This window comes from Gymnoscopelus microlampas, assembly GCF_963454915.1.
Source record: "Gymnoscopelus microlampas genome assembly, chromosome: 9".
NCBI lineage: Eukaryota > Metazoa > Chordata > Actinopteri > Myctophiformes > Myctophidae > Gymnoscopelus > Gymnoscopelus microlampas.
The window spans coordinates 53,177,793-53,321,971 of NC_139946.1; the positions used below are offsets into that span (position 1 = coordinate 53,177,793).

Sequence of the window (144,179 nt, forward strand, 5' to 3'; positions counted from 1 at the left end):
CGAGGCTTGGCTTTGACCGTTGACACTGACCGACCGGCGAGCTCCGTTTTAAACCTTCTAAACGAGCCTCAACACGTCTCCCAACATTCACTCTTTTTCCACAAACTTCGGGAGCTTTCAGTAAAGCTTTTTCCACAATTCACCACAGACAGCGTACAAAAAAAAAAAGGTACTGCTTTCCCCCCCCCCGCCCCGTGCCGGCCGTTCCAGTATTGAATATATTAATGAATAAGTCAAGAAGAGATGGATGGGGTGGTGGTGGAGTCACATCTATGGGAGGTTCCTGTGAGTAGTTTTGTTGTAGTGAAGGCCAGGGAGGCGACAGGACACCATGGAGCAGGACGCCATCCATCCTGAAAAACAAAGCCTGGGGTTCCTTCCTTCTCGGTAATCTGCAAAGATCAGTGGCTCCCCAATCCTAAGCCCTGTGGGACCCCGTAAATGCTCCTTTTCTATCCTACAAGGAGGCGGACTGCGACGGGCCCTTTGTGTGCCGCAGCAGCCATATCGGGCATGAATTAGGAGCGTAATGTTACTTCCAATGATGCGTGACCAGTGATTAAAATAGAAAATTAAGGAAAATTAAGGTCACAAAGAGAAGTCCAATGCAAGTTGTGGGTATAGTCTCTTTTGAAATCATTAAGACCAGGAACGTATCTGTGTGTCATTTTTAGATTCCTTTGGCTATTCAAAAATAGCAGATATACAAGCTTGTATATCTGCTATTTTTGAAAAATCGTGAACATTTGTTGAAAATCTTTGAATATATATTTTTTAAAGCAAACATTTGTAACTCAAATTTTTGCTTCTGGGGGATTCTACAAACGCTCCTATTTCGTGCCCAATATGGCTGCCGCGCTACAGGGACCCCATTAACGTCCCGTTAGGACAGAAAAACCAACAGTGCCGAGGTCTCTGATTTATATATTTTTAAAAATAGCATATCGTCTCGTCTCTGTCGGGTGGAAACCTCACATCTCCAAAACGGTTACTTTTCAAAAGTAGCAGATCTGCAAGCTCAAAACGCATCGCATTTTCGAGCTTGTAGATCTGATACTTTTGATGCTTTTGTCTGATCAAGTAGGTAGGGCGTTAATTTACGAAAAAACACAATAAGTTAGAACAGGGGCCTTCAACGTTTTCAAGCCAAGGACCCCCTAGCTGAGAGAGAGATGAAGCAGGGACCCCCTCTACATTATATAAAATTGTGTTCCAGAGTCAACTTTTTTGTTTCTTGGTCTACTCTGTTTTCCCTCTACACCTATATCTCTTTGCCAAAAATAGCCGATCTACAAGCTCACAACGCCTCGCAGCGCGAGGCGTTGTGAGCTTGTAGATCGGCTATTTTTGGCTAAAGTTACTAGGGGTAAGTTACTAGGGATACTAGGGTTGAAGTGGTTAATGTAAAAAAAAAAGAAAAATCATATCACACAAATTTCGGACCCCCTGTAGTAGCTCTGAGGACCCCTAAGGGGTCCCGGACCCCCTGTTGAAGACCCCTGAGTTAGAATATGGAGATAAGAGGTATCTGCCGCGACAACGACGATATCTACAAGCTCACAGAGCGTGTAGATCGGCCATTTTTTAACAGGCGCACGACCAAATAATAAACCGCTCCATATTAAGTCCCAGAGGACCAAGAGTTCATGGACTTGCGTTGGTGAGGAAACAGTCAACGTGTTTGTTTGTTTTTTGTTTGTTTTTTCAGGCGCTGTTGATGACAATGAGGGCGGGGCTAGATATCTGCTGGCTGGTCTCGCCGGCGGCCGCGGCGCCACCGCCGCCGCCCTGGTCGGCCAGCTTGGCGAAGACGCGCGGCGTGCCCAGGTTGTACACGCCCGACTGCAGGAAGCAGGCTCGCAGCGCCAGCTGGGTCACTTCCTGTGGCTTCAGGTGGAGCTTGTACTGCGTCTGGCCCAGCCAGGTGAACGAGGCATGGAGCTCCTCACTACTGGAGGGGGAGAGAGAGAGACAGAGAGAGAGGGAGAGAGAGAGGGAGAGGGAGAGAGAGAAAGAAAAAGGGAGGGAGGGAGGGAGGGAGACAGACAGAGAGAGAGGGTTGAGAGACTGGTCGATATGTGGCAAGAACACGACTGTCAATATAACGTGTCTTCCCCAGACATATCAATACCGTTTGTCCATTAACACAACACAGCCTTAAAAAGGATAGTTCACCCGAAAATGACTTATTTTCTATGGATTAGACACCCCATGGAGACTTGAATTCATGGATATGTTTTTGTTTTTGTCTCATTCCTAAGACAACAATTTGATGACCGGCAGCGGTTCCGGTAGGAGACACAAAGAGTCTGCTTTCTGTCTCCTACCGGAACTGTTGCCTACCGTTTTTTGTTGTATTAACATACTCTACCATACAGATTGTATATTGTATTAACATACTGTACCATACAGAAATTTTTACTACTTCTTTATAAAAAGAAGTAGTGCCGCTTTAAGATTATAGAGAAGGGAATCTCGTAAGATTATTATGTGCTCGACGCAACTCAAATTCAAGGCTTCATGGCGTGTGTAATTGATAGAAAACAAGATTTTTTTTGGGTGAACTACTCTAACTTTAATTAACTACTTTAACATTAATTTGGCTAACTGTCTGAAAGCCTTTTCAATAGCACAGTGAGGGCCTTATTAAACCGTCTTGTTTGGTACAGACGGTACTAAAAACAAGGAGGAACGCAGAGAGAATTAAACAGGATAATAAGCACGGGACGAACACGGGGCTGTGGGTTCAACAGAAGGTCACAGCCGTGCTTTAAAAAAAAGAACTCTGCAGAGCCAAATAGATCTTGATGTGCCCAGATAATAATAATAATAATAGGCCTGGGCCGTAGCGTGACGGTCCAGGCACCCTAGGCTGCAATGCCAGCCTGACAGCGTGTCGCGGGTTCGACTCCCGTTCCCGACGACCTTTGCTGCATGTCACCCCCCATCTCTATCCCCATTTCCTGTCAGCCTACTTTCCCTGTCCCTCTCTAAATAAAGGTATAAAAAGCCCCAAAAAAAATCTTTAAAAAAAAAAAAAAATAATAATAATAATAATAATAATGATAACACATAACAAGCAAACAAAACGTAACAAATTAAACCGCATACATACACTTTGTTGACCAGGGTCACCCTGGGGTCTTCTAACCCTGGTCCATGCTTTCATCAACTCAATAATAGACTACTGTAATTCTCTCTTCTCCGGTTTACCATCAACCAGTGTTGATTTCGTCGATTAAAACTTGACGAAAAACGTTGGCCGACTACCTTTTTTCACTGACGAAAACTATATAAAAACCAAATAAAAACTAAGCTATGATGACTAAAACTAAGACTAAATATATTGACAGTTTGGTCAACAAATAAAAACTAGACTAAAATGTTAGTTATGGACTAGTGGATCCAGTAGTTTCGTGTTGCTCTCTGAAAATGGCCGATCTACAAGCTCACAAGCTCACTGTGAGCTTGTAGATTGGCTATTTTCAGCATGCGAACAAGTGTAAAATCAGCCATTACGACGCCATCAAGGCACCGCCACAATACATTTTAGTCGACTACATCAACTGTAGATTTAGTCGACTATAATCTTATGATATTTAGTCGACTAAAATATGACTAAAACTAAATGGAATTTTATTCAAAAGACTATGACTAACACTAAATCAAAAATTGGTGTCAAAATCAACACTGCCATCAACATCAATAAATGGCCTTAAACTAGTCCAAAATGCAGCAGCTATAGAGTACTAACTCGGAAAAGGAAATTGGACCATATCAAGATACAGGCCCAGAGCCCACTTCAAGATACAGGCCCAGAGCCCACTTCAAGATATAGGCCCAGAGCCCACTTCAAGGTGCTCCTATGAAGCCTTGAATGGACTTGCTCCATCCTACACTTGTCCCCTTGCTAAAATAATGGGCCAATTGTTTTTCACAAGACAATGTGACGAGAAAAATGGCCTAGGTCACACCAGTGTTGATTTTGACAGCAAATTATGATTTAGTTTTAGTCATAGTCTTTTGAATAAAATTCCATTTAGTTTTTGTCATATTTTAGTCATCTGAAATGTTTTACTGTTAGTCTAGTTTTAGTTGACTAAATGTCATAAGATTTTAGTCGACTAAATCTAGCCTGCCTTGATGGTGTCATAATGGCTGATTTTACACTTGGTTGCATGCTGAAAATATACGATCTACAAGCTCACAACGCGTCGCGCTGCGACGCATTGTGAGCTTGTAGATCTGCTATTTTCAGAGCGCAACACCCGAGTGCAACCAACCATAAAATGACTTGTCTTTTAGTTCTACTGGATCTCTTCTCCACTCGTCTCTCTCTCTAACATTTTAGTCTAGTTTTTATTTGTTGACGAAATTGTCAATATATTTAGTCTTAGTTTTAGTCATCATAGCTTAGTTTTTATTTCGTTTTCGTGAGTGTAAAAAGGTAGTCGACGAACATTCTTCGTCATAGTTTTAGTCGACAAAATCAACACTGGGTCACACTCTTCACAGTCTTGACATAGACCATTACACTACTGGGATGGGAACAGCTTTATCTTTCCAATAAGGATAAAGGAGATTTTACCAGAGAGGTGGTCAGTGTCATGAAGAGCTGATTTAGGCAAAAATATAATTTTCCTCAAAAAAAAGACGTAGGCCATTATTTTAGGAATGGTGACGATGTCCAGTCTAATAAAGACATACATTCCTTAACGGCCAGTACGCTCCCAATAGAGAGGTTACCTCACAGTCTAGACTTAATAACCCTTATTTTTTTTTCTTTCATTACAGCTCCCCCTCGCTTTATTGATTGTATTGTTATGTCCACGTCTTCTTACTCTGTGGTTTAAAATACTGTGTTGTTTTTGTAATGATTTGTACGCGCTGTGCCCTGCCACGTATTGATTGTTTGATCATACAGTACTTGGCTTGCTGTTGTATTTTTATTGTATGACTTGTTGTGAAGTGTGCAGAGACTCCTTGGGGTGATGTTGCACAATAAATAAATAGAGTTATCCTTGTAATAACTAGTAGTCAGTGGTGGAAAAAGTTTTCAAATGTTTTACTTAAATGAAAGTATCAATACTGCAATGTAGAAGTACTCTGTTACAAGTATAAGTCCGGAATTAAAAATGTACTTGAGTAAAAGTACAAAAGTATTGCTATCAAAATGTACTTAAAAGTACCAAAAGTAAAAGTACTAAAATGTTTGAAAATAGCCGATCTACAAGCTCACAACGCGTCGCGTTGTGAGCTTGCAGATCGTCTATTTTCAAATAGCCTAGGTATAAAATAGGGCTAAAGTGGTTAATGTATGTTTTATAATGTATTAATTTATATCTGCAAAGTAACTAGTAACTAAAGTTTTCAAATAATTGTAGTGGAGTAAAAGTACAACATTTGCCTCTGAGATGTAGTGGAGTAGAAGTAAAAGTATAGACAATTGGAAATACTCCAGTAAAGTAAAAGTACCTCAAAATTGTACCTAAGTACAGCACTTGAGTACATGTACTTATTTACTTTACACCACTGCTAGTAGTTAACCAGTGTGTATTTTATGCTAAGTGTAATCTGAGAACAGCCCTGTATTTGGCCTCTAACCCCTAGAAAATCATCTTTTTTTTCTGGACAGCCATACAGTGGGGGGAGACCGACCAACATTTCCTATGTTCTGTTCTGTTAGCCTTTGGAAGAAACACCACATGTAACACATGTGTGTGTGTGTGTGTGTGTGTGTGTGTGTGTGTGTGTATTTAAGGAAGAAAAGCCTGACAGAGAAGTTGGAAACAGGGAAATCACTTCGAGGGCAAATCGATGCAAAAGTGGTAAGTGTGTGTCTTCTTCAACTGCTGCAGCAATTCAACAATCATTCATGATTTTGCGTCTCCTTCGGGCAGAAACCTCTTAACTCCATATTTTATGGGGGGGGGATTAACGCCCTACTTGATCATAGTACAGAGTCACACAAAAGCATCAAAAGTAGCAGATTCACAAGCGACGCGTTTCCAGCTTGTAGATCTGCTAGTTTTGCCGTTTTTTTTATTTGAATCCTGAAAAGTAACAGTTTCGGGACGTACAAGGTTTCCACCCGACAGAAACGATTTAACCCATTAAGACCTGAAGCCGATTCTACGAATGTCTTCTAAATCCTAACAGTATTCTGAAAAAACGTATGTTTCTATATCAGTGGTTCTCAATCTTTTTCATATCAAGGACCCCCAAAATTATATGTATTTGGCCACGGACCCCCATCTCAAAAAATGTTGTTCCAGGGACCCCCCCAGAAGCAAAGATTTGAGTTAAAAAATGTTTGGTTTAAAAAATATATATATTAAAAGATTTGCACACATTTTCACACATTTTCAAAAATAGCAGATCTACAAGCTCATAGCGCGGCACTCGGTGCTGCGCTATGAGCTTGTATATCTGCTATTTTTGAATAGCCAAAGTGTAAAATAATGTTTTTCAGCTCAAATAAAAAAAATGACACAGATGCGTTCCAGGTCTCAATGGGTTAAAAAAAAATCCAATCTGCGTTCTTGGCTTTACAGTAAAGTGTTTGTGTCTCTATTGTCTGAGTTTGACCCACTAACACAGTCCCAGAAGATATTCTAGAGAATTTCGTAACAGTAAATCCATGACATAACCACCTTTTTGATTTGACGTCCACCTTTCACACAAAGTGGAGCCCGTTCGTTCATTCATTTATTTTACCTGGAGGTTTTGTGTCGGAGGTCGATGATGACGTCAACCTGCAGCGAGGAGCAGTTGGACAGCGTCAGGCTCACTGGAACCACACAGAGGCTGAGGAAGACGGGGACACAGAGGAAGGGGAGACAGGGGACACAGAGGAAGGGGAGACAGGGGACACAGAGGAAGGGGAGACAGGGGACACAGAGGAAGGGGAGACAGGGGACACAGAGTCAGTATTAGTAGTTCCTCTTGCTCAGACAGAATTGGCAGCTTTCTCTGTCAGCGGCCCAACTTCTTGGAATGAGCTTCGAAAGCCTTTAAAAATCAGCGACCTAGTTGACATTAATTATCTGCCTTTGAAAATAGCATGTCTGGGCCAAAGAAAAAAATATCTAAAGAAAAAAACATGCAACCATCCATGGCGCTCTGGGCTTATGATAATTTGGACGTCTTTGACGTCAATAGCACTGAAAGAGTTAAAGGGGAATGTCGCCCTAGGTGTTTTCTTACCGTTATTTGATGTTGTGAACTCATCATAAGAGTGGTCCAGGACCCCCAGATCATAACGAGCGATGTTCTCCATTTCGCGCCCACCGCTCTCCAGACCGGCGGGCGGAAGTATCGCGAGACGAGATTTCAAACGGCAATGGCGGCGCCCATGTAGCAATAACACTGCACCGACATCAGACGGTCCACACACCACAGATATATACAAGAAAAAACTATTTTCGAGCGACAGAAATAAGCGGATTTAGCCAAGCACCAAACCGTGATTGCAGCCGTTTTAATTAATTCATTTAGTTGTAGTTGACTTGTTTGAGGTGCTGTTTTAACTCATGGGGTGCCAAAACAGAAGGGTATTCGGTTTTGCTGTCTTTTTGTTTGTTTTTTCGTTTTTCTCCACACAGGCGGGGCTGGAGCAGGCTGGAAACATGGCTCCCATCCGCTTCCTGTCTATTTCCTTCTTTAAAACGCCTATATCTCCGAATCTGTTTCCGGTGGGGAAAACTGGTCATGCGCGATGCGCGATCCCCCCCGTTGTAACTCGCGAGTGAAATGTTATCGTTCCAGGCTGTAGCCAGGGTCCTCGCGATAATGGATGCTTTTTTTTACGTGGATTTGCTTGTCGTGGAGTCTAGAGCTTTAAACAGCAAAGCGCAGTCAATGGGGAGAGTGCTGGCACCCAACGTAAGTTGTTATGAAAAAATGCTGGCACCCAATGTGTTAAGTACTCTTATTTTGTAATTGTACTTTGATTCACATTCCTTGTCAATCTGTAATGGACTTGGAGGGATTGTGTCTATTATTGTAACCTCGGCTACATTGAAAATGAGGGCTTGTCACTCAACTATAGTGTAGTTCAAATAAAGGTGTTGATGCTATTACAGCCAGACCCACGTCACATGTGGGTGTCACATTTAGGAAGATTCAATAATTGATCAAATGTAATAAAATAATCACTTAATAATAGATCCCGTATTTATGTCATTTAATTTCATTTAAAAACAATTGTGAAAATAGCCATCTACAAACTCACAATGCATGTGTATTCATGTGTATTTATGTATACATTTCAATTCATAAAATAATAATAATCAACCAAACGTGACAAAAGGCAGGTAAAAAGAAAGGCAACAGGGCTATGCTGAAAATGTCATTTGACATTTGCAAAATAATGCTGACCAGAATCCTGTTTAGGGGAGGATTTACTGATGTCATGAACAAAATGTTCCCAAGTCAATATCTATTTTTATCCATTCGAGCCAGGCAGGTTATTATTCTCTGTCTCCTGACGGGGTTAATGGCTGTCATTTTAGCCACAGAACAGCAGCCACACAGGAAAAAAACATTTCCACGGAAACGACCAAAAAAGGAAAAAACGGAATCCATAATCATCATATCCGTGTTCTAAGGCCAGGTTTTACACATAAGCTGTACATGACCATGAATGTGTTTGTTTGTGTATTACTATACTTGTGTGGACCAAATGTCCCCACAAGTATAGTAGAATTTGCTAAATTGACATTGTGAAGACAATTTTCCTGATCCTCACCAGGAGAAATGGGTTGTTTGAAATGGTTACAAAGATTTCATTTAGAGTTAGGCTCATGTATTTAGGAAAGGATTCAGGCTAGGATTAGTAATGGGCATTTAGAGCCTGATTTACACACAGGTGTGTAGGTTTCAGGGTAGTGTGTGAAACCACAAATAAATGTGGAAAAATGGAATCCATACATTTTTTATATTTTAGCATATCGTTTCTGTCGGATGGAAAATGTCCAAAACTGTTACTTCTCGGGATTCAAATTCAAAAACATCAAAAGTAGCAGATCTACAAGCTCAAGCTGGGTGTCGAGCTTGTGGATCTGCTAGTTTTGACACTTTTGTGTGACGCTGTTGTATGTAAGTATACACAAAACGTTAGAATATGGAGACATGGAGAGAGAATAAAAACGAAATAAAAACTAAGCTACAGTATGATGACTAAAACTGAGACTAAATATATTGACAATTTCGTCAACAAATAAAAACTAGACTAAAATGTTAGAGAGAGATCTAGTGGAGAAGAGATCCAGTAGAACTAAAAGACAAGTCATTTGATGTTTGGTTGCGCTCGGGTGTAGCAGATCTACAAGCTCACAATGCGTCGCTCTGCGACGCATTGTGAGCTTGTAGATCTGCTATTCTCAACATGCAACCAAGTGTAAAATCAGCCATTACGACGCCATCAAGGCACCGCCAACATACACTATAGTCGACTAAATCAACTGTAGATTTAGTCGACTATAATCTTATGATATTTAGTCAACTAAAACTAGACAAAATCTAAAATCACTCAGATGACTAAAATATGACTAAAACTAAATGGAAGTTTATTCAAAAGACTATGATTATCACTAAATCAAAATTTGCTGTCAAAATAAACACTGGTGTGTGTGTTACCTCTCCAGGGTGAAGGGGTGTTGGTATAGTCTCGCGTTACCAGACTGTTGCCTCCCCCTCGCACAAATAACATGAATCTACCGCTCCTATGACTATGCTTCCGTCTCGGTTCTGTTTCCACTGGGACTACAGGTCCGCGGGCACCGCGTCGTGATTGGTCGAATGTCTTTCCGGTCTGAACAACTTCCGTTAAACAGCTTTCGGGAAGTGGAGTTCCAGACTCTATATAACATTCAGAGATTGTGGAATAGTTGTCTGGTGACGCGAGACTAGTGTGTGTAGGTCTCGGGGTAGTGTGTGTGTGTGTGTGTGTGTGTGTGTGTGTGTGTGTGTGTTACCTCTCCTGGGTGAAGGGGTGTGTGTAGGTCTCGGGGTAGTGTGTGTGTGTGTGTGTGTGTGTGTGTGTGTGTGTGTGTGTGTGTGTGTGTGTGTGTGTGTTACCTCTCCTGGGTGAAGGGGTGTGTGTAGGTCTCAGGGTAGTGCAGGTTGCTCTTGATAAGGTGGGACAGCTGCTCCATGGAGGGTCTGCTCATCGGAGGAGGCAACTCCGGCTTAAACTTGAGCAGCACCATTTCCTGAGCCTCCTGTAGAGCAAAACACCACATACAAATATTGAGATAAGAGATTTCTGCCCGACTTCAGCAACAATAATGTACTGTAATGACTGTTAGGTGGAAGAACACTATTTGAACATTGTGGGAACAAACAGTCTGTCTTGTCCCCAAACAAGGACACCAGGTTCAGGTACATTAGCCTGGTAAACCCTCCCTCCGGAAATCTCATTTCCATTTGATTTCAGGAGAGAGTCTGGCCTGAACCGCCTTTCTGCAATATTAGCTGTGGGCTGGAGTTGGGCGGGAGTAATACCGTTGACTGACAACCCCTTCAACCAATGATCGTTTTTCCCCTTCAGCCAATCAGCAGTTCATTTTGACGAGCTCCAGACTATGTGACGCAACGGGACTTTTGGGACGGCCATGCCCAAAATAGGTTGCCTTATTGGGATACATGCGTGTCACTCCCCGCCCCTGCCGGTTCTCTAAATTTATATTTTTAAATAGGCTCTGTCATGATTAATTGACCACATATATGAAGTTAAACAACTAAATTCTATCCAAACGATATCTTAATAGTAAATTCCGTGCCTCAAAAAATAAGTTTGAGACCGTTTTAAAAACTAAAGTAAACAGTGAAGGCACTCGGACAACAACAATGGCTGCCGTTCGTCTTTTGTCGGCCCCAGTCAGGCTGCACTCGGCTTCATTCGGGCTCACTCGAACTCTCCACCTGATTGGCCAACTGTCGCTGTCAATCACAGAACGATGTGCGACGACACCGATAGGCTCGTCGGTTCGGAGAACAGAGCGATTATTGCAGAAAGGCGGTTCAGGCCAGACTCTCTCCTGAAATCAAATGGAAATGAGATTTCCGGAGGGAGGGTTTACCAGGCTACAGGTACATGGCAAACATGTCACAATGCATGTGACAACTTAAAAGTGCCTTTTGAAAATGTTGTCATTTGTCGGGGAGGGGTCAAGTGATTCTACTATCAAAGTGTAGTAGAAAGCTTCCCTCTTTGTACACACAGAGCAGAAATCTTGCATAGTCAAGCTTTAAACTACAGTATGTTGTATGTATGATGTATTGATGATCCGCTGTGGCGGATTCCCCTGACGGGAATTGGCCGATGGAGGTTTAAGTGGTTAAGAGATCATTTAACAATGACTGGAAACAGTGTGACTGGAATTGCTGATCAGTAACTGACTCACCACACACACAGAACATAACCAATCACTGTTTGATGCCGTGTGTGGCTTTGTGCTCCATATATGGTTAATATGACGCTCACGTTTCCCCTGCTATGATGAGGGCGGGTCGTTTAGAGCATTGGTTCTCAAAGTGGGGTCCGGGGACCCCCCAGGGGTCCTTGAGGGGGGTTCCAGGGGGTCCCCAGCAAAATGTGTTAATATAGCATCACAATAATTTTAACATTTTATACTTTGGCTATTCAAAAATAGCAGATATACAAGCTCATAGTGCGGCACCGAGTGCCGCGCTATGAGCTTGTAGATCTGCTATTTTTGAAAAAGGTTTTTTTTTTGGCAAATCTTTGAATATATATATTTTTAAAGCCAACATTTGTAACTAAAATCTTTGCTTCCGGGGGTCCCTGGAACAAACTATTTTGAGATGGGGGTCCGCGGTCAAATGCATATCATTTTGGGGGTCCTTGACATGAAAAAGTTGGAGAACCACTGGTTTAGAGCGCTGGTTCCTCAACGTGCGGTCTGGGTACCACCAGGGGGGTCCAAATGAAGCCGTACGGGGGTCAACAACTCAAGTGAGAGAGTGTACGAATGGAGTTCAATTTACACCGAAGATGTCACAGTGTAGATTGGGGGTCCCGGAGCTTAACACATTTACCGCCAATCCCGAGAAATCTCGGTATATCAAATCCACCCGTTACCCGCCTACACCGAGATATCTCGTTATCGGCTTTTTATGGGGTTTAATAACGATCGTGGTAAATTTCGGTGCCATCCTTGATTTTCCCCATGACGCTTTCGACCCATCCTGTGAGAAAATGTCCGACAGCCGTTTCCGGTTCGTTTTTTATCTTGAAAAAAATGTTTTTCCCTGGTTTTGGCTAAAGATCATGGTTTTCACACGGATTAAAAAACGAATGGTAAGCTCCGGTTGTATTTTCTTTTCTTTGATCGACGAACGGTTATCCTCTTTGTGTTTACAAATGATCTGATAGCCGATCGGAAGCTAAGCTAATCTAAGAAGGCCGGTGGGGAAGGGCGGAAATCACGTCACAGCCAAACGGATATGACGTTTGCAGCCTGTTTGAGCCGCTGAAATCACAGAAGAAGAAGAAGAAAGCGAAACCTAAACCCTATGAGGGCTTGTATTGTACGTCCGTCGACTTTGTTGCCAGACCCAAGGGGTCGGCCTACATGAGGCTTTGTCCGTCCCCATTTCGTCCATACATGGGCAAAAAAGACCTCGTCTGTCCCCCTTTCGTCCATACATGGGCAGACAGCCTACATGAGTCTTTGTCTGTCCCCCTTTCGTCCATACATGGGCATAAAAGGGACCTCGGTCTGTCCCTTTCTTCTCCATACATGGGCATAAAAGGGACACAGGCTGACACGTCATGCGAAGTCCGGCTTAGCCGTGACGTAGTGCTCTGATCTTATAAAGTACTAGGAATTTATTCTGGGTCTGGCAGAACCAGGTCTCCTGGTCTTGTTTATAAACACCATCCGATCGCGGATTTTAATGGATATAACATTTTTGTGACCGGTTCAAAAGGCTATAAAACTCAAATTGCTGGCAGTGGGTGAGTACATTATGAATAAACTCTAGCGGTGAATGTGTTAAACATCAATGGGAGTCCGTAGCCTAATGCAGGGGTCTTCAACAGGGGGTCCGGGACCCCTAGGGGGTCCTCAGAGTTACTACAGGGGGTCCGCCAAATCTTTGTGTTATGATTTTTTTTTTTTTACCGTAACCACTTGAACCCTAATATCCCTTTTCTGAGGAGAACTTGAGCCATTGATTCCATTTTTGCACACTCTCAAGAGTTACAGACCCGTAAGCGTCCATTTGGACCACTGGTGGTCCCTGGGCCAGATGTTGAGAAACAATCACTTGGGAATATTGGAAGCATTCGTGGTCAGGCTGCTAAAATCTTAAGTGTTTTGCCAATTATTTCAGGGGCCCACTTGGCAATAGCCTCGCGGCCCACATGGTTGAGAACCACTGATTTAAGAGTGGGATGATGACAATGAGCACACACACGCACACACACACACCTCACGTGCAGCACACACACACACACACACACACACACACACACACACACAGAGAACACTAGGATGAGAGAGGGAAGGGCTCTCAGATCAGCGTTATGAATGAATGAGCGCACCGCGGGAGGTTGCTATGCAACACAGCTTCAAGTACTGTAGTAGAGAGTATGGAACTAATGGAAAATAAATCTAGCCCCCCCCCCCTCCCCCCTCCTCTCATATCATCCATAACCTCACTAGGGCTGAGACTATCCATTATCTCAGCAATTATTCTATCCATTGCTTTTTTGATTAAATCACATTAAGACCGGGAACACATCTGTGTGTCATTTTAAGATTTCTTTTGGCTATAAAAAAATAGCAGATATACAAGCTCATATGAGCTTGTATATCTGCTATTCATTTTTGAAAAATCATTTTGTGCAAATCTTTGAATATATGTTTTTTTAAAGAAAACACTTGTAACTCAAATATTTGCTTCTGGGGGATTCTAGTAATGTCTTCTAAATCCTGACAGTTTTATTATTATTATTTTTTCTTATGTTATAGTTTTTTTCATGTCAAGGACCCCCAAAATGATACGTATTTGTCCGCGGACCCCCATCTCACACTATTTTGTTCCAAGGACCCCCAGAAGCAATGATTTTAGTTAAAAATGTATCTATTTATTTATATGTATATATATATATATATATTTTTTTTTTTTTCAAAGATTTGCACACATTTTCACGATTTTTTAAAAAGAGCAGGCACCGAGTGTCGCGCAATGAGCTTGTAGATCTGCTATTTTTGAATAGCCAAAAAGAAATCTAGAATGATGCGTTCCGGGATTGAATGGGTTAATCACATAACCGAGAAGCGCATGGGAAAAATAATAATCACACTTGAGACTTTGATGCTAAATTGTACGAGGCGATGGGGGCGGGGCGTGTGCTCAAGGGGTGAGAGGATATCATTGCTGTCGAGCAGAAACCTCTCATCTCCATATTCTAACTTTGTGTTTTTTTCATAAATGAACACCCTACTTGATCACACTACAGCGTAGAGATGGGCAATATTGTCGATATCGCAATATAATCGCGATAATTTATTTCCCAATACTGTATCGATACTCCAGGCCATAGTATCGCGATACTTTTGAGAAAAATAAATCTGTTCCCATGCATAGAAACCAATGGTAGAAGTCCGGTTGTGACATTCTGCTTCTCTAGATGTCGCCGTACTATAGCTAGTTCACCTTCCAGTGATTCATCTCAATATACATCGCAAAATATCGCAATATATATTGCAATGTATCGCAATGTATCCCATCGCAATATATCGTGACCCAAGTATCGTGATACGTATCGTATGGTTCTTGCCAATACCCATCTCTAGAGTCACAAACGCATCAAAAGCAGTAGATCTATAAGCTCGAAACGTGGCGCGAAGCGAAAATTTGAAAATTAGTTTCCACCGGATAGAGACGATATTTATTTATTTATTATCATTGACACCGCAATGCATTATGCATTTTAAACTGTTTTATAATTAGGATGTATACGTTGTTATCGCTGAATGCTGTGGATGATTTATATGTACAACGTGGTCCTGAGCTTTTGGTAAAATGAAACACGAAAACAAAATTGATTAGTCTGATTAACCACTTAAAAGTGATAGTTCACCCAAAACTTCTTATTTTCTATCAATCACACACCCCATGAAGCCTTGAATTCATGGATTTTTTTGTTTTTGTCGCATTCCTGAGACAATAATTGGATGACCGGCAGGAAAGATGCTAATGTCTCCGGTAGATTGTCTCTAATCCTTCTCAACCATAATTCCATGTTTTCAGGACGTCTTCATTTGAACCAGTCCTCTGGGTTAGAGGCTGATACAGAGGCCATCATTTTAGTGAATTATTGCTTCTCATATTTCTCATGAAAATATGATACATTGCCCATCCCGTCTGAATTGCACTCTGTCCTGAGTTATGATACTGTAAAACAGAGCTGGATGACAGCGGTTAACATGGCTATCACAAACCACTGCCAACTGCACGCTAAATTGTCTCTCTTTCTGGGTGTGTGCGTGCATGTGTGCGTGTGCGTGTGTGCGTGCGTGCGTGTGCGTGCGTGCTATTGAGGGGGCGGAATGTCGCCACAAGTATAGTAGCATTCAACCCATGAAGACCTGAGGTTCCGATTCTACAAAATGTATTCTAAATCCTAACAGTTTAAAAAAACGTTTTCATGCCAAGGACCCCAAAATGTATTTGACCGCGGACCCCATCTCAAAACATGTTGTTCCAGGGACCCCCAGAAAGGATTTTAGTCACAAATCTTCTCTTTAAAAATATTTATATATTCAAAGATTTGCACACATTTTCTCTATTTTTCAAAAATAGCAGATCTACAAGCTCATAGCGTGGCACTCGGTGCCGCGCTATGAGCTTGTAGATCTGCTATTTTGGAATAGCCAAAGTGTAAAATAATGCTTTTATAGCTAAAATCTAAAAATGACACAGATGCGTCCCAGGTCTTAATGGGTTAAGACATAGACATCTTGAGGACCATAACCAATGTGTGAGCTTGTAGATCTGCTATTTTCACTAGTTCGGGTCCCCGGGGGAGACATCAAATTTCTATTTTGGCTCTGGAGCTAAACAGTTTGGGAACCACTTGATTCAGTGTCTTGCTCAAGGAAACTTTGACAGTAACACAAGCGGGAGCCCGGGATCGAACCGGGAACCTTTTGGTTCCCCAGCCTCGCAAGTATAGTAATACAAATGTGTGTGTGTGTGCGTGTGCGTGTGCGTGTGCGTGTGCGTGTGCGCGTGTGAACGTAGAGGACAGGATGCAGGTGAAGTCACGCATCACGCTGGGCCTCATCTATTATCGACTTTATTTTTAGACTCACGTGAGCGTTGCAGAGTAATAGACACGTGGATGTCATTACGCCGGTAAAACCCACTTGTACCAGCTGATCTCTCCAGCTCTCTCACACACACACACACACACACACACACACACACACACACGCACACACGCACGCACGCACGCATTCCACAAACACACAGTGTAAACACAGGCACACACGTGAACGTGTACCTATTTGCAGCGTGAGCGCATTGCTTCTACAGTAATGAGCTCCACATGCCACGGTGCACATACTGCAACGCGGGGGAGTGAGGAGACGTGTGGTTCCTCCCTGTTCTGAACACAGACATAAAGTCACTTTCACACGTGTGCGCTGTGGCTGTGGTTTGGACGTTTTCCAGAGTTCAAACGGAGAGGGGCTGCATGTATGAACGTGACATTCCAGCTCAGTAGGAACCGGACATGCAACGGACTTAATGCAAGCAGGACCATTGAGTTAAGTCCTGGTAATGTCCGATTCGGAGGCACGCCGCTGGTGCATCATGCCTCACTACGCCCCTCAGCCATTATAAAATACTCGGTAAACTGTGAGCTCTAGTGGCGTATTACTTTATTTGAATAAAATATTTGATTGGGAAAAAAATATATGTTTTTAAACAAGAGCATCCTATATTCAAATTGGCTAATGGGAGGGTGGGCCTGCAGACCTCTGACATCACTCTCACACAGCCATAACCATATAAGGAGTTCCCAATGCTGCTACGCCCAAATATGGAGTGTGATGTCTAACCTCAAAGTGTCGTCATGGCATCGCCATGGCATCGCAAACAAATCAGTCAGCTCCATCTATGGCCACAAAAGGGGACATGCCCATATACGGTATGGACATATACTGATGACATCAGCAATCTCCAAATATGGGCACAAAAGGGACAAGGACTGACAGATACAGACAGAGATCCGGTTGTCCAGAGCCACATATCCGACCCTTAGGCCCACATACTGTATGGTCATATGCATGTATGAGGCCGACGCGCAGTGGCAAGGACTCTGACGGGAGTGCGGTACTCTGACAAAGCCCCCAACACTATGCTGACACAGACATTTGGCAGGTGTGAGGGCCGTGTAGCGGCCTGAACCTCTGGTATATTGAAAATAGCAGATCTACAAGTTCACAATTATTTAGGGCCCGCTTGCAATACCCTCGCGGCCCACCAGTGAGCCCCAGCCCACAGGTTGAGAGTCACTGCTCCACAGTATAAAAGTGTGTGGCTGTCTAGGCTAACAGTGGACACAGCATCTCGTTTGCCGTCGAGCAGAAACCTCCTATCTCCATAATTTAACCTTCATAAATTAACACCCTATTTGATCATACTACAGCGTCACACAAAATCATCAAAAGTAGCAGATCTACAAGCTGGAAACGCGGCGCGAAGCGACGCTTTTCCAGCTTGTAGATCTGCTACTTTTGATGATTTTGAATTTGAATCCTGGAAAGGAACAGTTTTGGACAGTTTCCACCCGACAGAGACGATATGCAGAGCTCCGTGTTGTGGTCAGTGGGATTTCCATAAGCCATGCTGCAGATATGATATGGAATATTAATGTGGAGCCAGCGTTAACTGTCAGAGAGAGGGCTGACCTTCTGTCAAACCAGGGTCAGCAGATGACACAGGAGTGACAGCATTTCAAAGCTAATATCAATATATCAGGCATGTCTGGGTGAGCGCACATGCACACTCACACAAACACAAGCACACAAACACAAGCACACACACACTTGCATTACTATTTTTGTGAGAACATCAACATTTTAACACATGGGGTGCAAAGATTACGTTCGGTGCCAGAAATCTCACCGTCTGCAACGCTGCGCTGTTTAGAGCTGTAGATTCCACGGCGAGCACACGCACGTAAACAATGCATGTGTACACAGCAATGGATGGTCCTGGCTAAAGCCTGGAACAACAACATGTCTCACGCGAGTCACCATTGCAGAGCGATTGCGCATCGTTTTGCCCACTATAAAAAGTTAAGGAGATAAAGAGGTTTTTAGCAAGGAGATAGAATGGAAGCGGATGGGAGCCAGATTTTTGGGCACGGTGATCCATCTGTCCCTTACTTCTTAGAGTGTTCATGGACTTATAACTCGTAATTTTACGGTTTCGACACCAAAACGCTACTTTTTGAAAACACATCATTTTACGGTTTTGGCACCCGATGTGTTAAGACAGTGATTTTATGAACGCCATTTTTAACCCTAAACCTAATGCGGGAAATAGCAGATCTACAAACTCTACGCGTCGTATTTTCGGTGCACAACCTATACCTAACCTTGGACCCTTACAGGTCTGTAACTCTGAGAGTGTACAAATGGAACCATTTTGTACACTCAGAGTTATGGGGGTTCCTGGAAATGAAAAGGTTTGAGAACCACTATGTAACGATTTATCGTAAATCGATTAAAATCGATTTCAAACTGGTGACAATTTAAATTGATTTAATATTTTTTTTTATTGCAAACAGCAGAGGGTGCGTAAAAAAAGAGAAGAAAATACAGGATCTTCGGAGGAGAAGACACGCCCTCAGCGTCCCCGGAGGGAATCGAACCCAGGACCTTCTAGCTGTGAGGCGACATCGCTACCGACTGCGCCACCGCGCCCCACAGTGTGAATGAGTTCATACTGTTGAGGAAGGCTTGCCTTGGAGAGTTTGAGTCTGCCGTGTCCCTACTGTCTGCACTATACTGTCTGTGCACCAGACAGTCAACACCTTGAACTTGATTTAGCATTAAATGACAAGTAAATGAGGCCATGGGAAATGCAGTGTTCCTGTCTGCCAGGCTGCCAAAGCATTCACTCACTGCACAGCCTCTCCACAGAGAAGACTCAATGACGAATAGATGTCATGTCTTATTACCGGTAGTCATTTTTCTCAGAGGCTGAAGTGGGGACATGATGACGGGACATAAACACCTTATTTTCCTCTCATTTTAAGAGCTCTGTCGGGTGGAAACCTCTTAACTCTTAAACTGCCAGGGTTTTTCAAAAATAGTACTCAAAAACTGCCAGCAGTTTACATGGTAAAACATAGGAAAAATGTTATTTATTTCTCTGTTTATTTTTTAACATTGAAGTGAATGGAGCAGCAACTTTTTGGAAAATGTTATCTCCTGGTTCTTTGTGAAGAACGGAAAAACGGAAAAACCCAAAAAATAAAGAATGATTTTAGATTTTTTTTAATTTTGTTTTTGATAAAAAAAATTAAAAAAAACGTTTTTAAACGTTTTTGGCAGGCAGAGAGTTAAGTCCAAAAGCAAAACTGTTACTTTTCAGGGTTCAAATGGAAAAAGCATAAAAAATAGCAGATCTACAAGTGTGTGGATCTGCTACTCTTGATGCTTTTGTGTGAAGCTGTAGCATGATCAAGTAGGGCAGGGGTCTTCAACGTTTTCAGGACCCCTTAGCTGAGAGAGAGATGAAGCAGGGACCCCCAACTACATATTGTATAAAACTGTGTTGCAGATTTTAAAAAATGACATAGATTTCTTAGACAGCTTCATAGACTTTGACAGCACTATCATCTGTGTATGTTGGATTAATGCATGTTCATTAATGCATGTTCAGACATTTTTAACTGGCAATACTTGGTCTGCTCTTTTTTTCCCCCCTACACCAAAATAGCAGATCTACAAGCTCACAACGCCTCGCAGCGCGAGGCGTTGTGAGCTTGTAGATCTGCTATTTTTGGCTAATGTTCCACTCAGAATAGGGATGCTGGGGTTCAAGTGATTAATGTAAAAAAAACATGATCCTATCACACAAAGATTTTGAGGACCCCCTAGGGGTCCTGGACCCCCTGTTGAGGACCCCTGAAGTAGGGCATTGATTTACGGAAAAACATGAAATAATAAAAATGGAGATAAGAGGTTTCTGCCTGACAGTGATGATATGTACTGTAATGATTGTTGGAAGAACACTATTTGAACATTGTGGGAACAAACAGTCTGTCTCGTCCCCAAACAGGGACACCAGGTTCAGGTACAGTATATGGCAAACATGTCACAATGCAAGTGACAACTTAAAAGTGCCTTTTGAAAATGTTGTCATTTCCCCTTCGTCCTTTTAACAGCAGGCAGCCATATTTTTGTGTTACCGTGGCCTTAAAGTGCCCTTTGAAAATCTTTGAAAATACCAGATTTTTTTTTCAAATGCGCCCATTTTGACAAAAATATTAACGGTCCCAATCGGAGAACTTGAAGCAGGACTTGAAGCAAATCTTATTCGTCAATAACTGCAGTTTGTCAAGGCCTTCTGGTGTAAATAATTACTTTCAAAATGTCATATTCTTTAATGTCAGAATTATCTTACAGAACAAAAGTCTTCTTTTTAAAAATGTTATCCCCACGATTTTGTAACCCATTTTTTCACCCAGTGCCAATTGCCTATGTAATCCTGGGCGATACACTCCCTCTGCCAGCCTAGGGAGAGCCCAGAACTGAGTTCATACCTCCCCTTCAACGCATGATGAGCTAGCAAGCCGCTTCTTATCACCTGACAGGGGGGGGGGGGTTCCCCGGTAGGACGTAGCGCGTGGAAGGAACACGTTATTCCAACCAGTTCCTTTCCCCTCCATCAGGCGCCCCGGCTGACTAGGGGGGAGGCAGTATAGAGACCAGGATTACTACATGTTTTTTGTGAGGGTACCTACCCTAGGAGACACGGGGAGAACATGCAAACCTCCACACAGTAAGGCCCTTTCACCAACCCCACAGAACAAAAGCCTTATAACCCACCACCCCCACCCCTTTATTAGGAAAAAAAAAATTAAATCATGTAGGTATGATGAATGAACAATATGGGCTGTGGTATGTAATTTCATTACTGTCCAGCTCTAACAGTAAACAATGATTCATCGGTCTCTACAAACGTGAATGCATACTGAACAGAGTTTGGCGTCAGTGTGTTCATTAAAAGGTATACACACACACACACACACACACATGTGCACGGGGACACACGGACAGACATACAGACAGGCAGAAGGAACAGACAGACAGACACACTCTCTCGCTCTCGTATTAACCCTTGAAGGCCTGAGGCCTGATTCTACAAAATGCCTTCTAAATCCTAACAGTTTTTTGAAAAAACATATGTTGCTATGTCAGTGGTTCTCAAAACTTTTTCATGTCAAGGACCCCAAAATGACATGTATTTGGCCACGGACGCCCATCTCAAATTATGTTGTTCCAGGGACCACCCAGAAGCAAATATTTGAGTTAAAACTGTTCTCTAAAAATATATATATTCAAAGATTTGCACACATTTTCTCAATTTTTCTAAAATAGTAGATCTACAAGCTCATAGCGCGGCACTCGGTGCCGCGCTATGAGCTTGTAGATCTGCTATTTTTGAATAGCCCAAAGTGTAAAATAATGTTTTTTTAGCTCAAATCTAAAAATGACACAGATGCGTTCCAGGTCTTAATGAGTTAAGTCAACTCATTTGGAAACACGGACAAAAAAAAAGCAGGAGTAGCCTATCCGTCAGAGGATAATTCGTCAAATTAAACAAGGATATTGGATATTGATCCTACTGTAGCTGTCTGGTTTGAGCAAATAATGGCGTCTCGTAATGAGGAGTTATTTCATGCTCACGCAGTTATCCAGCGGGCTCAGTGATCCCGTCTCAAGGTCAAAACCTAACATTCTACCCGGCAACAAGTTGGTTTGATGGGGAACCAAGGACAGGGTATTATACTGCATTATAAGAAGTATAACATTATCCAGGAAGCTTGTTATATAGTCTCCAAGTGGTGCAGAAAACAGAGAAAACTACAGTAAGACTTTGGTCTTCAGGTGGAAACAAGAATACCTTATTATGAATGTATTCATATTAGAGGAGAGACATAACCAAAGTCTGGCTGGGGGGCCTATGGTGCAGCACAAGGGCAGATTTCATATCGCCCGCGGCGGCTTCCTTCCTAAAAATGTATTATTTATGGCCCACCAGCACACGGTCATGTGAAATTCATACGCTGAAGTTTTGAAAATAACCTGGGCAAGATATTTTAAGGACTCCTAATTAACCCATTAAGACCTGGAACGCACCTGGAACGCGTGTCACTTTTTGATTTGAGCTAAAAAAAGCATTATTTTACACTTTGGCTATTCAAAAATAGCAGATCTACAAGCTCATAGCGCGGCACCGAGTGCCGCGCTACGAGCTTGTAGATCTGCTATTTTTTTTAAATCGTGAAAATGTGTGCAAATCTTTTAACTCTCTCAGTGCCAATGAAATAAAAATACATGTTCATACTGTGCCAGCAATTTTTTTAAAGTAAAAAAAAGTGCTCAGGAGCCGAGATACAGGCTTTTTCAGTCATAACTTAAACAAGAAGTGACTGGAGCAGCAAATCTTCGGATCACGATATCTTGGATTCTGAACATTCTTTTCCAAAAAAATAAAAAATAATGTTAAATGTTAAAACTCGGGATAACTCGTTCGTGGCACTCAGAGTTAATATATATTGTTTTAAAGCGAACATTTTTAACTCCAATTTCCTTTCCAAGCTTCTGGGGGGCCCTGGAACAACATATTTTGAGATGGGGGTCGGCGGCCAAATACATATCATTTTGGGGGTCCTTGACATGAAAAAGTTTGAGAACCACTTATATAGAAACATACGTTTTTTTCAGAAAACTGTTGGGATTTAGAAGACATTTGTAGAATCGGCCTCAGGTCTTAATGGGTTAGCACATTCTTCAAGATGTATTTTTGTAGAGACCTCTTCACCCTGTGGTTATATTTGGCCACACTGCCGTTTGAACAAAAGACAATGTATTGAACTGTACATAATTATAATATAATTATTATCGTCTCTGTCGGGTGGAAACCTCGCCATGTCCAAAACTATTACTTTTCAGGATTCAAATTCAAAAGCATCAAAAAGTAGCAGATCTACAAGCTCAAAACACGCCGCGTTTCCAGCTTGTAGATCTGCTATTTTGGATGCTTTTGTGTGACGCTGTAGTATGATCAAGTAGGGCATTAATTTACGAAAATAAATAAATCAATACAATACGGAGATAAAAGGCGTCTGCCCGACAACAGCGATACATAACTGCAATACAGTGCATGGCATGCATGTGGGGAAAAAGCACAGCACAGCTTAGTGACTTACATACATTTGGCGTACATTTGGCTACACTGCCAACAAAAGGACTGTGGATATTGTACTGTAGTTAAAATAAGAATAATTGTAATGCTATTTGTTTTATTTCCAGTTTTCGTTTCTTTTTATTTGCAAAAAGGTAATTATTGTTAAGATATATCTGCTTCTGATGGTACTTTGGGGAAGGCCAGTGGTATTGCTTATCCTGAATACTTTGCAGCAAAATGGGATTCATCTGTGATTTTTTTCATAGTGGCCCAAGGTTCCAATTAAGGTACAGTGTGGCAGTAGATGCAGTTGACCCCAAGGCAATTTCATATTTTCAAAAGCCCTGGCATAGAGATGCTGTAGGCAACCAAACAGAGCGACACGTATCCATTCTAAAGGTCCTGATACACTGAAAGCGGTGGATGCTCGGGTCATCAAACACAGTCATTGCTTACAGCGGCTGTAGACACACTGGAGGCGGCAGGCGGGCGCGTAAAAAAACCCTGTTGATGCGTCTTTCAGAGTCAAGGCCGATGCATACTACACTGTGTGTGTGTGTGTGTGTGTGTGAGTCTTGCGTGCGTCCATACCTCTTTCTGAGAGAGCGAGCAGGCCTCTTTGCCGATGGTCTGTAGAGCCACGTGAAGCTGTCCTTCTAGAATGAGCTGTTTGTTGTCCTCCACCACGTAAGCCTGGAGACACACACAGAGACAAGCTGCTGAGTTTGTGTTGTGTTCTGACAGAGGGAACACATCTGGGGAAACCAAATCCTGCAGACTAGTTCAGTTTCGAAAGACTTAGTGTCAGTGATCCCTCAAATAATTGGCAAAACATTAAGATTTTTATAATATAACATTAGTATTAAAAAGTAATACCAAATAACAAAGAACTTAAAAGAATACTACATTAGTTCTAATTGATCCAAGGTGGAACACAATCCACTGATTGATCATTAAAATAAACATGCTCTGAAAATGCACAAGGCCAGGTTACTCTCTTACACACACACACAATGAAAGGATTATCTGCACTCTCTTCAGTTATATTCTTGATTTATTTTTAAATAGATTCACAGCAGCAGCAGTCTATCTAGAGAAACGGACGCGTTTCAGCACGTCGGCCTTCCTCAGCATTTCAGACTACTCAAACTACTCACACACTAGGGCTGTCTACTTTAATAATTGGCAGATATTCGAATATATTCAAATATTATTATTATTATTATAACAATATATACATTTTTCTTTCCAAAGTTATTTATTTAATATTCGAATGTACATATTTTCCCCATATTCGATATTCGAATATTAATTCACCAGCCCTATCACTCTCACACACACACACACACACACACACACACACACACACACACACACACACACACACACACACACACACACACACACACACACACACACACACACACACACACACACACACACACACACACACACACACACACACACACACACACACACACACCTACCCTCAGCAGTGCTAGCACAGTGTAAGACAAGTATAACTACAAGAGAACCTTCATAGCTACCGGCACAGAGAACTCGCCTAAGTCTACAGTCCACTACAGTTATGCACAGAGCCCTATCGCTCTGGCCCTTACCTTCCAGAGGACGATGATGTCCAGGTCCAAGTCGTTGCACTTCCTGACCACGGCGGCGATGTCGGCGCCCAACGCCGCTTCCGGCCACCGGCTCCTGGCCTGCTGGGGCGCTGCCGCGGCGCCCGCCCTCCGCGCCGCTGCCGCCGCGTAATGCCGGAAGAAGAAGTCCGCACACGGTGTGGAAGAGCTAATGATCTGCAAGGAGAAGGACGAAGCACGTCGGCATGGATTGGCTTATAGATAGGCTGCACAACATGCTTCCACAGAAGACATGCTGGCTTCTCAGTGGCGTTCCCAGGATTTACATTTAGGGCAGTTGAGACCCCCCCCCACCCTCTATTACCCCCAAAAAAGGAATTTGAACTCAATCGAAAATCGGCGATCGAAAACCGGCGAAAGTTGGCGTTTTCAAGATGTTTTGTCCTTTATCTCTGGAACAGAAGGTCCAATCTGCTCAGTTCAAAGCTTGTTGGATGCGTGACTTTGAGGACATTAAGCACACAATGATACATTTTCGGGTTATTTGTTTTTTTTAGGGGAGGCGAGAGATCTTAGTTGGGAAGGCGACCGCCTGCCCTGCCTCTACAGTGGGTACGCCACTGTGGCTTCTACGGAATCCAAATTGCTTTAATCAGTCGTGGCGACTGAGAACTTTAATCCGTGCGTTAGCCCTGGCGGCGCTACGTTTTAGCATGTCATCATAAACAACCGCACTCACAAGTAGTAAGTAGTAGTCTTTCAAAGCTTTTAATGCAGCAGCAGGCCTATTGGCCTTCGTCAGCGTACGAACCACCTCAGCGGAAGTAACCTATATATTCATTTCCAAAACATCATTAATTATGTACATCACATCCTTTCCAGTCCCATCATTAATGCAATTCCAAACTATTAGACCTACAGCTTAACAATGATACAACTAAGGGTTTGAAAATATACAATACACACGGTACACAAATCCCACCAGAAACCACAGCCAACTAATATTGTTCTCTTCAAGGTTAATTCCTCATTTAACCATTTAGGAAAGACTGCATCTAGAGAATGAATCCAGGACGCTTCTCTTTGCAACAATAACCTCCTCCTCCTGTCTCCTCCTCCATTTCAGGGATTGACTACTTTGATTCCTTGAAATCTGAGTATACACATTTCATGACCTGTGGCATTAAAAATGCCTATTTTTGGCATGTCATTATAGGTGAATTTAAAAATACAAAAAAATACATATATATCAAAACTTTTCTTTTGTATTTCCATAATACCAAAATAGCAGATCTACAAGCTCACAGCACATTGCGGTGTGAGCTTGTAAATCAGCTGTATTTTTGTATTGGTGTAAGTGATATTTTTGGTTAAAGCTAGTGTAAGTGATATTCCATTTAGAACTGAGGCCCATTCTAAAAAAGGCCTCTAAATCCTGACCTAGTTTTCTGAAACACTTCAAATATTTATTCAAAAATTACAACAAATGTATGTTGCTATATACTGTACATAGCGTTCCCGTCCTGAAAGGTATAGTTACAAATAGGGGTTCCCGCCCAAAACGGGTTAAACAAGAAGTTAAAAGGTAATGCTCTATATTCTGATAGTAATCATGGTTCTACAGTGTTGGTTCAGTAACAGGGGTCTCTCTCTCTCCAGCTCTTTAATAAATAGAAAATACATTTTCTCAGGTACATCCAAGCAGGGAACTAAATCAATTTGTCAGCTTTAATTTTTGTGTTCCAGTTCCAATTATGTCTGCTCATTTCTGTTGTTTTCATCACTTCCAATCTCACTTGTTTATCTGTCCTCTGAACAAAATTGGATAACATTTTTATCCCGACCTGACAACGTGTTGTCTGTTTAGTACTGCAGTGGAATACAATTTGAAATGTATTTCTCATCGTGGATAGCCGGTACATTGAAAATACCCAAGATATTTAAAGGGACTACACCATGAATTTTAACTTTTCCTTCCTTTTTGTGTGTTTTTGGTCTCCCCTACCTCTCTTCTATCCCCAAAAATACCCCAGTTTGAACACTCAGGCTTTCACAGCATATCTGGGGTTTTATGTAAATTGGTCTCAAAACAGGCAAACTGATTTCCCCCCGTTTGTGACGTCACATGTGATACCTACTTTATACAGTATAATCCCTCCCGTTTTTCAGTTCCAACATTTCAAACATTTTTTTTCTAACTTTTTCCACACACAACCAGGAGATAACATGCATACAAACTGGCTCAATAGCGCCACATGTCAAACAGGACAATGTGGTATTGCAGGTGAAAGTGCTTTATAAGCCAGAGAGAAGTTAGTTGGAATGAGTATATCTGAGGCTTGATTTAGGCTCAAACCTTTTGAAAAACGTTTGAGGGACATAAACAATATGATATTAAATACTGGTTATAGTAACATACTCTACCATACACATTGGATGAAATAATGTTTTATTAATTAAAATGTGTTCTCGATAGCAGCTTTAAATACATATTGTTACACATAATGTTGATTAGACATTTTTCCGTGCGCGTTTCACTGAACACATTGAGAAACAGATAATGAAAAAGACTTCATCATACCTGTTCCGTTCCCAGACTCAGGTCTGCAAAAGTGTATTTGTCTGTGGTGCCCGAGGTAGCTGGAAATGAATGCACAAAGAAAGAGACAGATTGAAAACCCATATGTCATTATGACACAGGTCACTGTGACATCAGGTCTGATCACATCAGGCCTGTAGAGGTGCAACAATTACTACAACTAATCAATGTAATCGATTATATATAAACTAGACCATACCCGCCGTCGGGGGATATGGGCACCCACGCTTGTTTCACGCACATGATTTGGCAACCCGGGAGCCAGCGAACACAAAAACGCTAATAAACAGCTGACATTTGGGGAAAACGGAAAAACGGGCGTCGGTGTTCCGTGCACATGGTAATGGTCAATGTCTGTGTGCAAATGCAGATCGATTGCTCTCCAGCCACTGAGGAGAACCGGGCAGAAGGCTCACCGCACACACAGAGCTTTGTAGAATTATAGGAGGATAAATGAATACATAAAAACGGATTAATAATCAATCCCTATTTTGGACATGACATTATAGGCTTTTTTTTTTTAATGACCAAACATCCCTAAATGAGTGAAAATAGCCAATCTAATCTAAAAGCTCACAACACGCTGAAACGCGATGCATTGAGAGCTTGTACATTTGATATGAGTTTGTACATGTGAACTTGTACAACTGCTATTTCCACTATTTTGCACATCTGCTGTTTTCACTATTTGTGCACGACACCGTTGTGCGATGATTTATAAAATAACGCTATATGACTTGAACCCTATATGGTTGACCGGAGTCCCTTCAGGGCTCTATCCTTGTGTTTTTTCTGTTTCTGTTATTTTGGGGAAAGCTTTCGCAGGAAAATAGCAGATCGACAGTGCGACGCGCTGTGAGCTTGTCGATCTGCTATTTCCTGCGAAAGCTTTAACCACAATAAGGATGCTGTGGTTTAAGTGGTTCATTGGTAAATCGAATTGTTGATACAGGTTTTATTTAAAATGTTTAAAAAAAACGCATCTAGATTATTCAATGAATAGAAAAAGTAATTGATAGAAATCGCTCAGAAAATAATCAAGTACACTATACCTTGGTGGGGGTTGCATTGCGTGGCCCTGAAACATAGCTTGGATTTTTCTCTGCTGCTCAGTTTCCAGTCTGGAGGAGAGGAGAGGAGAGGAGGGTTAGGAGGAGACAGTTCATGCTTCAAAATAAAAAACTTCCAAACCCGTTGAACCTGTGGACGTGATGTGGAATAGTGTTGAAGTGTTTTGTGAGAACAAACAAACCTTTGTCCTCAGCGGGGTTGATGCACTTGTGGAGCCGCCAGTCTCTACTGCTGCTGGACACCTGGACGATGTGGAACTCACGGACACCCGCTTCACTCTGACACAAGGACAGATAGACAGACGGAATGATGCAGCGTTAATTTTGTCGACTAAAACTATGACGAAAAATGTTGGTTGACTACCTTTTTTCACTGACGAAAACTAAATAAAAACTAAATAAAAACGAAATAAAAACTAAGCTATGATGACTAAAACTAAGACTAAATATATTGACAATTTCGTCAACAAATAAAAACTAGACTATAATGTTAGAGAGAGACTAGTGGAGAAGAGATCCAGTAGAACTAAAAGACAAGTACTTTTATGGTTGGTTGCGCTAGGGTGTGCATGCTGAAAATAGCAGAACTCGCTTGTAGATCGGCTATTTTCAGCATGCAACCAAGTGTAGAATCCGCCGTTACGACACCATCAAGGCACCGCCAACATACATTTTAGTCGACTAAATCAACTGTCGATTTAGTCGACTATAATCTTATATTTTGTCGACTGAAACTAAATAAAAACTAAAACATTTCAGATGACTAAAATATGACTAAAACTAAATGGAATTTGATTCAAAAGACTATGACTAAAACCAAATCAACACTAGAATGATGGGAAACTAAATAGTAGAGGCCCCGGTAGGAGGGGTCCACGTGCAACCCCCCCCCCCCCCAATTTAATGTTTGTTTATTCATCAAGATAATGTTGCAAGTCAATAAAGTTTACCGACTTCCAGTCATACCCAATTTATGCAATTCCATTATCGTTAAAGAGCGCCCCAGTGTGCAGAAATGGTCAAATGCATTCTTAGCGGCGCTAGCCGCTCTATAACGGGTCCTGCTCTATACCTGACTTTGTCCGTGTTCACCGTCAACGCTCTGATTGGTTAGACACGTCAACGCTCTGATTGGTCAGACACGTCAACGCTCTGATTGGTCAGACACGTCAACGCTCTGATTGGTCAGACACGTCAACAAAGTGATTGGATCTGGCATGTCTGTATTGAGGAGGCTTGTAGGTACCCAAGGAGTGTGAAAATTTGACCACATCACAACCACCCTCCGTTCACTCCACTGGCTCCCCATCACCTTCAGGACTGAATACAAGACCTCCCTTCTGACTCATCAGTGCATCCACGGCAAAGCCCCCCCCCCCCACCTCAAAGAACTTCTCAAACCAAAACCCTCCACTCGAAACCTTCGCTCGTCCAACACCAACCTTCTCCTTGCCCCCACGACCAACCGCACCATGGGCGACCGCACTTTCTGCTCCACTGGCCCACGCCTGTGGAATGGCCTCCCCGACCACTTGAATCTACCGATGCTTTTGAAAACGGACTCAAAACATACTTTTTTAAAACAAACCTAAAGCTTTTAACTTTAATTCGTTTTTAATCAACTTTTTACCCCAAGAAGGGTCTTCTTGTTGCTGAATGTTTTTTTTTGTTTTTGTTTTTGTCTTGCCTTTGTTATTTTTGTGCTATTTGTTTTTAAACCCTGTAGCACTGTGATTTGCAAAAATGCGTTATAAATTAAATGTATTATTATGGTATAGGTACTGTATTTAGTCCCCTTCCCGACAAGGTAGCATGACATGGCTGGTCCCGTTGGAAACATGAGGTTGTCTAGAACCAAATAGTATCTCTAACTTTGGGCTCCCTCAAAATGTGAGCGTGCCACAGTGTCCAAAGGACAGTCTCGTCGGCGTTCCTGCCAGCAATCGGATATTTTCAACGAAAGCTTTCCCCACAATAACAGAAAACTGTAAACACACTAGCATAGAGCCCTGAGGGACTCCAGTCAGCCCGTATAGGGTTCAGGCGGTTAAGAGGCTCACCATGTTGAGGGTTTTCCACTAGGGTTTAGGCGGTTAGGAGGCTCACCATGTTGATGTTCTCCACGTCGATGAAGACCAGCATGCTGCCGTTGGTCCTCTCTCCCGACGTCTCCTCAGGTGGAATGTTACTGCGGCAGGCCGTGGCCCGCACGCTCAGCGAGCGACTGGCACAGATGAACACCGTGTGACGCAGGACACGATGGCTGAGAGAGAGAGAGAGAGAGTGAAGGGGTTAAGGACATTATTAAACAGAAAATACATTTTCAGGTCGGGATACCAATGTTATCCAATCAGGATAGAGAACTCAGTCAGGATATAGATTAAACAAGTGACATTGGAAGTGATGACACAGAGAAATGAGCTGACAGAATTGGAGCTGGGACACTATAAAAATTGAGCTGATAAATGGGTATTCTCTCCTGATTAGCAGAAATGTTGCCATCTACTGTACCTGTAAATGTATTTTCTGTTTATTAAAGAGCTGGAGAGACGGGGAGACTCCTGTTACTGAACAAACACTATATAGCAATGATTACTATGAGAATATAGAGCTTTAACCTTTTAATACAACATCTTTGTTTTCTCAAAGAAACTAGAATATCAGGTAAAAGAGTAGCCTAGCATCTATCTAAATAACATCCTGGTCGAGCAAAACAAATCTAAGTGAAAAAAACGTGAACCAAGTGACCAAGATGCAGAGTGCCTGCATAGTAAACTAGCATCAAAGAGGGGTGGAATCTTAAACCACTTGAACCTCAGCATCTCTATACTGGGGGGAATGTTTGCCTCACAACGTGTTGCCTTGCGACGCATTGTGAGCTTGTTGATTTTTGCCATAGAGATTTGATGTTGATAAGTAGCCTCGGGAACCAACAGTTACGAGCCATGTGGCCCATAGGGCAGGAGCCTATCTCCATTTTTGGAGATAGGCAGTTGGGTGTTAAATGTCTTGCTTTAGAGTCACATTGACATGGCCGGGAATCGAACCTGGGACCTTCTGCTTCCCAGGCAGGCATCTAGCCATTCAGCTATGGTCGCACCCCCATAATTTAAATGTTGCACGTGTAATCCAACCAACAAAAAACCTGGCATTAAAGTTAGTCACCATTAAAGGAAGTGAGAAGCGGTCCAAAATAAAATCTCTGATGCGGTCAACAGCGCCAGAGATACTCTTGGTAAATTGCTAAAGTCTAGCCATCAACACTTCTGACAATCTGAAACTTGCAATACATAATACCAATACAGTATGTCACTAAAAGTTGTGCATAGTCGGTTTGCCACATTTGTGACTGACGACCATAAACGATACAGAGCCTCCCTGACAATATCGCAGAGACAGTTTGTTTATTTTTGGACCACAATTCTTATATGAGACGATTCTAAGATGGCCCATTGTTATTCTCCATAGAGAAATTACTTATCGACACAGGGGATGAACGAGTGACGTCAGGACTTCTTCTGTACTCAATAAGTCCTCTTCCACTGAGGCCCCTTTGAATGCCAGGCCCACCTGACCTACTTGAGGAGGGGGGTGATGAGGGGCGGGCCTTGAGGAGAGGTGTGCTGTCCGTCATCTGAGACACACGCTGCTGTTGCTACCCTCAGTGACATTAACCCATTCCAGCCGGGAAAGTGTCTACAAAATGTCTTCTAAATCCTCACAGTTTTCTGAAAGACTTTATGTCGCAATAATATCAGTGGTTCTCAAACCTTTTCATGTCAGGAACCCCCAAAAATATATATTCAAACATTTGCACACATATTCAAGATTTTTCTAAAAAATAGCAGATCTACAAGCTCATAGGGCGGCACTCGGTGCCGCGCTATGAGCTTGTATATCTGCTATTTTTCAATAGCCAAAGTATAAAATAATGGTTATATCTAAAATCTAAAAATGACACAGATGCGTTCCAGGGTTGAAAGGTGGTTAAAGCAGTGGTTCTCTAAGTGGGGTCCGGGGACCCCCAGGGGTCCTTGAGGGGGTTCCAGGGGGTCCCCAGCTAAATGAGAGCTAGTTAGGAACCAAAAGTACCCAACGGAGTCTGTAACTCAGAGAGTGTACAAATGGAACCAAATGGACCCGTTCCATTTGTGCACTCTCTGAGTTAAACTAAAACTGATTTTACAGTGAGGATTGGGCACCCAGAGATAAAACAATACCATCAAATTCTGGGCTTTGGCCCGAACGCCTATCAAATAAAAGGGTCCTTGAAATTAAAAAGCTTTGAGAATGACTGCTAGAGCTGTAAAACATCTCTTGGGGGACATCTTTTCAAATGGGGGGCTAGTATGTGTCAATTTAGGGGTCCTTGACATGAAAAGGTTTGGCTCAGAGGTCTTCAACAGGGGGTCCGGGACCCCTAGGGTGTCCTCAGAGTTACTACAGGGGTTCCGCCAAATCTTTGTGTGATATGATATATTTTTTTTTACATTAACCCTAGCATCCCTTTTTGGAGGAGAACTTTAGCCAAAAATGAGTCTACACCTATGAGTTATAGGTGTAGAGGGGAAAAAAGAGCAGCAAAAACCTATCCGAAACACAATGTTATACAATATAGAGGGGGTCCCTGGCTTCATCTCTCTCTCAGCTAGGGGGTCCTTCGCCTGAAAACGTTGAAGACCCCTGGTTTGGCTTAAAGGACCACTGAAGGTAGACAGGGAGAGTTGCTTCAAAGTAATATTTATATCCTTTTTTCCTCATTACTTTGTGCAGTCCAATGTCATGACCAATACTTTCAGTAAAAATGTGTCAATTTGGGGGCCAAGGGACGACAAGGGGTACCCTTACAGGACCAGTAACTCAGGGTGTGTGCAAATGGGAACCACTAGATTTTGTCCAGTAAGGATTTGGACAAAATCTATGGAATGGGACCTCAATCTACACTGGTAGATTGAGGTCCCATTCCATAGATTTTTTATTTATTTATCAAAACTGGGCCTGTGGCCTAATGCATATCAAACTGGGCCTGTGGCCTAATGCATATCAAACTGGGCCTGTGGCCTAACGCATATCAAACTGGGCCTACTTGAAGTGAAAAAGGTTCTGAATCAATGCTCTAAAACAGTGGTTCTCAAAGTGGGCTCCAGGGGCTCTAAATTGTCCCTTACAATTCTTTAACTCTGACAGGATACAAATGGAACCAAATGGACCCGTCGGGGGGTTCATTTGGTTCCATTTGTACACAGACTTAAGGGGGGTCCTTGAAATGTAACAGAACCACTGCTCTAAAAGCGTTTCTCCATTAGCAGTGCAGACTAAACCGGTTTAAACTGGTTTGTCCAGGCTTTAACACACGATGTCCTGGGTGGAGGAGAGGTCATCCTCCTCCTCATCATCATCTTCATCTTCGTCCTGGGAGGAGGAGCAAGCAGCCTGCTGGGCGTCGTCGCCGCCCGCCGCCATCATCTGCGCCTGCTGAGCGGCCTGCTGCATCTGCAGCCACTCCTGCTGGGCCAGCTCCGTCTGCTGCTGCCTGGCGGCCGCGAACAGCTCCTGCTGCTGCCGGAGGAGCTCCTCCTCGGGCACGCCCAGGTTCTCCAGGCGGGAGCTGGCCTTGCGCCTCTTCAGCGCCACCGTCTTGCACTCCTGCAGGACGGCCTTGACGTCGGCCACGTACGCCGCGAAGCCCAGGCTCTCCAGGGAGCCGATGACGTGCTCCGGGGAGATGGTGGTCTTCTTGGAGGCGTTGCAGATCTCGTTGGCCTCCGAGGACACCAGGTGGATGAACTCGGTGCAGCACTTCACCACCAGCTCGCGGGCGTCGTTGGCCAGCCGCACGCTGGGGAGGGTCTCTTTGATCATCTTGTTGATGGCCGCCCGGGGGACGGTCAGGTCGTCTTCGTTGGTTCCGGTGGAGGAAGCCATCGTCACGGTTTGGGGGGGAAACCAAAAGCAATTCCTTCTTGGATGAAAGCCAGGGGGGGCTCACGGCTGAATGAGTTAGTTTAATGATACACTTTATCGTAAGGGTCTTAAGATACTGGTCTGACTACCAACGGAATATTAAGCTTACTGCGCTTTCGGCTCCTTGTGTAAGCAGTGAATGATCAGAGAAGAAAATCGGTCGGAATAGCAATTGTTACTGCCTTTTGCAGTCTGTGTGTTCTGGGTTTTAAGCCGAGCTCCCTCCATGCTTGCTAATATAAAGTAACGTGTCAGACTTTTCCAAATATGGGGGTGGGTGCCCAAATATGGAGTTCCAGGTCAGTCTAGCTGTGATATGTAGGTTCATGACGTCAGACTGGCCTTCAAGTACTCTGATGGTCAATACAAGGTAGGTAACCATAGCAACCTGATATCAATAAGCATGGTAGGGCCCAAGCAAGGATACGGCGCCCCTGAAGGGCCAGCATTGTGTGGAAATGACCGCACCCTTTCTGTCACAAACTCCTTTGATGAATGAGGCCCCCTGTATTTTGAACAGAGCAACCTTGCAAAGTTTCTAAAATGACAGCCAATTTTGTAAATCATGTGGAATGTGGAAGCTGTCTCAGGGACTTTTATTGAAACGGTTCTAAATCTTGTCTTTGGACTCAAGGGCGCCGACACTGTGGGTGCCTCGGGGCTAAAGCACCCAGGAGAAATGACGAGCACCCATCACAAACTCATCACAAAAACAATTAAAAGAAAAAACCTCCGAAATCTACTTCATGGAGTAATTTTTTTGTACCAAAATAACCGAATTAACTGCATTTAAAGTAACAAAGAAGGCACAGGCGCGCTGGCCACGTGCGTTGTGCACCCCAGTAGTGCTGACATAAATCGGTGCCCCTGTTTGGACCTTTATTATCTCTGCCAGGCCGAAGGCAAAGAGGTGAAGGTTATGTTTTCACTAGTCTGTGTGCGAGTCTATTACTAATCTCGCAAACCGCAGGCAGGCAAGCAGAATGGCAATAGGTCAGTGTTTCCCAAACTTTTAAACTCGAGACCCAACAGCGTGTCCACAGCACCCTATATGAAGCCACAGCATGTGCACACACACACACACACACACACACACACGGGACAGACCCTAGTGTCAGGCCAACCTTCGGCATGTATATCTCTAGCTAGTGTCACAGTAACAAGCAAACACAATGGGATTGAATAATTAAAGTTGCATGTTCTTTTCGTTTGATTTCAAGATTTTACTGGCAACCAGTGTTGATTTCGTCGACTAAAACTATGACGAAAAATGTTCGTCGACTACCTTTTATCACTGATGAAAACTAAATAAAAACAAAATAAAAACTAAGCTATGATGACTAAAACTAAGACTAAATATATTGACAATTTCGTCAACAAATAAAAACTAGACTAAACTGTTAGAGAGAGACTAGTGGAGAAGAGATCCAGTAGAACTAAAAGAAAAGTCATCTTATGTTTGGTTGCGCTCGGGTGTTGCGCTCTGAAAATAGCAGATCTACAAGCTCACAACGCGTCGCAGTGCGACGCGTTGTGAGCTTGTAGATCGGCTATTTTCAGCATGCAACCAAGTGCAAAATCAGTCATTACGACACCATCAAGGCACCGCCAACATACATTTTAGTCGACTAAATCAACTGTAGGGCTCTTATTTGTACCTGGTCTTGCCCCCCTTAGCAGCACAGCTCTCGTAGTAGAACAGGAAGTTGATCTCGTGGACGCCCTCCTGGTCGGGCCCTCGGAGCCAGAGGGGCAGCTGGACCGACTCCCCCGGCTGCAGGGTGCCTCCTCCTCCTCCCCCTCCCCCGTCCACCGGTATGTCCACCACGCTGGACAACGTCTGACCGAAGTCCTCGGCCGACACCAGCGTGGTGGGGGGGGCCGGGCCCGTGGCCGAGCCGCCGGGGCCCGCCTGGGGCCCCTCGCCGGGCGTGGTGGCCACGGTCTTGTAGGCCGAGCAGTTCTCGGCCGAGTCGGGGCTGAGCGGGGTGAGGGGCGTGGTGCCGGCCCCGCCGAAGGTGAAGAAGTCGGGGTGGGTGGAGGCCACGCGCAGCCCCCGCATGGCCACGGGGCTGACGTTGCAGAACTCCACGTACGCCTTGCGGATCTCGCCGCACAGCAGCGCCGTGGGGAACTGCAGGAAGAACACCTGGTGATGGAACGAAAAGACACACTCACATCAGAGACCCCGACGAAGACCTTTTAGGTCGATAAGCGTTGGTCTAGTGTTGATTTTGAAAGCAAATTTTGATTTAGTTTTTAGTCATAGTCTTTTGAATCAAATTTTTAGTCATATTTTAGTCATCTGAAATGTTTTAGTTTTTGTCTAGTTTTAGTCGACTAACTAGTATAATAGATTTATATGAATACTACACTGTTTCCTGTATGATTGTAGTTATAACTTATACGAGCCTTCTACAGAAAGGACATTTGCTCACTCTGCAGGTCTATTTACAAACTCACAGTGGTAGACAAACCATGTTCTCACCTGTTGGTATCCTGTCAGAGTAACTATTTCTAAATAGAGCCATGTATGACTCTGTCCACTAACCACACCTCCAGCTATTTGTGTTCTCTTCTTGTTGTGTATAAAGGAGACACAGAACTGACAATCAGGAGGCTGCATGAGGCAGTCTCCGAGAGCTCTCGTATTGTATAATAAATATGTTGATTCATTCCACTCTACCCTCTGTTGGAATTATTTCCTTTATACTGACGGAGAGTTTATATTTTCCATTACACTAGTCTAGTTTTAGTTGACTAAATATCATAGATTATAGTCGACTAAACCTACAGTTGATTTAGTACTAAAATGTGTTTTGGCGGTGCCTTGATGGGGCCGTAATGACCAATTTTACACTTGGTTGCATGCTGAAAATAGCCGATCTACAAGTAGATCGGCTATTTTCAGAGCGCAACACCTGCTTTTAGTTCTACTGGATATCTTCTCCACTAGTCCCTCACTAACACTTTAGTCTAGTTTTTATTTGTCGACGAAATTGTCAGTATATTTAGTCTTAGTTTTAGTCATCATAGCTTAGTTTTTATTTAGTTTTTATTTAGTTTTCGTCAGTGAAATAAGGTAGTCGACCAACATTTTTTGCCATAGTTTTAGTCGATGAAATCAACACTGCGTTGGTCACATTGTTTCCTTGCTCAAAATAAATCTTGATTTTTTTTTTTCATCAAAGACAGAGTGCCTTTGATTTATTTTCTTTGAAAGTCTGCAGTCCACACCACTCGGGAGTTAAGCAGAGCTTCTTTGAAAAACTTTTTCGCTCATATGTAAATCAGTGGTTCTCAAACTTTTTCTGGGCTCAGCTGCAGGTCACCTCGGTAAAGAACTTTTTCCAGCCACGGAACGGCTGAATTACTGCGGTTGTTGCGTTATCGCACCTTACATTTATGTCATACAGTATTTTGGTAATTACGTAAATAATGTGTTTCCATTAGGACAGATAGATGTGTTGTGAGTTTGTTGATCTGCTATTTTTTGCAAAGAGATTTTTGGTGTCGATGGAAAAAGAATGCACCAAGTACAGTGCAACTCAGGTCAGTTTGACAGCTTCCGTTCTCGGCTTTCGGGAGGTGTAGTTCCAGACTCTAAATAGTAGTGGTTCTCAACCAGTGGTCCGGGGACCACCAGTGGTTCTTGAGGGGGTTCCAGGTGGTCCCCAACTAAATGATGGAGAGTTGGTAACCAAATGGACCCTTAGGCTATTAGATCTTTAACTCTTGAGAGTGTAAAATGAAATGGTAGAAATGTTTCATTTTACACTCTTAAGAGTTAAATTATTGTTAAACATCCGCATTACTTAATTAAAGAATTGTTATTTTGATCAATGTTTGCCTGTTGTCTCTCCTATGGTACCAACATCAATACAGCATGGAATTGTGGACAAAATCTCATCCAACGACAACAAAATTCTTAGGTCTTAAAAAGTCTTGGGCTGAATCTCATCCAACGGTGGTCCATGGCTCAAATGCCGAATAAATAATAGACCTTGATATGAAAAGGGTTGAAAACCACTGCTATATAGCATTCAGAGATTGTGGAATAGATGTCCGCGAGACTACTATAGCAGGGACATGGCTGGTGTTATGACAGGGTACCTCTATCAGGGACATGGCTGGTTTTATGACAGGGTACCTCTAACAGGGACATGGCTGGTGTTATGACAGGGTACCTCTATCAGGGACATGGCTGGTTTTATGACAGGGTACCTCTAACAGGGACATGGCTGGTGTTATGACAGGGTACCTCTAACAGGGACATGGCTGGTGTTATGATAGGGTACCTCTATCAGGGACATGGCTGGTTTTATGACAGGGTACCTCTATCAGGGACATGGCTGGTTTTATGACAGGGTACCTCTAACAGGGACATGGCTGGTGTTATGATAGGGTACCTCTATCAGGGACATGGCTGGTGTTATGACAGGGTACCTCTAACAGGGACATGGCTGGTGTTATGATAGGGTACCTCTATCAGGGACATGGCTGGTGTTATGACAGGGTACCTCTAACAGGGACATGGCTGGTGTTATGATAGGGTACCTCTAACAGGGACATGGCTGGTGTTATGACAGGGTACCTCTAACAGGGACATGGCTGGTGTTATGATAGGGTACCTCTATCAGGGACATGGCTGGTGTTATGACAGGGTACCTCTATCAGGGACATGGCTGGTGTTATGACAGGGTACCTCTATCAGGGACATGGCTGGTGTTATGACAGGGTACCTCTATCAGGGACATGGCTGGTGTTATGACAGGGTACCTCTAACAGGGACATGGCTGGTGTTATGACAGGGTACCTCTATCAGGGACATGGCTGGTGTTATGATAGGGTACCTCTATCAGGGACATGGCTGGTGTTATGACAGGGTACCTCTAACAGGGACATGGCTGGTGTTATGATAGGGTACCTCTAACAGGGACATGGCTGGTGTTATGACAGGGTACCTCTAACAGGGACATGGCTGGTGTTATGACAGGGTACCTCTAACAGGGACATGGCTGGTGTTATGACAGGGTACCTCTAACAGGGACATGGCTGGTGTTATGACAGGGTACCTCTAACAGGGACATGGCTGGTGTTATGACAGGGTACCTCTAACAGGGGCATGGCTGGTGTTATGACAGGGTACCTCTAACAGGGGCATGGCTGGTGTTATGACAGGGTACCTCTAACACTTCTCGAGTTTGACCCAATGAAGAGCCTTGGCTCGAAACATTGAAGCAGATGAGTGTGCGGGTTTGGGTTTATTCTCTTTCTTCATACCTCTAACAGGGGCATGGCCGGCGTTACGATGGGGTCCAGGCGGCGGTCGGGGCCGTGGCTGACCGTCATCTTCTCCTCTTTGGTCACGTTGAGCCGCGGGCCCTGGATCTCCAGGTCCTGTCTGCCGCGCACCGCCAACTCTGCCATCTGCTGCCCTGGAGGAGCCACAACCACATCACAACACCATCTGCTCAGTGTCACGGTGAACAAATAGCTTCCTAATAGCACTACATTGTTTGCTGTGCGTGCCTTGGATGCTAGTAGTACGCTAATGGTTTTCGGCGGATTTCAAACTTTTGTATTTTGCCTAGAATGACGACGTCTCTAAAATAGGAATGCCAGGTTGTTTGTGGTTAAATATGTTAATTTTCGGGGTATAGAATTATTGGGAAATACTGATATAGAAAGTTTAAAAAAAAGATGTTCATAACTCTTTGTATAGTTGTATACAGCATATTTCAATAACATGTGTATGGAATACAGCAAAAATAAAATCTCATGAATGAAACATTTTGTTTATTAGAATGTCTAGTAGTGATGCGCGGGTTGACCCGTAACCCGCGGGACCCGAGTCAGAATTTCGGAGGCAATTATGCGGGCTGCGGGTGAGCGGGTCACGCGCTCTCACACGCAAAAAAAATAAAAACAATAACATGCTCTTGTGTTGTCTTTATTCCTAATAAGAATAAGAATAATAACAATAAAACAGTTTGAATACACTTGGGGATTATTTTCTAACCATGATTTTACGGAATAAAAAAAAAATCGTGGGTCGTGGGGCGGGTTGAGCCATAGATTTATATATGGGTTCGCGGGGCGGGTTGAGGCGGGTTGGGTTCCGTGGCGGGGCGGGGCGGGCCGGGCCGAGTCATGAAAAAACCCGACCCGCGCATCACTAATGTCTAGGTATGAGCGTTTTAAACCTATGTTCTTGCTGTTCTACATACAGCCAACCAGTTGAAGAAATCACAGATTGAGGCGTTAACCTTTGCTTTTATGAAATATCAGAGATCATAAGGGTTTTATGGAAGACGCTTCTGAACAGTGAACATGTATTCTATTCTGATGCTTTGACTAATCCAAACACTCTTTAAACGCTCTTTATTCTATTGCTGGTTTGACCACTTCGAATACTCCTTAATCTTAAAATAACTATTAACCGAAAATAGCCGATCTACAAGCTCACAACACGTCGCAGCGCGACGTGTTGTGAGCTTGTAGATCGGCTGTTTTCGCTGCACGACATGCTTCCACAGAAGACATGCTGGCTTCTATGTTATCTAAATGACTGAAATCAAGTCGACAGGCGACTGAGAAATGTAATCCATGCAGGTGGTTGTCACAAAATACTATAAAGGTACAACCTGGACAGAACACCATTTGGAAACAAACCACTGGAGTGAAACCATATACTGGTGGTCTGGCATGTTTAGTCCATTGACTATGACTCACAGGATACACTGCTGCTGAGCATTTTCCTAAAACATAATGCTTGTGTTGGATGTAAAGCAGGTGCGCTTCATCTACTGTATGTGCTTCTTGAGCAGTGAGTGCTCAGAAGCAGAAAAAATACTATCTGAAAAACACCCACCCAAGTGGAGAACAGCAGCACTCCAAAAACAGACAATAAGGCTGAGACGCTGAATCTTTTTAATCTGGCTAACGTGTTTCGGGCCATTAGCCTTCCTCAGAGCAGATAAAGTGAGTATACATACACACGTGGATAGACGGGAACGCCCACTAACATCACATCCGGTTTTAGCACGGGGGAAAATATTGAGTTTGGCTCCATAGAAACCAACGAGCTACAATGCCGAAGAGCTGCTGTGTTACGCTCTTACCAGGCGACTCAATCATATAGCTGTAGATATCTTGGTACGCAACCGGCCCATTCTGATGCCGTTTAATTTTCTAATCTATAGTTCTTTGTCCTTTGGCAACAAGGAATCAATGTAAGACATTGCAATTCATTTAGAAAATCATTAAAAACTGTGTTATGCGACTTTGGTGTTCTACGTCGCATGACAATATTTAACCTAAAAATGTCACTTAAACTTCAACTCATAATGCAGTTTGTTTGACTGTGGAGAAAGCCATTGGATTTCCATTCATGTCAGCATGATAATCAACTTGCAGAGACTGGCTTTAGATAGCTAATCCATCATGACAAGTTTCATTGTGTTTAGTCTGTGTCAGAGTTAATTGACGTAAATTGCTTTTTAATGCATCTCAAAGTGCAGATTGAAACCACTTAAGTCCATGACTTATTAACCAACCCCATTGTGATCAGCCAACACTGACTCAATTATTCAGGTTCCATGGAAATGTTCTAATGGAAATATTAACATACTGTACGTGACATCTAAAAATAATATTTCATAAATTAATATTTATATAAGATATCGTTGCTGTCAGGCAGAAACCTTGTATCTCCATATTTAGACTTTTTATATTTCTTAGTAAATGCGCTACTTTGTGCAAGAGAGAAAATGTTTTTTTTTGTTTTATAAATATTGAACCAATGGAAAGTATTAACAAGAGCTTGTAAGAGCTAAATAACTACATTGGATCCATTGGATCTTGTAATAAAGAAAGTCAACCGTCAGTTACCTTCACTGCTATTGGCCGTCTCTCCGGCGGGGGGGCCGGCCAAGTTGTAGGCCACGCCCAGGATGTTGAGCTGGCCCGTCTGGTGAGGGAGCAGCTTGAGGCGAGCCTAGAGCCGCGACGGAGGAGGTCAAAGGTCATTATTTTTTAAACGTGAAGAGTGATGGATGGATCAAAGCCTCGTTAACCCATTAAGACCTGGAACTGTGTCATTTTTAGATTTGAGCTAAAAAGCATTATTTTACACTTTGGGCTATTCAAAAACAGCAGATATACAAGCTCATAGCGCGGCACCGAGTGCCGCGCTATGAGCTTGTAGATCTGCTATTTTTGAAAAATCGTGAAAATGTGTGCAAATCTTTGAATATATATATTTTTAAAGCGAACATTTTTAACTCAAATCTTTGCTTCTGGGGGGTCCCTGGAACAACATATTTTGATGGGGGTCCGCGGCCAAATACATATAATTTTGGGGGTCCTTGACATGAAAAAGATTGAGCACCACTGATATAGAAACATACGTTTTTCAGAAAACTGTTGGGATTTAGGAGACATGTAGAATCGGTTTCAGGTCTCAATGGGTTAAAGCCATAGGTTGAACATAAATTATGGTCTCTGTCGGGTGGAAACCTCATATGTCCAAAACCTTTATTTTTCAGAATTTAAATTCAAAAATGGCAAAAACAGCAGATTTACAAGCTCAAAACGCGTCGCATCATGCCGCGTTTCAAGCTGGCAGATCTGCGATTTTTTATGTTTTTGTGTGACTCTGTAGTATATGATCAAGTGGGGCGTTAGTTTACGAAAAAAAAAACTGAAAAAGTTAAAATATGGAGATAAGAGGTTTCTGCCCGACAGCAACGATATTGTAAACGATGGCATTGGCCACAGCAACACAAACAAACATGTACACTGACTGAGGCTTCTTGCTGACTTTCCAACTATAGTATTCGACAAAATATGAACAATTCTAACACAATCCCTCTAAGAGGGATGGACGCTCAGGGTGGTGTGGTTAAATGACACCAGAAACTATCCCTTTGTGCGTCTCCTCTACACGTCATCCTCTGAAGCTTAATCCCTTCTATCCGTTTCAATAACAACCAAAGAGAGACATAAAAAGATGATATTATCTAACACATGAGAGAGAGGGGGAAGTGAAGAGAGCTCACCACTTTGTTCTCCTCTGGACTCATATGGAACTCTGGGATGACCTCTGTAGTGATGAGGTCATCTTTCTGCGACGTCTGCAACAAGATAGATGAGGCAGGAGGAGGAGGGGTTACACATGTTTCACCTATTTTCCATTTAACCAGGGAATTCTGCCAATGAATTACGTTGCATCCTACACTATTATTGTGGCATTCATTGAATTCAAAGTTAGAGCCTTTTAACCCATTTAGACCAGGAAAGCATCTTGCGTCATTTTAGATCTTAAGATTTCTTTGGCTATTCAAAAGATACCGAGTGCCGCGCTATGAGCTTGTATATCTGCTTGTAGAGCTTCAATATATTTTGAGATGGGGGTCCGCGGCCAAATACATCTCATTTTGAGGGTCCTTGACATGAAAAAGTTGGAGCACCACTGATGTGGCAAAACACTGTCAGGATTTAGAAAACATTTTTAGAACATTTTAGATATGTATTTGGCCGCGGACCCCCCCCCCCCCCCCCCATCTCAAAATGGGACCCCCCAGAAGCAAAGATTTGAGCTACAAATGCTTGCTTTAAAAATATATGTATTCAAAGAGTTGCACAAATGTTCAATATTTTTCAAAAATAGCAGATCTACAAGCTCATAGCGCGTATGAGCTTGTAGATCTGCTATTTTTGATTAGCTCAAGAAATTTTAAATTACACAGATGCGTTCCATTTTTTTTTTAATATAATAGAAATAGCCAATCATCATTGGTAACATATGTGATAGGAAGTGAGAAAGAGGCCCAATTTATTTCTAATATAGCTGCTGTGCATAGAGCCTATTGACAAGCTCACAATGCACATAAGGACACCTTGTGAGCTTGTACATCGGCTAATTCTGTTCTTCTTTAACCCATTAAGACCTGAGGCGATTCTTAAAAATGTTTTCTAAATCCTAACAGTTATTTGAAAAAAAATTAAAAAAAGATATAAGATATAAGCTCATAGCGCGGCACTCTGTGCCGCGCTATGAGCTTATATATCTGCTATTTTTGAATAGCAGATATATAAGCTCATAGCGCGGCACTCTGTGCCGCGCTATGAGCTTATATATCTGCTATTTTTGAATAGCCAAATAAATCTAAAGTGACACAGATGCGTTCCAGGTCTCAATGGGTTAAGACATTGTATTGTTTCCCCTTTTTGGTACAGTACGGTGTTTTCCACTGTTGCTAAATGTTTTCTGACCGTGGGCTCCGACGCCTCCCTCTCATTGGTCAGGGACTCGGCAGAGGACTCGTCCTCATTGGAGGAGAGGTCCTTGGGTGTGAACCTCCACAGCAGACACAGGCTGGTGAGCTCCAGAGGAACCTTCAGAGGGTTCTGGAACATCACCTCCACTATGATGGGCTCTACAGTACAGACAGACAGACAGACAGACAGACAGACAGACAGACAGACAGACAGAGAGGTTATTGTTGCTGTCGAGCAGAAACCTCTTATCTCCATTTTTTTCTCCTTCAAGTGTTGAGGGGTCTCTTACCTTCCACCACAGCCAATGGGAATCTCAGGTTGTCCGTCTGGCTGTTCAGACAGCACTGGGTGGGCTGGAAGGGCACGCCGTGGACCGCCCGGTGGGCCGCCGTCACCGCCTGCTCCTCCAGGTGGCGCCACATGACGGCCAGGTCGCGGTCGTACTCCTGGTCTAGCGACACGTGAGTGGCCGCCTGCTTCTCGCCTAGTGCACACACAACCGACCAATCAGATGAGAGAGAGCACTCGCAAAGTGGAAAAAAGAACATTGGAGAAGAAAATGGCCGACACAAAACAGTTTTAAAGCTGCAATTCTAACGATCCCACGCATATTCCAATGGATAAAATCCTTTGCTGTCGAGCAGAAACCTTGTATCTCCATGTTTTTTGTCACACTACAGTGTCACACAAAAGCCGATCTACAAGCTCACAATGCGTCACGATTCGACGTGTTGTTAGCTTGTAGAGTGGCCATTTTTTGAGTGGTGCCAACCACTCCTACATTTGACTTTGTCCGTGTGTCCGTATGTCCGTCCGTATGTTTGAGCACGGCTGATTGGTCATGCTTCACGTGACACGTGACAATATGTTGTCACGTGTCACGTGACAACATATTGTTGCTGATTGTTGCGGATGCAACCAGTTACACTTTCAAAGGCACCACTCTTCACACTGGGTGTGATTTTTAATTGTTTTTAAGTGAAACAGAAAGTGGTTAAGTGTGTAAGTGTCAAAATTCTACTACTGAAAGCCTGTTTGGGTCGGGGAGATATTATGCTTTGAGCTTCATGCAATATACCTCTCATCAACCAGTAGTGTTCCTATCTGACAAAACATCTAAATGTCTCAGCAGAAGAGCAGGGAGACCCAGCTACAACCACTGCAGTTGTCAAATAAGAGTTGTATTCACTGAAACGTTACGAATTGCAGCTTTAAAGAGGCCATTATTTCACACAAACATTGTGTCACAAAGAGTGTGTCTAAAGCAGCAGTCACACTCAGTACACACGTGCTTACTTGTGCTTTCTTTCATTGATGTAGTAGACCATGAGGCAAGTACAAAAATATATACAGTACAGGAAAAGGAAATATACATTATATAGATTTTACATAAAAAACAAGTGTGCAAATATTCAGTTAAACCGCTTTTAACTGGATTTTATATTTTGGCTATTTGGAAATAGCAGATCTACCAAGCTCACAATGCATCGTATTGCAACGTGTTGAGAGCTTGTAGATCTGCTATTTTCAGAAAATGTTGACAGATCTTGAGGCTTTAGGTTATGGTGTGTGTGTGTGTGTATGTGTGTGCGTGCGTGCGTGCGTGCGTGCGTATATCTGTGTGTGCATGTGTAAGTTTTACCTTCTGCAAGGCAGCGTTCGTGACCAAAGTACACTCTAGTGGCGGAGCTGTGAATGCAAGGCAGAGGCAGCTGGGGCAGACCCACTTCACATCCACCTGTTACACTCTGAAACACACACACACACACACACACAAAGTTGTTTCACTTGTTTGTATTTTTCTACTGCAAGAAAAAACATTCACAAGCTCAAAACACGGCGCTTTGCGACTCACAGTTTGCAGTAGAATGGTCAGCATTACAGGTAGAACAGTGCATCTCTACATGCAGTACATGGATGTCATCTCATCACCTCACACCAAGTCTAGAGTAGAGACAATCTAGAGCTCCTTGGGAAATGCTGCCCTCTGCTGGATCATTGCATTACCCTGCTCAACATGGTGACTCCTGTTGAAGACTGCCATAGAACTGATGGTTGACAAACAATTGTCCAATCACTTCAGTTCCTTTAAATTGTCTAAAGGAAAATAAATGCCTACGGGCTCAACAATAGTGGGAGCTGCACTGATCTCATTCCCCCCAGATTCGGCACAAACATGGGGAAGAATTCATTCTTCTATTATGCCACCAAAATGTGGAATGTCCTACCACCAGACATCAGGAAGTCTGACTCCCTCCCTACCTACCCTGCTTCAAAACCACCATAAAAGAGCACCTCTATGCAAGGACCACAATGGAAACAAGTTCTCAGGGCTTTTTGTGTTATTGTATTCCCGTACCTCTGTACTTTTTACAAACTGTTAATAAAGTATTCAATCAATCAAAGCTAAAGTTTAGATTTACACTACACTATGTAACATCTGGAGGATCACAGCCTTTTAGTGTGAAACAGTCCCACAACTCCAGGAATGAATAATAATACTGTAATGCACAGTGGTTTTCAACCTTTTTTGCGTCAAGGACCCCCAAAATGACTCATATTAGCCCACAGACCCCCCATTTGAAAAGATATGCCAGGGACTCAACCACTTTTATTTCTTGGAGGTCCCAATCTACACTGTATCATCGTCGTTAGTGTTCATGTAACTCTGAGAGTGTACAAATTTGTACACTCTCAGAGTTAATTAGGTTCCTAATTAGGTTCCTAACTATTCATTTGGCTGGGGACCCCCTGGAACCCCCTCAAGGACCACTGGTGGTCCCCGGACCACTGGTTGAAAACCACTGCTGTCATGCTCTCCCAGCTGGCCTGCCCCTGGCCTGCATCCTCTCCAAAAGCTCATTAAAGCTGCTGATGCCATTCTGGACTTGGAGAAATTCCAAGACATTTTATTGTTCCATTTCCTCCACTTGGTGTGCAGGTCATTCTGACTGGCTCCATGGTTTGCTACTCAGATCCAAGTCAAGACACTGGAGATGATCTGTCCGAGTACACGGTGGTCAAGATCAACCTGGACACATGGATTGACCTCTTTAGTTTGAGGTTACCCACGCACCCGGAAATAATGTGATCACAACAAACCCAGCCCTGTCCGATCTAATGTGATTGATTTACATTTGTATTAGGCAAAATATGTTTTTTTACGTTCTTGGCAGTGAATGAGTTAAAGGATTTATTTGTTTTTTTCTGCGTTTTTGGCGAGAAGAAGCTACATTCAACAGCCAATAACTAAAGAACGGAGGTTTGCGGTGACACGCTTACTTTATCCGAGACAAGCAGAGACACTTCTCTGACTTTGGCGACACTCGATGTGTCGATCGTCATAGTAAAAATGCTCAAAAACGCTGGCACTGGCTGACTTAATTAATTAATTAATTCTGCCACTCAATAAGTTAATAAGGACATTAATCATTGTTTTCTAACGAGGTGTGTCAGTGAGGTGAGGTTTACCTTGTACACGTAGAGGTACTCTCGGAGGAAGGCCCCCTGCTGCGTGGCCGTCTGCTGGCTGTCGTTGCTCAGGATGTGCCTGAAGGCCGACACGGCGTTGTCCAGCTGCCGCAGCGTGAACGACTGCCTGCCGATGGTGAAGTTGATGTGGTCCTCGGCCAGCGACCAGCCCTTCCCCTTGTACACCTGCATGGCCTGGCAGTAGCACCGCAACGCGTGTCTCTTCTGAAAAACACACACAATGAACACACAGATGGTGAGACAGAACCAAGGTAAGGAATGGACCCACCTGGTTATGTAATACTCTCTGTCTGTCTGTCTGTCTGGCTATGTCCCTTTTGCGCCCAAATATAGATATCTCTGTAATCTGTCTGTCCTTCTCCCTTCTATACCCATAAATGGAGATCCCTGATGTCATCAGTATATGGCCATATATGGGTATGCCCATATATGGCCATATCGGTCGGACTGGCGGTTATGGACAATCACTTATCACTCTCTATGGTACCTGTCCTGCCTTGCTAAAGCAGTGTCTACAGCACCCACGGAATAAAGCATAATAAAATCTCAAGACTGAAACATTTTGTCAGGCCAAATCCTCTAAACAATTAACACAGAATGTAACATTATAATGTTTAGGTTATTGTCATTCTAAACGTATGTTGCTGTTCTACATACAGCCAACCGCTTTAACCTCAGTTTTTTTATGAAATATTCATGGTTCATGTTTTTGAAAGACGCTTCTGAACATGTTTTCTATTGCTAGTCATTGTCAGTTTGACCACTTCAAATACGCTTTGATCTTAAACTTAACGATTGAAAATAGCCGATCTACAAGCTTGTAGATCGGCTATTTCCGGTGCGCGTCATGCTTTCATAGGAGACATGCTGGCTTCTACGAAATTACTGAAATCAGTCGTGGCGACTGATTTCTAAAGTAGTGTTGATTTTGACAGCAAATTTTTGTTTTTAGTTTTAGTCATAGTCTTTTGAATAAAATCCCAACTGAATAAAAATCTCAACTAAATATCATAAGATTATAGTAGACTAAATCTACAGTTGATTTAGTCGACTAAAATGTATGTTGGCGGTGCCTTGATGGCGTCGTAAATGGCTGATTTTACACTCGGTTGCGGTCGACGAAATCAACACTGGAATCCATCAGTACCTGTCCTGCCTTGCTGAAGCGGTGTCCGGCCAGGATCATGTGGAAGGCAAACTTGCGCACCATGGGGTTCCTCATGTTGATGAAGCAGTGTGCTGCCTGCTCCAACAGCAGAGCACTGCGCAGGTCTGAGTCCTGACCACACACACACACACACACACACACACACGCTACTGTTACGATGAACATTCCACCTGTTTCTGCGATGGCAGCCATCACACTAGCAGGTGAGTTTATTACGACAGAAAAAAAGGCGAACGTGATATTTTTGGCTGCCAAGAAAAAGAAAAAGAAACATGTTTTCAGTGATTATGCCAGAGGGCGCTCTTCCACAATTTTTGAATGATCCCTAGAGTGCGAGAGAAGGAATGGACGGATGTGACGTCATCCCAAAAAGATTCACTCCCTTCCACTCCTATGTTAGGATTTGTAGAAAAAAACACACAGCTCGGATTTCTTCTTTTTTTGGTGAAAACGAGCCACATTCAACGTGCGATAGCAACAAAATGGCCGATCGCTGTATAGAGGAGACCCTCCCCCACCTCCCAGACACTCTTTGTTTACTTCTGTGTACTCTGGTTGTTTGGGGAAATGAAAAATTGACTCCCACTTCCTATGCCAGACATTTTAACAGCTTGGTCCAGGCTTTCTTTTTGAGCAAAACGCGAAGGAAAATAAAAGCCTGGAGATGGAGGCTACTGGCATATAGACTTGTGGAACGCTGTGGGTGAAACTGTGGTTGATTGGTTGCGCCGTTGTCTCTCACCTCACTGGTCATCTTGATGAGCAGGGTGGCAGCGTCAGAGTACTTCCCCTGACTCTTCAGCACCTCGGCGCTGAGCAGCGCACAGCGCTCTGCCAGCACCATGTTCCTACAGGAGAGAGAGGAGACCCACCGTCAGGCTTTCACCGTCTCATGCTGTGTTACCTTGGAACGGCAATATCGTGTGTAACACCCCTAGTCTCTACATTAAGGAAAGCGAGTATTATTGTAGAGACCTACTTGCACACGTCTCTGTAGGTCTGTATGGCCGTGTCCATGTAGTGAGCAGGATACGGCCTGGGAGCTCCGGCCTGCAGGAAGGCCGACACGGCCGCCATTTCCTACACACACACACACACACACACACACACACACACACACACACACACACACACACACACACCACAGGAGGACAAGGAGAGGTTAGGGTTGGGCTCCGGAAAGCGGGGCGGCAGTGGCTTAGGGGTAGAGTGGCCGGATGGCGAACCACGAGGTTCCCAGTTCGATCCCGGGCTCCCCCAGAGCAGTGTTCATTTTGTCGACTAAGACTAAAAGACTAAGGTTTTGATATTTAGTCGACCAAGACTAAACAATTTCAGAAGACTAAAATGGGACTAAGACTAAATGATGTGTTGTTCAAAAGACTAAATCAAAATTTGCTGTCAAAATGAACACTCCCCCAGAGTTAGTGTTGAAGTGTCCTTGAGCAAGACGCTGAACCCCTAATTGCTCCTGATGAGCAGGTTGGTGCCTTGCATGGTTTCCTCCACCATCGGTGTGTGAATGGGTGTGTGAATGTGTGTGTGAATGGGTGAATGTAATGCACAATCTATGTAAAGCGCTTTGGATAAAAGCGCTGTATAAATGCACCATTTACAATTGGAATCGTTTCCGGAACATTTTTTTCGTCAAAGCTGGTATGTAGACTTCACGTCTGACTTGTCTGCTATACAATTGCGATAGTATTTGAATTGTATACAATTACATATTAAGTAATATGTATGGAATACTGTATGTATTGAATTTGTGTTTATCAAAAACTATAATGAAGGCCAAAATACTATATTTATACACATATATATATACATTTCTTATTTTTTTCATATATAGGAATCCTTAAAGGGAACCGATAAGGAATCGGGCCGTTAAAGAGGGGAATCGTAAATGAACCGGTATCGTTAAAAAGTCATTTAAAAAGCCATCCTCCCTGGCTGTCTTTCAGCCCTTAATGTTCCAATGACCCAGAAAGTCACCAGGCATGGCCACATCATTACAGACATCACGGTGATCAATACAATGTGTGTGTGTGCACTTTAATCTACTTTCTTATTTTCTACGCCTGAATGCAGACATGAATCTACAGCGATGGAAGTCACCATAACCCTAATTGGAACTTCACAGGTGGCTTGTGGCCAACTTTTCTCTCCCGGCGTTCCTGCAGTCAACGATCGAACCCTCACACACACACACACACACACACACACACTTTTTAACATGAGACTAAATCAATGGATGAATAGCACTTCAGGTATTCGTATAATAAGCTTTGTCGAGGCACCATTTATCACACTTAAATGAAGCAAAATTGAAGCGCATACTTTGAATCGACTTCAAATTCCAATTTCCCAGGCCAACTTGCTCTCTCCACACACACACACACACACACACACACACACTTTATTTGTATCCACATACTGTAAGAGATACAATACAAGGACACAAATATTTACACGGTGCTGTAGAAAAAGTACAGTCATCAAATCCTAGACAAATACCCAAACACCCTTGGAGGGAATAAGTAACAGAGTCTTCCACATATTTGGCGGGCTAACAACAACAGAAGAGATTGCACAGAATTGTGCAAGCCGTTTAGCTGCTTTTTTCAGCATCCCGAGTTGTTGGGAGCCTCTTTTTTTCTTTTTACCCAGGAAAGTACAGTAGCTGTTCAAATTCCTGTGGGTTGTGCGGACAGCCCAATGCATCAGTGGATGTGATCTCCCTCCTATCCAAGCCCTGTACGACAAACACTGTGTCAGCGAAGCTTGTGGAATCATCAAGGATCCAAGCCATCCTAACCATAGACTGTTTGACATGTTGCCGCCTGGAAAACTGCTACGCAGTCTCAAAGCTACTGGCAATAGACTGCAGAAAAGCTTCTTTCCCGTACTATCAGGTACACGACGATCTGACAAGAACCAGAACGAATCAGGGCAAAGTTAAACGCTTACACCCCCCCCGCCCCCATCTGTCCTTTTATTGCACTATTATGCTTGAACTGCATCTACTGTACCTAATCTGCTGTATGTAGAATATACTGTGAGGCTGTTTACACAAAGTTAGGTGGCAGCTACTGGGGGAAAAAAATGCTGTTGGTGTATACAATATACCAAGATTATATTCACATATGATGTAAGCTCTCAAGAACAGATTCTGCCCTGCGGTGGAATCTGTCGGAGGGGTTCGTCATAACGTGTGCACATTGGCTACAAGTGGGCGTGCCTTCAGATCAGGAAGCGGGCCGCGCTTTACCCAATCAAATGTAGTGGGCGGGATTCACGTGTCCATCCACCCTTCCCCCCTCGAAACTAGCCGAAACTAATTTAATAATAGCGTCCTCGGAGCGGACAAAACCACGGAAAGATATTCACATTTTAACTTACTCTTTCATCATAGAAACAAGTGGGCTTATAACCAAAACCATCCATGTTCTCTGGGAGAAGTGGTGTTAGTGTTCCGTGTAGAAATATTGTTAGTGGGAATGAAAACGTAGTCGCACCAACCGGAAGTGATGCGCTGAAGGCAGACATGAAACCGGAGTTTCCCTGCGCACTGGTCTTCCATTTTCCTCCCGCCAGACCCCACAGACAATATCAGAAAACAGAGGTCGCTGTTTTTCATTTTCTGTGGGGTCTGGCTACGCGAGACTACATATGATGATGCCCTCTTTTATTATTGTTTTTGCACTCTTTCTTTTCTTTAAATGTTTTTACGATTTTATCATTATTTTGTTATTATTGCCTATGCTGCTGCATTGTCTGAAGGAAGCCAAACAAAACTAAGTTTTACTCTTATTGTACCTGTACACAAGATGTAACAATGAAGTACAACCTTGAACTCATGTTGGAAGCCTCTTACGACCAGCCTATGGACATGTCCTACGCTGGCAAAAACAAGTAGGTTGCAGCCGTTGCACCTATAACCCAGCTCTATGAAGGTATCTGTGTGTGCCGGAGTGCAATTAAATACAAACTGTGTGTGCATGTGCATGTGTGCGTGTGTGTGCGTCCTTACCAGGGCGCCAGCGGCGTACAGCATGGCCTGGTCAGACAGGAAGTCCTTCTTGGCGGTGTGGTAGCAGCTGTAGGCCAGCTCATAGTGCTGCACCAGGAAGCACAGGTCAGCCATCTTTCTGATCTGCAGCTCCGGGGCTTCAGGGGGGTAGCTGGCATCAGCAGCACACAGGTCAAAAGGTCACACACACGCACGCACGCACGCACGCACACACACACACACACACACACACACACACACACACACACACACACACACACACACACACACACACACACACACACACACACACACACACACACACACACACACACACACACACACACACACACACACACAGGGAAGGGGGCCAAACGGAGGAATTAGTTCAGACAAGACACTGACAGAAACTTTGCTCAAATAACCCATTTAGAAAAAAACCTTCTAAATCCTAACAGTTTTCTGAAAAACTGAACAACTCAACAAAACGGTGACTCTGAGAAGGAAGGGACAGATGGATCACTGTGCCAAAAAACATGGCTCCCGTCCGCTCCCATCTCCTTGCAAAAAAAACTCTATATTTCCTTAACTTTTTACAGTGGGGAAAACGAGTCATTTTCGATCCGAGATCACTCCGCCATGGTGACTCGCGTGAGAGATGTTATTGTTCCAGGCGTTAGCCAGGACCATCCATCATCGTGCACGCATATATTGTTTACAATCGGGTGCTCGTCGTGGAGTCTGCAGCTGTAAACAGCGTGGCGCTACAAACGGTGAGATCTCTGGTACTCAACGTCACTTTTGTGTGAGAGAGAAATATGGCTAGAGATACGGAACGAGGGAGGGATAGGGAGAACATAATGTTCTCTCTCGCTCTCTCTCTCGTACAAGTGTGTTCTCTCCATATCCCCCCCTCGTTCAGTATCTCTTTCCATACTTCTCTATACAAACAAATAAGTTGCTGTAAAAATGCATAGAAGGTACCAAACGGTAAAGCCTGATTTATAGTTAGTCATACGGCGTCATACGTGAGCGTTTGTGAGTGAATGCTGTAGAAGCTTACAGGAGGCCAGAGGTGTTCTTCAGCTCGCTGATGCTCTTCTCTGGAACCTTGCCTCCACCGAACCACTTCTTAGTAGCAGAGAACAGAGAGCGACTCAGGCCTTTCCTGGATATGAGCTGCAGGATGAGAGACGGAGGGAGAGAGAGAGAGAAAGAAAGATTGAAATGACAATGATGTGAATATTTCTGCAATCCGAGCTGATCCTCTTCAAGTCCTAGACCACTTGTTCTCAAACTTTTTCATGTCAAGGACCCCCAAATTGACACGTATTAGCCCACAGACCCCCATTTGAAAAGATATGCCACGGACCACGGACCCCCATTTGAAAAGATATGCCAAGGACCCCCAGTTTGGCATGCATAAGGCTACGGACCCCTATTTTATGGCATTTCTATCTCTGGGACCCCAATTCATATTGTAAAATCAATGTTAATTTAACTCTGAGAGTGTACAAATGGAACCAAATGGACCCGTTAGGGTCCATTTGGTTCCATTTGTACACTCTCAGAGTTACAGACCCATAAGGGTCCATTTGGTTCCAAACTATCCATCATTTAGCTGGGGACCCCCTGGAACCCCCTCAAGGCCCCATGGGGGTCCCACTGCTCTGTAACGCTAAGAGTGTACAATCCTTATGGGTCCATTTGGTTCCATTTGTACAGTACACACTTGGAGTTAAATTAAGATTGTACATTGGGGTTTCAGAGATAAAAATCTATTAAAAAAAAGCAGGAAGACGGCTTTTTTTGGGGGGATTTTTCTGCGTTTGCATGTAATAAAAATTATTTTATTACATACGACTGACTTTTGTGAATCAGAGCATTTGTGTGAATGTCAACATGATACGTAACAAAGGGTAAAAGTTAACTAATGACACAAACACTGTGTGTATATGTCAGCATAGAAAACAGTACAGATATTACTCATATTATGCATACATACTGTAGCAGTGTGACTGGTTCATCATCATAGCCGATGGGAGAGATAATACCAAATTGAACCACTAGGTGGAACACTTGCATCAGGAATATTACGAGAGCCCATGAACAACAGTGTAGGAACCACTATCAGGACAACAGTCTATTTCTCACAAACACTCAAATTAACCTTCTTTATTCTGAACTTTAACGTCAAATATTAAATCAAATAAGACTCAATATGAATAAAACTATAACAAATAAATGTCAAAATGTTATATTTAAAAAAATATGCCTCAGTAAATAAAATACATATAGATTTGGCCTAATGCAAGTTGTAAAAACGTGGCCCAGACCCACAGGTTGAGAACCAATTGGCATATAGTTTTAATTCTAGGCTTTCTCTGGGCATTAATCCTGGGCAAGGTACCTGGCCAGAGTCATTAGCAGGTCTTCAGAACAAGTAACCACATTCCTGGCTGTGCTAAACAACACTGTGTCAGATGGATTGCTTGTTGCACAAACCCATAAGTACTTGTTGTGCCACGTTTTGCCAACAATGGAAAGTGAGACCCATTGATCCTCCACCGGCTCCTCTGTCCAACACTGCCTGCTGTTTATACATGACCTCAGCCCTAGAATGTCTGCTGCACACAGACCACTTTCTGTCCGGACGAGGGGCCCGAAACAGTGTTGATTTCGTCGACTAAAACTATGACGAAAAATGTTTGTCGACTACCTTTTTACAGTGATGAAAACGAAATAAAAACGAAATAAAAACGAAGCTATGATGACTAAAACTAAGACTAAATATATTGACAATTTCGTCAACAAATAAAAACTAGACTAAATGTTAGTGAGGGACTAGTGGGGACTAGTGGAGAAGAGTTCCAGTAGAACTAAAAGACAAGTCATTTTATGGTTGGTTGCGCTAGGGTGTGCAGCTGAAAATAGCAGATCTACAAGCTCACAACGCGTCGCGCTGCGACGTGTTGTGAGCTTGTAGATCGGCTATTTTCAGCATGCAACCAAGTGTAAAATCAGCCATTACGACGCCATCAAGGCACCGCTAACATACATTTTAGTCGACTAAATCAACTGTAGATTTAGTCGACTATAATCTTATGATATTTTGTAACTGAAACATTTCAGATGACCAAAATATGACTAAATCTAAATAAAAATGTGCTGTCAAAATCAACACTAGTGTTTATAGATTACCTTAGCCCTAGAATGTCTGCTGCACACGGACCACTTTCTGTCCGGTCGAGGGGCCCAAAATGAGTGCAGGACTGAACATATCTAAACTTCCTTTGAGAAGCACAAATGTTTGGGGCACACAATTGGCAGGTGGTGTGATTCATTACCCCACACCCATCACAACGCACCTGTCAATTGTGTGTCCCATTCGTTTGTGCTTCCCAAACATCAACTGTTTCCAAAGGAAGTTTTAACATGTTCAGTCCAGCAGTCATTACAGGTGTGAATCTCGTGGAAAAGTGGAGATATTTTACTAAACACACGTTTTCTGGCAGAACTTTCAAATGGATATGAAACTAGAGGACAATATGGGGAATGACAACGGCTACAGCTCTGACACCGCTTGGTTTACGCATTGGTAGAGCATGACTGAAAGTGGTCAAGTCTGTCTGTGCGATTTATAAATATTCAACCAATGAAAAGTAGTAATCTGAGCTTGTGACTAAGTCATTACTACACTGGATCCATTGGAACAAATTTATTTTTCCATGTCCAGAAAAATAACGGTTTTGGACATCCAAGGTTTCTGCCTGACATTTACGATATAAAGTATAGCATTGCTGTCGGGCAGAAACCTCTTATCTTGGTGAAAGGGCTACTCTGTGTGGAGTTTGTATGTTCTCCCCGTGTCTCCGAGGGTAGTTAATACCCTCACAAAAACATGCAGTAATCCTGGTCACTATACCGCCTCCCCCATGACAGCCGGGGCGTCTGATGGAGGGGAAGGGAACTGGTTGGAATAACGTGTTCCTTCCACGCGCTACGTCCAACCAGGGAAACTCCCCCCTGTCAGGTGATAAGAAGGTCAGTTGGCTCTCATGGATTGAAGGAGGCATGAGCTCGGCCCTGGCCTCCCTAGGCTGGCGGGGGGAGTGTAGCGCCCAGGATCACTTAGAAAATTGGCACCGGGTGAAAAATAAGGGTTACAAAATCGTAGTATTAAACTTTTATTTTTTTCCTAAATTAACGTCCTACTTGATCATACTAAAGCGTCACACAAGTATCAAAAGTAGCAGATCCAGTTTTGGACATAATGAGGTCCCCCCGCCGTGACAGAGACAATATATAAATACTTAATTATGCACTTATTATGCATGTATATCTGGAATGCATGCTCTCAGGCTCTCACAGCTTAACACAGTAAATAAACAGATATCACAAGACATGATGTGTCTACAAGGCCTACATCACATGACGTGTGTTTATTGATGGTTACATGCATGTCAGAGCCAACCACACAGTAATAACAGTGTTCTGGTGGACCAGTGCTTCTCAACCAGTGGTCCGGGGACCACCAGTGGTCCTTAAGGGTGGTACCAGGGGGATCCCCAAGCGAAATTAGTTAACGTAGCGTCACAATCATTTTTAACCACTTAGCTTTGGACAGTGACAGACCCGGGCGGAGACTCACTCTACGTGTTGAGTTTAAAGTGAGAACACGGCATTCACGGCTTGAGATTGAGATCAAGCCCCCGAAACTATTCAAGCCACCGGCGGTCCCAAATGACTTAATCGCAGAGCGACAATAACGGCTGTGTTATCGCTGTATCGTTCGTTGTTGTTGACAGTTTGAGCTGATCGGGTTTGTTTGTCAGTCAAGTCACACAGAGCCTCTTCAAGCACGTCAGCTACTAGTGATGTGCGGGTCAGGTTTTTTCATGACCCGCCCCGCCACGGAACTCAACCCGCCCCACGAACCCATACTGTATATACCCATATATTCAATCAATCAATCTAGGCTCAACCCGACCCCGCGACCCGCGGTGGGAAAAAAAAGATAATCATCATCATAATAGCTCAGATTTATATAGCGCTCTTTTAAGTACCCAAAGTCGCTTTAAATGTCTACAGTAGCACAACATTGTCATGGGCTAAATAAGCATGTTTGTTCAAAATAGTGTTTTTGTTTTTTTTTGCGTGTGAGTGGCTGACTCGACCCACCCGCGCCGCGGGTTACGGGTCGGCCCGCTCATCACTATCAGCTACAATTTTTACCGTGCGGTTCCCCGAGAAGTAGAAATAGCAGATCTACAAGCTCATGGCGCGGCACTCTGTGCCGTGCCATGAGCTTGTAGATCTGCTATTTTTGAATAGCCCAAAGTATAAAATAAGTGGTGGCTTTCCCGGTCTTTAATAGCGTGTTAGCGTGTGTCTTACCTGGTCGTTGAGCTGCCTGATGTTCTTCTCCACGTGCGGCAGCAGGCCTCTGAAGGTGAACTCCTGGATGAACTGCCGGATGCGGTCGTGGTCGTTGAGGGTCAGACACGTCCCGTGACTGGTGGCGGGGGCGGCGGGGGCGGTCCCCGCCAGAGGACCGCCCAGGCCTCTCTTGGCTTCCGAGGTGGCCACCCTCAGGGCGTCCAGGCTGGTGGGGTCGCCCGGCACGGGGTCCAGCTGCAGGGGGTGGCTGTTGTTGTCCACGTTGTTGGACACCACCATGTCTGTTCACACACACACACACACACACACACAAGATGTCAACTATACAGGGACCGTGTTCTCCTTTCACTTCATCAGACATTACATTACAGTCATTTAGCAGACGCTTTTATCCGAAGCCACTTAAAATAAGTGCATTCAACATAGGTAGGGAAGAAAACTACTAATCACCAGATGTGTTAAGTGAAGTCTCTTCTAAAACAAGCAACTAAGAGTATACCTAGCGCTAAAGTAAAAGTGCAATATATCAGCTACCTACTTTCTTAAACAGATGAGACACATAGGAAAATCAAATGGGCGAGAGCTAAAACAAATAAGTGTATCGACTAAACAAGATCCAATAAAACAATAAAACAAGAGCTAGTACAACTATTTAACAACAAGTAGGCAAGGTTTTTCGTAAAGGAATGCCTCTATGGAGAATAACATCGGGTCATCTTATTATCGTCTCTTATATAGAATTGTGGTCCAAAAATAAACAAACTGTCTCGGCGATATTGTCAGGGCGGCTCTGTATCGTTTATATTATATATATAGATAGATTATATATAGAGATTATATATATTATACTGTATAGATATTGTCAGGGAGGCTCTGTATCGTTTATGATAGTCAGTCACTCATATTTGATACAGACACTGGCCTGTTCTCACTGTCAAATATTTGAATATATATATTTTTAAGGGATTTTTTTTTACTAAAATCTTTGCTTCGGAGGGTCCCTATTACAAAATATTTTGAGATGGGGGTCCACGGCCAAATACATATCATTTTGGGTGGTGCTTGACATGAAAAAGTTTGAGAACCACTGATATTATAGCAACATACGTTTAAAAATAAAAAAACTGTTAGGATTTAGAAGACAACTGCAGAATGGGCCTCAGGTCTTGACGGGTTAATGCGTATTCAGAACCAGCCAGGCTTTATCAGATTAGTTTGAATCAAACGTTTCATTCTGGCTGTGAACGTCCTTCTAATCTATACCACAGTGGAAAGCCATGTTCACTGCCTTGGACTGCAGTCTGACAATAAAACAACCACGTCATCCACTTTAGCTCTGATGCTGTGCCGACTGTGCACTCCTTGTGTGAATTAAACATCACACTGACTGCACACAGATAGTTTTGAAACGTAAGAAACAGAGAAGAGGTTCACAGCAGAGTTGATTTTGACAGCAAATTTTGATGTAGTTTTAGTCATAGTCTTTTTGAATAAAGTTCCATTTAGTTTTAGTCATATTTTAGTCATCTGAAATGTTTTAGATTTTGTCTAGTTTTAGTCGACTAAATCTACAGTTGATTTAGTTGACTAAAATGTATTGTGTCGGTGCCTTGATGACGTCGTAATGGCCGATTTTACACTTGTTTGCATGCTGAAAATAGCCGATCTACAAGCTCACAACGCGTCGCGCTGCAACGCGTTGTGAGCTTGTAGATCTGCTATTTTCAGAGCACAACAACCAAGCGCAACCAAACATGAAATGACTTGTCTTTTAGTTCTACTGGATCTCTTCTCCACTAGATATCTCACTAACATTTTAGTCTAGTTTTTATTTGTTGACGAAATTGTCAATATATTTAGTCTTAGTTTTAGTCATCATAGCTTAGTTTTCATTTAGTTTTCGTCAGTGCAAAAAGGTAGTCGACAAACATTTTTCGTCATAGTTTTAGTCGACGAAATCAACACTGGTTCACAGGGAACCTGCTCCTTCTGCTGCGTGCACTGACCTTTCTCCGATGACTCGGGCCAATCACCATCAGCCGTGTCAACGTTATTCTCGACGACGGCATTGTTGACGTCTGTCGCTGACGCTGGCTCCTCGTACGTGTCCTAGAGTTGCCATGACACCATGACAACATACACATAAAAAAAAAGAAATTAAAGAAGAAAAAAAAAAGATAAATGTTGCATTTATATAGCACCTTATTCAAAGCACTTTAAAACAGTGTTTCCCAAACAGTGGGTCAGAGCCAAGGGGCCAGCCTGACATATTTACAATGAGGCCAATACGGAAGTGAGACAGTTCTGTTTTACGTGTTTTACCCCTGTGGGTGTCAGAAAGCATTTATCTTAACGCAAGCGGATGGGTTTTTGACAAACTTTAGACTAGATTTTCTTACCTTAATAAAAATGGTCATAAATTCTATATGCTTCCAGTCGCTAGTTTAAAGTCTCCTTTCAATCATCATGATATGAGTTTTGCTAAATTATGGTCCCATTTATTTTAAAATTGATGATAAAGTAGGCTATGCTCAAGGAGGGGCGGGATGATTTGATTGACCAATAGCATTGATTCCCCGCCCCAGCTCTTGATTGACAAGCTACCCAACCAATAGCATTATTTGGGGATTGTTTTCCAGTTCCTGTTACCGACGTGCTTTTGGGCTTATATTAGAGAGATGGCGGATTTCAAATTCCTGAACAATCTGCTTCATTTTCGGTCTGTAGAAACCAGCGGTCTGGCTTTGTCCATCTCTTTTATACAGTCTATGGTCAGAGCCCCTTTTCTTTTAGGGCCGAAGACACATTTTCTTAATGTTGGCTCCGGGTTCCGGAGCCCCAACCCTACTGGTCCTTACCTGGCTGTGGAGGTTGTTCTTGTGAAGGTACTGACTCCAGGGGTCGGGGATCTGCTCGTCCGCCCCGGCCGCGGCCGTGCGAGAGTTGACCTTCAGCAGGTAGCAGCTGTGAACGCCGTACCTCTGCTTCATGTCCTCGTACACCTGGTCTGCCCTGTGGAGAGACAGAGACGAGACGGACAGTCAGGGACACACAGAGACACACAGAGACACACAGAGACACACAGAGACACACAGAGACACCAGTTCATTCAATTCACACAGCGCAGAAATGTTCTCACGAGGCCCAGTGAGAGAAAATGGAATCACAACTTACGTTTCCTCCATCACAGAACAGGTAAAAGATTATGGACAATATTCACACTAGTATCATGATTCATGTCAAGGTACTGTAGCTATACGGCCCATGGCTCAACATCACTTTAACAAATGGCCCCTTATGGATCTGTACCTCTGAGTGTTTTTTTATCTCATTGAATTGATTTTACTTTTTTCATTTTCGTCAAAAACATAATAAATGTTTTGTGGATTTGTTTAACACATTCGGTGCCGAAACCGTAAAATCACGTGTTTTCAATCTTTTTGTTTTTTTCCACAAGGGGGGGGGGGGCTAGCGCAGCTCTGGAATCACCCACGGTGATCCTGAGAAGGAAGGGACAGATAGATCACCGTGCCAAAAAACATGGCTCCCCATCCGCTCCCTGCAAAAAACCTCAGTAGCTTCGAAACTTTTTTCCGGTGGAGAAAACAAGTCATTTTGGATGCACGATCACTCCGCCATTGTGACTCGCGTGAGAGATGTTATCGTTCGAGGCGTTAGCCAGGACGCATGCATTGTTTTTCATGGATTGCTCGTCGTGGAGTCTAGAGCTTTAAACAGCGCAGCGGTGAGATTTCTGGCACCGAACGTAATCTGTTATTATAAAATTCTGGCACCGAATGTGTTAAGTAATTGAAAAAACACTGTCCCTCCCGCATTAGAAGGACAGTTTCAGTCATCAGAACCGGGTGTGTTTTCAATGAATCTAACATGGTTAAAATATAGTTTGAAGTTACATCCGGTTCTTAAATCTTGGAACCGGGTTGGAAAAAGAACCGGTTCCCAACCCTACTCACAAACGCCAGAGTAGACGTTGGTTAAAATGACCCCTGAAGTGTTTTTAAAGTGAAACCTATGCCCCTATCATCACTGTGTACACATACATACCTCTGCTCGTCTCCTTCGCTCATGTCGTGCAGTAAGACGTAGTATTTGAGCGTGTTGGGGATGAACCACTTGGGGTTGGTGTAGTCTCCACTGTGCTGGATCCTGTGCTGCTCCTGGGACAGCTTGAGGAACTGCTCCACCGGTACAGCCTCTGTGGAAGACACCACCAAGAGGCCTGCGGGAGGGGGGGGGGCCCAAGGTCAAGGACTCCACCACAAAACCATGAGTTCTTTTTTCTCTTTTTTATAAAAACTAAATAAAAACTAAATAAACTAAGCTATAATGACAAACTAAGACTAAATATATTGACAATTTCGTCAACAAATAAAAACAAGACTAAAATGTTAGTGAGGGACTAGTGGAGAAGAGATCCAGTAGAACTAAAAGACAAAGACTAATTTTGTGTTTGGTTGCGCTCGAGTGTTGCGCTCTGAAAATAGCAGATCTACAAGCTCACAACGCGTCGCGCTGCGACGCGTTGTGAGCTTGTAGATCTGCTATTTTCAGCATGCAACCAAGTGTAAAATCCGCCATTACGACGCCATCAAGTCACCGCCAACATACATTTTAGTCGACTAAATCAACTGTAGATTTAGTCGACTATAATCTTCTGATATTTAGTCGACTGAAACTAGACAAAAACTAAAACATTTCAGATGACTAAAATATGACTAAAACTAAACGGAATTTTATTCAAAAGACTATGACAAAATTTGATTTACTGTGAAAATCAACACTACATTATACCCTTTAATTTAGTTACTTTTGTAAAAAAAAAAGCAATTTTTTCACTATCTTACCGTGTCGCCCTCAGTTTGTCGTGGCTGTACGGACCCGGTTATTATGACATGCACACACACAGAAAGCTAACTGATTACAACCATGTTTTTATTCCCATAATGCATTGCAGACAGAAGGATACAGGCGAGGTAGTGGTTGAGGAACTCATGATCCGAAGCGGGCATGGACTGCATGAAGTTCTCTCTGTAGGTCTCGAACCACGGCGTGTTCGCTGGAGACACACACACACACACACACACACACACACACACCTTGAGACGAGATCAGAGAGAGACATAACTGGACACACAACCTCCACCCCAGAGGATGCACCAGTACTGTAGCCTCTCAGTGCACTGGGTCACAGTCACAAAGCACTACAGAGTGCATGAGGTAAACATCGCCTGCATTGAACACGTTAGCCTGGCTCCACCATGGAAGTAAGCAGAAATAAATAATGGTGTTTAAACCTTCCAGACGTGGTCTCTTACACTGTCAAATATTTATTGGTAATTTAACTTGGTGAAGACTCTCCAAGTTACAAATGGTTAAGTTAACACTGAGGATTGTATTGTGTACATAACATGCTTCAGCCAAAACAATGCACTTTTTGGGGGGGTTTGTTACACGGAAGTTTGTCTTTACCAAGAAACCAACCCCGGCACCAAAAATATATTTCTACTTCCATGGCTCAGCCAGACAAATGTAACCTAGATTAGGCTTTGTGAGGAAAAAACACCCGATTGTAGATCAGCTGTGCTCAATTAGATGGAATCTGAGTGATTGACGATGGGAAGGGGAAAGAAATAGAATAGATTCTGATTTGCAAGGGGAGAAAAGAAGGAGGATTACCATTTCAGTGTTGAAGGCCACAGAAAAGCTGACAGCAAGATGTTTTTGCATAAATAGTGATGTAAAAAAAGTACCAAAATAATCAACAAAACAACATTTAAAACGACAAAAAACTCAAGACATATATAACATTTTACATTATTGATAATTTAGCATCTTAAATCAAGTGCTTCAGTGCTTACTTCCATCCGTACTTAATGGACTTTTACCATGGTACTCAGCAAACATACAAGTCCAGTGGTTCTCAAGCATTTTCACGTCAAGGAACCCTAAATTGATATGCATTTGGACCCCAATCTGAAAATGTTTTTTGCCAGGGACCCCCATAAGAGAAGATTTCGCAACATGTGTTGAAAATAGCCGATCTACAAGCTCACAACGAATAGCCGAAATATAGAAATAGGGCTTCAGTGTTTAAACTCTTGTACCTTTCAATGGAATGAAACACTACCCTTCCTCTTAGCCTTACCTACTTGTTGTCAATTAGTTGTACGAGCTCTTGTTTTATTGGATCTTGTTTAGTCGATACACTTATTTGTTTTAGCTCTAGCTCAGTTGATTTTCCTGTTTTGTCTCATCTGTTTAATAAAGTAGGTAGCTGATATATTGCACTTTTACCTTAGCACTAGGTATACTCTTAGTTGCTTGTTTTAGAAGAGAATGTACTTAATGCTTCTGGTGATTAGTAGTTGTGTTCCCTACCTATGTTGAATGCACTTATTGTCAGTCGCTTTGGATAAAAGCGTCTGCTAAATGACTGTAATGTAATGTAACAGAGACACGCTGTAACCCCCTGGAACCGGTGATCTATAGTCTACCTGATGTCTTCACCGTTCAAAGTGTCCTTGAGGAAGACTCCCCTGGGTAGGACTCAACAGCATCACCTAATCTAAATCCATCATGAAGTCTTTCTGTGCCGTAGTGAACAGCTTTCTCCAGTCAGTCAGTCAGCCAGCGGGCAGTGCAGTGGCTCTATCTTTAGACTGAATCAATGAAAGAAAAGCAGCCTCACGTATTCTCACAGCGAGGGCCCTCAGCACTCCAGCACAAACAGAGGGGGGGCCGCCTGACACTGAACTGGACCCTGATATGTGGCTTACTTTCTACCAAAACCCAAGCAGTGAACCACTCAAACCCTGGCTATATACTAAGTTGACCTGTATCCCCCAGGGCTCTATACTACTAGACCCGCAGATTTTCTTTCCTCTACAGCAGGGGTCTTCAACAGGGGGTCCTCAGAGTTACTACAGGGGGGCCGCCAAGTCTTTGTGTGATAGGATAATTTTCTTTACATTAACCACTTGTCTTGAACACTAGCATCTCTATTCTGAGGAGAACTTTAGCCAAAAAAAAGCTGATCTACAAGCTCACAACGCCTCACAGCGCTATCTTCGGCAAAGACGTTTGGTGCAGAGGGGAAAAAAGAGCAGACCAAGTACAGAGCCAACGGTCAACTTGACTAAGTAATGAGGGTTTAAGTGGTTAAAGCAGCGGCGGACTGGCCATTTGGCGTACCGGGCAAATGCCCGGTGGGCCGCTGGGCCAGTGGGCCACTGGGCCCCAAAAAAAAAAAAAAAAGGATTATTTATTTATTATGTATTATTACGCTAATTTCCGGGTCGCGCGGCCCAATTATTAGTTACGTTAATGTTTGGGCTGGGATGCTTTCCAGCAGGGGCCTCAGTGCGGCTGCAGAGTTCATGTGCAGGGCTGGGCTGAAGCAGTGAAACCCCCCCCCCCCCCCCCCCCCCCGTTGACAAAACGGGGGGGGGGGGGGGGGGGGGGGGGGGGTCAAGCTGAGAACCCACACCTGCTGCTGTGCTGCTTGGCTGACAGATATTCTCCCAACTTAGGAGGAGTATGGCTGGGCTATATAGATAAAAATCTAATATCATGGTATTTTTGACCAAATACCTTATTATCCATTTCCTTTTCCGACAATAGCACATCTACAAGCTCATAAACGTTGTCGTGAGCTTGTACACACTGTTTTGACAATGTTTGAAAATACAGAATTAGGGCACAACAAGTGAGTACTGTAATTTCCGTAGTATAAGGCGCACCTGAATATAAGCCGCACCAGCCAAATTTAGGGAAAAAAACAAATGTGTGCATATACTGTACAAGTCGCACTGGACTATAAGCCGCAGGTGTGAAATCCATAGATTTAGAAGGTCCCCTAGTGGCCGTTAGCTGTAAAAATCCATAGATTAGCCACACCGTTGTATAGGCTGCAAGTTTCAAAGCATGGGAAAAAAGTAGCGGCTTATCGTCCGGAAATTGCGATACTTATGCCATGTCACAGTATTATAATATCCAAAATACCAGATGATATCTAGTCTCATACAGTATCATGATATTGATATAGTATGGGTATATTTCCCAGGCCTATTTAGTAGTACTGACAATGTAGGTCACCAATAGGAAATTCAAGACACTGTAGTGAAATTTTAACCACTTTCTGGCCTCTCTGTTCTGTTTTAATGGCCATGTCACTGTTCTGCCACCGACCGCACCTCATAGGAATAATGGAGAGAATGTACGTGAATGTGTTCTGGATGTGGAGATGAGTCACCTGCCGGGAAGGAAGAAATTACAGCTAGTTGCCTGTCCCTGTGCAAGACTCACAGAGATACCGTTGCCGTCGGGTCGAAAACCTCACGTCCAAATCTGTTCGCTTTCAGGATTCAGATTAAAAAAATAAGAAAAAATAGCAGATCTACAAGCTCAAAACGCGTCGCCTCACGACGCGTTTTGAGCTTGTAGATCTGTTGTTTTTGTGTGACACTGTAGTATGACGAAACAGGGCATTAATTTACACAAAAAAAAAAGAAAAAAAGTTAAAACACAGAGATAGGAGGTTTCTGTCCGACAATAACGATATGATGCATCGGCACTACGGACACATGTTATCAGAAAAGCTAATGGAAAAGAACTGAGACAAAGACGGTGGCTCACAGCATCAACAGCGACAACTTTCTTTCTTTAGTTAACCAGGGTCCCCCTAGGTCTAACCATTTACATTGTTAGAACTAGAAGTCGGTGACAATTACCAAAAAAAAACATGGCAACTGAACTGGTCAAAATCAGTAGTGGTAAAACACCCAGCAGTATCATTCTATGTGCTATACTCACATCATTTATCTCCCAATTATTCTTAGTGAAGCATTTCATGAAGTGACATCAAAAGATGTCAGGAGTTTGGGCCCAAAGTGAGTGAGTTATGTTTAACTAAAAAGAAAAAGCTACGAGTCCTCTCCAAAAAAATACATAGCTTTGGTATAAGGACGCCAACTCTTTCCCCCCGCCAAGCTGTTAAAAAAAAGATGAAACTTTGATGCCATGAGCCACCTCTTTGCACTAATACCAACCAAGGACATTTCACACACAGGAAACACACACACACACAGAAGAAAGAAAACAACACAACCTAAGGCTTTAGAAGAGTCCCACCACCTTGTCAGAGGAGAAGTGAGGAAGAACAAAGAGTCTGCACAGTAAAATCCTGAGTGTTTATTTTTGTCTCCTAAACTATCAATCATCTAGCCGGGGGGGCGGGATGACCCTCTGGAACCCCCCTCATACCCCTTTGTACACTCAAGCGTTTAATTATGACTGAGGATTTTACTGTGCGCTGGACAACACGGGCTACAGTACGTGGATCTAGAAGGGGAGAAGAGTACAGGAGGAGGTGAGCTATAAGCTGGAGAAAAGGGTAGTTGGTGTGAACGCCCCATGGAGAACAGGAGTACCTGTGTAATGCTGTGAGCTGCTGAGTTCCGTTAGTGTCTCTCTCCATGCCGTGTACCAGGGCACGCTAGCTTTAAGTGAGCGATCTGACGGAGTGAGGGAAGGAGAGAGCCAGGGGGCTGGTGTTAATGATAATGTTAAAGCCACATCTCCATTGCCATCAGAGAGATCCCTTAGTCAAGTGTTGAAGGTATAGGGTTAAGTGATATTTGTTTTTGGTTGAAACGTCACTTCTTCTTTTTTTTTTTTTGGAAAAAAATCAAGCTCTGTATTCTGATAGTAATCGTTGCTATATAAAGTGGTTGTTCAGTAACAGGGGTCTCTCCGTCTCTCCAGCTCTAGAATAAACAGAAAAGACATTTTCAGGTGGGTCACCATTTTCATCCACACAGGAGAGAATACCCATTTATCGGCTTTCATTTTATAGTGTTCCAGTTCCAATTTTGTCTGCTCATTCCTCCGTTTTATCAAATCCAATTCCACTTGTTTATTCTGTCATGTAGGACTTCTTTCTCCTGATTGGATCAAACCGGTATCCCACCCCTGAAAACGCATTTTCTGTTTACTAAAGAGCTGGAGATTTAACAGCTGCAAAGAAAATGGTAGCTACAAGGTGGAAACCTCCTCATACTCTAACTTTTCGCCAATGGGCTTTAACTTTTTTAGATATTGTTTATCTAGAATTGTCAACGGCAAGGTTACATGGAGCAAGTGAGAAAAACATTGATATGTGGTCTAACGTTGCAGATAAGATTAAAGACTTGGTTTAAATGTTGTATAACAGTGTTATGACATTGCACAGGTATATGCATAGTGTTTGATCCTTACATTTTGAGACATTGTTGGTCCGGGGAGGGGTGGGTGGGTTTATTTTTATTTTTATTATTATTGTTTCTGTTTTAAGTTGTTGTTGTATCTTGTTTTTGTTGTTGAAAAAAAAAAAAATGTATTCATTTAAAAATGTGATTGTACTTTTGATATAATAAAAACAATTGATAACAAAAAAAACTAAAGAGCTGGAGAGACGGGGAAGACTCCTCCTGTTACTGAACAAACACTTTCAGATTCAGAATATAGAGCCATTTGAACACTTATTTTACAACACAAGTATCACTCACACCACCTTGAACAACTCACTCACTCAACCGAAGGTGAGAGAGCAGGGAGGACATGCAGCAATGCATTATGGGAAAGAGAGGGTTAACTTGGTCGGGAAGAGAGCCAAGGGGTTATTTTGTTCTGACCAGCAGCAGCAGCGCCGTGACTGTCGTCGTAATGAAAACATTTCAACACATTTTGACCGGGAACGCATCTGTGTAACCACTTTAAATCATTATTTGAATACTTTGGCTATTCAAAAATTAGCAGATCTCCAAGCTCATAGCGCGGCACCGAGTGAGTTGTCACTGGACCGCGCTTTGAGAACCACTGATCTTTATCGGTGTAAGCTGTAATGACGATCAATACCTTGTTGTGTCCAACAATGTGCTTTCTATCACAGAGGCAGCCGATCGAAAGCGCCACAGATTGGCCGCACTGTGAAGTAGTAGTCGCACAGATCTTTATTTATTATGTATTGATCGATCCATATGGGATGAATAAAGGTCTATCCATCTATTGATCTGTAACTACACTACAGCCAGTCTCCCCTCTCTCCCAGTCGTTGCACTGGCCTCGAGATTAACTACTCGAGGACCAAAGCCTTTGCAGTGAATTCTGGGAAGCAACGCACCATGTTGAGAATGGGACAGAAACATGTTCCGTCTCATTCCACCAGCGTCCATTTTCACAGTCAGCAACGCCATGTAATCAAAATGTTTTGCATCACTCGACAGTCACAAATGAACACAATTATCTACACATTTCACAGTGATGTGTTCCCTTTAAATGATTTCTAAATAATCGGGGGGGGGGGGGGGGGGGTGTGATGTACTACTACTAACTAGGCAACAGCAGCAAAAGGTCATGTGAATTTAACCTACTGTACATAGAATGTGCTGTGTGTAAAACAAGTAACACGTTTCATTAAGATTAAGATGATAATGTCTGCGTTGGCATCACCGTTGGAACAGATTAGACTAATAGTCTGAACACTACTGTACACAGTCACAATAACATGGGGGGGGCGGGGTGAACATGTTGAGAACAGCCACAGAGGGAGTAACACCACAATGACAGATGCTACATTACTGCTGTTCTTTGCACACAAATACGGAGAGAACAGTAACAGTCTTGTCATTGGGGTTCTGATTCTAAGTGTTTGCAGAGCACTCTTACCCAACGTGCATCCCGGTGAGTGGAAGGGGGGGGGGGGGAATAAAAAATAAATAAAACATCAACAGATATTTGGTCAACAACACTCCATAATCTCCTTGGTGTCTGCTACCCTCTACAGGAGATTGGAAGTATTGCGTGGTTGATTTTGAACTTACTTTTTCTTCTTGCTCATCAGTTTCCTCATATTTGTGTCAAGGCCTGGTGACCCTGTCGGTAATGGTGCGTTCACACGGGCAGATTAAAAGATACATGCTACCATTCATTTTCAATGGAAGCCAGCGACATCAATATACAGAGATACATCCGCCGTTTGTAGCTGTAGCTCTAGCGACAAAGATACAAATTCAAGTTGAGCAGGGTTCAACTTCCAGATACAAAGATACAAAACTACAGCTGTAGCTCCGATGATGATGATGTTGAAGAAGACGTCATCGACCATGTTGAGCAACACATATACAAAGCGACACAGCGACAAAGATGCTGTGTATTTTTGTATCTTTGTATCTTTTTATCTGCCCGTGTGAACGCACCATTAAGCTCCATCATTGGAGGAATATGTCTCCAATTAGGTCATTTCCTTACATGCGTCAATTGCAATGCTCTTTTACTTGTTTTGTAGAGTTTGTTTTGTACAAACTAGTACAGATTTGCATACATTATTATTTTAAAAAAAGAGATTCTACAGTAGAGGATAAATTGTAAATTGTTTTCTTTTCTCAAGCAGTGATGTATGACTTAAGTTCGTTGAGGCGTTCCTTAACTGCTTGAATGTCTACAATAAATAATGTCAGCTTTCACTTCTTTATTAATATCCCATTAAGACCTGGAACGCATCTGTGTCATTTTTTGATTTGAGCTAAAAAAAAAACATTATTTAACACTTTGGCTATTCAAAAATAGCAGATATACAAGCTCATAGCGCAGCACTCTGTGTCGCGCTACGAGCTTGTATATCTGCTATTTTTGAAAAATCGTGAAAATGTGTGCAAATCTTTGAATATATATAATATTTTAAAGCGAACATTTTGAACTCAAATCTTTGCTTCTGGGGGGTTCTACAAATGTCTTCTAAAATTATTTGTTTTTTTTTATAATATCAGTGGTTCTCAAACTTTTCTCAAGTCAAAGGACCCCCAAAATGATAAGTATTTGGCCGCGGACCCCCATCTCAAAATATTTTGTTCGCTTTAAAACAATATACGTATTCAAAGATTTGTACACATTTTCACAATTTTTCTAAAATAGCAGGTCTACAAGCTCATCTAAAAAAATGACACAGATGCGTTCTCGGTCTTAATGGGTTAAATGAATGTGGGGGATCAGCTTAAAATTTGGTATCGCTTGGCATACCAAATGTTTGGTATTAATCGTCACATTCCGTCATCAAAGTCTGAAAGGCGTCTCTCTCTCTCTCTCTCTCTCTCTCTCACCACTGATGTTGAGGTCATAGTCTCCCGCCGTGATGACGTTGGCCACGCCCCCCTCGGCGGGCTGGCAGGAGGACACCACGTCGCCGAGCAGCCGGCGCTGGGCGGCGGTGAGGGCGCCGGTGTTGTGCGCCGGGCGCGTCACCACGTTGTTCACGCTGATGCGCAGGTTCTTCACCGGCAGCACCTGGTTGTTGGGGTCCCGGATGTGACCTGTGGAGGAGAAACAGGAGAGGTGAGTGAGTGGGACCGAAGAGGAGCCCAATGCAAGGAACTACACAGTATTTTTGAATCACTGTTGGATCCCATCGACTAAAACTGTGAGGAAAAATGTTGGTCGACTACCCTTTTTCACTGACGAAAACTAAATGACAACTATGAGCTATTTTCAATTCAAAATCAATTCAATTTTTATTAAAGTGTCAAATCACAACAAGTTGTCTCAAGACCCGACAGTCCCATCCTGAACAAGCAATTTTGCGACAGTGGCAACAAAAAACTCCCTCTTAACTGGAAGAAACGTCAGGCAGACCTAGGGTGGGGGGCTAGGGTGGGGGCCTTCTGCCTCGACCGTGTCGGGGGGGAAAGAAGAGAGAGAGAGGGAGAGTCAGAGGAGAGACAGAAAGAGATACAAGTAGTAACAATAACAATAGTAGCAAATATAATAGTGTAAGATAGTATAATATAATATAGTACAACAATAATGTGTATACAGTATATAATGGTATAAGAATGTTAAGATAATATACAGTACTAGAGTTTCGGGGGGCTACGCCCCCCTCAACCCCAGCCGCGCACGGGGCCCAGCGTGGCCGTGTGTATATTGGGGGACCCAAATCGCCGGAGTGAAACTGTGGAAAAGTTTTTTTGAAAAAGGAAAAAATTTGAAGAAATAATATTTGTTATGTTTCAGGGGGTCCACAGGGGGTCCGCGGACCCCCTGATGGTCCACTGACCCCCTGTGGAGTGTTGGGACGCGCAGGGACACCCCTGGAACATTGCGGACCATTTCGGTGTTTTTTTTTTTTTTCATGAAGGTGGTTGCTTGTTTCTGGCGCAGGCTGTGCAAACCTGGCAACCCAGCGCATGCTGCCGCACGTTTAAGTGGCGTAGCGTCATGAGGGTCAGTGGGGCCGTGGCTCGGTCAGTGAAGACCCTGTAGTGCGGATGATATGTGGCATAGAGGGGCAGATTGTAAATCCACAGAGGAAACATCCGTGGGCTACCATTGGTTCAGCGATGTGTGCGGTCGCCCTGCGGCCCCTCCTCCTCCACCAATGTGCAGTATTGAGAGCCCTGACGTCACAACAATTGGAGCGATGGGCACTGCACTGTGGTTGGTTAGGGTACACCTAGGGCCCAGGTAGAAGCCAGTTAAAGCCTACATGGGCAAACCCAGTTAGGACCCGCCTTGGTCCCACATAAACATGGCTAGTTGGGGCCCACCTAAGGGCCAGGTAGAAGCTACTTATAGCCTGCATGGGCATCGCAGTTGGGACTGAAGTGGATGGCGCTGACATTGCTGACATGGGGTCCATATGGTTTAGCCCACCTTGAAACCATATGGGAACTACGCTGGCATGCTGGCTGTAATGCAAACGCTGCATCATACCTGCAGTGTGTAGTTTGATGTTGTGTGTGTAGCAGATATACCTGCAGTGTGTAGATCAATGTCCATAGGAAAGTCAATGCCAAGCAGTGTTTTTTTTCCCCAGCAGAGTTTCTAGTGTCTCTGTGTCTCTCTGGAAGAGGTTGCACATGAACTCTGCAGCCGCACTGAGGCGCTCCAACACAAACACTCTGACATTAAGCTGCTTCACACAACAAACATCAGCACCACGCTGCTGTTTGTCCAAAAGACACAATATCTCCTCTCCCACCGACGTCATGTGTTCATTTATCGACAGCCGTACAGACTCCTTTTGACACATTTTACGTCGTTTATCCAGCTCTCACTGACTCTCCACATCGGGCTGTTATTTTGCTGCGATCAAGTCAACGATGTGAGAGATTAGCTATCACAGACGGACGGACAGGGGGTGAAACATAGTCTTGCGCCATGCCTTTCGGCCTGGCGGAGACAATAAAAAAACGAAAGTAAGGGAAATGGCCATTTCTGCAACAGAAGTAGTCAATAAACTATGCTATGAAAACATGGGCCACATTGGCAAAGAATGTAAGAAAGAGGCAATCATGTAGAAAATAGCCGATCTCCAAGCGTACAAAGCCTCTGAACGTGAGGCGTTTCGAGCTTGTAGATCGGCTATTTTCACAATATTTACTTGTGGAACGGAGTCAAACAGAATGGGGGGGTCCCAGATCAAGTACGTGTATTTGGGGGGGGGGGGGGGGGGGGGGGGGGCGGCGTGAAAGGGTTGATAAACACTGCTCAAATCGGAGCGAAATTATCTGAAATTACTACATGAGCATAATGCAGCGTAACATGCGTTGCACGGGGCGGTCCTGCCTTTACGTTAGTTACTGTAGTTGCTGTGGAGCTACATAGTTCTCCAGAAGACACACACAAACATACACCATGTACAATGGACGAACTGAGCAGCAATATAGACATTCACCACACGAACGTGCATTGTTGACAAAGTGATTGCACAGGCGCTGCAGGCATGACAACCAGGTTAGCGTTAGCGACATGGCAGCTATCACAGCGCCCTGTCCGTCGTGCTGCAACTGCCTGTGGTGGCTACAGCAGTAACAGCAAGCTGTCTGCGATGCCATTGTCTGGAGACTGCTGTTAGCGTGACACGACCAATGAGAGTGAGCGCTGTAGTTGTTGCTAAGATACGGTGGCGTCTCTGCCCCATAGCTTGTAGATCTCTCACACATGATTGGCGTAGGCTGCGTTGCCAGGTCTGACTTTGTGTGTAAGCAATGGGCGGCTTATTTTTGCGCGCCTTTGGGCTCGTTTGCATTGTGCGCACGGCAGCGCTTGTTTAGCGTACGTCAGCGCGACGTGGCAACGTGAAAGGTGATTGGCTGGTGAAAAGAAACACCCGACGTTACACCAGAAATGGTGCCTGGAGAAAATGGTGACCAAAAAAAAAGTTTGGAAAAAAAGGAAAAAAAACCCGCAGCGGCTGGCTGCTGTTGTGGTGATGAGGTCGTGCGCACGGTAAACGGTACGAAGCTGGCTCCCCTTCCGTTTTGTCCGACATTTGGTGAGTAGAATTAATTATGTTGCGCGGTGGAAAAGGTGTAGTGAACAGTGAGATGTCCCCTACGCGAGGCGTAAATTCAGCGCGGCCGCCGTGGCGAGTCAGTAGGCGACATGTGGTCTGGCGGTGCGTTGTTTATTCGATAACAGAGCTGTGGGGTGTCGCCACCGAGGGTGCGGAAGTTGCTCGCCATTTATATAGTTAGATAGTGTAGTGGTATAGTGTAATGTAGTAGGAATCCACGGTCGTGCTCCATGGAGAGGCACGGTCCACAGTCACACTCTTGATCTGCAGCTATGATGACTAAAACTAAGACTAAATATATTGCCAATGTTGTCAACAAATAAAAACTACTAGACTAAGATGTTAGTGAGGGACTAGTGGAGAAGAGATCCAGTAGAACTAAAAGACAAGTCATTTTATGTTTGGTTGGCCCACTGCCCCTAGAGTACTTCTAAAAGTTTAGAACGTCCTGTAGGCACATCTAAAAGATATAAATCCCAGGTGCTGGACAGCCCGTTCTGATGAAGAGCTACAGTAAGACGCTCCAAACCTCACCTTGGTGGCAATACAAAAAATTAACTATGGGAGCCTCGAGTGTGGACTCATCATATGACCATATCTCACTTTAAGGACCCCCTCGAAAACAAGATGATACAGAGGTTTATCCCTTCAATAAAATGTACATTACTTGATGAAAATAATTTTGTCACAACATGTCACCTTTTTCATCGAGTGACGTGGTTGTACAGAGTATAAATTAAATGAGCCTATCGGTAACCACCTAAGTGTTTGTTCTTATCCGCTGAATGAAAGTGTAAAATGAGGAAGTATATTTTGTTTTGTTTGCTTGCACAAGGCACTGAGATGAAATCCATAGTTTCATAATTCATTCGGTTCGGATAGGAGGAGAAACACACTACTGCTTCTTCCCACAACTAAATAGTCCATAGAACACAGAAAAAGTACAACGTTAAAAAGTGAAAGCAGTGCTCTGTTGAGTTAATTTAGTGTTAAGTTTAAAGTGTTGGTATTTGTTCTGAGATGCACTGGCTGCATTTAGGTGAATAAGGAGGACCACCACATTTATTTAGATTCAAACATTTGTAAATTTGTATTATGTACAGAAGTAACATGAATATGAAATCAGTGCCGTTTGTGACGATGCAATAAAAACATTTTGTCACTAAACTCAATGAATAATGAAATAATAATTGTGCTCTCAATATTGAACTAAATCGTGATCATCATTTTGGCCACAATGGTGCAGCCCTACACTACCTAAAGTATTGTCTTTCACAGAAACACTCGACAACTGCGTAAACCTCAATTAAGCAAAGCAAGCAAACTATATTTCCTTCTCACAGACTACTTCAATCAATGGTGAATGACAGACGTCACTCTGGCCCCTCTTATAGCAGCCAAGGGGAAATTCCTGCTTACAAGAGCAGAATATCAGCTTCTAAATGGAAGTCAGCAAGCAAAGGGCTTCACCCTTCACTGTCAACACTCTGCACAGACATGCCTTAAGAAATAAGATTATGTGCTCCAGACTGGAGAGACAAACGGACAAAAACAAAATGCGTGTTCACAACACAGACCGTCTCTTTCACTCAAGCCCTTGGCTGAAATACCACATTTTTATTTCAGTAAGACAGTCCAACATAGTCCACCATGACACTGTAGTAACCCTGTACCCAGCTGTCTGCCGGCTCTCTGTTGTTCTAAACCAGGGGTCTTCAACGTTTTCAGGCCAAGGACCCCTTAGCTGAGAAAAAGATGAAGCAGGGCCCCTAACTACATATTGTATAAAATTGTGTTGCTAGATTTCGTAGACTTTAACAGAACTATCATCATCAATGTATTTTTGCTCTTTTCCCCCCCTCTATATCAAACCTCTTTGCCAAAAATAGCAGATCTACAAGCTCACAACGCCTCGCAGCGCGAGTCGTTGTGAGCTTGTAGATCTGCTATGTTTGGCTAATGTTCCACTCAGAATAGGGGATGATAGGGTTCAAGTGGTTAATGTAAAAAACACGATCCTATCACACAAAGGATTTGGCGGCCCCCCCTGTAGTAACTCCGAGGACCCCCTAGGGGTCCCGGACCCCCTGTTGAAGACCCCTGTTCTAAACAGTAAACACCCCAAAATGAAGTGGGACACAGACACAGACAGAGTGAAAGTTGCAGTGAAAATGGCAGGTGGATTCCAAATTGTACCTTGTCAACTTTTGCTGCCAGCATCCAATTCAAAACACTGGTGATGACCCGCAAGGCAATCAAGGGCATGTCACCCCTTGCCTTCAGGACACGACGATCCACCCCTACACTCCTTCCAGCGCACACACACACAACACATATCAGCAGTATGTCTGCCCCCTCCCTTTCCTACAACACCCTGGCCAATGCACCCTGGCCAAAGAGTCTAAGTGGACTTAAGACTCTTCTCCCTAGTCTCAGAGATAAGCTTTTCATAGATTTTACAAGCCGAAGTCCTTCAAAACAAGAAGTGAAACTGGGACTTATATATCACTGGTAGCTATTCCTTTTTTAAATGTGTTCACTTTAACTGTCCTTCTTACTTGAAACAGTCTCTGGAACCATATACATCACCATGCCCACTCAGAAATACACAACATCACTATTTTAATGTTCCCAAAAGAATATTTTCTGAAGCTGGACGCAGGTCATTCCACTACAAAGCTCCATTTGACTGGAACAATCTTCCTCTTTCTCTCAGATCAGTTACCTCTCTTGGCCCGTTCAGGACTTGCTTGTATTCACATCTCTAAAACTACCTGTTCATGCTTTTAACACCGCTTGTACTTACGTTTATTTCTGACTTTGATACAAGTCATAGTACTGTATTCTCCACTTCTTCATTAAGACCTGGAACGCATCTGTGTCACTTTTTGATTTGAGCTAAAAAAAACAACACTATTTTAAACTTTGGCTCTTCAAAAATAGCAGATATACAAGCTCATAGCGCGGCACCGAGTGCCACGCTATGAGCTTGTAGATCTGCTATTTTTGAAAAATCGTGAAAATGAGTGCAAATCCTTGAATATATATTGTTTATTTTTAACTCTATTCTTTGCTTCTGGGGGTCCCTGGAACAAAACATTTTGAGATGGGGGTCGGTGGCTAAATACATTTTCGGGGCCTCTTGACATGAAAAAGTTTGAGCACCACTGATATAGAAACATACGTTTTTTCAGAATACTGTTGGGATTTAGGAGACATTTGTAGAATCGGCTTCAGGTCTTATAAAGGGTTAAAATGAGTTGACGGATGGGGGAGAGGGTGAGCAAGCTGATTGCATCTGTACATGTGTGTATCGTGTATTGTATGTAATGCTTTACGTATGTGCATAGGACCCCCTCTAAAAGGAGACGCTGCATATCATCATCCTCTCAATACATTCTGACCACATTCTATACTACCCCCTGCTTTTGTTGTTAATGTAGATTTCATGGCTGCTTTCTATCCAGCAAAAATGTCCCTCTGGGTGGAGCAGGGTGGTTCATTCATACCTAATCAGGAGACTTAAAAAGCGTGGCGCTTCACTGGCAGGTCCATCGCTAGTATAGTGGCACACGTCAGCATTTCCTCGCTTTGGTAGAAAAAAAATCATCCCATATTAGAACCAAGCACTCCTACAATTTAATATGTATCCAGATTATTCCAGTCTGAGAACTGAAGTGCAGACGGACGGTCACTCTGAAAAGCAGACAGATAGCGTGTAGCACACTGCTAGAGCAGCACAGTATTGTATAAGGAACACGTTCATTAAATGTCATATTTGAATTCATTATTTTAAAATTTAGGTTAATCGGTCTAATACGGCAGTGGTTCTCAAACTCTTTCATGTCAAGAACCCCTAAAAATTATATGTATTTGGCCGTGGACCCCCATCTCAAAATATGTTGTTCCCGGGACCCCCAGAAGCAAATATTTGAGGTTACAATTGTTCGCTTAAAAAAACATATATATTCAAAGGTTTGCACACATTTTCCACGTTTAAAAAAAAATAGCACTCGGTGCCGCGCTATGAGCTTGTAGATCTGCTATTTTTGAATAGCCAAAGTATCAAAGGGTTAAAATTATTGTGCTATATTAACACATTTTGCTGGGGACCCCGTGGAACCCCCTCAAGGACTCCTGGGGGTCCCCGGACCCCACTTTGAGAACCAATGCTATAGAACTTAAGGGAGATAGTCAATTATTTTCATGTACTGTACACAGTTAACCCCCCCCCCCCATCCCTAGCTTCCTGTACAGTTAACCCCCCCCATCCCTAGCTTAATGTACACAGTTAACCCCCCCATCCCTAGCTTCCAAGCTGTGGAATGACCTTCCCACGTCAGTCAGGACTGCAGACCCCCTCCTGAAGCGGAGCAAGCTGTTGTTACTGGTCTACTTTGTGGGGACAAACGGACAAACCCTGTTCTAGCCTAGTGGCCCGGCCACGCCATAAAGCCATCATCACCGTAATGTTTGGAGGCAATATGACTGGGCACTTTTGTTATCAGCAGTTATAAAAGAAAATGGGGGGAAATTTTGGATAATAATAGTGAAAGCGAATGCCCAATTAATAGGACTAGGAATTGAACACTGAAGAATTGTGTTTTAAATACTTTGTGTTAATTAAAACAATATGTCAAAATACTTCATTACACAATCTCATACCATTACAATCTATTTGAGATTCTTGCAATAAAAAACATTATTGCAATAAATGCATGAAAATACTGGATATTGTAGTGTAGAATTTGATGGTCCACTGAAAAAATTGAGGAAGCTTAAATAAATATGTGCTTAGGTCAAACCAAACAGAAGAGATCCCCTCCTAGTACCACAGCACAGCATGTTGAGGCCGTGTCATGAATCAAGAGACTTGAATCAAAGTGAGTGGAGGAGACTAGTGTTGGTACTGTGGGTGGGTGGCCATTGAACTGAATGTGAAGAGTCGTAAAAATCATTTATGTGGTCTTAGATATCACCACATTGACCACTTTCAATCTGGCATTGGTATTTTGGGCATGTCATTATAGGCAAGAATTGTCCAAAATAGAAAAGAAATTGCCAATCTACAATCTCACAACACTCACACGTTATTATATTATTATTCATTCCTATGTAAAACATCTGGCTAGACCAGTGGTTCTCAAACTTTTTCATGTCAAGGACCCCCAAAATTATGTATGTGGTCGCGGACCCCCATCTCAAAATATTTTGTTCCAGGGACCCCCCAGAAGCAAAGATTTGAGTTACAAATGTTTACTTTAAAAATATATGAAGGTTTGCACACATTTTCACGATTTTTGAAAAAGAGCAGATCGCAGACTAAGGTTAATGAAATGTGGGTACATTGAAGCAAGCTGGTGGTGATACTGTAAGTGTAGTACTACTGGCAATCATAAAAGTCAGCCTGCCTATCTGTCAAGCTGCTGGAAATCACAGGCTGTGTGCCTCTTCTATTGATTGTATTTACTACACAGATTTACGTCTGGTTGCTGTGTTTTCTTTCTTGATACCATGGAATAATCATTTGCAGTTGCAATGCATGCTGGAAAAGTGTTTGCTATTTTGAGTACTTGGGCTTAAGTACAGTAGGGTTGTGCTTATGCAACACAGACAACCGTTATGCATATTTACTGTACAGTACTTCAAGCCGTAACCTGCTTCACAAATCACAAGTAAACCTTTATGCAACAGCACTGAAATGACACTGTGTGCAAAGATACAGCTTTCTATTTACTATGGCCTTAAAGGAGTAGTTCACCCAAAAAATGACTTATTTCCTATCAATTACACACCCCATGATGAAGCATTGAATTCATGGAGATTTTTTTTGTTTTTGTCGGATTCCTAAAGCCAATAATTTGATTACCTGCGGAAAGATGCTAATGTATCCGGTAGGAGACTCAAAGTTGACTCTTTCAGTCTCCTACCAGAGAGACCACCGGTCATTCAATTATTGGCTTGGGAATGCGACAAAAACTAAGAAAAACGTATGTTTCTATATCAGTGGTACTCAAACTTTTTCATCTCAAGGACCCCCAAAATTATATGTATTTGGCCCCCGACCCCCCATCTCAAAATGTTTTGTTCCAGGGACCCCCCAGAAGCAAAGAATAGAGTAAAAAATGTTCGCTTTAAACAATATATATTCAAAGATTTGCACACATTTTCACGATTTTTCTAAAATAGCAGATCTACAAGCTCGTAGTGCGGCACTCGGTGCCGCGCTATGAGCTTGTATATCTGCTATTTTTGAATAGCCAAAGTGTAAAATAATGCTTTTTTAGCTCAAATCAAGAAGTGACACAGATGCGTTCCAGGTCTTAATGGGTTAAAGTGACACGTTTACAGACATGCACAACATCTTAGGGATTCAGTAACAGTCCGTTGCTCTCCGATTGTTGGGTTCTGTGTTGTCACCAGTGTTTGTGAATGATGTTGTTGGTTGGTTACTGGGTCAACAAATACCATTTAACCATTCAGCCCAATCCTTTTCATTTCGGTGAATTGAATTAGCCGTTGTTTGGGCCAATTTAAGGGCCCGTCGTAATCTATTTACAACCCTATAATCCATGGAAGCGGAGTGGGTCGCTGTGTGGACGTCTCTGAAAGATGCCTCAACAACAACACAGGCTGCCTTAACAGGTGTGTGTGTGTGTGTGTGTGTGTGTGTGTGTGTGTGTGTGTGTGTGTGTGTGTGTGTGTGTGTGTGTGTGTGTGTGTGTGTGTGTGTGTGTGTGTGTTACTGCTTGTACCCAGTGGCGTAAAGTAACTACTGTTAAGTACATTTACTCTCAAGTACTGTACTTAAGTACAATTTTGAGGTATTTTTACTCTCTTCAGTAAAGAGTCTTTCCAATACTTTTACTTCAACTGCACTACATCTCGGAGGCAAATATTGTACTTTTTCCTCCACTGCAATTATTTGACAGCTTTAGTTACTAGTTAATTTGCAGATTTAGATTATTATCACAAAAGAATAAAGATGCATTACCACTTCAGCCCTATTTATATATATATATATATGTATATATATATATATATATATATATATATATATATGTGTTGACGCATTGTGAGCTTGTAGATCTGCTATTTTCAAAAGCTTTTTACACATTTTGAACTTGTGAAATGGGACATTCTGCACAATGAGTACTTTAAGTATATTTTGATTCCGACACTTTTGTACTATCACTCAAGCACATTTTGAAAACTGCATTTTACTTGTAACAGAGTATTTCTACATTGCAGTATTGATACTTTTACTCAAGTAAAACACATTACATTACAGTCATTTTAGCAGACGCTTTTATCCAAAGCGACTGACTGAGGAAACTACTAATCACCAGAATCTTAAGTGCATTCTCTTCTAAAACAAGCAACTAAGAGTATACCTAGTGCTAAGGTAAAAGTGCAATATATCAGCTACCTACATTCTTAAACAGATGAGACAAACACATAGCAAAGTCAAATGAGCAAGAGCTAAAACAAATAAGTGTATCGACTAAACAAGATCCAATAAAACAATACTTCTTCCACCACTGCTTGTTGTGCACCTTAAAGGATAGTCTCTCTAGTCTAAAACCCTAATAATCCTTCAGACATGGACTTTGGGCCTGCAGCCACAGCCTCTTGTTTTAGCCAAGCAGCTAACACAACACAACAAGCAGCCATATATATATACCAGCCACTATGAGCCTGTGCCAACGGTATTATATAGGTGTAAAGGAGCCAACAACAGCCACCCTAGATGACAGGGTCAGGGTGGCACCGTGGCAGTCGTGTGACAAACACTGGCCGCTCAGGTGTCACTATCCCCGGCCCTCTCGGGTGACACGTCGGGGAAAGAGACAACCGGGGAGGGGGAGAGAGAGAGAGAGTAGCAAGAGCTGGCTTCAGTTCCACCTAACTAAGTGTTACGCGCGCATTGGTGACCCGTGTAATCATGCGACGTCAAAATGTCAACAGTTTTTTTTTGTTTTACTTTACTGGAGTGTTTCCAGTTTTCAGTACTTTTACTTCTACTCCATTACATCTCAAATATTGAGACAAATATTGTACTTTTTACTCCACAGTAATTATTTGAAAAACTAGTTTAGGCTAGCTCCTTTGTAGATTTCGATTATAATTACAAAAAAAATGCATTAACCACTTATTTGAAAATAGCTGATCTACAAGCTCACAGGGACAACAGTGACACGTTGTGAGCTTGTTGATCTGCTACCTATTTTCATACATTTGGAAACTTGTGAAATGGGACATCCTGCTAAATGAGTACTTTTACTTTCAGTTCTTGATTTAACGTGAATACTTTTGTACTTTACCTCAAGTAAACGTTGAATTCTAGCTCCATAGCGGAGTGAGAGGTTCTTTATGGAGCTAGTTTAATTCCGGACTTTTACTTGTAACAGACAACAGAGGAAGTCTACAATAGAGTATTGATCAGGTATTGATACTTTTACTGAAGTAAAAAATGTCTGTTGATTGTTTGTTACTGCTTTGTTTTTATTTGTTATGTTATTGTTGCTACTGCTTTTTCATTAGCCCTGAAACATGTGAACCATGGCTACTTTTATTTGTAAATAGACTAAGGTCTATCTGTTCAACTTCTTGCTATTTGTTTGGAAAGCACTTTGGGTCAGCTGAGCTGCTGTTGTTTTTAAATATTCTACATAAATACATTTAACTTCGCGACGGTCACGGAATTCGATAGGGCACCGACTCCGGCGTACCACCGGCTTCCTGTCATCAGACCTGGCTCAGTGCTAATAGCATAAATAGCATCATGGTGTAGTTTAGTTTAGTAGTCAGTGTGTGTGTGTGTGTGTGTGTAAACGTCAACTTCACAAAGCTATAAGCTTAATGGGTTAAACAGAGACAGAACAGGGTGTTTACAGGCTAACAACAACACGTCTACACCATGACAGGCCTGACGGGTGAACCAGCGGTGAGTCAGTCACTGCTCAGGCCGCTCAGAGTGCGCTCACCTTCGGACGTCAGGCGGCAGAAGGGCCGGAGCAGCTCGGCGAAGCTCAGCGCGTTCCTGCGGCTCAGCCGCTCCGCGTCCTCGCTGCACAGCACGGCCACCATGGGGACGAACGAGTCCTGGATGAACTCCACCACGGACTGCACGCACTGGGCCATGGTTATAGTTACAGCCCTGGAACCCCGGCCCACCGGCAGCCAGGGACTCGAACCCAGATGATTCTTCTTCAAGCCGAAGATCCGGCGGTGTGATCTGCTTTAATTTTGTAGGTGTGTGTGTTTGTGTGTGTGGGGCGGGGGGGGGGACAGGGGGGGGGGTTAATGATGTGATGTAGCACTAGCTAGAGGCTGTTGAGTTGAAAACAACTCCCCTCCTGTCAGCGAACAGCGGCCATGTTGGATCCTCTACAGCGTCTCTGCTGCTTCCTGTGGGGCGAGCGGCGGCGCGGTCACGTGATCATCCGAGACACGGATGATGACGTGATCAGCTGACAGGAGGGTGGGAGCTATGGGTGGGAGTCGGAGTCTACGCGCCCCATTGCCCGGAGGGACCGTCGCCGCTCTGTGATTGGCTAGTTGTTGGTTGCCATGGGAATGGGGGGCCGGAGTGAACACCTTCGGGAAGCTGAAATTCAAAACTGGCCCCTGTAAAAGTCGTAATAACCTAGCCCCCCCCCCTTCGGCTCGAACTGTTAACTGTATGTTTTGTTTTGTTTTTCTTACCTATAAACTGTTTATATGATGCCCTGCATCTGTCTGTCTTTTAATGTCTCCAGTAATTGAGTACGTGAGGACCCCATTTGAAACAAGCCAATGCGGCTTTTCTGGGCTTTTGTTATGATACAAACAAAAAGTCATTATCAACACAGACATCAGGGGTAATCAAGCATTTTCATGTTAAAGGAGTAGTTCACCCAATGGCTTATTTTCTATCAATTACTCACCCCATGAAGCCATGAATTCATGGAGATTTCTTTTTTGTTTTTTGTCACATTCCTAAGCCAATAATTTGATGACCGGCGGAGTCTCCTGCATCATATTATTGGCTTAGGAATATGACAAAAACAAAAAGATCTCCATGAATTCAAGACGTCAATGGGGTGTGTAATTGACACAAAATAAGTACTTTGGGTGAACTACTCCTTTAAGGACCCCCAAATTGATATGTAGGCTATTAGGCAGCCGACGACCATTTTCCAGATTTTGTGCCTGGGAGATTTGTGTCATAAAATGTTTTCAAAAATAGCCGACAACAAGCTCACAAGCTTAGATCGTCTATTTTCCAATAGCCGAAGCGCAAAATATTGTTAAAGTGGTCAAACTGATTTTAATTCTGGTGGAAAAATGTGAACAATATATAGACAGTTTTTGCATCTTTCTTATTTTTTGAGTTATAAGGTTTTATGTATAATTTGGCTTCATCTTCAAAAACAAGTAATAAAGGCTTAGAATGGCTAAATTTGGATTTATGTGTATAACATTTAGCTAAAATAGTTATCATATTGATTATGTATACCTCATTACGTTTATTATTATTATCATTTGTTAATTCTGCAATGCTTTGCTTTTAGATGTAACTGCTGCTTTTGACACAATAGACCACAACATTCGAATTTCTTGCCTAGAGCACTATTCTGAGAAAAAAACACAGGCGGACACGCCTTTTCAGAAGTAACCCCGAAATTGTGGAACGAGCTGCCCCCCATATCAACTACCTGTTCTTTATCACTGCCCTCTCAAAGGGACAATTTGATTCCTCCATGTTCTTTCCACAGGGTGTGGTGGGGTGTAGGACTTTAAGGCTGACCTGTAGGTTGGGGAGGGATTCTTGGAAGGAGACCGAGGGTTGAGGTTGCCTTGTTCTGCTGTTAAGCTTGAATAAATCCTGTGTATTCACCTGTTCTATAAACCCTAAACCTTAAAACCCTAACCCTGAAAAATAAACTAACAAACAACAAAAAACAAACCTCTCCAACCCTAAAAGAGAAAGACTATAAAATAAACAAATGAATGAGTAAATAAATAAATAAATAGCTGAATAAATAAAAATAAATATAAAATAAAAAACATGGCTCTACATCCCAGAAAGCCCATTTGCTAGACAGGAGAGAGAACCCCTGAACCTTAAACCCTCAACCCTGAAAAAGAAAGACTTGATAAATAATGAATAATAAAAGAATGTGAGTTCTGGCTCCCCAGAAGCCCATTTGATAGATAGGGGAGAACCCCCGAACCTTAACCCCAAACCCTGTAAAAGACTTTAAAAAAACAAAATAAAATAATAATAAAATAAAACCAGGGCTCTGGCTCACCAAAAGCCCCTAAGCTAGACAGGGGAGAACCCCCCTGAATCTTAACACCAAATCCGGAAAATTACTTACAAAAACAAACAAAATAATAACAATAAAATAAAATCAGGCCTCTGGCTCCCCAAAAGCCCCTTTGCTAGACAGAGGAGAACCCCCCCTGAATCTTAATCCAAAATCCCGAAAGACTTTAAAAAGAAAACAAAATAAGAATAAAATAAAACCGGGGCTCTGGCTCACAAAAGCCCCTTTGCTAGATAGGGGGGGAGCCCCCCTGAATCTTAACACCAAATCCCGAAGGACTTTAAAAAGAAAACAAAATATGTATAAAATAAAATAGGGGCTCTGGCTCCCCGAAAGCCCCTTGCTAAGACAGGGGAGAACCCCCTTAAACCGTAACGCCAAATAAGCCCGAATAAGAACGACTTTGATTCAGAAACAAAACAAAGCGTAGCGTATTGTCTAGTCCCGTTTATGGTTATGAGGGAAGCCTTGACTCGCCAGGTCATGAGGGAAGGGTTGATCCCTCGGGTCATGCCTGTACTCCTGCTTCCGGTAAGGTGGCACCTGCCAGGGATTCAGGTGAGGCATTCCTAACGCTCGTCCCCTGCAGGGGTAAGGATACACGTAGATTGTAGGATGCATGTGGCAACTGCAATTGACAGTTAGTTGTGGGAACCCTGACCCTGGAGCGATGCATGGAACGTTATACGTCTCGATGTTTGTCTGATGACAAATGTGATTGTTACTGTTTTTCTCATTTCTGGGATTAGTGATGCCATCCGCGTTAATTCGTTTGAGCTCTCTGATTTCGGTGGAAAGAGACTGGTTGAGGCGAGGATACCGCACGGTGGACGCTGGGCCTCGCATGCGTAGACCATATTTATTAGGAAAACAGTCGTTTGGCCCTGGGTGTTCTGTCGGACATGGTCCAAGGTCACTAGGATTCTTTACATCAAAAACTTTTGGTTGAATTCGAATTCGTTTATTTTTCTCTATGGTAGCTTTCTTCACTCTAATTTCCTCGCGAGAAAAGTGGTGGCGGTCAAAGCGATTGCATACCTTGGCGTCCGGTGTGACTCCAAGGGTCTCTCGACTCACATTTCCATAAGGTTGCCGATAACACTTTCCACAATCATTAGCCGTTAGGTCACCGGTCCAGTGGCTGCTGTTTTCAATTGGATTTGGGATGTTTCTCCAACATTCTTTTGGATATTGTTCAGTCTCTTCAGTATGATTGCCATCCTCATTGTGATGCCACTTAGGGTGGTGGTTGTGGCGTCGTTCTGACTCGGGTTGGATGGCATGCCTCCGACGGCTGCTCATCTGGTCTTGTAGTATCCTAGGACTGCAGGATGTGTTATGATGTAAGTGCAATTAATTCAACATTAACTTACACAGCTATTATACCCGCAGTGAGTCACGTCATATGTGACGTCATATGTGACGCCTAGAGAATGAATGCCATTTCACAAGTGCCTAATGTCACCATTGACGTCAGTGTATACCTACTAAGCACTTGTGAAATGGGACTGTGACGTCAGTACCCATTGTCAGAGTATGTGGAGGCCAGTCTGACTGCTCTGACTGCTATGACCCCAGACCCATCACAGACCGAAGGCTCCCGCCTTCATAAGAACCCAGTGGAGACCATGGAGCCTAATGCCTAATGTATGCACCCGCACCGCCATACGCCGGTGTCGTGAAAATAGCAGATCTACAGTACGATGTAAAGGGCTTTTCACACGGCCCGGGGCGCGATTGACGTGCCTCGTAATAAATGTTTCATGAGAGTGGAGTGGGCAGGTAAGGAGGCGCAGTCAATCTGACAGGCGGAGAGAAAAGCAGGCGCACTCATCAAACGGTGGCGTTTGTGGCCCATCTCACAACATCGTGAGTCCAAACGAGAACACAGCCCGGGCAGTTGTGTCACTCCCCCCGACTGAAAAGCCCAGGCTTTTTACATGTGGAGCGACACGACGCCTGTATTCTCACTCGGTTACGCGTACAGTATACGCTTCTCATGTGAATGCCCAGGCAGACAATCACTTCTCATGTGAATGCCCAGGCAGACAATCACTTCTCATGTGAATGCCCAGGCAGACAATCACTTCTCATGTGAATGCCCAGGCAGTCACTCCATGCCACACACTCCATGAGTGTGTGGCAGGTCTGTCAGACTGGACATGCTTCCAGTCTGGGAAGGGCAAGATCACTTTGGTAGAGGTTTGGGTTGTGTAGTTACCTTGCCATGATGTAACTCCAAAGGTGGACAAGAAATCAAAAAGAATTGCTCCATTGATTAGAAATTGATAATTCAACTCATTGACTTACATTGTACAGCGAAACAGCTCTCAAAGTCAAGTAAATAACAAACACAAACAAAGCTGATTCAGACAATGTAGAACATCACCAAACCAGTGGTGTGGTGTGTTCTAGTTTTTTTTTTTTGAGGTATACGATAATCATTCCCTGCATTGCGTTGTGAGCTTATTTTTGGCATGTTACACAGTCCTACACTGATGTATAAATTAGGCTTAACCTTTCGTAAGAATCCTCCTTCGGTCCAAGTAATGCCATATAGCCTAATGTTTGATTTATTACAGGTTCTGTTCTGTTATAATGTAATGGCACATTAAAGTGATATGTAACTTAAAATAATAACTTCAGCCTGTAAACCCAAACAGCCTTTTCGGTTGCCAGTTTTTCCCCTTTTTTATTTTATTACAAATGACAAAAAAACTAACAATTGTGCTGCTTTGCCTTCCTCAATAATAAAGTAAATGAACACTTTGGTAATAACCACTGGGTATGAGAAATATATTTTGTGGGCTCTAGAGGGCACCTTCTGTTCAGTAATAAAACCAAGAAAGTGGATCACATCACTCCAGTTCTCAGATCTTTACACTATCTTCCTGTCTGCCATGTATTGATTTCAAAATACATACTGTTCGTTTATTAAGCATTGAATGGTTTAGGGCATACATGGGCAACTGGCGGCCCGGGGGCCACATGCGGCCCCCACCTTCACTTAATGCGGCCCGCAGGTGAATATCAGAATACTGATACATTATTGATTTCAGTTACAATTCCAAACATGCAAACATGACCCGCTTTAATTACTTCAGTCTATATTAGTAGCTTAATGACTAGTATTAAAATGCTATCGTCTTTTTATGTCCAATATATTTGTATTTAAGTTCATAAAGTTAATATAAGCATGGATTTCAATTCAAAAATACCAAAACAAAAATCTGGATTTCAATTCAAAAGTACCAAAAGTATCAGATCTACAAGCTCAAAGCGCGTCGCACTGTGACGCGCTTTGAGCTTGTAGACCTGCTACTTTTGGTACTTTTGTGTGACATAAAAAATACGGAGAGACAGTATATACAATGTGGCCCCCTGTAGTGAGGGTGGAAATATAGTGGCCCTCTCCATCATCAAAGTTGCCCACGCCTGGTTTAGGGCCAAAATACTTTTCTGATCTAGTGCTAACCATCCAGACCTCTCAGGTCCTCTGGGACAGAGTCTAGTAATAATGTGAGGACGAAGATGATGATGAATTGGTGACATTGAGGTCACTATAACCTCCCTGTGCTTTAGTACCCCAGACAATGTGTTCATGATTTGTGCATTTTTTTTTCAAATGAGCCCATCCCGCAAATCTTGGAAGTCAACCTGTATGGAACATGAAAAATGCAGTTTTGCTGTGTACTGGTTTACTCTATTTAAGTGTGTACTGGAGTACTTGCTTTTAAACATACTCTTAAAAGCACATGTAGTATTCAAGTATTCAAAAGTACAGATTACGAGATACATCTTCGAAATTGTTAAATGTTCTGAAAATGGTATAAATAGCCAATCTTCAAGCTCACAAGGCTTTGTGATGTGACTCGTTGTGATCTCGGCAATTTCCACTATTTTAGAAATAGGGTTTAAGTGGTTAATTCATGATGTGTTTTTGTAAGCGTGGGCCCTTTCCTGGAAATGAAGTGAAGTCAGAAGTACAATAATTGTCTTTGTAATATAGTGGAGTGAAAGTCAGAAGCTCCCAAAAAACAAATACTCAAGTAAAGTACAGATACTAAAAAAATGAGTTACTTGTGTTTCTAGCAGCGTTAGCGAAGTAAATGTACTTCTAAAAAATTGATACGTCGATTCTTTGAATTGAATATTTTAAAATACATTTTTTGGTACAGCATTACAACCTAATTAAAAAACGCAGAATGGTTAAAACACAAAAAAATCCAAAGGCTAGTTTCCATTGTGGTCCATTAAACATTCAACACTCAAACAACTTGACAAACAACAAATACAATACAACAGATGCAAAATATAAATACAGTTGAAAACAATTCATGGTCAAATAAAAAGGAGGTGGGGGGGGGCAGGGATACAAACACGTGGACGAAGCGAAAGTCGCCGAGTCATTTATTACCAAAGTTATAAATAATAATGCATTTCAATTGCAACGTTAATTGCCGAGTGCAATCACGTAAAGTGCAGAAAAAAGAGACAGGAACAGAAGATACAGACTTCCGGGGAGAGTCAGCCGGACATTACCATACATTACATTACAGTCATTTGGCAGACGTTTTTATCCAAAGCGACTTACAATAAGTGCATTCAACATAGGTAGGGAACAAAACTACTAATCACCAGAAGCATTTAAGAGTATACCTAGCGCTAAAGTAAAAGTGTAGTATATAAGCTACCTACTTTCTGAAACAGATGAGACAAAATAGGAAAATCAACTGAGCAAGAGCTCAAACAAATAAGTGTATCGATTAAACAAGATCCAATAAAACAGTAAAACAAGAGTTTGTACAACTAGTTAACAAGTAGGCAAGGCGAAGAGGTAGGGTAGTGTTTCCTGAAGAGGTGGGTTTTTAGCCTGCGGCAAAAGATGGGCAGTGACTCTGCTGTCCTGACATCAGTGGGGAGTTCATTCCACCACTGTGGGGCCAGAACAGAAAAAAGTTGTGACCGTGTAGATCGGCCACTCGGCCAGAAGGACCCTTGAGCGACGAGTCATGGTGGAGCGCGAGGCGCAACAAAAACATCGGACCGTATAACAGGAATGTCCACAGTCTAATGACGAGCCTATAAGTGCAAAGCCGAAGAAACCCATTCACAGAACCACTCTATTGGGAAACAGAAAGAATCAACAGGGTTTTAAAAAGTACGGTAAAACTTCCATGCATTCTAAACATACTATATATAATGCATAATTGTAATCCATTATACTCATTTTATACTGTATTATAATCACTGTTATAATGATGTAGGTGTAGGCAGAAATCTTTTGGGTGTTTTTGCACTTTACTTAAAGCACCCAATGACCACTTATAGTTACTTGTAATCACACTGTAATGCAGTGATTCTGGAACTATGAAAACTATAATACACTATGATTATGGCTAAAGAAAAAGTCTGTGAGTGACCAGCAATTATGAAAAATTATGATACTTGACCTGACCTTATAAGTCATTATGAATGGCCTTTTAATGTGTACAGTATGAGTACTTGTGTTATGTGTTGTGATTATTGTTATATAAAGCATTATGAATATTTATGAGTTCTTATAACTCTTATAACTATTATACTACTATAATTATACAGTATTTTAAGCCAATTATAATGCATTATACGTATGTTTATAATGCATTATAGACATGGGCTTCATAGTGTTACCAAAAGTACAAATAGAAAATACTAACCTAAAAAAACAAGCACCGCTATGTTGCAGAGAAGAAGTCAACCATATCTAAATACCTGCAGGAAATAGAGAATGGACCAGCCATATGTTTCTTCTTTACGTCCAGACCCCATAGTCCAGACCTCGGTGCTCACTTAAGATAATTATGTCCTCTGAGAAAAACATAATGTACTAAACTAGCATGACTAATGTTTGCATGATATTTAAAAACAGTGTGCAAGCTGAGGTTAACCGTGTCCTCAAGATTCAGTCCTTTAAACTCCACCGTTATAGGTATGGCAACACCAAAACACTTTAACAATACAACTGTCTGCAAGAAGCCCTATTGGCATGACTGGTAACACGTCGGACTGGCGAGTGGCCTCGGGTTCAATCCCAGCTCACTGCGTTCCACTACATCTGCATGCAGTCATTGAGCATCATCTTTGATACCCCTCTCTCTTTTGATTGAACACAATTTGAACACAATATAAGTTCACAGTGTCACTATGGCTAGATCTTTCCAGTTCTTCTGAGATTTGGTGCACCTTGACGATTGGTTTTATACAGTACTCTGCTCCATGCATCAATATTGTATGCTCCTCTCATCTTCAGTAAATGGGAGATGAGGTTTATTCCAGTTTTCTTATCTGAGAGGTCCTGAGTGCATGGTGAGATATCCACTCTTCTTTCAGTTGCTTGAATGTCCGCTCATCGTCTAGGGCCGTCTTGTTTTGAGAGATAACATTCTGCCATATCTGCTATTTTGGTCAGACTGTGGCCTATACTGAGCCAAAGACAGTAAGCTGTGTGTATAGTCCACGCACCATCCCGACAGCTTCCAAAATGTGCATGAAGTTTGCTTTTAAGTCAGGCTTCCCAACGGCCACACCACCTTCATAGAAAATCAGAGGAAAAGCAGGACATGTGGTATAGAGACGGTATGGAACTCCATTGGGACCTGAAAACGATGAGGAACTTATGTGGTGTAGAGGGCTACTAAACCCCTGGGAGACACCAGTTAACGAAGCACATTGGGTTTAAGTGGCTATGATGCAGAAGTTCAGTATTGACCTCTGATACATTGGCCACTTCTTCAATGGCTTTCGCCCCTGGGTCTTGCTTTCCACTGCAGGTTGCAATGGGCTGGCTTCAGGTGGCTCTCCTGTGCCAGGTTTCAAGGTGGTTATTGTCCTGCAGACTTTTGTTTTCTTGTCCTTGCGTTTCTCAAAACGTAGCCGTCAATGTGAGGTCCCTGTTTCCCCTTTGTCAGGCACCCTTTGCTGCCCCTGCAGTATTTTCATTTCATGTCTTTGCCAATAGCTTGCTGTCCTGCCGCAATTGCAGTCTCACATGGGTCATCTGCGGCCCCCGTTCTCGCACACTCATGGGGTAGTTTTGTTGTTTTCAAAACCAGAGGTGGGTGTCGTTGTCTGTTCTCTGTCTGTCATTGATGTTGTCACAAGGTCTTTCCCTAGCTTGACCTTTCACAGCAGTCACTGGTTCACAGACACACAAGACCCTAACCCCAACCTTAATCCAAACTCACAGACTTCAAAGAAATTACAAACATATATTTAACAATGATAAAAAAAAATGCATGGAACTGCCTCCTATTTAATATCCCTTTGATAGATAGAATCAATCCCATGAATCTTCAGGTCATATCTCTGTAATTCCTGCTTCCGGTAAGGTGGGGGTTGCCACTGTTTCAGGAAAGGTATCCCTAAAGCTGGAGCCGACCTGCAGGGGTAGGCATAGTGCACAGGGTCTGGTGGGTGACATTTGAGTGCAGGGCAGACAGTCTTTCCTGGAACAACTTGATCTGGACCCCTGCCTGGACCCCTGCATGAAATCTGAAAGGTATCAACGTTTGACTGATAGCAAATATGATTGTGATCATATGGCGTAGGGCTGTTCGGATGTTTGGTTCGTCTGAGCTCTACAATATCAGTGGCGAGATCATGGTTATGACGGGGAAATCGTCCCTCTGTAGTGGGACCTCGCATGCGAAGACCAAATCGATTGGGAAAGCAATCCCTTGACGATGGATTTTCTGTTCCTTTAGCCATAAGGCCAGAAGGAGCGGTTACTTCAAACACGGTCGGTCTAATTAAATGACGTTTCTCTTTCTCTACCTGAGCTCTCTTCTGTCTAATGTCCTCCCTTGCCAGGTAACGATCAAAACGGGGACATATTTTGGCCCCCGGATCGACCCCAAGGCTCTCTCGAGTCACATTCCCAAGAGGCTTCCTATAGAATCTGTTACACTCGTTAGCGGTCAGGTCGCCGGTCCAATGGCTGCTGTTTTCAATCGGATTGCACGTAGCTCGATACTTGATCACATGATCGGTTTCACAGCTGCTCACGTCGTCGTCCTCGCTCCCACCGTGGTGACTCTTGTAACGAGGGCATATGCGTTCTAACTGCATCTGCATCGTACGCCTCCTATGGGTGGACATATTGTCTTCTAGATCTAATAGTAGCTGTGAGTAGACTGAACCCCACAACGACTCACGCAGCTATTATACCGGCAGTGCTGCGTCGTAGCTGTGACGTCACGCAAAGACGTGCATTTTCATTTTTCCTGCCCGTGGCACCTAGAGGGCAAGCTTTTCAAGGACAATGGGCCCGATTCACTAAGCTGGTCGTAAATATCAGTGTAAATATGGGTGTAACAAGACCAGGAGACCTGGTTCTGCCAGACCCAGAGTTCGCATGACGTGTCAGCCTGTGTCTATGCCCATGTATGGACGAAAGGTGGACAGACTTTTATGGCCGGGGCCTAAGGACAAAGTGACCATGCCCATGTATGGAGAAAACAGGTACAAAGCCTCATGTAAGCCAGACCCCCTGGGTCCGGCAAATATAATGCCTAAAGGAGGGTGTATTTTCTCTATGCAAAAAACATTCAATTCACAAAGGCGTGTGTAAATCCCTGATACGTGCGGATCACAGTCGTTCCTCATGTTTGCCTCTGAAGTGCGTGTGCGTGTGCGTGTGCGTGTGCGTGTGCGTGTGCGTGCATGTGCATGTGCGGGCGTGCTAATCTCACAAACCACTGGAATGATCAGCGCCACATTTCTTATGCATGCTGCCAGTAGGCCAAGGAAGTAAATCCCTGAATATTATTCACATATAAAATCGTATTTGTTTATTATTGATTATCTAATTATGTGTTTCTTTTTCTTTTGGGGCGGGGCGTGCTGTTCTCCCACAATGTACTCCCAGAGAGTCAGACAGCTAACTAAGCACCTTCAGATGCTTGGGTCTCAGGTTTGATCCCCCTACTGGGCTGTAAGTAGGAGACTGTGTGTCTGACTGGCGGCACTACAATAACCGCTAATCAATGATTATGTATATATTATGTATATATATTATTATATCAAATTGCAATGTGACTTCTCTTAGCCTACGGGTTTTTTTAGATGGGGGGCCAAAAACATATCAATGTGGGGTTTTGTCACATGAACATGTTGGAGAATCACTGACACCTGGTGTTTGGCTTGCATGATATTTTTTTCAGATCCACCATCTTTTCATATTTGGCCAAGAATGTCATTACAGTTTACAGTTTAAGCATTTAGCAGACGCTCTTAATCCAGAGAGACTTACAGTAAGGAAGGACACAAGATAATACATCATCAACATAACATCAGAGAACCACAGGGAAGCTGCTTCTCCCTATAGTCTTTATGCCAATTGGCCCTTTTTTAAGTCACACCCGACTTGCCTATTACTTGCTGGTGTTTGGTTGGACAAAAGTCCTCTCCATCCACAACCATTTGCAAAACGTGTTTTTTAGTTTCCTCGTATTGATATTAAATGTATTTAATTCTTAATTTAAACGTCAGTAAAAGGGAACATGTTGGGTGCAGTGCACTGGGCATAACATGTTTTTTTAAACTGGATATTTCTCAAATTTCAAAAAAGGAAGTACACTGAACCTAACATCAACTCACCCAACTATTATATTGGCAGTGGTATCTCATAGTTGTGACATCACTCAAATACGTCCATTTTCATTTTTCATGGCGTGGCACCTTGAGAGGGAGCTGTCTAGGACACTGGTTCTCAAACTTTTTCATTTCAAGGACCCCCAGTTTACTATGCATTAGTCCATTTGGTTCCATTTGTACACTCTCAAGAGGTACCAGTTATTTAGCTTGGGACCCCCTGGAACCCCCTAAATGACCCCGGACCACATTTTGAGAACCACTGGTCTAGAAGAGCATCTTGTGTTTAAGTGATTAAAGGTCCTGGTTTGGCTTTTTGAAAATGGTCACTCTACTGATACTAGCCAAATGGTCAGATATACATCTTGATGAGCTCACCATATAAAATTCTCTGTCTACAACCATGGTTCACGTCAGCCTCCTGAATTGCTGGGTTCAAGGTGTGTACGTATGTTCTGGCAGCCTTAATATGACCCTGACAAGCTTGTTTTGTGATATTTATTGTATAACCGACGCTGCGTGTAAAGTCCTCCACATGGTGCCATAAAAATGATGATATGATAGCTGTATGCCTCAGAGTGTCAGAGAGAATATAAAGTCAACAAACGACTTGCTGAAGGCGTCTTTACCTGTTTATCTTGTTGAGAGCCTGGAAAGAACCATGGTCTCCAGGTTGTTTATGCTGGTATTTGGATTGATATGGTGTCACAATATGAGTGTGGTGAGTACCGCTGCATGTTCTACATTTGGTTGCTGTTGGGCTGAAACCTCTTATCATATCAATTTGGTTGTCTGTCACATGAACATGAACCATATTCTAACTTTTTGTGTTTTTATCGTAAATTAACTCACTACTTGATCATACTACAGCATCACACAAAAGTATCTAAAATAGCGGATCCTGAAGCTTGAAGCGAAAGCGGCACGTTTTTAGCTTGTAGATCTGCAATTATTTTATTTGTAACCTGAAAAGTAATAGTTTTGGACATAATGAGGTTTCCAAACCGACAGAGACCATTTGCTGAACGATTTCAGCTCCTTTTATGAATCTCGTTTAGTATCAATGGTTTTGCACTGGCCAACATTTGTGCGTTCTCATCTGGAATACAAACACAATGCATGTATTTTTCTGTTCAATCCATAAACGATCATTTACACACACAGCTGCAATTATAGTTATTCTCTGAAAAATGCATTTATTTTTTTGCTAAACCCGTGCAAACCCATATCAGAAAACTTAGATGCCAGCCTGGGATGTCAGTCACATATGACATGTCAGGAGAGTTTTTTTCCATAATGGAAAGAGAGTTTCAAGCAGTCTGTGAGATCCCTGGATTCATAGATTATTATTGCTAAACAGTAGTTTAGTAATTTAGATTAAAAATGAGGATCTCTGTGTAGTTCCCTGCATGGTTAATAATAATCTACCTGCTTCAATAAAATAAATGCACACATTTATAACAGATACAGATTAGCTACGCAAGTTCTAACAAATGTATTGTATTAGAAGCTACTGTACTGTACCATTAGTACTCCATGGTACATTCATTAATGCCTGTGGATTAACTGTCATAACTTGTCCTATTTTCTGTAGACATCAGCAAAGCTGACAGGTGAAACAGGTAAGGCAAAAGATACAGAAACAACAACAAAAAAGACAAGAAAAGACATGCAGAGACCCTCTTAAAGATGGCTTGCCATTGAAAGAGGCTAGCAGAAGATACAGACCTTTAGCATCTTCTGCTGTTTCTGTCCCTATACAAGCCTTTTGTTTTCTTTCTACATCTATTTTTATGTACTCTGCACGATTGGGCATGTGCTTAACGCCTACTAGTCTGCTAGATATTAATGTTTGTTACAGTAGACAGTCAAGCAGTTTAGTATTGATTACAGTATGTCACCATGTAAAGTAGGCTATATACAAGCCCCACTTTCATTAAAATTAAAGTTAAATATAAAAAAATATATAGAACATAAACTGACAAAAAAAATGTGGAGGTGCTAAGGTTAGCCTAATGACAGTGTGCACAATAAATATGGCTGTGACCAATCCAATGGTTTGCAAGAATAGCTCCAGACAAACACAGAAAGACAGACAGACACAGACACACACACACACACACAGACAAGCAGACAGACAGACAGGCACGCACGCAGACACGCACACACAGCATTAAAAAAATAAAATCAGGGCTCTGCACAGACAAACATGTCACTTTTCTAGACATCTCGCCCCCTAGAAGCCACACCGTAAAAAAATATAAAAAATAAATAAATCATGGGTCTTCATGAGAATCGCTTTAGTGTCTGTTGAACTGCTTCAGGTAAGGTGTTGTCTGGAAGTGTGCATGAACCTTCTCTGGCAAAATGGATGGAGCATGGGATATTTACTGATCACCCGGGGAGAGGAAGTAACTTTCCCTAACACTGGATCCCCTGCTGTGGTTGGAATAGGTCAAAGATTGTTGGATGACAACTGACGTGGTCTGCTGCATGGAACATCATAGGTCTCATAGAGGCATCAAGTCTGATGCCTCTTGTTTCAGAAGGTGGTTATGATGAGGAAATAATGGGATAAGAATTGTTTGACCCTTTAGGGTTTGTTCCTGGAGGTCGGATTGACATTTGTGTTTCTCTCCAGTGATTCTCAATCTTTTTTATTTCAAGCTTTTTATCTCTGGGACCCGAGTCTACTCTGTAAAATCCTCAGTGTTAATTTAATTCCGAGACTGTACAAATGGAACGAAATGGACCCGTTAGGTTCCATTTGGTTCAAATTGTACTCCGAGTTACAGACCCATAAAAGTCCATTTGGTTCCTAACTGTCAATCGTTTAGCTGAGGACCCCCTGTACCCCCTGTCCGGGGACCTCTGGGGTTCCCCGGACCCAAGGCTGAGAACCAGCGCTCTATCACAAGCTCCCCTCTGTCCACTATCTTCACGGGATACGGTAACGATCACATCATACCGTCTCCGGCGGAATCCCAAGGCTCTCCCGAGTCATATTCCCACGATGATCCGGGATAGTTCACGTTGACATTTATTCCTGGAAGCCCTGGATCCTCCTCCCAGGGGAAAGGATAGTTCACTATGATTGTTGGATGGCAGTTGACATTTATCCCTGGAATAAACGTCAGATTGTTCGGTCCAATGTTGGTCTCCGGTTGGACCCCACACCTGCATTGACAGGTGTACATCTCATCTTCCGGCGTCATAGATTGGTGGCCTTCAAACCGGGTCTCCGGGCGGATCCCACAGCTGCTCTGTGCCGTCTCGTCAATATGGCGGCCATACACGTCTTCGTCTTCGGGTGTCACAGTGCGGCGACCCTCGAACGGGGTCTGCGTTTGGCTACCGTGCCTGCTTTGTGATGCCTCATCAACGCGATGATTGTAGGTCTCTGGTGTCGTAGGTAGGTGACCCTCAAACCGGGTCTCCGGTTGTACCCCACACCTGCTTTGTGCCGTCTCGTCGTTGTAGATCTCGTCTTCTGGTGTCACAGAGTGACCTTCAAATCGGTTCTCTGGTCGGGTTCCGTGTCTGCTTTGTGCCATCTCGTCGATATGGCGGCTGTAAATCTCATCTTCTTGTCTCATCGGGTACTGGCTCTCCAGTTGGCCACATCTTTGTGCTGTCTCATCGGTATGATGGTTGAACATCTCGTCTTCTAATCCCGTAGGGTGATAACATTCATACCGGTTCCCCGGTTGGATGCCACCACGCCTGCTTTGTGTTCTCTCGTTGATATAACGGTTGTACATGTCTTCCTCTGGTCTCATCGGCTGGTAAGGTTCAAGCCGGTTCCCCAGTTGGATCTCACGCCTGCTTTGTGCCGTCTCGACAATATAACGGTCATACATCTCGTCTTCCAGTGGTCTTCTAAGGTGGTGACGTTCGAACCGAGACTCCGGCTTTTGTGCTGCCTCTTGAAAAGGAAGGCTGTACATCTCCTCTGCTTCTGGCCTCGTAGGGTGGTAACGTTGGAACCGGTTCCCCGGTTGGATCCTAGGCCCACTTTGTGATTTCTCCGCAATATAAGGGCTGTACATGTCGTTGTCCGGCCTCATAGGTTGGTGCCGTTCATACGACCTAGGACACAGTTCTGTTCGCCTGCGACGGCCATTCTGTTCCTTTGATCTCATTCTATAGGTCCGAAAGGTATTCTGTAACTCCACATCAGCTTACACTGCAGTTATACCATGTCATGCCATGTCATGATTACGCTAGATGTTACGCAAATGGTAGACGTGACGTCATGCAAACGCAATCGATTATTTGTAGCCTCAAAAAAGAGATGCCGTTTTGTGGCATCAATGATATATTATTAGTGCGGTATCCGTTGACAGAGTACTTGGAGGCCAGTCTATGAGATCAGTCGCACCAACTCTGGAAGGGGGGATCTCCACATGAACAATAGTTTCAACCAATCAGCATATCCGATTGACTGACAGACAGACAGACAGACAGACAGACAGACAGACACACACACACACACACACACACACACACACACACACACACACACACACACACACACACACACTGACCGACACTAATAACAGAGGCAGGGTTTTTGGTTTGCTGCAAAAGCAGATTTATTAGGACAAAGTTCACAAAAGCGGGGAGGGGAGGGCAACAGTCCACAACACACATTCTTGTCTGGGGTATTTCCATAAGGTTAATTGAGTCCAAGCACAAGCCCCTACGTTGCCTCTGAAAGAACACAAATAATAATCAGTTCTGCACAGTTATTGCAATAAGCCATTTTAACCACCAAGTTTAGTGTGTATATATATCCCTTACTTCCCGGTTGCCACAAACTGAGGAGAGACCTTGCAGTATTAGTTGATCAGGGTTAACCTGACGTCATCATTTCAAGCTGATTAAGAATGTAAACAGCCACGTACTGCATAGAAAAAACATAACATGCTGCTGTTTATTGGAGCGATGCGCCTCTAGGCCTAACACTTTTTTTTGTCTATTTCTTTCATCTGTAGAGGTGGATGTGGACGAGGGCCTGGACTGGGACATATTTGACATCAATAAAGGTTTGTAAGAGAGCATGTGTAATTGTTTGTAAACTGTTTTATATACCCAACCCAACCCAAAATGTGTCCTTTTCAATAACAAATCCAATGCCACCTTTTCCATTGGCAGGCACAGGGCTAGACTTGGTGGAGGGTGATATTGTGCAAGATGAGGTGAGTTAGTTAAACCCCAGCATCCATATTGTAGGCAAAGCTTTCTCAGAAAATAGCCGATTGATGTTGAGAATCACTCAATTAATCAATCAACATATTAATAAGCCAATCAGTCAAACTCTGTACTAGTTGACTGGTGTTATAACGTGTTTGCCTTGTCTATTCAGTCCGAGGGCCGGAACTCCATCATAGGCGATCGGTATCGCTGGCCAAGAACCATTCCCTATTACCTGGAGAAGGACCTGGGTGAGACACTGGCTCATGGAAGATCACACTGATTTAGGCCACCAAATCTGTTCCGTGGCCTATCTAGACCCGCAGGGCCGCTGCTATAAGCAATATAAGCAGTCGCTTAGGGCCACAACCACTAGGGGGGGGGGGGCACATAAAAAAAAATATATATATATATATATATATTTTTTTTTATTCTTTTACTTTCATATTACAATTATGTCATGTATCTCCTATCCAGCAACTAGCGTTATTATTTTAATATTCAATAAAAAAAAAAAAATCTCATCATGACATAATGATTTAATAATGGGGGTGTTTGGGGGGGCCACCAAAAGAAATCTTGCTTAGGAGACTGGAATCAGATATCGTCTCTATCGGGCAGAAACCTCTTATCTCCGTACTTTTTCATTTGAATCCTGAAAGGTCACAGTTTCCACCCGATATCCAGTCTGAGTATATAAACCACATGGAAACTGATTTTTGTGAATCAGATTTGAACCACATTCCACATTGTGGTTTGAAATGCGATTCACATCCGATTTCTAAACTTGTGTCCCAGTCTGATGGGCACTGAAGCCTGATTTATACTTTGATGTACAGTGGTGTCACTTGCCGAAAATAGCCGATCTACTGTACAAGCTCACGTGAGCATTGATCGGCTATTTTTTTGGGCAATGTCTGAATACACTAATCCATTCTGATCTCTTGCAAGTAGCAGTGTAGACAGTCAGTCCTAAAGATCAGATTTGAGAAACAAATCAGATTTGTCTGCAGTCTGAACCAGGCTATAATAAGGTCTATAAATGCATAAATAAAATGAAATGAGCTCCTCTGATCGGTGTGTTTTGTGTGTATTGATGTGTAGAGATGAATGCAAAGGGAGTGATCCTCAAGGCCTTCCAGCAGTACAGACTGAAGACGTGCATCGACTTCACGCCCTGGAAAGGAGAAAAGAACTATATTTCTGTGTTCAAGGGCAGTGGGTGAGAAAACATCTTGTGATAATATGTTTTTTATTTCTTCCCTGAGTGCGTTCCCAGATTGATGATAATATAACAGTGACATGGAGGGCTATAGAAATGTTGAAGTATACAATGCATATACTGTATATATACATTTGTACAGGGATCTTCAACAGGGGCTCCGGGACCCCTAGAGGGTCCTCAGAGTCACTACAGGGGGGCCGCCAAATCGTTGTGATTTTTACATTAACCAAGCATCCCTATTCTGAGGAGAACTTTAGCCAAAAATAGCAGATCTACAAGCACACAACGCCTCGCAGCGCGACGCGTTGTGCACTTGTAGATCTGCTATTTTCGGCTAAAGAGCTTTGGTGTAGGGGGAAAAAAAGAGCAGACCAAGTACAGAGGGGGTCAAGTTTACTTGGTATGGACGGTTTATGTGGTTAAAAGTCTGAAAACACAAATGAACATGAATCCAACACTGATGACAGTGCTGTCAAACAAGTCTATGAAGCTATCAATGAAATCTATGAAAAGATTATTTCTATACAATATATAATGGGGGTCCCTGCTTTATCTCTCTCTCAGCCATGGGGTCCTTGGCCTGAATTTGCATTTGTATATACTGTCAGTGTTACAGACTTTACAGTTTACTCACTTTGGAGAAGTAGTTATACAGGTTATAGATAATAAGGTAAAGTGTCATGTGATATTGTGGTGTTTTTCCCATAAGGTGCTTCTCCTCTGTGGGGAACCAACACGTCGGGAAGCAGAGGCTGTCCATCGGGCGGAACTGTGACCGCCTGGGCACCGTGGAGCACGAGTTCCTGCACGCCCTGGGCTTCTGGCACGAGCAGTCCAGAGCCGACCGTGACGACTACGTCAACATCATGTGGGACGAGATCGAAGCAGGTATATGACCGTCGTCATGGCAACGCGGGCACCAGTGGTTTCTCAAACTTTAGAATTTCAAGGACCCTTAACTCCGGCAGTGTACAAATGGAACCAAATGGACCCGTCAGGGTCCATTTGGTTCCATTTGTACACTGCCAGAGTTACAGACTTGTAAGTGGGTCAATTTAGAACCCCCTCAAGGAACCCTAAGAGTCCCTAGACCGCACTTTTAGAACCACTGGTGTACAGCAAAGGGTCATATTTCACACAAGACATCGGAGGAGTTGAAGATGCTTTCCTATACTGTTAATCCCCTTAATAGTTAGGATAGTTCAGCCCCAAAATGATTTTTTTTCTATTGATTAGTCACCCCATGGAGACTTGAATTCATGGATATTTTTTTGTTTTTGCCACATTCCTAAGACAATAATTTGATGACCGGCAGCGGTTCCGGTAGGAGACACAAAAAGTCTACTTTGTGTCTCCTACCGGAACCGCTGCCAACCTGTCCGCTGGACATCAAATTATTGGAATGAGACAAAAACAAATCCATGAATTCAAGTCTCCATGGGGTGACAAATCGATAGAAAACTAGAAAATGTGCTCCTCGGAGCACAGGTCTCCGCCAGTACTGTTCCTGATTAATCCTGTCTTACCTATTTATATTACATATTGTCACGTGTCACTTGACCAATGTTAGCTTGGCTGAGACGGACACACACGCGGAGGGTAAAACTCTCCTGGACGGAGACAAAAAATCACACCCCATTCATATTTAGAAACAACAGTGGTCATCACAGTGATGGAAGCTCACTTCAAAAAATATAAATGATTTTTTGAAGTGCGTAGTGCTATTTATAGGTTTTTATTTCATCATGCGTCTCGCTAGCCAATCAAAGCATTGGTGACAACATATTGTCACGTGTCACGTGAAGCTTGACCAATGTTAGCTTGGCTGAGACGGACACACACACGGACGGACGGAGACGAAAACATACTCTCCACCATACTGGCGGAGACAAAAAGTTGTTTTTGGAGTGATATCCCTTTAGATCTGCTATTTTCAGCATGCAACCAAGTGTAAAATCAGCCATTACGACATCATCAAGGCACCGCCAACATACATTTTAGTCGACTAAATCAACTGTAGATTTAGTCGACAATAATCGTATGATATTTAGTCAACTAAAACTAGACTAACAGTAAAACATTTCAGATGACTAAAATATGACTAAAACTAAATGGGATTTTATTCAAAAGACTATGACTAAAACTACATACAAATTTGCTGTCAAAATCAACACTGCAGCAACGATACAGCCCATTCATTACTCTTTCTTTGACAGGCAAAGACCACAACTTCAGAAAACGCGACGACGAGGAGTCCAGCGCGCTGAACGTGCCCTACGACTACGGCTCCGTCATGCACTACAGCAAGACGTCCTTCAACGTGGCCTCGGCGCCCACCATCGTCACCAAGATCCCCCACTTCATGGACGTGATAGGCCAGCGGATGGAGTTCAGCGAGAACGACCTGCTCAAGCTCAACCGCCTCTACAACTGCAGTGAGTCCTGCTGTTAGGTAGACCGCCTGGCAGGGTCAGGGTCACGCAAACCACTGTTTTAGGGCACTGGTTCTCAAACGTTTTCATGTCAAGGATCTGTACAGATATTAGCCGGCAGGACCCCCATTTGAAGGCATATGCCAGGGACCCCCATAAGAGAAGATTTTTAGGGCTGTAGCAGGGTTTGATAACATTTTGATTTCTGGGACTGCCAATCTACACTGTAGTATCATCAGTGTTAATTTAATGGGTCCATTTGGTTCTATTTGTACACTCTCAGAGTTACATTTGGTCCATTTGGTTGCTATGCTATCAATCATTCTTGCTGGGGACCCCCTAGAAACACCTCAAGGACCCCTGGGGGTCCCCGGACCCCACTTTGAGAACCAGTGTTGAAGGGTTGTGTGTAAATATCACAATTAATTTTTTTCTTTTTATTTCAGAAATGTTGAAAATAAATTCAGGGGGGAAAAAAATAAATATATATATATATATATATATATATATATATATATATATATATATATATATATATATATATATATATTTAAATTAAATCCATAAATATTGAAAAACTTTTAAGAAATTGTGAAAATAGCAGATCTACATGCTCACAACGTGTCGCACCGTGATGCGTTGTGAGCTTGTAGATCTTCCGTTTTCACTATTTTTGAAATAGGATTCAAGGTATTAATTCATAATATTTTCAGTTTAGCTTTTAGACCTGAGATTCTAAAAACGCCTTCTAAATTCAATGTTCTGGGATAATTCTTTTTTGCTATATACTGTATATAGCGACAACTAAAATAACACAGACGCGTACCCGGCTTGAAAGGTATAACAACGTACAGTAGGTGTTGCAGGTCTAAATGGGTTCAATACAAGCTGTCCTGTCACTTAACAGTTAGTGCACAGAGAAAGCTCTGTAGACATGTATTATTATGATTAAAAGTAGCGTACCTCAAACCCTATTACATAACAGTAATATAATATAATCAGTAATATAATCAGCAATTAAAGCCCTGTTGGCTACTATTGCTATATTAGATTACAGCTCCCTCATATCTCTAATAATGGCGTAATTAGATCACAAAGTACAATAATGACTGATAAATGATGAACTATGAATCCAATGAGATTAGTGGTGGACACCATTTTCTGTATCGCTCCCACGTCTCACCACTTTAACATGACCAAGAAGTATTTGGTCAGAGACCGATTGAATATACCGTAGACTTAAACCAAGTGGACCCTTGCGTCCCTAGTCTGGGTGTGTCATAGGAGAACATTCTGTGAAAATAGGCAAACATTGGGTGAAGATCTACAAGCTCACAACATGTCGGCGCGCCTGCCTTGTAAAGTGAACCAAAACAAGCGTTTGCCCCAAAACATTGACTTGGCAATGTAGGGAACATATAGGGATGGCCCCTTGTAAATGGAAAAGAGCACAGTTTTATTACAGTGCACGAGAAAAAAAAAGGCAAGAACATCCAGCTCAGTCTCTGTGTGCATGCAGGCTCTTCCATCACCTTCCTGGATTCCTGTGACTTTGAGAAGGAGAACATCTGTGGGATGATCCAGGGGCTCGGTGCCACGGCTAAATGGGAACAGCGCACCTCTGTGCCCGGAGGACCCCACACTGACTACACCAACATGGGACAATGTCAAGGTAACTATGTGCTCTTCTCCACTACGAGAACTTAAGTGAACCGCTCGGTGCCAAGTAACGTATTTCACTGGGTTCTGCATGTGTTTCTATATGCTGCTGATGAGATGTGAGTTCTGGGAACCCAGCACTCACAGAACTTATACTTGTGTATAAATGTTTAGAAAGTAGCAAAAATAGCTGATCTACCAGCTTACATGTTGCATCGCAACGTGTAGTGAGCTCGTAGATTGGCTATAGTTTCCCTCCCTGTTCAGAGGTGGTTCTGAATATAATGAAAACATAAAATGAATACAAATAAATAAATAGACCCCTTAACAGACGACGTCACACTGGCTCCAATCGTCATACTGGCTCCAAATGAAACCCATTCTGTCAGGTCTCGCTAGGACGCGCCTCACTAGCCAACACACAAGAGGGGGATGGGGTGTGCTGAAACCAGCGCACCCCAAAACAACAGGTTGAGAATTGATTGCATGAAACAATCACCTGTGCATCCAGTCTCAATGTTGGTAAACAACTAATTGGTCTATACAAAAAGTTACAGAACTCTAAGGTTATGGAAAGTTTCAGGTTATGGAAGGTTCTGGGTTGTAGTTGAAATGAGACATAATGTGACCAATGCACCATTCTCACCATGTTCACTGTATTCAGCTAATTGACCTAATGGGATTTGAGTTCTTTGTCATGAACACACACTTTGCCTTAAACTTGCCATAGCTATAAATGAATGAGTACCACAGGTCACTTTGTTATCTAACCATGACGGTAAACTGTCCCCGCTGTTTACTTCTGATTGAGCTATTTCTGTTTTAAAGCTGCAATACGGAACTTTGTATTAATGAATTACCCCAATATCTTAACAGATTAGTTAACCCATTTTAACCAATCTGTATGGTAGAGTATGTTAATACAAATATACATCTGTGTGGTAGAGTATGTTAATACAAATATAACTAGTAATATCCCAGGAAGAACATGAAGCTTACAGATTGCAGCTTTAAATACAAGAGATTATTTACAACACCAGCCTTCATGTAAAGGTGAATTATAGTCTGCACAACAAATGATACGTAGGCATTAAAGATAGATAGATAACAATTATCTTTTAATGGCATAATAAATAACTGCTGACCATGCTAAGCCCTGATGTTACCCCATCAATACTAAACCAGTGGTGGAAGAAGTACTCACATTTTATCTAAAGGATCCCTGGCTAATACGTCTTATATGCCTTAATTAATAAAATGGTAAATGGTAAATGGTGCATTTATATAGTGCTTTTATCCAAAGCACTTTACATAGATTGTGCATTACATTCACCCATTCACACACACACACACACACACACACACACACACACACACACACACACACACACACACACACACACACACACACACACACACACACACACACACACACACACACACACACACACACACACACACATTCATACACAGATGGAGGAGGAAACCATGCAAGGCACCAACCTGCTCATCGGGAGCAATTAGGGGTTCAGCGTCTTGCTCAAGGACACTTCAACACTAACTCTGGGGGAGCCCGGGATCGAACTGGGAACCTCCCCGGCCGCTCTACCGGCCACTCTACCCCTGAGTCACTGCCACTACATTATAATTGCCCTCTATAACTAAAATTAAACATTAACGCCTGTCGCAAGTTGATGATGCCACTTGTCCATGTATGGTCCAGCAATAAACAATCGTACTTAACCTAAACATAACTAAAAACCAACTCGGGTTAATATGAACAATATGACCCAAACGTTGTATCCCTATCAATACATTGTTGTAAGTGAAGACAGTGTGCAGTTTACATTTTACATTACGTTACATTTTTTCTGCTCTTCAAGTTCATCACTCCGACGCACCTGTTCGTCTCCGCAGTGTTGATTTCGTTGACTAAAAACTATGGCGACAAATGTTCGTCGACTACCTTTTTTCACCTTAAACTAAATAAAAACTAAGCTATGATGACTAAAACTAAGACTAAATATATTGACAATTTCGTCAACAAATAAAAACTAGACTAAGATGTTAGAGAGAGACTAGTGGAGAAGAGATCCAGTAGAACTAAAAGACAAGTCATTTTATGGTTGGTTGCTCTAGGGTGTGCATGCTGAAAATAGCAGATCTACAAATCAACTGTAGATTTAGTCAACTATAATCTTATATTTTGTCGACTAAAACTAGACAAAAACTAAAACATTACAGATGACTAAAATATGACTAAAACTAAATGGAATTTTATTCAAAAGACTATGACTAAAACTAAATCAAAATTTGCTGTCAAAATCAACACTACGTCTCCGAATAGGTGTGCAAAAGGACTTTTTCTTTTAAGTTTTTATTAGCACATGCATTCCATACATAATTCCATAGGGCTGGACCACAACTAATTTAACAATAGCGGAGCAGACAAAACCACGGAAAGATATTCACATTTTAACTTGCTCTTTCATCATAGAAACAAGTGGGCTTATATCCAAAACGATCCATGTTCTCTGGGAGAAGTGGTGTTAGTGTTCCGTGTAGAAATATTGTTAGTGGGATTGAAAACATAGTCGCACCACCGGAAGTGATGCGCTGAAGGCAGACCAAAACCCCGGTTTCCTTGCGCACGTGTGCTACATTTTCTTCCTCCCAGAGCTAACTGACATAGTGTCAAACAGCAGAGGTCGCTGTTTTTCCTTGTCAGTTGGCGAGGGGTTCCCAGATTGCACATGGACAAATGACACCACTACCTTCGACGGCCGTTCCCCTTGAGTAAAAGATGATGATAAAATAAATACAATATTTAAGGTGTTTTTGATTCAAAGTTTGTGTTATATGTATTATGGCATATAAGGCTTATTAGACAGGGATTATTTTAATAAGTAAAAGTAGTAATACCACAATTTAACAATACTCTGTTACAAGTAAAAGGCCTTTGTGGCTTCTCACACCTGTCTGCAGCAGGCCTTGAGTTTAGAGCGCAAACGTGTCCATCTTCTTCACCACTGTAGTAAACCACTTGTTTTTGTCTCCCTCTGCTCACAGGACAGGGATATTTCATGCACTTCGACGCAGCGTCCGCTGCACCTGGTGAGCGTGCACGTCTGGAGAGCAGGTTTCTCTACCCGGCAACCGGAGACCAATGCCTGCAGTTCTTCTTCCACAACACCAGTGGCGCTGACGACTACCTGCTCGTTATGGTGCGAGAGTACGACACACTCAACCCCGAGGGAAGACTGAGGGTCTTTGCCAACATTACAGGTTTGCAATTAAAATATATCTTATTTCCTATACTTCATACAATTACAATTCTACGTATAAGGGGAAAAGGGAGGTGGAACTGTTGTCTAACAGGTGAAATCATGAATGCAGGTGTCCTGGCCTGCCTAAATATTGAGCGGGTGTGCTCCAGTGTTGATTTCGTCGACTTAAACTATGACGAAAAATGTTCGTCGACTACCCTTTTTCACTGACGAAAACTACATAAAAACTAAATAAAAAATATGATGACTAAAACTAAGACTAAATGTAGTGACAGTTTCGTCAACAAATAAAAACTAGACTAGTGGAGAAGAGATCCAGTAGAACTAAAAGACAAGTAATTTTATGGTTGGTTGCGCTCGGGTGTTGCACTCGGAAAATAGCAGATCTACAAGCTCACAACGCGTCGCGCTGCGACGCGTTGTGAGCTTGTAGATCGGCTATTTTCAGCATGCAACCAAGTGTAAAATCAGCCATTACGACGCCATCAAGGCACCGCCAAAATACATTTTAGTCGACTAAATCAACTGTAGATATCGTCGACTAAAATCTTATAATGTTTAGTCAACTAAAACTAGACAAACAGTAAAACATTTCAGGTGACTAAAATATGACTAAAACTAAATGGAATTTTATTCAAAAGACTGACAAAAACAAACTAAAAATTTGTTGTCAAAATCAATACTGGTGTGCTCAATCCCCCAATACCAGATTCACCAGGTCACTGTCCAAGGTGCTGAAAACAGTTTGTTATCCTCACCACAGGCAGTGAGCGTGTTTCAGTATAACAGTGAAAACAGTATGTTATCCTCACCACAGGCAGTGAGCGTGTTTCAGTATAACAGTGAAAACAGTGTGTTATCCTCACCACAGGCAGTGAGCGTGGCTCCTGGGAGCTGCATCACGTGCGTCTGGACGTGAGGACAAAGTCTCGCGTGGTGTTTGAAGGGGTGAAGGGGACGCGTGCGTCGCCAGGGGGGGGCATGTCTGTGGATGACATCAACCTGTCGGCCACCGCCTGCCCGCGACACCACTGGCACATACGCAACATCACCGGCCTGCTCCAGACCACAGCGCCAGGGACCAAGACCTACAGCCCTCGCTACCAGTCCCAAAAAGGTTACAACTTCCAGGTGGGAGTCTGCAGTGGTTCCCAAACCCATACAAATTGGTCCCCGCTGCACTGGGAGGCAAATTGCAGCCGGAAGTTTGGATGGAATGAATTAAATTATAATATAAATATAGTAAACATGTCATTGTATGAACTTCCTGTGGACCAAACTGTCACCTAGGGTTCAATGTTGGATACATTGATTAAGCACGCCATCTCCAGGCCAAAGTGTGTCACTGTATAGAACAACAGCTCTCTCTAGATCAGGAGTTCCCACACTTTTTCAGCTCAAAAGAGAAAAAGTTTGAACATTTTTGAACATTTTTGAAAATGTTCACCTACATAATATGGTTAATATCATTATGGTATAGTGCATGATTAATGCACACTTACCGTTTTAGAGCAGAAATGGCTGATACAGAAAACAAGGTGTCTCCCATCCCAGGCCTACTCAGTGTGGTCCAGAGACCCCCGGGGGTCCTTGAGGGGGTTCCAGGTAAATTGCTGATAGTTATGAACCAAAGTGACAGGTCTGTAACCCTGAGAGTTATTGGGGTCCTAGCATTCCAAACTGGGGGGGGGGGGTCCTTCAAATTTAAGTTTGAGCATCACTGCCTTGTGCATGCATTAAGAAACTACTTACTGAAAAACTACTTTTGAATACATACTGTAAAGCTGCACTATGAAACTTTCCTCTTCTACCCCGGATTTGAACCCGGTTTTCTTTGCAAGTGCTAAAATGTTTACCATTGAGCTGCTTCCTCAAGGGATACATTTAATCCTGACCGTCTGATCAAAATTCGTGTCATAAATTGATACAATCACAATCTCAATAGAAGAGCAGAGAGACAAAATACAACCACCCCAATACGTTATATTTAACATACTCTACCATACATATTGGACAAAATGACATTTTATTAATTCAAAGAAAGTTACATAGTGCCGCTTTAAGTCTTTTTTAAAGCTTGCACTTTTGAATTAAGTATTTAAAAAAAATAAAGTACTTTACTCGGGTACAAATTTGACAGAGCAACCATCACTTATATTGGAGTAATATTTGACCAGGAGTATCTGTGCTTTCACTGCTTTGACTCAAGTACTGGTGTTGAGCACTTAACCCACCACTGACCCCTGACCTCCTGGGTTGCTGTTCTTCCAGGTGGGCGTGTACCTGAACGGACGCGATGACCGGCCCGGCGTCATGGGGGTCTTCCTCCACCTGACCTCGGGACCCCTGGACCACGATCTGAAGTGGCCCGCGCCCTGGCAGCAGGCCACCATGGCCCTGATGGACCAGCAGTCTGACATCAGAGAGCGCATGAGCATGCACCGCATGATCACCACCGACCCCAGCAAGATGTCCTCTGACGGTGAGCCAGCCAGGGGGTGGGACTCTGTAAGCCCCAGGGGTCCTTGAGGGGGAATATAGCATCAAAATCAGTGTAACCGATTGAACCTTATTTTATACTTCAGCTATTCTAAAATAGGATCTACGAGCTTATAGAAAAAAATGGGAGAATTTGGAATAATTTTTTAAATGTTTTAACACAAATCTTCTTTCTTTCTTTTTCCTTTATTTATTCAGGGAAGCCCATTGAGAGCAAGCTCTCTTTTTCAAGGACGCCCTGATAACAACATATAACATACATGTATAATGGGGAACAATAACAAACATTTGAATCACATTACAGTGTCACAGATGCAAATAAACAGTTACAGTTACATGAAACAGGTGCAGTCACTATGTAGTGTGGTCTCAAGAAGCACAAAATATTTTCAGAAGGGCCGGGGTCCGCAGCCAAATACATATTCATTAAAGGTAGGGTAAGTGATATATTTTGGTTAAAACAAAAAGTATTTTGTTACAAGGTTAAAGCACTATATTCTGATAGTAATCATTGCTATAGAGTGTTTGTTCAGTAACAGGAGTCTCCCCGCCTCTCCAGCTCTTTAATAAACAGAAAATACATTTTCCGGTAGGTGTCAAAGTCTCAGCCAATCACGAGAAAGTACCCATTTTTAAGCTTCATTTTTATAGTGTTCCAGTTCTAATTTTGCCTGCTCATTTCTTAGTGTCATCACTTCCAATTTCACTTGTTTAATCTGTATCCTGATTGGATAAAATTGGAAATGAAACTGAAACAAAAATGCATTTTCTGTTTTATAAATAGCTGGACAGACAAGGAGACTCCTTTCACTGAACAAACACTCTATAGCAATGAGTACTATCAGAGCTATTTAACACTTATTTTAACCAAAGAAAATCACTTACCCTACCTTTAATTAATAATATTGTCATGACAATGTTGTCACATGTCGAATAGCAGCGATCTAAAATCTGAGTAATCTGCAAAAAAAAACTAAAACAACATTCAGAGGTGGATATATATGCAAGGCGACCGTGTAAGTGTTTACCGTGTACTTTGTGAGTATGCAACATGACAGTGCTCAGTCCATTTTAAGTGGCCCTCTAGTTTTGTCTGAAACTATGCCTCTGCTTCGGAATATTCATTGAGTTTTCTGTGTTCATCCAATAATGAACGCATCTGTGTCACTTTAGATTTCATTGGCTATTCAAAAATAGCAGATATACAAGCTCATAGCGCGGCACCGAGTGCTGCGCTATGAACTTGTAGATCTGCTATTTTTGAAAAATCATGAACATTTTTTTTTTAGATTATTTAAAAAAAAAATGTTCGGATTTAGACATTTTTTTGAATCAGCCTCAGGTCTTAAAGGGTTAAAAGAAAGCTGCTCTATGTAACTTTCCTGTTAGTTGAACCCGCCGGTCTCCTGCGCAAAATTGTTTAACGTTTTTACCACTGAGCTAGTAGAGCGTGCCTGCTTGCTCTGAGGAGAAATAGAAATTTGGACCTTCGGGTCAAAAGTTCTGTCAAACCAGAAACGGGATGGTGTCTAAGGTCGTGTCTAACCTAGACACTTTACCTGCATGTGTCACCCAGGTAAAGAGTTCTTCTGGGACAATCCTAGGAAGGTTGGTTCTCTGGTGAGCGACGCCGACGGTACGTCTTACTATCGAGGCCCAGGCACCGGCACCAGCAGCTTCCTCACCCACAGCAGGCTGAAGAGCAGGCACTTCATCAAAGGAGACGATGCCTTCTTCCTCCTGGACATGGATGGTATGGAGTTACACTCATATACCTGAACGTTCATTCATAGAATTAACCTGTTCTTAATTCATAGAACAGGTCTGACAGAGTGACTGTGGGCTTGACATGGAAATATAGGCCTCAGAAAACACGTTTTCCTAAATAAAACATCAGAAAAAAAGTATGTTTAACAGGTGGTGTAATTGGTATTTGTTTTAAGTTTAAAAAAATGCAATACAGTGTCTAGAAAACAAATAAATGTTCAGGCTTTTATCCAATCGGGACTCAGGAGAGAGAATTCTACAAGGAAAATGTACCAGCCTCGATCTTATAGTGTTCCAGTTCTCATTTTTTTTTCTGCTCATTTCTTTGTTCCATCACTTCCAATTTCACTGTTTAATTTGGTCCTCTCTCATGATTGGATGAAATCGGTATGCGGAATACTGGAAAATGTATTTTCTGTTGGAGAGACGGGGAGACCCTGTTACTGAACAAACACTATGATTACTATCAGAATATAGAGTTATTTCACCACCTTTAAGAACTTGACTAGATGAAAATGAAATGAATTGCTGCTGCAGTTGGCCGTTACTGTATGTGTAGCTCATCTTCCAGGAGGATTCTCATGACTTTTTCTCTTCTCCTCAGATATATCTGAACTGTTGGTGCCTCAACCACTGCCTTATTCTGCAGTCCATGGAGATAACCCCCAAGTAAAAGATGCAGTCCATGGTGAGAGGCCCCCAGTTAGTTAATCAAACTAATCCATTACATTTTTTTCACAAGTTGCAATGTGTCACATGGTGAGCTTGTAGATCAGCTACTTTTGCTATTTCTGTTCGACACTTCTGTATGAATAATCAGACTAATCCATTTTGTTGATTATAAACATTAGAAACGTTTTCATGCAGATTCATTGATATTAAAAAATGTAAAAACAATGTGCTTATTTATTTGATTATTGAAAAAGTAATTGATAGAATAATCATTAAGAAAGAAAATGGATAGTTGCAGGGCTGCCTCCAGTGAACTCAGCAGTCCATGGTGAGAGGTCCCAGGGGAAGGCTGCTGCCCAAGACTCCCCCCAGACCTCCAACAGCTCAACCGCCCTATCGGCCACCATGTCTGTAGCAGCGGCCATGTTGGGGGTCGCCATGATGCTGGGGGTCTACGTCTGGAGGTCAAAGGGGAGGAGACAGCGGGAGCCCGACCAATCGGTCATCATCCAGGACATAGATCTGTGTGAGTGACAGCCGATAGAAAACAGTAGACGGAGAAGTACTGTATACTGAGAAGAGTTTCTCCCCCTGATGCTGTTTAGGTAGCTTGGCCTAACTCCGTGGTAACTGGAGGTGCAGCTTCTTGCATTTGGCTCATTTTTGTGACTCGGTAGCTTGAAAAATTAATATTTCGACGTCCCGTCTGAATTTTTCATAAGATGGTCCCTGCACTGAGCATAGTTTTGCGCTAGGACAGAAAAGGATATCACATTAGTTTATACGATCGATCTCACACACAAATCGATATGTGTGCTGTTTGCACCTCCAAGACTATGGCGGATTCGGCCATGCCCTCAGATACCCTCGTGTCTCTCAGAATGAGCGCCTCGTCGCCTCACTGAACTCAAACTGCTTCAGCTAAAGAACAGTGTGAGTTAGGACTGTGTTGAGGCCAGTTATTAATATACCACCAGGCACTGAGTGTACTACAGGTGATGGCAGTGTGATGAAACTGAATAAAATCTGATTTGACAGTTATAGTGCACTATCCATAATGCAACAGCTCACACGCTGCTTCTACAGAGGCACTGATCTTTTTAGAACAAGTCAAAATGGACTCGTACAAGTCCAGACTTTAAATTGATCATGCCAGTTTTTACTGTGTACTAGAACCATTTTAATGGATCAAGCTGATGCAGCGTTTTTATGAACTTTGAACATTTGAAACAGTCTTAATGGATTAACTTGGAGCAGATCCTTGTTGGTCCTCTTAATGATGCATTACCACATGGCTATGTGTGATCTTTTCAAATAGTTCTCCATTGTGCCTTTGGACTGCTTTGCCCTGTAGCATTTTTCACCACCATAAGGTGCGTTCACACGGGCAGATTAAAAGATACATGCTACCATTCATTTTCAACGGAAACCAGCGACTTGAAGATATATACGACGTTTGTAGCTGTAGCTCTAGCGACAAAGATGCAAAGCTCCAAATTCAAGTTGAGCTGGGTTCAACTTCCAGATACAAAGATACAACTGTAGCTCCGATGTCCCCGCGTTTGATGACGTCATCTTTTAATCTGCCCGTGTGAACGCACCATTAGGGTGCTAGGATGCATGCATTAAGTACTTAGTTTTTGGAAGAATATCGTTCAATACATTCCCATTTCCTTACAGGAAAATCCTGATTGGCCAGCCTGTCAATACATCACAGACCAGCAAAGGACCATTTGGACCCCCGCACACCTACCAAAGACCACCCCACACCTACCACCGCACACCTACCAAAGATTAAGTACATGCAGTAAAAAATAACCATCCAATCAGCATCAGAATGTAACGTGATCCTTAATACACAGAACTCCAACCTCGATTTGATTGACGAAAATAAAAGCATTCGACGCAACCTGTATTCTCAGTTCATTTATTATTTCGTTCACAAAGGCAGTGCATCAACTGTGGCCCGTTAATGGATGGGCGGGACGTCAGCGTTGGGATCACATTCAGACAATAACAATGCTTTCACACTTCTCATACAGAGATCCCTGTAAAAGCCTGATTTATACATCTTGGCTGTGCAACCGGTGTCTCGCTGCATAGAGCGGCTGTTATTGGTCACAATAACTAAGACAACCAAGTATAAATCAAGCATAAAAATGGTGCCAACGCTGAGTGTAGATGTCGTCTTAGATCAGTGGTTCTCAACCTGTGGGTCGGTACCCCCCACATAATTTCTTTGGAGGGGCCAAATTGTCAAATAATACAAGACAGAGGCAAACAAATTGAAAATTGCCGATCTACAAGCTCACAACGCCTCGCATTGCGAGGCGTTGTGAGCTTGTAGATCTGCTATTTTCACAATATTTCTCTGTCAAAATGGAGGGGGTCCCCAGTTCAAATATGATTAGTTTTTGGGGGGGTGTCACAGCCTGAAAAGGTTGAGAACCACTTAGTCTTAGATGAGGAAGACCACTCTGAGTGTAGACGTGGTCTCAGATGAGGAAGACCACCCCCTCAGACAGCATGACCTGGTTGTCGTTCTGCATGTGAGCCAGCAGAGCCTCGATCTCCGCCTCCTGGAAGTCGAGGTCCTCCTGGCCCTGGCCCGCGTTCACCAGGGTCACCAGCTCCGACACGGACACAGACTGGGAGCGCTTGGTCTTGAAGGCCTTCAGCAAGGCAGGCTTAAACACCTTCAGCCTGGGTGGAGAGTGGAGACACAATATACATACTTCAAATCAATGGTGGAATAAGTGCTCGGATATTTTACTTAGTAAAAGTATCAATACTGCAATGTAGAAATACTCCATTACGAGTGAAAGTCCTAGTAAAAGTGCAAAAAAAGAGCAGACAGAAAAAAAAATCTTTAACACAATTTTATACAATATAGAGGGGGTCCCTGCTTCATCTCTCTCTCTCAGCTAGGGGGTCCTTGGCCTGAAAACGTTGAAGACCCCTGCTCGATAGCAATGAGTACTATCAGAATATAGTGCTTTAACCTTTAAACAATACACTTTTTTTTTAAACACAAAGATATCACTTACCCCATAACCCCACCTTTAAAGACAATTACAATTACTTTTTAGTGTTTTGTCAATTATTTGGGGGCCTACTTGCAATATCCTCACGGCCCACCAGTGGGCCACAGTCCACAGGTTGAGAAACAGTGCATTATACAGGAACCTACAGTTGTAAGAGGTCAGTATACGTATTAACTTATGGCCTGTACCCTGTAGGGGACAGCATGACTGCATATGTGTAAAGGCTAATGTAGACCTTTGATAATCCATTTCATGTCACTGTAAGTCAAGGGAAATGCTTGTTCATTTGGATTGAGCTTTTTTAAACTAGATTAGAGTCTCCATTTCATGCATTTTTATGGGATAATTTCATAGCCCCCTCCACAGCAAATCACATTACAAGAGAAATGTTTCACAAAACACATCGTTCCTTCAATGTTAAACACTCAATGTTAATGTTCTTCCTGAGGAGAGACCTCATCCATCTGTATCAGTGTGACAATAATGCTCTGATCAGTTCAACAGATTTAGCATCCCTTCGTATTAAAAAAGCAAGACACAATTTCCATCCCCCATGTAAAGAGTATTTGAGTACCTAAAATGGTAAACGGTGTATTTACATAGCGCTTTTATCCAAAGCGCTATACATAGATTGTGCGTTACATTCACCCATTCACACACACATTCATACACCGATGGAGGAGGAAACCATGCAAGGCACCAACCTGTTCATCAGGAACACTTAGGGGTTCAGTGTCTTGCTCAAGGACATTTCTACACTAACTCTGGGGGAGCCCGGGATTGAACTGGGAACCTTACGGTTGCCATTTGGACACTCTACCCCTGAGCCACTGCCGCCCCACCTTTAGAAGCGGTATATAAATCTGACATATTATTATTAAGACTAATGCCTAAGTATGCTCCATCACACAATGGTGTTGCACACTGAAAATAGCTGACCTAAGCTCATGTGAGCTTATAGGTCGGATATTTTTGGCATGCGACGTCATTGTGCGACTAAGTGTGAATAGAGGCTCAACTAAAATCCTCTTGGCTTAGCTTTTCCACCATCATATCTGATGCCATGCAGTCTTTCATCCTCTTCTCATAATTCCTGTCTAAGTCTAAATCTAAAATAAAAACTTCTCATGCACTCAAAACTAACTCAAACTAAACTGAAAAACCAAATAAAAACGAATGAATATTTAAAAACCATAACGACTGTGGCCCATACATACCTGTCTTGGCTGATGCCGTCCGTCTCCTTCCTTCTTCCCTTCTGAGAGATAGGTTTGGGTCTAAGACTGCGCTGGGCTACAAAGACACACAAAACACATAGGGAATGAAAGAGCAGATATCAGCACCTCCATACATACAGCAGACACAATGGGCCTCATTTATCAACGCGGTGTAGACCAAATAATGGGCGTACGGCGACTTTTTTGCAACTTTCTGCATTTATCAATACATCCTGACTTTTAGCGTACCGCACGCTCAGATCTCACGACAGGTCCAAGGCAGTTGTTGACTTTGGCTACACCCGTTAGTTCCATCCTAGACCTGCGGAGCAACATTGTCTGACCGTCTGACAGGCATCTGGAACCATGTATCCACTCCAAAATGTATATCTAACACACTCATAAATAATCCATGTGAAAATATAACATTTTATAAACTAATTTAAACAAACTGCTTTAACAGTCATTCAGATAAGATTGCAGATCTGGCTGCATTGGTCATTTGAAAACAGCAGCTCTACAAGCTCACAACGCCTAGTGTTGCGATGGGAACTTGTAGATCGGCCATTTTTCGGGAAAGAGTGAAAACAGGAGGGGGCCTATATACAGTACTTCGTCAACTAAGTACTGTCTATAGGGTTTAAAGGAACAACATCCACTCACTCACTGGCGCTTGAACAAAAACAAATTTCATCCTCTGATTAACACCTCTAAACCTGTGATGACACAATGAAACTCATTCTGATTTAAGTGCTTTAGAATAGTGATAACCAAACTTTTAGCTCAAGACCCAAAAGAGAAATTAGACTTTTGCCCGGGACCCAAACTAGTGAAAATAGCAGATCTACAAGCTCACAACACGTCACTGTGAGCTTGTAGATCTGCTATTTTCACTACTTCTTAAACTTTGTATTTATGGAAATTGTTTTATTTTATTTATGAAACACTTTTGAAAAATATTGGAAATGTTCTGATTAAAATTCGTTTTTTTTAAATCTTTTGAAATACATTTTAAATGTAGGAAATGAAACCAAAAAAAAAGGGGATATTTACTTGTGACCAACAAAACTGGTCGGGACCCAAACATGGGTCCCATTTAAGAAAACCTACCATTGGCGTCATCTCCGGTGAAGGCATAGGGGTCGTCTCCCGTGTCCTTCTCAACGTCGTCATCTTTGTTCTCTTGAGTCCGTTTCCTAGACTCAGCGAGGTCACAGAGCAGATCTGGTTCACTCACAACACCAGACATTTATGATGGCGTCGCTTACCGACAAGAACCAATCTTAGAGTAGTTCACCAAAAGAATAACTTATTTTCTATCAATTACACCCCCCATGAAGCCTTGAATTCATGGATTTATTTTGTCTTTGTCGCATTCCTGAGACAACTCAATTGAGTCTCCTGCATGGGGTGTGTATAATTGATAGGGTGAACTACTCCTTTAAAGCTCTGTCAGCAAGCCACATGACTGATAATAGGTAGTTATCCCTATTCTGGGCATGTCATAATAGCAACATTCAGCAAACCTAGAACCGAAGAAATACAAATAAATTGTGCTTAAATACTTGCTAACATTCAATAAAAACAGAACATTCTGCAAAATGTGTATCATCCATCAAGGCACCGCCAAAATACATTTTAGTCAACTAAATCAAATGTAGATTTAGTCGACTATAATCTTATGATATGACTAGAACGGAATCAAAATTTGCTGTCAAAATCAACACTAGGCCCACCTCAGACTCCTCTGGCTGCCGCTGTCCTGACTCTGGCTCATCTGACTCTGATCCATCTGGCTCTGGCTCTGACTGACATCCATGTCCTCCTCGTCGTCATCTACAACTTTACGTTTCTTTGTCTTTTCAAGGATCTGAAAACAATCATTAGGACATTTGTGTTTGATAATAAAATTCACACACACAAAATTATTTTGGGCAACTTTGTTTTCTCACTCACTTTTCTCAATAAGTGTACGCAGGGTATCTGCACGTTTCTAAATTTGATGACTTTTAAGATCCTTTTAACACCAAATTGGGCAAGTTGGCAAAATATTACGTAAAAAAGAGAGGCAAAGATTGTGAAAATAGACGATCTACAAGCTCACAACGCCTCGCAGTGCGTGGACCGAGTCAAACTAAATGTAATGCCTACAATTCCAAGAGCTTGTCAGGGTGGGGGGTCCCCAGTTCAAATATAATCATTTTGGGGTGGGGGACCACTGTCCCCCAATTCCTGTCATGACATGCAGCCTTCACCAAACATGGAGAGACAGCAGAGCCCAGATCAAAATGTGCAAAATATTCACACAAACATTCACAACAATGTGTAAAAGATTAAAAATATTCAAGATGAATACTTCTTGGCCATACTGGCAGTGTGCATGAGGCAGTGTGTCTTTAATCTGTCCAGTGATTTGCAAGAAGTCAGTGCAGACCAACACACAGATGAAGCCGCAGACACACAGACGAACCCTCCTCTTGTCCACTAAAAGCAGTGGTTCCCATACTTCGTCCCCCCCCCGGGACCAAAACTAGTGAAAATATCCGATCTGCAAGCTCACAACGCGGCGCGACTCGTTATGAGCTTGTAGATCGGCTATTTGTTTTGATGGAATTTCTTTGATTTTTAGCGGTGCCAACCGCTCTACACTTGACTTTGTCCGTCCGTATGTCCGTTTGTCCGTTTGAGCACGGGCTTTAAACAGCTATAACTCCAGTTCGCAGCATGCCAGCAAGTCCAAATTTGGTATGTGGACTTAGACCACCAATAGGGATGAGCATTGACTGCTGAAGCCCCGCCCCGCCCTATCATAGCGCCACCAGGAGGCCACTGCCTTTAAACAGCTATAACTCCAGTTTGCAGCATGCCACCAAGTCCAAATTTGGTATGTGGACTTACACCACCAATAGGGATGAGCATTAATTGCTGAAGCCCCGCCCGCCCTATTATAGCGCCACCAGGAGGCCCCGCCCCAAAGGCACCGCTTCCTTCACACAGGGTGTGATTTTTTAAATGAATTGAACTTTTTCTGAAAAATCATTGAGTTTGTTTTTAATTCATGAAGATTTTAGATTTGTTTGTCCAAAACTGTTACTTTCAGGATTCATATTCAAATGTAACACGTCTACAAGCTCAAAGTTACGAGCTTGTGAATCTGCTACTTTTGTGTGACGCTGTAGAATGATCAAGAAGGGCATTATATTTATGGATGGAGATTTGCATGCTCACCTTTTTGAAGTAGGCATACTGCATCAGTTCCAGGGCAGCCTCGGTGTCCTCCAGCTCAATGATCTTACTCATGCGCACCTTGGCAACAGCCGTGGATAAGCGAATCATCGTCTCCAGTGCTCGAGCGGTCACCGGCATAGTCTGAGGGCAGGGAAATACAATCATTGATGCACTGTTATGAGTCCGGAAGCATAAAAACGGTGGCACTAGAGGTGGAACTATAGAGCTGCAACTATTGATTATTTTCTTAACGATTATTCTAAATCGATAACTTTTTAGATTAATGGAATAATCAAATAATCAAAAATGGCAGATCTACAACGCTTATAGATCTGCTGTTTTAACAATCTGACTTTTTTTTAATTAACTTTTTGCCTATGAAGACCCAAACTATTGATTGATTTGAATAAATTATCACTTATTTTTTATATTTTATGTTCGATTACGTTGATTAATTAACCCCCTAGGTGCCACTGACCCTTGCTGCATCACAGTTGATCTGCTCGTGGCTGCGTAGCTTGGCGTACTCCTCAGCGATGTGGTCCGATGCGTCCTGACTCAGAACGGGCCTCACCAGCTTGGCCACGTGGATGTACTTCCTAATGAACTCCATGGTCACCATCTTCTCTCTGCACCACACAGCATGGCATGAAAACGTCAGCCAGGGAAACCCGTTTTGCATTGGTATACATTAACATTTGCGGTGCCTGTAGTGCGTGGAGTATACCTTTTCCTGCGGTGTCCGTGCAGAATGCTATCCTTCTTCTCGTAGATCTGCAGCTCCTGCTCCGAGGCCTCCGTGATGTTCGGGTCCTCGGTGGCAAATATGTCCACATTACTGCCCAGGGGCATCGCTAACGGTACAGAAAACAACAAATATGTCCACATTACTGCCCAGGGGCATCGCTAACGGTACAGAAAACAACAAATATGTCCACATTACTGCCCAGAGGCATCGCTAACAACATAGAAAACAACAAATATGTCCACATTACTGCCCAGGGGCATCACTAACGGTACAGAAAACAACAAATATGTCCACATTACTGCCCAGGGGCATCGCTAACAACATAGAAAACAACAAATATGTCCACATTACTGCCCAGGGGCATCGCTAACAACATAGAAAACAACAAATATGTCCACATTACTGCCCAGGGGCATCGCTAACAACATAGAAAACAACAAATATGTCCACATTACTGCCCAGGGGCATCGCTAACGGTACAGAAAACAACAAATATGTCCACATTACTGCCCAGAGGCATCGCTAACGGTACAGAAAACAACAAATATGTCCACATTACTGCCCAGAGGCATCGCTAACGACACAGAGAACAACAAATATGTCCACATTGCTGCCCAGAGGCATCGCTAACGACACAGAGAACAACGGCAGTTAAACCACATTCTGATCTGAGGCAAACACGGAGCGGAAATAGCAGATCGACTATTTTTGTCAGAGGCCTCCCCTCACACAGTTAAAACAAGTGTTTTGTGGCTGCCTTATGCCTTACGTGAGGCATAAGGCCAATGAGATTCGGTGTAAAGTGGAAAAAGGAGCAGACATAGTATAGACTCCGGGCATAGCGACGTAACATGGTCGCCACGCCCTTAAATCGTGCCACTTCCGCCGCCATCTTGAGGGAGTAGATTGACAGCTGCCACAAGTGTAGAGTAGTGTAGTGTAGTCTGTAGTCCTGTGTTTGTTGTCCAGCAAGTAGACGGTGTACATTATTATCTATCTCTAACTTGTCTGTTGCTCTAATTTAGCAATGGTACGACAGTGCTGCATTATCGGATGCAATGCCAAGGTTTCAGACGTTAAATTAAAAAAGTTAAATTGCACACATTTCCAACCTGGAGGAAAAGCTGTTGGAGATCAGATGTCGGAGATATCAAAGAAACGGCTTGGCATGGGTATCTTAAATACAAATGGGTATCTTACATACAATGAGATTGAGCTAACAGCTAAATTGTGTTTCTCTATGTGTCCAGTCTGAGAAACGTAGTCTAACGTGGGTCTAACGTGGGTGGCTCACGGTCACGGTGGCTGAGTAAACAGCTGTCTGTCTGTCAGCAAGTGTTCAGACGTCGGAGATATCAAATAAATGTAGTATGGCTTGGGTGTCAGCTGACGAAATAACATAACCTTCAACAACATTCCCAAACACATATAAGCTCAAACGAGCATGACAGCACACAATCAAACATATAAACATCTGTTGGAGGCGAGGTTAGGATCAGCATCAGCGTTGCCATGTCGGCTTATTATAAGCGACTTTGGGCTTCTTTTTATGTGAAGTTGCTTGTAAAATTAGTAGTTTTGTATGGCTTATTTATAAAGTGTACTTGCTTATTTAGGCTTATTTAGGTGCTTGCTTATTTAGGCTTTTTTTTTTAAAACAAAAAAAATTAAACCAGTGGTTCTCAAATCTTTTCATGAAAATGTTTTGTGCCAGGGAGCATTTGTGTTGTTAGAATGTTTTAAAAAATATTCCAAATGTTCTTTATTTTATTGCAAGAGTTTTTTTTAATAACCTATGTACAAGCTCACGTGAGCTTGTAGATCGGCTATTTTCAAAATTTCAAGTAGTCGATGTATCTAAGCCACTTCTTTTGGGCTTGTTTTCATAGACCTGGTTGCTTATTTCTCTCGCAAAATATGGCAACACTGATCGCAGGTAGCGTGCCTTTGCGTCTGCATTCAGCTTCTCTCTGTATGGTAACTCTCTGTCATGCATTGCCAGGTCCATCTTCTGTCCTTTACCAATAAATTCGCTGTAGTTCAGGACACGTCGTGACTCGTGGGTAACTGTCAATGTTGTTGATACTAGCTGTTGTTATGGAGCTCCCTTAATATGGCCACCGTAACTACTTCAGCCTAAGCTTGGCCACGCCTTTTGCCCGGAGTCTATAGTGCCCTGGGGGACTCCGGTCCAAGTAGGGTTAAAGCAAAATGAAGTCAGGATAATAGCTGCTTAGCTGTGACACCAACATCATTGTGATTGTTGAAAGGTGCCATAACATTTACACACACACACACACCAAAAACAGCAGATATACAAGCTCATAGCGCGGCACTCATACAGTCAGTCACCTGTTCCCTCCTGCTCTCCGGGCGTGCGGTAGCGGTGCATACGCAGCACGTGCTCAGAGATCTCCTTGTCGCTCTGCGCGTCCATCTGGTCCAGGACGATGAACAGCAGGTCGAAGCGAGACAACAGAGAGTCCTGCAGCCCGATGTTCTCCATGGGAGTCTTGTACTGGTCATACTGGGATATGGAAAGAGACCAGAGGCCAGTCCATTATCCTTCTAGAGCAGAGGGTTTCAAACTGTGGGTCGTGACCCATACAGTAAGTGGGGACACAGCAGGAGGGGGACAGGTGGGTTTGTTTTGGTCACGAGATGACCAAAAGAAAATGCATTCCTATTTTTTCAGTGGGCATACAGGCTATCGCAGGGGGAAGGGTGGCTTCAGAGGTGCACTCCCCCACACTTCCAAAATTAGCACTACAACACTGCTCATAGTGCGGCACCGAGTTTTTCACTGACGAAAATTAAATAAAAACGAAATAAAAACTAAGCTATGATGACTAAAACTAAGACTAAATGTATCGACAATTTCATCAAAGCTAGACTATAATGTTAGAGAGAGACTAGTGGAGAAGAGATCCAGTAGAACTAAAAGACAAGTCATTTTATGTTTTGTTCGCTCGGGTGTTGCGCTCTGAAAATAGCCGATATACAAGCTCACAACGCGTCGCGCTGCGACGCATTATGAGCTTGTAGATCTGCTATTTTCAGCATGCAACAGAGTGTAAAATCAGCCATTATGACGCCATCAAGGCACCGCCAAAATACATTTTAGTCGACTAAATCAACTGTAGATTTAGTGAACTATAATCTTATGATATTTAGTCGACTAAAACTAGACAAAAACTAAAACGTTTGAATAAAATATGACTAAAACTAAATGGAATTTGATTCAAAAGACTATGACTAAAACTGAATCAAAATGTTAGATTGACGAGAGACTAGTGGAGAAGAGATCCAGTAGAACTTAAAGACAAGTCATTTTATGTTTGTTTGTGCTCTGAAAATAGCCGATCTACAAGCTCACAACGCGTCGCGCTGCGACGCGTTGTGAGCTTGTAGATCGGCTATTTTCGGCATGCAACCAAGTGTAAAATCATACATTACGACGCCATCAAGGCACCGCCAACATACATTTTAGTCGACTAAATCAACTGTAGATTTAGTCGACTATAATCTTATGATATTTAGTCCACTAAAACTAGACAAAAACTAAAACATTTCAGATGACTAAAATATGACTAAAATGACATAAAAATATGCTGTCAAAATCAACACTGTCTCACCCTGCCGTACACGGGGTTGGCGGCGGCCAGCACGCTGCAGCGGGCGTTGAGGCGGGCCTGGATGCCCGCCTTACAGATGGTGACGCGGCCCTGCTCCATCACCTCGTGGATGGCCGTGCGGTCCATGTCCGACATCTTGTCGAACTCGTCGATGCACACCACGCCGCGGTCCGCCAGCACCATGGCCCCGGCCTCCAGACGTCTCTCGCCTGAGGGTAGGGGGGGAGGTGGTGTAAAGTAACTAAGTACATTTACTTAAGTACTGTACTTGAGGTATTTTTACTTTACTGGAATAACATTTCCAGTTTTCAGTACTTTTACTCCACTACATCTCAGAGGCAAATATTGTACTTTTTTTACTCCTCTACAATTATTTGAAAACTTTAGTTACTTTGTAGAATTTGATTATTATTACAAAACATACATTAACCACTTCAGCTCTATATGCATTTTGGGCCATTTGAAAATAGCCGATCTACAAGCTTGCATCGCGACGCATTGCTTGTAGATCTGCCATTTTCAAAAGATTATATTTTTGAAAACTTGTGAAATGGGACCTTCTGCATAATGAGTACTCTACTTTTGGTACTTTAAGAACATTTTGATGCCAATACTTTTGTACTTTTACTAAAGTGAATTTTGAATTATAGACTTTTACTTACTAAGTAAAAAATATATTTTCTCCATTTTTTTCCTCTACTGAACCATACAGGGGCTGAACAGGTTCCATGTACAACAATGGTTCAACATACTGTATATAGCGCCTCATATACCACCCAAAACAACCACTGAAGAACCACCGTTTACCGGTTTCCGTGTCCGTGGTGACGGCAGCGGTCAGACCCACGCCGGACGAGCCTCGCCCGGTGGTCGGTATGGCCCTGGGAGCCGTGAACAGGACGTAGCGCAGCAGCTGGGATTTGGCCGTAGACGGATCGCCTGCACCGCGAGAGAGAGAGACAACACTTTAAAACATTAAGACCTGAGGAGATCCTTAAAAATGTTTTCTAAATCCTAACAGTTTTTTGAGAAAAAACAAACAAAAAAAACAAACAAAATTTCTCAAAAATAGCAGATCTACAAGCTCATAGCGCGGCACTCGGTGCCGCGCTATGAGCTTGTATATCTGCTATTTTTGAATAGGCAAATAAATCTAAAGTGACACAGATGCGTTCCAGGTTAAAACATACATGGGCAACTGGCGGCCCGGGGGCCACATGCAGCCCCCCACCTTCACTTAATGCGGCCCACAGGTTAATATCTGAATACTGATTTATTATTGATTTCAGTTACAATTCCAAACATGCAAACATGACCCGCTTTGATTACTTAAGTTTATAAAAGTAGCTTAATGACTAGTATTAAAATGTTATTGTCTTTTTTTTATGTCCAATGTATTTGTATTTAAGTTCATAAAGTTAACATAAGTATAACTACATGCATTTGAAAGGAATTAAAAATGTTGCTTTTCAGGACTTCAACAATAACAAATCTGGATTCCAATTAAAAAATAGCAGATCTACAAGCTCAAAACGCGTCGCGTTTTGAGCTTGTAGATCTGCTATTTTTGCTACTTTTGTGTGACATAGAATGGCGAAGTACAGCATTCATTTACGAAAAAAGTTAAAATACGGAGATAAGAGGGGTCTGCCCGACAGTATATACATTGTGGCCCTCTGGAGTGAGTGTGGAAATATAGTGGCCCTCTCCATCATCAAAGTTGCATCACCCCTGCTTTAAAACATGAGTCTTCAACAGGGAGTCCAGGACCCCTAAGAGGTCCTCAGAGTCACTACAGGGGGGGTCCGTCAAATCTTTGTGTGGTGGTGGGTAACATTATCCTAAAATAGCAGATCTACAACCTCACAACGCCTCGCGCTGCAAGGCGTTGTGAGGTTGTAGATCGGCTATTTTTTCGGAGAGTTGGTGTAGTAGAGGGGAAAAAGAGCAGACCAAGTACAGAGCCAACAGTCAAGTTGACTAAATAATGAGGTTTTAAAGGTTAGCGATCTGAAAATACACATCAACATGAATCCAGCCATCTATGAAATTGTTTAATAATTAACACAATTTTATACAATAAGTAGTGGGGGGGTCGCTGCTTCATCCCCCTCTCAGCTAGGGGGTCCTTGGCCCTCATTTTAGTCATAGTCTTTTGAATACTATTACATTTAGTCACGTTTTAGTCATCTTAAATCTCATAATATTATAACTAAAATTAGAACTGAAACATTTCAGTCAACAAAATCTACAGTTGATTTAGTCGACTAAAGTTTATGTTGGCTGGCCGCGATGGCGTAATGTTGGATTTATACTTAGCTGTGTGCCAAAAATAGCCGATCTATAAGCGTACGCGCTGTGAGCTTATAGATCGCCTATTTTCACGCAGTCAAGCATGACTCGTCTTAGTTCTACTGGATCTCTGGTCTAGTTTTTATTTGTTAATGGAATTGTCAATATATTTAGTCATAGTGTTTGTCATCATAGCTTAGTAGTCATTTAGTTTTCGTTTAGATTTAGTCGGTTAAATTAACCCTGAACGATAACCCTGGGTTGCTGTAGCGGTGTCAAAAAAAAGGAAAGCTAAATGGACCAAATGGTCAGCTCTGGAGCACAGGGATGCTCTGTTCTAGGTCACTGACCTATCAGCAGAAGGTTGATGTCTCCTCGGATGCGTGAGCCGTTCTCCAGGGTGGTCTCGTTGCCCCCCAGCAGGAGACACAGGATGGCCTTCTTGATGTACTCGTGGCCGTGGATGCTAGGCGCCAGGGAGCGGCTGAGGTTCTCAAACACGTCCTCGAGGACAAACGACATAAATAATGCACATCAACAGTGTTCAGACACTGAGCCAGTAGTTGTGACACTTTTTTTTAGTAGCAGGTTTACTGCACAAATCCTCTGAACATTGTTGGAAACATTGTGCTTTAAATTTAGTTTACATCATTTTGAAAGGTTTCATGGAATGGCTTGACAACCAGTGGTGTAAAGTAACTAAGTACATGTACTCAAGTACTGTACTTAAGTACAATTTTGAGGCCCGAATTTCTAGTTGTTTACAAATCAAACCTGCGTAAGTGTTTCAGATTGATTTCCCAGTATTATCATAAGCATAAGTTACCTACTTTGTTATGGACTTTACAGTACTTTTTTATCTTGTTGATGTCATCAGCAGAAAACGTTGGCACAACTTCCTTGCTCATTAGTTTGATGTTATTGGTCAGCAGAATGGTCCTACAAACACACACACGACAAACTGAAGATGGGAATCCTCATGTAAAGCTAACATTTGAAAATGACACAGAACAAACGTATACTGTACAATGACAACTGGAACCAGATTTACAGAACTCAACCGATGTCACTGAACACATTGTCATGTGATCAGAGAAATGGATATTCTCAGTTGTACAACATTACATTACAGTCATTTAGCAGACACTTTTATCCAAAGCGACTTACAATAAGTGCATTCAAAATAGTTAGGGAACTAAACTACTAATCACCAGAAGCAGTAAGTGCATTCTCTTCTAAAACAAGCAACTAAGAGTATACCTAGCGCTAAGGTAAAAGTGCAATATATCAGCTACCTACTTTCTTAACATACGAGACAAATAGGAAAATCAAATGAGCACGAGCTAAAACAAATAAATGTATCGACTAAACAAGATCCAATAAGACAATAAAACAAGAGTTTGTACAACTATTAGTTAACAACAAGTAGGCAAGGCGAAGAGGAACAACAGTGTTAATAATTTTATGCTCCAAATATGATTGGGTTTGGCTTTGTTCCAGCACATTGAGACAGATAGATGCCAGTGATTAAATAATCAACGTAAACATAGAAAGTATTATTAGATATGATTTACATCTGAAATTTTTAATTATTTGCTTAGGAATCCGACAAAAAACTAAAACAAATATCCATGAATTCAAGTCTCCATTGAGTGACAAATTTATTTTGGGGTGAACTATCCCTTTAATGCTCAGGGCTTGTTACTGGGTAGAACTGGGTCCTGACCTGAAGGTGCCGTTGGTGAAGCCGCCCTGTTTGGCGGGCAGACAGCGGTACACGCCCACCAGCTGGACGCGGTCCCCCGGCTTCACCTTGTCCACCAGGTCGTCGTTGACGATGATGTCCACCGAGCGAGGCAGCTGTCCGGCGGGGGCCTTCTCTGGCATCTCCTGCACCGTCAGGGTCTGGTGGTCCTTGTACGTACACAGACCAAACTCTGTCTCCAGAGGGTTGTTCTCCTCGTCCTAACAGATGCATGGCACAATAAATCCGGAGGGTTATATTACACACACTCTCACACGCAGTGGCGTGCACAGACATTTTGAGGGGCAGGTGCTCAAGTAAATTATACTTTTTTTGTTGACTTGGTGTGCTCTTTTTTCCCTCTACACCTATACCTCTTTGCCAAAAAATAGCAGATCTACAAGCCCACAACGCCTCGCAGCGTGAGGCGTTGTGGGCTTGTAGATCTGCTATTTTTGGCTAAAGTTCTCCTCAGAAAAGGGATGCTAGGTTTCGAGTGGTTTTGGTAAAAAGAAAAATCATATCACATAAAGATTTGGCTGAGCCCCTATAGTAACTCTGAGCCTATAGTAACTCTGAGGACCCCCTAGGGGTACCCGGACCCCCTGTTGAAGACCCCTGCTGTGGGCACTTCTGGTCAAGAGGGCAAAGGGCAGGTGCGTGGAAACCTCATATGTCCAAAAAACTAAACAATGGTCAGTGGTGTACAGTAACTAAGTACATGTACACAAGCACAATTTTGAGGTCTTTTTTTATTTTACTGGAGTATTTCCAATTTTCAGTACTTTTACTTCTACTCCACTACATCTCAGAGGTAAATATTGTACTTTTACTACACTACTATTATTTCAAAAATGTGGTTACTAGTTACTTTGTAGATTTGAATTATTACAAAACCACTTCAGCTCTATATACATTTGGCCATTTGAAAATAGCCGATCTACAAGCTCACGCATTGTGAGCTTGTAGATCGGCTATTTTCTAAAGATTTTAAAACTGAAAACTTTGTGAAATGGGAGAGTCTGCATAATGAGTCCTTTCTACTTTCGGTACTTCAAGTACGGGTTTCAAGCTTGTAGATCTGCTACTTTTGATGCTTTTGTGTGACGCTGTAGTACGATGAAGTAGGACGTTCATTTACAACAAAATACACAAAAAGGTTAAAATATGGAGGTAAGAGGTTTCTGCCCGACAGAAACGATATAGACGTTGGGGTTCACGTGGTTACATGAACAGAAAGGATTGTACTGTACAGACAGTCCAGTAACTACCCTGGTAGGATATATGGAGCTGGAGGGGAAGGCATCCAGTGAGGTGAGGTCAGTGTATTTCCTCTCCAGGCTCTTCTTGGTGGCAGGACAGTAGTGGACACTCCTCATGATCTTTGGTCTGACCAATGAGCCTTCAAAAAGAGCACGCACACACACACACACACACACACACACACACACACACACACACACACACACACACACACACACACACACACACACACACACACACACACACACACACACACACACACACACACACACACACACACACACCAGTGGTGGAAAGCAACTAAAGTAGCCTACATGTACTGAAGGACTGTACTTCAGTAGCCTTTAAAAGAGCACACAACACTTAGTGATAAACAAACTGAGGTATAGTGAGAGGCAGGTCGCTGGAAATGTACTCAATTTAAACACTTAAGACCTATATCTCTGCTGTCGGGCAGAAAACAGCCAACTCCAAAATGTCAATTTTTCAGAAAAAAAAAAAAGAAAAAAAAAGTGGAGTTAGGAGGTTTTGTTCATCATTGATAAGAACAGCTGAATGGACCTCCAAGCTCACAATGAGGTCGGAGGTCAAACGTGGGTGGAGCTTGGAGTCAGCAAAACCAACTGACTCCACCCCTCTTTGGTGGAGGTTTAGCAGAAAGTTTGAGGATCCAATGGAGTTCGCTGGTTTCTGCCAGACAGCCACGAATACTGAATCATAGATACATTGTGAAAATCTGTAGATCTGCTATTTTGGTAAAACATTTTTTGACATTTTCTATAGGATCTGCATCGACTGTACATCGGTATCAGCCGATACTCACCTTGTTGACCTGCCAAATACAGACCTTCTGTATTTTGATGACCTTCACCGGTGCCAGTGAATGGCCAATGTTTATCTGTTGTTTCATAAATCTATACGATTGAATCTGTGCTCATTAAAAGAGACTGTGATTAAAATGTTATTTTTATAACAAAGATTTATTTGTTTCGCAATTGCCGATACATCTGTATCCCAATTGTGATTTTAAACATCCGAATTGGCCCTGAAGTCCCCATTGGGTAGGCCACATATCTAAACTTTCACCTACAGTATAATAACATGCTGCAGTTTAATGTGGTTAAAGAGATAAGAGCAAAACAATATGAGCCAAGACAAGAAAAGTACTTTAGTAGCCTACATTTGGTGACGATGCCTTCCAAACAGACCAGGTTTCCGAGGGAGCGGGCGGCCAGGGATCGAGGGCTCACGTGTCTGGTGCCGAAGCTTCCCTCGAAGCCCACGTGGAACTCCTCAAACTGCTTCCCGTACGTGGCATCGATGGAAGACACCAGGTCCTTTAAGGCCCTTTGGAACGCGATGACTTCGCTGAACGCGTCGCTCAGCAACCTGACAATCAAATCAACAGAAACAGAGATGCTGTAAATATATTCACTCAGATATAGATTTTGTGGTATTCAAAAATGGCATTAGTAGTGTCTGATTTCACGGCATATGTTAAAAAGAAAGAGTTTTTAGTGGGGGGTTCTGTAAAAATAACATTTTAACAACCATTGCCGCAATACACAATTTTGAAAAAACGGACTACCTTTAAAGCATTTTAAAGAAAACAAATACAGCACATAACTCTTTAGCTGTCCACCCTAAAAAGGTCAGTAACATAATTGGTCACCTGGGGGCGCCACATGCCCATGCATACCACATCACTGAGTCCCTACTCTGGTCTTTGGGGACCCCTGCTGTAGTTTTTAAATCCTACCTGGTTGTCCATTGGATAATTCAGCAGGTTTTTCAAAACGTATTGCACTGAATCTGGAAACTGGGAATTTCAAACCTGATTGATGAGATTCTAGCCGATCAGATTGGGATTTACGTGTTGCTTCGGTTTAAAAATACACAAGGTAGAGTCGATCATTTTGATGCCAAAAATTTAGATATTCTTAATCCAAATCACAGAAAGAAATGTGTGGCATGTCATAAAATAGATAATACTATTTGATGTTAAAGCTGGATTATTGATGACAACAAATATAGCTAAGCATTTAATATTCCCTTTAGCAGTGGTGGATAGTTAGTCACCAAGTACATTTACTTGAGTACCGTACTTAAGTACAATTTGAAGATATTTTTACTTTACTGGACCATTTCCAATACTTCTATTCCACTACATCTCAGAGAAAAATTGTGTACTTTTAATCCACTACAATTATTTGAAAACTTTAGTTACTAGTTACTTTGTAGATTTTGATTATTATTACAAAACATACATTAACCACTTTCAGCCCTATATAATTCTGCCAGTTTTAAAATATTTTTAAATGGGACATTTTGCATTATAAGTACTTTAAGTGCATTTTGATACCGCTACTTTTACTCAAGTGAAATTTTGAACACAGGACTTTTACTCGTAACAGGGTATTTCTACATTGTGGTACTGACATTTTGACTTAAGTAAAACCTGTTGAGTACTTCCATCACTGCCCTTTAGTGGTTGAAATATAGGCTCATACTGTATGTACAGTATAGGGACACTGGAAGTAACATTTTTGCATGGCGTAGCTTGCCTTGTGCAAATAGATAGATCTAATTAAAGTCAGATACAGTAGCCTAATCTTTGACATGACCATATAAGGGTTATTATCAAAGGTGTTCAAAATGTGTATCATTTCAGAGCTCTAGATGTGGGTCGGTCCCTGTGTCCCATGTAATTAACAGCTAAAATGACAAGGACTCCAGCTGAATGTGATTAGCATTCACAGCTGGAACAGAACAGTCCCCCCTCATACAGACTGCCCCCCCCCCCCCCCTCATACAGACTGCTCATTATATTGACTTCTCCCCAATTTGGCGAGTTTAATTAAAAGACAATTAAAACACGTCATGATGGGCCTAACACATCTATTAAAAGGGCTGCCTGTGGCATAATGCAACAATCTGACATTATGTTTGCAGGCTTTATGGTCAAATTGTCACTCAAAGAAATGTTTGCTTTACTGGTCTGGAGTATTTTCAATATTTCTACTTCTACTCCACTGCATCCCAGAGGCGAATATTGTGCTTTTACTCCACTACAATTATTTGAAAGAACTTTAGTTACTTTGTAGATTTTGATTATTACTACAAGACATATATTAACCAACCTATATTTGGCTATTTGAAAATATCAGCTCTACAGGCTCACAAGCTTGTAGAGCTGATATTTTCAAAGGATTTTTATACATTTGAAAACGGTGAAATGGCGACATTCTGCATAATGAGTACTTTTGGTACTTTAAGTACATTTTTGATACCAATAGTTTTGTATTTTTACTCAAGTAAATGTTTAATTCCGGACTTTTACTTGTAACAGAGTACATACATAATAGAGTATCGATACTTTTAGACAAGTAAAAAAATGTGAGTACATTTTCCACCACTGAAGACATTACAATGATGTAACTCACGCCTTGGCTCTCTTCTCATTTCTCCTCCTCAGGTCATTGAGGGTTAGGTTTGGGTTAGGGTTAGTAGGTTTAGTTAGGTTAAGGTTAGGGTTAGTAGGTTTAGTTAGGTTAGGTTTAGGTTAGGGCTAGTAGGTTTAGTTAGGTTTAGGTTATAACTCACGCCCTTGCTCTCTTCTCATTTTTCCTCCTCAGGTTGTTGAGGGTTAGGTTCAGGTTAGGGTTAGTAGGTTTAGTTATGGTTAAGTTAGGGTTAGGTTAGGTTATAACTCACGCCTTTGCTCTCTTCTCATTTCTCCTCCTCAGGTTGTTGAGGGTTAGGTTCAGGTTAGGGTTAGTAGGTTTAGTTATGGTTAAGTTAGGGTTAGGTTAGGTTATAACTCACGCCTTTGCTCTCTTCTCATTTCTCCTCCTCAGGTTGTTGAGGGTTAGGGTTAGGTTTGGGTTAGTAGGTTATATGGTTAGGTTATAACTCACGCCCTTGCTCTCTTCTCATTCCTCCGCCTCAGGTCGTTGAGGTTGACAATGAGACGACATCCGTTCTCAGTCACCATGTTCCTCACCTTCTCATGATAAATGCCTTGTTCTTGCTGTAGTTTAAGGGGGGGGGGGGGGCAGGGACAGGGACAGGGGACACCATCATGTTATTTGCATTGTCATAGTAGTATCTTACCTGCAAACATGTTGACGTGAATGTGATTTAAATAGCAGTGGTGTAAAGTAACTAAGTACATTTACTCAAACATCTCAGAGGCAAATATTGTACTTTTACTCCACTACAATTATTTGAAAACTTTAGTTACTTTGTAGATGTAAATGATTACATTATAAAAAATACATTAACCACTTTAGCCCTATTTTATACCTAGGCTATATGAAAATAGCAGATCTACAAGCTCACAACGCATCACATCGCGACTCGTTCTGAGCTTGTAGATCTGCTATTTTTCAAACATTTTAGTACTTTTTCTTTTGGTACTTTAAGTATAATTTTGATGCCAATACTTTTATACTTTTACTCAAGTAACATTTTGGGCACAGGCCTTTTGCATGCAACAGAGTATTTTTTATATTGTGGTATTGCTACTTATACTTAAAGTAAAATATCTAAGTACTTCTTCCACCACTGCTTAATTGTGAATTGACTATTAGTCGTAAATTATGACATTATGCCCATAAATACATCATCATCCAGAAAGTCCAGGTATTCCCTCTGAGCCTCTCTGAGCTCCAAGTCCTCAAAGCCTCCTGCTGCGTCCATGACCTCCAGGTGCACTGATTGGTCTAACCCTCAAGGTGATTACCTATCACCTAATTAGCACTGTGCTTTATACCCTGCTGTCAGTGGTGGGGAAAAGTACCAAGTAAAAACTAAGTTAAAGTATCAATACTGCAATATAGAAAGACTAGTAAAAGTCCGGAAATTCAAAATGTACCTGACTAAAAGTACAAAAGTATTGGTATCAAAATGTACTTCAAAATCATAACTACATGGAGAAAAAGATCATTTCACACACTTGACCTTTAAACCTGTGATATGACCAAAACAGTTGATTCTGATTCTGTATGGTTTTAGTGGACGTTTTGCTTTGTGTCCACTTGAGGGCGCACACGTCACGCTTTGAGGCATACACACGCTACACAGTGTCAGATTGATAGTCCATGGGCCAGACGAGATGTCGGTACCCGAAAGGTGGCAAAGGTTACTTATCATTTTTGAGAAGCTCTATGTCTGTAGATAACATTTTGGTATGGAACCCTTCCTGAGTCACAGCTAAATTGGTGTTATCAGCTGCTGCAGTTACCTTCCCCCATTGAAAAAAGCCATTTTAGATGCAGGTCAGGTGCATATCTTGGTATTGGCTCCTGTTGAGTACATATTTCAATATTTGTCACCATAGTGTTTGGTATCATTTTTAAGGGGACACTTTAAGCTTTCATTCAAGCCCTTTGTATACGTAGGACAAGTACAGTGGTTACTGGAGCTCTTCAAACTTCGACGAAAACATTTTTTACACAATATTTTAATTATAACTATGCTTTAATCATATTTTAATATGATTCATTAACACTTCTTCAGCTCTAGCAGTAATTGTAACCAACCACACACACACACACACACACGCACGCACGCACACGCGCGCGCGCACACACACACACACACACACACACACACACACACACACACACACACACACACACACACACACACACACACACACGGTTTATTTGACAGCTTTGGTTATTTTATCAGAGTGTCAACTGGGTATGTGAAAACCAGTGGTGGAAAAAGTACTTACTTAAGTAAAAGTATCAATACTGCAATATAGAATGACGTCAGACCAGTGACGACTGACGACGGAGAGGCAGTCCGGGGTTACAGCGAAATGTGTGACCTATCGCGGTCTGTGACTCCAAAGGGTGGCTGGCAAAATTCATGCTTTAACTGCGAATAAAGACGAGAATATTATATGTCATTTGAAGACATTAAATGCACACAATACATTTTAGTTGGTGCTTGAGTCATTTATGGTCAAATGTATGGTAAAATGGCTAGAATTGCGTTTGCTTTTTGATGCATTTTACAGTGTATTAAATTTAACATAATTATATGTAATGCTGGTGATCAAGATAAAATCATAAACGTTTTTTTTTTTTTTTAATACGTGGCTGCTCACAACAGCAAAGAATCCACCAAAACCGCAAAACAGCGCCCTCTATAACAGTGGCGGGTTACAGAATTCTTGGCTCCCTGAAACATGACTATCATACCATGACAGTCATGGACGAACTTTAACCTGGTGTTTACACTTTCTCCATTTACGGTCCGTACATCTACATAAACGTTCACATTTAAAATATAAAGTGCTTTCCCTATGGCCACGGATGTTAATATTATGTACGGACTCTCAAAAGTACCCGTACCTTCCGTATTGTTCAATAAAAAGCATTTTAATCTGATCACTGGCCATTCTTTTTTTTTTTGCCATGCGCTTTCAACCTCGTAACCCTATTGGTTGGAAGGTGTATTGCACTCTGAAACATAATAACCCTACGAGAAAATGGCCACGGATTGGATTAAAATCCTTTTTATTGAACATTACAGAATAAATAGGTACTTTTGAGGATTCGTGCATAATTATAACATCCGTGGCGACGGGATACGCACTTCATATTTGAAAATCTGAACATTTACGTAGATGTACGGGTGGTAAACGTAAAAACCGCAAACGTTAATACCGTAGTTCATCCACGACGGTCGTGACAGACAGACGACCCGTCGTGTAGGCTATATCCCATGGCTACATAATTCTATGGGTAACCGCTTTACGCGTATCCTTGGGCTGACTGCAACGCAGCCAGCCCCGGATACGTGCAAAGCGGTTACCCGTAGAATTCACGCAACGTGCGGCGCTGCTGCTGTCAGAAACAGAAGCAGCCCTGGCTGCCTGTGCTCCCGGTTGGCTCTCTCAGCAGCATACAGCATACAGCAGCCAGGCCACACGGAGGAGGAGGAGGAGGAGGAGAAGAGAGGAGAGTCTCCCTCACACACACACATACACGCACACACGCACACACACACGCCATAAACCGAACTGCGGCCACCGAAAACGGCACGAGCGCCGTTTGCCCCGTGCTATTCGGCGACATGGTGGTGTGTGACGACGCTGTTCTGTTGGGAGGAACGCCGCTCGCGCTGTACGCTCGCGCTGTACCATTGATATAATAAAACGTCTAAACCGTTTTTGGTGGAAAACACAATGGCAGAGAGGTAAGCAACATGTTTTATACTGTGTTTTTAACGCGTGCAAGGCAAAGGCAAGGGTCTGGTTTTCGTGGCATCGTTATATTCGATGGAGAGAGAGAGAGACGTTGGTTTGAAGGGAGGGAGGCGACCCCAAAGCAACGAGGTTTTATGTTATATTATACACTGCTGTTTGTGGACGTGGTGGTGATTGGCTAAAGCTAGCGGCAGACCCCCCCGTTCTGTTCTGTTCTGTTCTATCTGTCCCCCATAACCCCGGTGGGGTTTATAAAAGTTGGTGCCTTTTTTGTGGTGATTTGACAGTAAGGTTATAGTGGTGGTGATGCTGTTGCATCTAGAGGCTGGTTAGTGGTTATAGGTGCACCTGTCGGTGGAAATGCCCTCCTTTTTGGGTGCGTGGTGTGTGTGTGTGTGTGTGTGTGTGTGTGTGTGTGTGTGTGTGTGTGTGCTGGAATGAATGAATGAATTAAGAACGCCCCTGACCCGGTCATTTAGCATGGATGATGCATCCATCATCATAGAGGTGTACTGTGGTTTGGGGGGGCTTCGGGGGGGTTTCATCTAAAAGAGGAAATAGTCTTTTTTGCAGCATCCCTCCTCCTCCCAGGGATGGATGCTGATGGAGGCGCGCTCCCGTTTTAGCGGCGGGGGCGCGCAGATGCCACACACTGGCGTTTGCCACTTTCACCCCTGGCTGGCTGTCTGTCCCCATACTGTGGGCATGATGCCATTATATATATATATATATATATATATATATATATATATATATATATATATATATATATATATATATATTTATATATTTAAAAAAGAAGCTGCTATATAAGCTCACAACGTGTGTGTCGTGATCATGCGACATGTTGTGAGCTTGTAGATCTGCTGTTTGAGAATTGACAAAGTAATTAAGGGCTTGAGTGGCCAATAGGCTAATATTACCTCCCACCAAAGCCCCTAATGTTTAAGGGCGACTGAAATTCTGGCAGTTAAATATATATATATTTGTATATGTGTTATGGAAAATGCACAGCAAAGTCCTCATTGTTCATTTAACTCAGACACACTCAGAGCACCAAATGGATACATTAACATATCAATCAGTTTACTGTGTGTGTGTGTGTGTGTGTGTGTGTGTGTGTGTGTGTGTGTGTGTGTGTGTGTGTGTGTGTGTGTGTGTGTGTGTGTGTGTGTGTGTGTGTGTGCGTGCGTGCGTGCGTGCGTGCGTGCGTACGTACGTACGTGCAAAAGCTTTGACATGTCCGCCACCTGTGCATGATGCAGAATATAATGGACAAGGCCAATTCTTTACTATAGCGGCGAACAGGTCTCCACCATTGATAATTGAGTTTGTCTTTTGTGGGTCACTCACGCATTATGTGAGTCACAGCTGTCATTTTTGTTGTCGTGAAAGCCGTTGGGATTTATATATATATATATATATATGTTTTCACTTTCAGTCATCACCACTGCACGTGTTGTTCTCTTTTAGAGGTTGAGGCGGGGGGGGGGTACGTATCCCTCTATATATGCCACTAGTGGCAAAGCCTGTCCCCCTTCCCTTAGCGCGCCAATGTCACCATTAATGATCTGCCTGTCCTGTGGACTGACTTGGGACATTTAAAATGGGGGAAATGATGTCATTTTAGACGGAACTGACTTGTCTGTCCTATAGCATTTGTTGTCAGGCTAATCACACACACACACACACACACACACACACACACACACACACACACACACACACACACACACACACACACACACACACACACACACACACACACACACACACACACACACACACACACACACACAGCAGTGGCAGCCAGCCGGGCCGGAAAAGGCGGTCAGCGTGTCACTGCAAGGAGAGATGGACACTCGAGAGTCACTCTTCGCACGCTATGTTATAGCTCCGAGGGGAATTCTCTTCCAAGGGTGGTTTGGAAGTCATCGCGGCGTGGGTCGGTGTTACCACAAGTGCAGTAGCAGAAATCCTCCCCTTCTCTGCCTGCCTGCCTTAATGCCTGTGCTCGCTTTTTGCCGTTTCTTGTGTCGCACACAGCGAGGAGGTTGTTGCATCACACACACACACACACACACACACACACACACACACACACACACACACACACACACACACACACACACACACACACACACACACACACACACACACACACACACACACACATCCTGATCCATCCATGCAGCCCTTGCAACACAAAATCCTAATTTACATCTGGTTCAGACAGAGAGAGTAGAGCTGGATCTTTTGTTTCGGTTAGGCTTATATAATCCTAACACCAGTCATTGTTTGTGTACTGTCTGTCCCTTGTACAGTATGGCTTTGTTACCTGCCTGAATGAATGACTGTACATTCAGGATACAGTATGTGCTATGGCAACTGAACTTGTCTGTCTGTCTGTCTGTCTGTCTATGTGGAGTTTTAGTATCATTATTTTGCTCTACTCTACTTACAAGTTCATTTCGGTTGATTCTTCCACTGTGACAATGAACATGATTTGGGATGTGTGCCAAAATATCTGTGCCACACACACACACACACACACACACACACACACACACACACACACACACACACACACACACACACACACACACACACACACACACACACACACACACACACACACACACACACGACACACATGTCTGTCAGTGCCAGGAGGACATCTGACCCGCCACACACACACACACACACACACACACACACACACAAACCCCAACAACAGCCGCATGTAGTACTTAGGGTGGGGCCGGCTGGCTCATGTGTTTCCCTTCCCCAGCAACACATGTGGCTGAAATATTGATATCGCCCAGGCTGCCTGACTGAGGCTGCCGCGCTCGCAGAGCCATATCTGTCACATATATATGACTGTGACTGGGGGCTGCCGTCTCACCCCCCAGACAGGTGTAAAATGTCATACATTCTACGCCTAGTGACAGGAGCTAGGCCTTGGTATTCAGACATGCCTCTGACGGGCAGAGGGAGGAGGGGAAGGGGGACGGAGCCCACGCGTTGTTGGGCTAAGTGCATGGAAACAACACAGCATTAGGGAAGGCAGTACTTGAAGTGGTAAGGAAGTGTTATTGACAGATTGGCTATAAATCCAGCTCCCCCTCATGGCCTCTTAAGAGTCAGCATTTGGTGCCACTTGTAAAACCTTGAGTTATACTTATTTGCTAGTGTGCTGGTTCTCAAAGGGGGTCCGGAGATCCCTCAAGGGGTCCTTGAGGGGAGTTCCAGGCGGCCTGCCAGACCTTGTGGATCTGCTATTTTCTAAATAGTTTGAAAAATTATGAATATATATTTAAAAAAAAAAAACTTTTAACACAAGTCTTCTCTTATTGGGGTCACTGGCACAGAACCTTTTCAAATGGGGGGTCCGCAGCATATTACACATCAATTTGGGGGTCCTTGACAGGAAAATGTAGTGCATTGGTTCTCAAATCTAGTGCATTGGTTCTCAAAGTGGGGTCCGGGGACCCCCAGGGATTTTTTTTGAATAATACAGAATGTTTCAACACAAATGTTCTCTTCTGGAGATCCCTGGCAAAAAACACATTCTCAGATGGGGGTCCGTGGCCAAATACAATTTGGGGGTCCTCCTTGGTACGAAAAGGTTTGAGAACCACTGTGCTAGTAGTGGCTGGTAGTGACTGAAAATAGCCGAGCTTGTAGATCTGCGCTTTTCAGTCGGTGACAAAGTGACAACCGGCGCGCATGCAGCTACTGTAAGCGTAAATCAGGCTTAGATGTCAGTGTCTCTCAGTGCAGCGAGCAGCAGCCTGGCTTGTGGTTCATATAATACAGTACAGTACATGATAGTAGGTCAGTAGGCTGAGCCCGTTTCAGTGTCAACGCCATGGAAGAACTCATACATCACACAGTATCCTATTTTGGAGAACAGTGTGGAAATAAGAGCTAAACTTACATAAGACCTGAAATCTCTGAAACCTCACGTCTCCCTATTTCATCTTTTTATGTTTTTTATGTTGTTTTATACTTAGTCCTCTGACACACATTTTGTGAAACTAAACCAATCTACAAGCTCACAAGACGCTGTGATGTGACGCGTTGGGCTCTCACAATTATGACATTTTACAACGATTTACGATTGTGTTTTTGTCGTTGAACACTGGAACATAATGGATACAAATGACATTTCTGTTTGGCTTTTTGGCTTTGAAGTTGCAGATTATGACAAATAACCGAAATATACAAAGAAATGGCTGACATATTGAATAACTTAAATAATACTTTAAAAAAAACATGAATAGCCGATCTACAAGCTCAGAACGTGGCGTGATGCGACAATTTTTGAAAATGTCTTACTGAAAAATACAATAACATTTTTCAACATGGAAAAGATTATGACGATTATGCAAAAATAATTGCAATAATCTCAAATAATTGTGATTGGGCGATTGTGTAATAATTGTAACTAGTGACGCGTTGTGAGTTTATAGATCGTCTATTTCCGCTAATTAACCCATTAAGACCGGGAACGCATCTGTCATTTTTAGATTTCTGTGGCTGTTTTTGAAAAATTGTGAACATTTTAGCAAATCTTTGAATATACATATTTTAAAATCTTTTAACTCCAATCTTTGCTTCTGGGGGGTCCCTGGAACAACACATTTTAAGATGGGGGTCCGCGGCCAAATACACATCATTTTGGGGGTCCTTGA

General features: G+C 42.7%; 4 protein-coding genes across 6 annotated transcripts; 1 reads left to right on the plus strand and 3 right to left on the minus strand.

Moving 5' to 3' along the window:
• Positions 1-1,355: 1,355 nt before the first annotated feature.
• trappc8 (trafficking protein particle complex subunit 8) lies at positions 1,356-84,685 on the minus strand. 3 transcript variants are annotated; one of them, XM_084066754.1, is made up of 30 exons: positions 84,392-84,685; positions 72,211-72,420; positions 68,506-68,589; positions 64,044-64,133; positions 63,122-63,296; positions 61,915-62,068; positions 61,063-61,165; positions 59,054-59,337; positions 54,720-54,835; positions 53,678-53,828; positions 50,627-50,727; positions 50,390-50,495; positions 49,627-49,758; positions 48,459-48,683; positions 46,630-46,735; positions 45,277-45,471; positions 44,982-45,145; positions 43,766-43,840; positions 42,597-42,702; positions 39,987-40,141; positions 36,362-36,852; positions 30,846-31,002; positions 28,922-29,018; positions 28,722-28,790; positions 27,652-27,710; positions 25,092-25,286; positions 24,064-24,165; positions 10,081-10,223; positions 6,718-6,807; positions 1,356-1,948 (listed from the first exon to the last, which is right to left on the minus strand). In XM_084066754.1, exons 1-30 carry the CDS (start codon positions 84,546-84,548, stop codon positions 1,705-1,707), a joined length of 4,536 nt encoding a protein of 1,511 aa, XP_083922880.1. In that variant the 5' UTR covers positions 84,549-84,685; the 3' UTR covers positions 1,356-1,704. The 3 variants fall into 3 exon arrangements, with proteins under 3 accessions (XP_083922880.1, XP_083922879.1, XP_083922881.1); XM_084066753.1 differs by having other exon boundaries at positions 1,356-1,951; XM_084066755.1 differs by lacking the exon at positions 68,506-68,589 and having other exon boundaries at positions 1,356-1,951.
• Positions 34,086-34,664, minus strand: LOC311052453 (protein Dr1-like; the record flags this gene model as incomplete). The annotated part of the gene is made up of 1 exon (XM_084067413.1): positions 34,086-34,664. The coding sequence occupies one exon, from the start codon at positions 34,662-34,664 to the stop codon at positions 34,086-34,088; it is 579 nt and encodes a 192-aa protein (XP_083923539.1).
• A 15,714-nt stretch (positions 84,686-100,399) lies between the features above and the next one.
• mep1ba (meprin A subunit beta a) lies at positions 100,400-115,623 on the plus strand (the record flags this gene model as incomplete). Its single annotated transcript, XM_084067414.1, has 14 exons — positions 100,400-100,421; positions 101,350-101,400; positions 101,510-101,553; positions 101,721-101,799; positions 102,653-102,770; positions 103,483-103,661; positions 104,990-105,208; positions 106,725-106,877; positions 109,934-110,149; positions 111,023-111,282; positions 112,423-112,633; positions 114,227-114,403; positions 115,022-115,105; positions 115,388-115,623. The coding sequence occupies 14 exons, from the start codon at positions 100,400-100,402 to the stop codon at positions 115,621-115,623; spliced, it is 2,049 nt and encodes a 682-aa protein (XP_083923540.1).
• A 1,961-nt stretch (positions 115,624-117,584) lies between these two features.
• Positions 117,585-136,961, minus strand: mcm3l (MCM3 minichromosome maintenance deficient 3, like; the record flags this gene model as incomplete). Its single annotated transcript, XM_084067415.1, has 17 exons — positions 117,585-117,792; positions 119,351-119,426; positions 120,461-120,546; positions 121,087-121,220; positions 122,579-122,719; positions 123,057-123,207; positions 123,306-123,432; positions 125,679-125,853; positions 126,962-127,170; positions 127,769-127,900; positions 129,604-129,757; positions 130,084-130,192; positions 130,980-131,218; positions 132,269-132,386; positions 133,428-133,649; positions 136,178-136,290; positions 136,884-136,961. 17 exons carry the CDS (start codon positions 136,959-136,961, stop codon positions 117,585-117,587), a joined length of 2,472 nt encoding a protein of 823 aa, XP_083923541.1.
• Between the last annotated feature and the right edge of the window lie 7,218 nt (positions 136,962-144,179).

Bases quoted from the DNA above. Each gene is read 5' to 3' on its own strand.
- trappc8 (XM_084066753.1), bottom strand. From the start codon at position 84,548: ATGGCCCAGTGCGTGCAGTCCGTGGTGGAGTTCATCCAGGACTCGTTC. The intron at 45,146-45,276 runs GTAAGAGACCCC...TCTGTACTGTAG, and splicing joins CCCATTGGCTGTGGTGGAAG to AGCCCATCATAGTGGAGGTG. The intron at 29,019-30,845 runs GTGAGCCTCCTA...TCCTTGTGTCAG, and splicing joins ACGTGGAGAACATCAACATG to AGTGAAGCGGGTGTCCGTGA.